Raw genomic sequence first — 144,179 nt, 5'->3', positions numbered from 1 at the left:
GGTTATTCCATTATAAAAAAGGAAGTAAAATATTAATAAGAACAGTTTATAATTGATTTTTTATGCGAAACTATGATGTGATCCACATAATTAAGTCACTCAATCCTTTTAAAATGTTCGCAATATTTTTTAACATATGTTTTTATTAAATATAAGTTCTTCGGCAGGCAATGACAAATCTCCGAGAGTATTTCTGTCATGAAAAGGCTACTCATAAAATTCATCCGCCATTCGGAGACGGCATATAACTGTCGGCCCCTCCATTTGTGGAAAAACCATCCGCAATCTGGAAGAGGAGCTCGCCGAAAAACCCAATAATGGGCGTATGCGCGGAGCACGTTTACCAATTTTGACCACAGCTTATGTGGCGGCGTTACACTCTGCATTTCCACGCCCATTTCTTTGAAATTCGATATAAACTTATTTCTATCTATTAACATTGATTTTATCACACATTTTTCTGCACTACTGAATGAAATTGCAGATTTTTTTAGTTTGAAAATTACCGTTATATACACAGTGGACGTGCCTATTGGTCGACTTCCCTCACTTAATATGTATGTATGTCAACCCACCTTATATCAAAAACTACTTTACACAAAAGTAAATTAATTTATATTCGAGTTAATTGTTGCTCGTAAAAATAAAAATCACAGCACAAAGCGGATATTCTAACACTGGACTGCTGTACTTGGCTAGAAGCATCGTGACAAACAATACGGAACGAGTCGGCCGAAAGAGCCTAAATAGAGTATATGACATGTACTTCTCTATTCGAGTTGGTTATTCCTTTTTTTAAATAGTTCATCAAGAATACGCTCAGTAGTTGCATGCATTTTTTCCATATTGTCGTTCATCTTTGACACTTTCTCGAAAATGTTTGAACCACTCAAAGGCACGAACATCAAAATATTACACTGATTGCCTGCAGAAGTAAGAAATTTTGTCTTCAACAGCAAAAGTTTTGCAATAAAAAGCTTGGCCATTTTTTCACTTAATAGCCATAACTCGTATCTTAATTTTGTAAAATTACTTATAAAGGGTGGTTAAGTTTCAAGGTATTGATTTTGAATAAAATACAATTTTTTTAGGAAATTATTGGTATGGCTCAATTACGTATGGAACAAAATATCGACCAAATGGCCGCCGCAGCCTTGGCGGCACACCTCCATCCGATGGTCCAAATTTTCGATGACGCTGAGGCATAATTGAGGTTATATGCCGTTAATGTGCCGAATTAACTCATCCTTTAACTCTTGAATTGTTGCTGGCTTATCGATGTACACCTTTTCTTTCAAATAACCCCAAAGAAAGAAGTCCAACGGTGTTAAATTACATGATTTTGGCGGCCAATTGACATTGCGGCGACGTGAGCTTATTCGACCATCAAATTTTTCGCGCAAAAGAGTCATTTTTTCATTAGCTGTGTGACAAGTGGCACCGTCCTGTTTAAACCACATATCGTCCACATCCATATTTTCCAATTCGGGCCATAAAATGTTCGTTATCATCTCACGATAGCGAACACTAATTACAGTAATGTGAAGAAATAATTTATTTTATTTTTAGCCAGTACAAGTGGCTACAAATTCCATTACGGAAATTGTGTATTATACATAAAGGGAAATTGAAATACGAGTTTATTTTCAATTATTCAATTATTACATGATTTTATTAGTTAACTAAAATATTGTAATGAAATGTAACTTAATTTATTTGGCCGCCTGTGTTGACATCGCACTAGCACATCTTGACAACACCATTTTCAAAACCTTGTAGATGATTTCTGGTTCTATTTTCTAAATGGCTTAAAACATAATCGCCTTAAAGTCCTGAATCGTTTGCACAATCTGATGAGGAGTTTGATAACTCCAAATGCACCAATTTAAGTTTACAAATTGTGGGATAATTTTTTTGTGAAATTGAAGCCACTTTAAGGCTCAAACTGATAAATTTTTTGAATAATTTCTCCCTATAGCGAATATTCGCCAATGGTTGTGTAAAATTCTCATCATTAATTTGTCGAGATCTTTGGATTGAGTTGCGCACTATTGGCCACATCGAGCATAGTTCCATCGGTAAGCACCGTACGACTACGAGTTATGTTCACTAGTGAGTCAGTTTTACGATACCTTTGAATAAAAAAAGGTAATTTCTGTTAGAAGTACCCTCTCCGATATGTAAGAGTATAATTAATATGAGGCCTCTCCGGTTCGCCAAGCGTTAAAAAGTGGTATAAATAAACATGTGTTGGTAGCACTGGAAAGGGCCACCCAAATATTACATTTTCATACAGGAAAACATTTATTGCTTCAACTCGTTACTTGTGATGCTCGTACTCTGTCAATACCGCTTGTGTTCTCGTTGTTGCTAATATTGTTGTTGATTGTAGATTAAAAACTAACAATTGCAAGGTTTCAAATACGACGGGAGCATCAAAAGAGAATTCGGAAAGTCAAACAACAAAAGTCTCCCTGTATGAACGCGGTCTAATGAAATGCTCTTGTAAGTTGTCAGCATTGAAATAGTGAGATATACCAGTTGTATGCTAGCCGCAAAACTTACTTAATAACTTTGCTGTTGCTTTCACATGCAAATTTTTCGTCAAGTGAGCAGAGCTCAGAGATAGCGAACAGAAAAATGGTGAATCGCAGGCACCTATGAGTAACTGGGTTAGGTTAGTTTACGGTAGTTTTTACTTTCCATAAGGTTGGAGAGGGGACCCATTGTAGTACCACTAGTTTAGGCTCTAGTTCCCCTTTAATTCGTAAAGTGGTGAAACCACGATGCTAACGATGTCTCGTTCAGGCAAGGGCGCGACAATAGCAGAAAAAGTGTTCAATGCTCCCCACTTCCTCTTCGTTCCTGCAACTGCCAACGGTGTGATTAGAGGGAAACCCCATCCGTTTCTCATGTATTCCCACATTAGTTCTGTGCTCACTCTTTCTAAGCCAGGGCTGTCTAGTTAGCCTAGAATCTACTCTTCTTTTGCACTTTCTAAACCGGCCTGATCCAGGGTTTGTTTTTTTACGATCAATTTCACCCTAGCTAACTCATTCGTGATGAACTCATTTTTAGGAATGTTTCTATGTCTAGGAACCCATATTATATAAATACACCACGTATATACCTATGAAATGAGACTTTCAGCTATTAGTTCATAGATGTCGCTAGGAGTATTTTTAAATCTTCCCACATGCCTGGTTTTTTTCGTCTCTCATTTGTCAACAATATTCAGTTCATTGTTTGTTACGTTTCATACAAAAATGCATTTTTGTCGTTCTTAAAAATGTCGAATTTCGTGCCTTCAAACTATGATTTGCGGACGTCGTTGATTTTCTGTTATCAATTGAAGAAAAACGCTTCTCAACCTCATCAAATGCTTATAGCAGCTTTAAGTAGAGCACAGTGCTTCAGGTGGTTTGAAAAATTCCGAAGTAGTGATTTTAGCGTGGAGAACGAGGACCGTGGCCGGCCACCGAAAAATATTGAGGACGCCGAATTGCAAGCATTGTTGGATTAAAATGGTGGTCAAACGCAAGAAATGATGGAAGAGCAGTTGGAAGTGACCCAAAAAACCATTTCCAAAAGTTTGAAAGACATGGGCATGATTTTAAAGGTCGGAAGATGGGTGTCGCATGAACTAGCAATGTGACAATGCACTGCCACATCGAACAAGAGGGACCCGGGAATTGGTGGAGACGTACAATTGGGAACCGCTGGTGCATGGGGCTTACTCACCAGACTTGGCGTCTTCCGATTATCATTTGTTTGCATCGATGGGGCACGCACTTTCCGAGCAGCGCTTCAAATCTCACGAAGAAGCCAAAAAATGGCTCGATGATTGGTTTGCGGCCAAAGACAGTCAACTTTTTTGGCGCGGCGTCCACAAATTGCCTGAGAGATGTGTCGCTAGCGATGGCTATTATTTTGAAGACTAAATTTGTAACCATTTTTTGTTAATAAACGTTTGAAATTGAAAAAAAGGTCTCATTTCATAGGTATATATAATATAATTCGCGCGTACATTCTTTTTTGTGTTTTGGGTGTTTGGCCGAGTTGCTCCTCCTATTTGTGGCGTGTGTCTTGATGTTGTTTTCCAAATGGAGGGACCTACAGTCTCAAGCCAACTCCGGAAGGCAGATATTTTTATGAGGAGCTTTTTCATGGCAGAAATACACTCGGAGGTTTGCCATCGCCTGCCGAAGGGCGACCGTTATTAGAAAAAACTTTAGTCATGCACCAACCCATTTGGTTACGGCGGCCGCCCATATTACGTACGTGGTATTACCAGGTCGATTACCAGGAAGCCGAAATTAGCTATCAAATTGCTTGCTTCATAGCTACGAATTGAAGTGATTTTTGACAAGCCGTCTCTATAAGCCAATAGAAAGACAAAACTTGAACGGATAAAAACACAATTATTCTATTCACCCACACACAAACTAAATCTATATATAAATCTACATTGTGTTTGTTCTTTTTTGTGTATTTAATTTTTAGCGCATGACAACATCCACTGCAGGTGGTTAAATTTATGTGCGTTGCAATTAAGTGCAAAACATAATCGTTAAAACAAAAAAACATTGGTGCACAAACATATATATTATTTACTTAAGTACTACTAGGGTGTTGGTATGTATATATGTACATATGCATTAGTAGTTTTCAGTGCTAAATATGATTCATTCACTAAAATTTCGTACAGTTTTCGCCTTTGACTCAACTTGGATGTTGGGATGATGCCTCGTAAATTATTTTTATCGTCATCATTTACATTAAACAACTGTTGACTAAGTAAATGGGGCGGCTATTAACCTAAAGACTAATCAAGTTCATATGCATTAATAATGTTTGTTTTTTGAACCTCTTCTGGCTGCTGAACATTCAAATACTAATTGATTATAAATTTGTATAAAAGTATAACAGGTTATAAAGCGATATTATAATAAATTTGGAATTTTAGTTTTTTCCCCCCTTTATGTGGTAAGTAGCCGAAATCACTCAATGTTCGATTTTAATATACATAATTTTTTATATGACCTTGACGTCTAACCAAGCATTAACATTTTTACTATTTCACACTTTTTCCACCAAATTACTATACTGATGACAGAGAGGCTATACTCGGTTAGGCGAATAGAGACATCACTTAATGTCATCGTCAAAGTCAAATTTTGCAATAACGGTATCTTTAAATTACAAGCTTACGAGTACGAATTGCATGAGAATTATGATGTCAGGCTGATGGAAATATACTCGTAGAATTGCAGCTTGTAACTTAACACCTTAACACTTAATTTTTGATGACTTTCAATGGTCAATTTCAATGAATGATATAGCAAATTGAATGCATTTATATTTATTAATATTATTAAATAATATTTTGCCAGCAACTGTGGCAAAGTGAAGTAGTGTTCTGTCCTTTTGCATATTTGACATCTAATTGGTACTTTTTGGTACGCTCACATTGGCAGCATCTTTAATAATTTTAGTTTTCCAGACTGTGCATTTCCTTTTTTACAAACAAGAATTCACCCATAATTGCGGCGTTTTACTTTCCTCTTCATAGTATAAATCAAACAAAGCTTTCAAAAAAGATGGTGCCATTGCATTCAATCAAATTTGACAGTTGTTATAAAATGAACAATTGAGTGTCGAAATGTTGTGTTAAATACAGAGAAATATGGGAAATACACTACGCGAATGCCGGTGGAAGCGAAAAATATACAGACTAATATAAAAAAATGGAGATATAGGATCATCAGACTGTTTAAATCGAAACGATCTCAGCTGTGGTCTTATTTCAAAAGTCATTTGATTCTTTCCATACCTGTAAGCTTCCACAATAATGAATATCACACGAAAAGTAGTTCATAAAAAAAATTATTGAAGAGAAAAATGAAACGAAATTATTTTAAAATTTTTTAATAAAACGTGCTGTCACGCAGATTTTCAATTACAACAAATTAACTTATAATTTATTTGGAATTGAAGATAATGATTGCTAGTAATCGAATAAATTTAATATCCGTTTGCGTGAGGCTTATCGAATCACCTATGCTCTGCAGCAAATAAGTTTGAATTAACATAAGTTCGGTATCATGGCAGGGAAGTTTAGAGCATACGGCCGGAAAGTTACCGATAGATGTCACTGTGCCCTTATCAGTTTTTTGTTAACGATAAAATTGACAGTTTCATTTCTAATAGTCAATGTTATTGCACTGTTTATGCGTGTGAAAATTCTTATCGGAATGGAAGTCAATTCTTTGCTCATCTAATTAGCAAACTGAAATGAATAAATTAAAAAGAAATTTAAAAAATTGTATAAGCGATAAAACGTTTTAAGTATTTCGGTAGTTGGACTATTTGTATTTTAATTTTTCAAGAATAATACGCAATTATGCTTGTTACAATTGTGGTCTTTGCGCTGGGACTCATCTTACGGTGCCCACTTTAGGTGCGTTTTTCTCAAAACTATATTTTTTGAACTGCCGTACACGATAACCCGAAAAGTTATTGACCGATCTCCCTGCAATTTTGAAAACATCTTTTTCATGATATTACTTTCTATGTAAATGTACAATTTGAAAATTTTTCTAAAAAATAATTTTTTCGAAGCAAAAATAGTAGGAAATTTCGCCCCAAAATTCCTTTTTTTAAGTATTTTATTCTGCTAATTTTTTTTTAATTCATATAGAAATTAGACATTAATAAACAAACAAAAATTTTGTATTTTTGTATTCAGGTCAATGATGCCGATGCTACAATGCCCGCCGATTCTACAATGCCCGCCACAGTGCGTCGGTATTGATGGTGTTTGACCAGCATTTTCTGCAGATGATGCGGAGACATTTGTTGATGAAGGATTTTAGCCCCTGTGTGACGGTGTAAGAGGCCAGCCATGTTTCGCCTGGATGTTTGCGAACGCCCCCATACTGTATGCATTCGCCCGAATACCGCCATTGCTTTGTTTAGGCTGCAGTTGATATCTTCATCTGCTCCACCATCTGCCGTGATGATGCAGCCGAGGCAGAAGCAGAAGCTTTCAACGAATTTCACCGGAAACCAGAACAGAAACCATGATATGTATTTGAGAGTCCATAAAATATTATTTAAAATATTGTGCTTCAGAAAGCCCAGAATGTATGTACTTGAAATTATCGTACTTCCAATCATTAATTCCTAAGGCAATGATAGGCAATGGAATATAAAAAAAAACATGTTTTACCTAATATTTATGTCAGCTATTTTATTGAAATGTATGTCACCACCAATAAATCCACAAAATGAATATACACGTTCACATATAGCAGATTACCTGCAAAATAAACAATCAGCTGCTTTGAAAGATTTTTTTTCATAGAAATTGCTTTGGTGGAATATTTTGGAGTTTTTGGTTTGTTTAATTATTATTAACGAGTTGAAGAAAAGACAAGGAGAAGGAATAGCTAATTCAATTGCGCAATTGGCTGCTAGGAATAAACAGTTGGAGGAAATCAGTAAACGACAAAGCGACATTTTTTCTGTTATATGAATGCATAATTAATAATTTTATTTAGTTTTTACTTTGACGTTTTTCTTTACATTCGTAAAAATAATTAGCTATAACACAGAAAACACAGGATGGTATATAAAGCAGTATGGTAATAATCTACTTGTGAGATCATTTTATAATCTCAGATTTCAGGAGAGATATTTTGCAGGGGAAATATCGCTTTTTAATTACGGATTGGGTGTTAAGCACGAAAAAGTAGGTAATCTACTTAAATGTGAACGTATTATTGTACTAAACAGATGTCTTCTCCTATTTATTGTATTTAAACTAGTAGATAGTGGCATTTCTGTCAAATTAAATATCCAAATGAGCGAATAACAAAAAGACGAAAAGCAAAACCGACTAACGCAAGGCGTATCTACAAGGTGGACCTATTACAATTATTACACGGTGAATTGGATTCGCCTTGCGTATCTATCGTAGGTGGTGTGATTAGAGTAGTTTATTTCCTCGTCTTCCAATCGCCTTTAATTTAGAAATGCCAGTAACAGGGAATGACGTAAAGTTGTTGTTGTGTTGTGAATGCCCGACAAACTAATTTGTATCTATTTTTCATTCATTCCATTATTCTATTCTCTTTGCCTTGACAGTTCTAATTTAAAAAGTGTTGCTGTTGCTCTAAAGTCACCACCTTGAAGAGATTCACCTTGGACTAACGTATGCATGCTAGTCCAACTGATAAGCCCATTGATTTAGGATGACATTGACAGCTCCTAAATGACACCGCGCAACAGTCGAGCAACTCAATCAAAATCTTCTTTTGCAGCCTGCTGCTCCACTTGAGTTATTGGGAACATCACTTTTGCGTATTAGCAGAGAACAGGCTCATGAATATTCCTCATTGCTCACCTACGGGTCATATAACATTCAGTTGCAAAAAAATCACAGTGCAGCTAAAAAACTTAGTAATATAAAGGCAGAATTTAGAATTGCATAACCTTTAAGATTCAAAAATGTACCTGTTTTTTAGTCCACATCAATGTTATTAATGAAACATTTGAGTGGGCTGTTAAACAAAAAATTAGATCCTTGGCCATGTCTGGAGTTAACCGGTATAGTTTTTGGAACTCCCCTCACGGAACAAACGCCAATCCGCAGTTTGAAAGCTCACCACCATCGCTCCATGCGATAAATCATAAGCCAAATACTTAAAAAGTTTTTGATAATCCTTAAAGATAACTGCAACAAAATTGTTGTTATCTAATTTGCGATAATCGCCTTATTAACCAAAACAGCTGATTTTTTTACCTTATTAACCAAAACAGCTGATTTTGTCTTACCGATTGTTATGAATTGGGTTACCGAACAGCAAAATCGTTAAGGAAATATAATAAAGCAAACATCGTTAAAATATGTTAGTGAATTCCAGTATTGAAATCATTTAAAACTATTTTAAAAATTTTTAAATCTTAGTTTGAATTGTACAATAGAAAAAATAAAACTTCAAAATCGGCTTAAGAGCTTTTGTCTCTTCGTTGCATTTTTATTTTTATTTTTTTTTTTTTTATGACGGTGTTGTGTGTTTTCTTCCATATTAAAACAATTTCGAGCATTTTTTATACGGAAAAAATAGACAAGGCCAATGCAAAAAAAAAATCAGCTTTTTGTACCAAAACTCATAGCCCGTTGAAAACTAAGTATCCAAATTAACAAATAAAATGTGATTAAGATGTGATCAAAACATGTTGATTTTTTTTTTTATTTATGTAAAGCATGAAACTTGTACTTACATATATGGTTTTTGCAGCAGAATGAACTTTATTTTCGAGAAAATTATTAAAATTAAATAAGAAACAAATAAATTGTCAAAAGTGGTAAATAAATCCTCTTGCTAAAGTTATTTACGGTAGCGTACATATGCATGTATGTATGTATGACATTCACCATTTGCTTCATATTTTAACTCATAACCTTACATACATATTGTACCTACATACATACATACATACATATGTATACATATATGTATTTCTAAAATATGTAATTTCAATGTTTCTAAATGTGTCCGACAATTTGTGTACCAAATAAACAAATTTGAATACAAGCACCCATATATAAGTATCAACATACAAATATACATATGAATTTACACGCCAAATAAATATGTTTCATAAATATCTAACAATTTGTATAGCTTTCGAAATGAAAACATATCTACTCATATTAACTCATAGTACAAACTTTTTCCTTCATAAATACATGTGAACATTTATACAGCCATAGATACTCTAGAGTTGCTATATTTATCAATGTGCCTGAATTGACAGATTTTTCTATTTTTGTATTGAAACTCACTCACCAACCTGCTAGCGTAGAAAGAATCTCATATTATTTTTATTTTTGTTTCCAAATATTTTTAGTATTCTTCATACCCAACACACGAAGTGTATTTTTCATAAATAAATCTTACCTGTGTATCAGTATATTTTCCATATCAGAGAAGTCGAAATATTTCAAATATTCGATGTATTTTGGTATTATAAATATATTAGTATAAATACGTACACAAATGCATAGACATAAGAAAATACAAGCATGCACTAGCACCTGGAATTATTAAGTCTTGACTGCCCTCACCAAAGATCTCTTAGTTCCCTCCATAAGCTCGTTTAATTGTGTAGGGTATACATATGCATGTATGTGCATTTATAGATTTATTCAATTTAAGTTTCTTCATTTAAGTACCAGTAAAAGTCTTCATTGTATATTTTTCAAATTTTTCTTTGGAAGCAATTAGCCACACATGACCTATCCAATAAATATATGTATGCATATACATTGAGACATACATACATGCATATTTTTATATAACCTATTTCTATATTTAGAAATTAGAAATTAAATATCCTTGTCCAAGTTGACGTACGAAATATACTAATCGTATTAGGATCTAAACTTTGTTACTGTTAAGTGATGCTACAGAAATCGAAATAAAAGTACTTTTTTAATTTAACGTCAATGGGAGCATACATATCGCACTTGATATCAGTTTTGCTAAGGATAGTAATAACACTGTGGAACAAATTCAGGTTAGCAAAAATTAGGTCCATTCTGAGAGTGGCGGGTGAAAATAGAGGCGAAATTAGAAGGCCCGTATCGCGCCGTTTTTTTATGTTAGTTCGAATTTTTTTTTAATCGGCCTTCGAAGTTCGAAATCGGAGCAAAATTGTTTATATGGTTTTTTGGCTATAACTCGTCGACTAATTGATATTTTTTCAATCTGTAAAAGCCAAATTATTGCTAGAGACCTGTGCAACAATTACAATTTTTGAAAAAATTGATTTCGAAAATTTTTGTGGTACTTATGATACAATATACTGAAAATCGGCATTTGACTGCAAACTTCGAAGTCCGATTAAAAAAAAATTCGAACTAACATAAAAAAACGGCGCGATACGGGTCTTCTAATTTCGCCTCTATTTTCACCCACCACTCTCAGAATGGACCTAATTTTTGCTAACCTGAATTTGTTCCACAGTGTAATAGTATAAACGTTTTAGCTTTACTCTTATTTATTAGAAGGGATAGCGTAAGATCTGTTACATGTAAACTGTTTTATGTAGCTGTGTTAAATACTGCAAGCGAAGCATTTGCGTATATACTAAAGTCGTATATTATGCCGGTCACGTAATATATGTATGTATATTACTACGTTCGTTAGTAGACAGATCTGCAGTATTTGAAACTTTCAGGGATAACTGAGCGTGGTATCAGCTATTAATAAAAATAGTAAAATTGACAAAAAAAAATTATTAATTAGACCTGTCGTATGACACTAAGTAATTCTCTCTACAGCTTGGATTTAATAACATTAATCATTATCAATATTACATTTTGGTTAAGTTTTTGTGTGAGTTTACAAGTGTATGTACATAGCTTTAAATTGTTCTAGTGTATCAGCTGAGGTCGTTTGAGCCGCCTGGAGTTTGCCCTTTCTGCTGATGGGAGTTGTTGCATGTCAGTATTCGTATGGTTCATTAAACAGACAATATGATTTGCTGCGTTTGCGGATGATTTCTGCTACTCTATGTTGAGGTCGCGATGGATATTTTCATTTGGGACGTACCAAGGTGCATTGGTTATAGTTCTAAGTATTTTCGATTGTAGTCGTTGAATAATGTTAATGTTACTTTTACTTGCAGTTCCACAAATTTCTATGCCGTATGCCCAGATTGGCACATTCACAGTTTTGTATATTATAAAAGTGTTTTATTCAGCAATAGCTGTTTCGAGCGCCTATAGAAGTAGCCAATATAGTTGTCGGAATTTGTTTTTTACCTCATTTCATTTCAACTTGATATGTTCTTTCCAGAGAAGTTTGGAGTCAATAGTCATTCCAAGGTATCTCGCTTTGGTGTCTATCACGATTTGTGAATTGTTTATTGTTAGATTCTTATGTCATCTTTCTGTTTTCTACTTTTTTTAAATAGTATATTTTATCCTAAAAAAAATTAAATGCTTAAAGGAATAGAAGATTTTTACTTGAACAAACTTTATACTAAAACTTTCAACAATGAATAAACATCAAAATGTTTAATTTTTTTTTACATTTTGTTTTTGTTTTCGAGCACTTTCTACCCTATTCATAGCCAATAACTCCCTCGGAATAGGGTATTTGAACAATTTTGTTGGAGATCTTTGAAAAAGAATGCATGTGTAAAATCACTAGAGGGTTAAGCTATTTAAAAAAAAAATATTTCTCGAAAAATTTCACTTGGGACCCTCTCAGACAAAATCTGCAAAAAAGTACTTAAAATCTATAAAATTGAATAGCAAATAGACCCCCAGCCGCCTTTTTATTAGCCCATTAGAATGATGTACGTATATGACCAAATCGAGACAGGTTAAGCTTAATATAATTAAGAAAAGGAACGAAGGCTCATTGTCAGATCTGAAATAACCACACTTTGTGGTAGATGGTAAAGAGGTGATATAATAAATAATTTGATAGTTTAGAAGGCAATATAGGGTGTTTGGTTGCGGCCGCCGTAGCCGAATGAATTGGTGCGTGACTACCATTCGGATTCATACGAAGTACCTACATTGGAATCTCCGTGAAACACCAAAATGAAGATTCTTTCTAAAAGCGGTCGCCCCTCGGCAGGCAATGGCAATCCTTGGATTGTATTTCTGCCATGAAAAATCTCCTTATAAAAAATATCTGCCGTTCGGAGTCGGCTTAAAACTGCAGGCCCGTCCATTTGTGGAACAACAACAAGACGTACGCCACAAATAGGCGGTGGACCTTGGCCAAACACCTAAAAAGGGTGTAAGCGCCAATTATACAAATATATAGGGTGCTTGGTACTCCAAACCATGAGAAAATGTATACGTAAATAAATAAAATAAAATATATGCATCACATATACCAACAAAACACATAAAGTGAATTTGTTGGCCATTGACTGCTGTGTCGAGAGCTGACCGCTGTTTTACAAATTGCTGCCATCATTTTCATGACTAATATTGCCCGCATTGGGATAGAAGCAGAAAGATGGTCGGTTCGCTACGTTCCGATTGAACTTTTTAATATTTTCTTTGGCCTAATCATCACGAGAATCTTTTTGAACTTTTATCTAATTATATTGAATCCAACGAGAACAAATAACTTTGCAGCACTAAATATGTTGTAGTATTTTTGCCGGTGGAACTAATCCCAAAAGCTTTCCAAATATCACAGTATTCCACTTGACGATATAGCTTTGCCAGAATTCATATTTTCAGGCCCAACAACTAATTTTGGTCGTACTTCATGAAATTCGTCTTTGATGTTACTATAAGAGAATAAGCCCAGAAATATTATTTCTTTTTTATTTTTAATTATATTATTTAAAAAGTCCAAGCAATTTATTACGTTGAATATACGCAAAATTTTGCATAAAGCATGACATATAAAATGATAAACTCGGATATACCATGCAACGTCAAAAATATTCAGTAAGATCTGAATTTGCAATTTTAGTTAACACTGCGTTAAATGCCTTTTAAACCGGAACTCATTGACAAGTTTTTGCAATTTAATTGTTTCTTATTTATATTTATAAAAATAAATATATATATGAAAATAAATATAAATAAATCAAACCTTCATCAATATTTCAATTTCGGTATAGTAAAGGGTAAGTTTAAATCATTACTTTTTATCACTTTTTTGGTTGTATCCTTTTTAAGAAGAAACTGCACAAGACCATATCAACTCAAAAAATGTCAACAATCAACTCTATTTTTGAGTTGTAAAACTACATACGCGAAAGTTTTCTAAAAATTCTAGTAAGTGTAAATTTTGATGAAATATGTGTGGAGTTTTTAAATTTTGTACAATTTCTACAAATTTAATGATTTTAATTATACTAACATACAAGTAATATTTATATGAAAAAAATTAGGCAAAACTTTGGAAAATGGCTATGGAAATATGGTGCTTCTATTATTGGGAACAAGTGTGCTTAGTTTATCTATCATGTTGGAAATCTTACCTTATTTGGAATTCTTCACTTGATTAAGTAAATTAATGCGTTAATAACTGTTTCTTTCTTTGGGAAGGTTCTTATGGCGTCACACAGCACAAAAAGTTATAAAAAATTCAAAAATAGACAAGTTCTTTTTATCAGAAATTATGACGAAGTGCGACCGATGACTGATAAAAGCCAAACGATTGCCGTACTTTGAGTCACATCAAAATCAGTGATAAAATATTGCGATTAATATCGGCACTTAGACCTCAATTACAAGTTCCTACTCCCATATATGGATATTTTATGAACAGCATTTACTACCTTAAATACAAGGCGGCATAAAATTAATCCACTAACGGCAGATTTATACTTTTTGCATAAATTTATAATTTTTGTATACAAACAGACAAGCAGTGGGGCGCGTAAAGGTCAGAATAAAGCTTTCCTCTACTCAAAACTTTACTTTTTTTTATTTAATAAAGAGGTTGTTCAAAAATGAAAATTGCATGATTCATTTTGCGCCCCCTTGTACATACCAGCATAGGTACCACATTTTTTTTTAATAAATGCGAATTACTATAGTCTTAACAGTACCAGAAACCAAATCTTACTTAAATATAATTTAAAAAAAAATCAAAGCTAAGTAGAAGTTTTCGAATTTGACATCAGCTAATGGGTTAAATCTCAAATATTTGCACAGCATTTGCAAAAGCCTGCACAAATTCCTATACGCAGATACAAACATGCGTGCATACATACATGCACGTGTGTGTGCTGCGCTGCCCACAATTTTCCATCCAATCCATTTATGGGATGAAGCAATTGGATGCTAACGTTGCCACTTAAATATACTCAAAAATGCCGAACGTAAACAAGCGAAGAAAATGTTTCCTGCCAACAAAAAAATTACAATTTTTTTTTTGTAGCAAAGCATTGAGTACAAAGGGAGCAACTAAGTAGAAAAAATCAAAAATTAGCCATTAGCTCTTAGGGGGCCGGGAACGAGCAGCAGCAGACATGAGTATGCGGGTGCATATAGGGCCAAAATAATAAGAGCAAATCGACAATTCAATAAAACAACAAAACAAGAGAATGAAATATTTTTATAAAAATATTTTCCACAGCAACCGTAACAACATTGTATTTGGCTTTGTGTGAGGAGCGTCCTGCACATGTATTGGTGTGTTGGTTCAGTGTTTGGAATACGTTTGGCACCTTTTCTATTTTCAAAAATTAATTGCCTATTTCAGGCGGCCTCCGCAGCGCCACCGCCACCGCCAACGGCCAACGTCTCGGCCCACTCATCACTCGTGCTGCTGTGCGGCCAGATCGTTTCGGCACGAGATCGGAGAAAAATCATTTTTGAAACACTTATGAGTGCTTGTTTGTGCGCATAGGGGGCCGGCGCGGTGGAGTGCGCGTACTTCGAATTTATACATACATACATACATTTAAGTGTGCATGTATGTGTGATTTTACTCATCAACATGCACTGGCAGTCCATTTATGTTTTGATCGACTGAAAGATGCTAAAACACGGAGGCAACCTCATGTCCATACATACACACAGATGTTTGTTTGACTGTACGTACACACATACTGTGTACTTACATTCCGAAGCCTGTAAATAATTGTGTATTTTGGTATTACCGCATTACGCGTCTACCGCTCTTCTTCCGCAAAATTATAGCAAAAATTGCTTGGCGAAAAGCGTCTCTATAACTTTGTGCTATATGCATATTTATGTAGGTATGTATGTATGTATGTAGGTGTGAGCGCGGATAGGACCCCACACCCATGGCAACACACCTACGGTATTTACGTAAAATCGTATCTGTATATATGTTAGTGATGTTAGTGTGCATTAGTGTACAAGTGGAATTTCCTTTGCATGTGTGCGATTTTGAAAAATGAAATTTCTTTTGGTTTTAATTCTTGTAGACAGTATAAATATTAGTGGTGGCATGTCCAGTAGTCACTCGCAGTTCTACGGTGAAAGTGTAGGTTTGTCTCTTCATTTCATTATTTAATTAGAAAAGGTTGGTGCAATTAAAAAAAACTTGCATATTTTATAAAAAAGAAAATATAATCCGTAAAATTTATAAGTGTGCGGTACATTTTGAAAAAAAAAACACGAAACTAGGATTTCTTTGGTGCTTGGATTGCAGGATTATTTGAAGTGATATCGCGTATTTCAACAAAAAAAATTAATTATTTACTGTTTTTGGATTCGGAACGTGAATTGGAAGTTTCACATATATACATACATACATTGAAAACGAAAAACTGAAAATAGTTTTTTTTCAATGGAGTTTAATAAAGTAAAACTGTAACTTGCTTCATTAACTTCCCTGCTGTGCAATTTGAAAACGCACAACTCGTAAAAGCGAACGTTTTTCTCAAAGACAATTTTGAACTGTTAAATTTTAAATCCTGAAATATTAATATTCGAATACTTTTTTAATGAGAATTGTCTATTTTTTTCTTTTGTGCTAAAATACTTCCTTCAAAAATTAAAAAAAATAAAATATTAATTTTCGCTCATAAATAAAGTTGCAAGCTGTGATTTTTCAAAAAGTTTTCATTAAATTTTTTTTAATATTAAATATCTTTGAATTTCGTTGATGCTTTACATAACTGTTTGAAAATAAGTGGCAAAACACAGCCCAAACGAAAATTTTACTTATTAAAAAAAAAATCTGTGAAAATTAGCAAGATTTTCAAGAATAACTTTTGTTTAGTATCTCAATGAGGGCAAAAACAAGAAAACAAAAAAAAAAAATTCTGTGATATTTTACTTTAAAACAAATTTTTCGGAAATTATTTTCGAAAATTGAAATTATTTTGCGGAAAATTGTATGCAAATAATTTGTTCTTCTTATAATTTTTTTCAAAACCTCTAATTATTCAAAATAAATAAATATTAAACAATAATTCTATTAAATAAAATTATATTTAAATTAAAAATTATTAACGAAAATCCACAGAAAAGATCAAATTCATTGATTTTGAAACAAGTAAAAATGATTTTAAAAAAATTTGGTTAACTTAAATTGAAATAAATTTTAAATTTAAATTAACTTTTATATAAATCTGTTATTTGCGCACTATTGGGACTTTCTTTTATATATTTTTTAATATATGTTTTCTTGTTATCCTTTTGAATTGTTGCAATTTTTATTATTAAATGTGGAGAAAATTAAGTTATTAAAATTTAAATTTAAAAAAATTCCGAAAAATGATATATATTATAAATGTAAATGTAAAAAAGTAAGATTTGTCGGTTCAAATTCTTTTATTTCGATTCTTTTTTTACAATATTCTAAATTTTTTTTCGTTCGTCGGTTTGAATTTTTTTATTTCTATTATTTCTTTAATAAATTTAGAATCTCTCTCCTTATAAACGGAAAATTGCGGTATATGAACGGAGAGGTACAACCAAGCATTTAATTTTTTTCGTTTTGTTACTAAAATAGGAAAGCAAATTATAAACAAAAACAAAAAATAATCCGCCGAAAATTCTTTAACAACAATTACTTACCTTCTCTGTTTCTATCTTCCTCTCTCTCTCTCTTTCACGCACACACACACAGTATTAGCATAAAAATATAATAATAAAACAAAATGTGTGACGACGAAGTTGCTGCTCTGGTTGTTGACAATGGTTCCGGTATGTGCAAGGCCGGTTTCGCCGGTGATGATGCACCCCGCGCTGTCTTCCCCTCAATTGTGGGTCGCCCACGTCATCAAGGTGTGATGGTCGGTATGGGTCAGAAGGACTCATATGTCGGTGATGAGGCCCAATCGAAGAGAGGTATCCTCACCCTGAAATATCCCATTGAGCACGGTATTATCACCAACTGGGATGATATGGAGAAAATCTGGCATCACACTTTCTACAATGAGTTGCGTGTCGCACCCGAGGAACACCCAGTGTTGCTTACCGAAGCGCCACTGAATCCAAAAGCTAATCGTGAGAAGATGACCCAAATTATGTTTGAAACTTTCAACACACCCGCCATGTATGTGGCTATTCAGGCTGTGCTCTCATTGTACGCCTCCGGTCGTACCACCGGTATTGTGTTGGACTCTGGTGATGGTGTCTCACACACTGTACCCATCTATGAAGGTTATGCCCTACCTCATGCCATCCTCCGTCTGGATTTGGCTGGTCGCGATTTGACTGATTACCTCATGAAGATTCTGACTGAACGTGGCTACTCTTTCACCACCACTGCTGAGCGTGAAATCGTGCGTGACATTAAGGAGAAATTGTGCTATGTTGCTTTGGACTTTGAACAAGAAATGGCCACCGCCGCTGCCTCGACCTCATTGGAGAAATCCTATGAATTGCCTGATGGTCAAGTGATCACCATTGGCAATGAGCGTTTCCGCTGCCCCGAATCACTCTTCCAGCCTTCATTCTTGGGTATGGAATCGAGCGGTATTCACGAAACCGTCTACAACTCCATCATGAAGTGCGATGTAGATATCCGTAAGGATTTGTATGCTAACATTGTCATGTCCGGTGGTACCACCATGTACCCAGGTATTGCTGATCGTATGCAAAAGGAAATCACTGCCTTGGCGCCATCCACCATCAAGATCAAGATCATTGCCCCACCAGAGCGTAAATACTCCGTATGGATCGGTGGCTCCATCTTGGCTTCCCTCTCCACCTTCCAACAGATGTGGATCTCGAAACAGGAATACGATGAATCCGGCCCAGGCATTGTTCACCGCAAATGCTTCTAAACGCTCAATCCAGAGAATCAGAAAACTGAGGGCTTTACTGCTCCCCCCTTTGCTATGTATTGTATTTGTTTTATTTGTAAACGTTTATTACTTTATTTTAAAATTAATTATGTATGTAAATATTTTTTATAAGAACCAAAATGTAGCAACAACAACGCCACTAGATATACCAAAGATAATAACTATTGAAAAACACGTATGTATGCGAGGACACTAAATTAAAGAGAAAAAACACTGCATTGAAAATCCCACGAAAAAAATAAACAAATTATTGAAAATATATATACACCTACAATTTTATTGAAATCTACAAAACACAAAAATCTGCGGTTTTTATTTGAAACAAAAAAGCACTAATGCGATTAGAATCATGAAAGGGGGCGGGAGGTGAACCGTCATAGAAATATGCTTGTCGGTATGTATGTGTATACAATTTTCACCCCCCACACTCGCTGTAGCCATTAGTCCATTAGTACGTTAAAAATAGACACTGCATTCAACAACGAGCGGCTAGGTAAAGTGCACTGCACATCTCCTGCTTATTTTCCATTCAACGGTAGTCAAGTTCCATTTTACTTGATCCTATAGCATAAATATAGCCACCTGCACAAACAGTCAAAACGATGCCCGCAAATGCATCGTTGAAGTGATCGCTCACCAGGCACCGAGTTTTCTCCATATAAAGCTGTTTCACTCCTTCGCAGTTTGTTAGTGATTCACCCTTCTTTGAATTTTTTGTTAATCTTCTTATTTGTGTTCTAAGTTCGCCCACGGCGCGCGCCTGATATCTTTAGTTGTCTGCCCCATACATACAAATACAAAAATACACTTGACGTTTCTAAAAATATCCTATTGGCAGGTTTGTATGCTGGCATATAGAGAAATCGTTGTGTGAGTTGTGTTGTTTGGTTTTTGAAGCATTCCCATATTTCAAAATTTATTTTCCATTTGTGGTGCTTTGCTGTTGAGCATACATACATACATACATATAGAGTATTGGCCAAAACTAAAGCAACCCCCCTTACATGATTTCTAATAATGACACTATTTTAATATAAAATACTAAAATTGAAAATAGCCCTGGTTTGTTTTTTGTTAATTGAATTCTCTTACTAACGGTACTTAAAACTGAATTTGAGAATTTCTTATTGTAGGGCAGTGCATACGGGTAACTCAATAAATATGTGGAGAAATATCATACATTATCCAAGGAATTTAAAACTTAAATAATTAATTATAAGTGATGGGAATTAGTGAGAAGTATGCGATCAACAGACTTATCAAAAAACGGGTTGTGCTTCTACAACGCATAAAGGAAAAAACTTCAGGGAAAGATGACTCCCTAATTAAAAGAAGCATTCAAAGCGATCATACAGTTTCTTCCAATGAAATAACACGTGTATTAAATTTGCCAGTTAGTGCTGGGAATATTAGATGACGAGCAATGGAGGTCTGACTATTCAGTCGACGACTTAAGATGGCCAATCCTAGCTTAAGTGGACAGTTCAGAAATGGAAATATGTGTTGCTCTCTGATGAATCCCTATATAATTTAAAAGATTCAGACGGTATAAGACGAGTCAAAAGAATAATAAGGCAGTATAAGAAGGTCAAAACAACAACAATTAAACCCTAGGCATTGTGTCGTATTTACTAACTATGGCGAAATATTTTGGTGAGGGGATTATTCTCTGAACCAGGAGTCGGTCCTATTAACCAGATAGAGGGTTGTTGTTGTAGCAGTAATACTACACTCTGTCAGTGTAGTGTAAATCACCGGTCGTCTCATCTAACGGTAGGCCCAGGAAACTAGCTGTTTCGACAGGTTGTCAGTAGTTGTCGGCTCGTTTTGTCCTGATTTTCGTCGGCGTAGTTGAAGAGGTGCCTCCCGATGTGCCTGGGAGGCGGCTCAGGCTCAAACAGGTGTCTACATGGGTCAAACCTACGGTAGTACCCTAGCAGAAACTGTTTGCTGAGCAGTTTGTTGTGCTCCTTTACAGGTAGCATCTGTGCCTAGTTGTGTAGGTGTTGTAGGGGGGACATCAGGAGACATCAGGAGACAACCCGTCGCTGGCCGAATAGCAAGTTTTGAATAGTTTTGGTAATTTTGGACTTAAGTGGTAATTGCGGTTGTATGCACAGAGAAGGAGAGCAAACTGTCGAAGGTTACTCGCAAAATTTTAGAGTTGTTAACAGTCGGAATTCGTCTATCATCGACTTTGACCTTTAGTTGCAGTTTGACCTCCATTATAGAGAGAGTTGCCGTGGTCTTTGTGGGGGAAAGTTGTAGTTTCCTAGTAGTGAAAATCGAGAAAGATTGGTGAGGTAATTGTTCACTTTGGCGCACAGGCCGTCAATGTCATTGCCCGACGCCATTATCATGCAGTCATCAGCATAGGAGACCAGGGTGAAAAGCAAGGGTGAAAGAACACGAGAGCGGAACACCTTGCTTTATTTTCCCCTGTTTCCCCACTCAGATAGTTAGCGAACCACCTCTTCAGCCCCTGGCGGGAGTGTCGACTGTATAATGTCATCTAGCAGCATCAATGGCTGGCAGTGTCGAAAGACTTCTTCAAGTCCCACGCAGGGGGACAGTCATCTCGCAGGCGCGGCTTTGGTTGAGCCCGCGGTTTACTTTGGTGGTTGTGACGGTGAGTGCTGTGCTGGTACTGTGCACTCGTCGGAAACCATGCTGATATGGGGCTACGGTCAGATGTTTCTTGTAGAGTGGGAGTATGAGGGCTTCGAGAGTCTGCACTACTCAGGAAAGGAAAGTTATTAGCCGATAAAATTCCCCTTGGTTGGCGGGCTTCCCAGGTTTCAGTAGTGGGACCACTCTCCTGATTTCAACTTGTGAGGAATAATGAGAATGGCCATAGTCAAATTGAAAATTGATCGCTTCATGTACACGAACATTTTAAAAGATGTAATGTTGCCGCATGCTGAGAAAGAAATACCATTAAAATGCAGGTTACAGCAGGATAACGATCCTAAACAATACTCTAGGCACTAAAAAACTTGGTTGCAGCAAAATGTTATAGAGTTCTTAGTTTGGCCCGCTCAATCTACCCATTTCAATCCGATTGAGAACTTATGGGAGATTGTGAATTCGAAAATTTACAGAGAAGATTGTATACCAAAGGAAGCACTGTTTGAAGCTGTTAAAGAAGCCTGGTGTTACATATCGCCGGAAGTTGTCAATAATTTAATTTCTACTAGGCCAAAGAGATGTGCTGAAGTCATCAAAAATAATGGGTTTGGTACAAAATACTAAACAATAAACGTAAATAACTTACTCTTAAGAGAGGAGATCTTTAGCTTTGACCATTTCATTTTTGAGTATCATGGACATTTTCAATTATAGTTTTTTACGTTAAGTGTTGAATAATATTATTGCTTTTATCAGAAATCCTGCAAGGGGTGCTTTAGTTTTGGTCAATACTGTACATACGTGGTTTGTTCAGAAAAAGTTGACTTCTTATTTTTTTTTTTTTGGAAAATATCTATTTATTCAACACTATACAAGTATATCAGTTCTCAGTGCCACCCAGACGAGACAGGAGTAAAAAAAAAATATTGTTTAACCCAAAGTGATTCTAAACTAGCAAATATATTGGAGAAACGCCTTCTATGTTCAATTGTGTGACACCAATTTTTTAATACAAAAATATCCATTAATCTTACCTTTGAAATTTCAATAAAAATTATCGGAAAAAGTGGTACTCGAAAATCCTTGAAAGAGTATTTCCAACGTAATTATTGAACAAAAAGTGATGAATAAGTAGTAAATCATGGTTTTTTCTTTATCTAAACAATAGGCTTTAGGTGTAAGTAAAACTTTTTCACAATAAAAGCTATTTTAAAACTAATTCTCTTTTCTCTTCTTTTCTTATTCAGTTTGAAATCTTTTTTTTATTTTAATTTCTCATTTATTTTTTACTTTCAAATCTAGGTACAAATAAAACCTGGGCTAAAAAGTCCCGGGCCTAACAATGAAAACACGTTTTTTTATGTTTAAATGTATTCATCAATGTATTTCCCATCACCGCTCTAACATTTCAATACCATTTTTTAGAACGATTTATCTTTCGCCGCAAAATAAGCCTCAGTTTCAACGATAACCTCTTCATTCGAGCGAAATTTCTTACCGACGAGCATTTTTTTAGGTCTGCGAAGAGCCAGTAGTCGCTACGAGCCAAATCTGGCGAATACGGTGGATGTTGGAGCAATTCGAAGTTCAATTCATGTAGTTTTGCTTTGTTTTGAATGACTTGTGACACGGTGCGTTGTCTTGAAACAAAACAGTGAGCAAACAAAACAGTACCCACTTTGAACAGAGCTTTCTCATAGTTAATCTCTTTACGACGCCAGCTAATTCACACAACTTCACTTTTCGACCATTTAAAACGATTTTGTGAATTTTTTTGATGTTTTATGCTGTTACCGCCTCATTTGGACGTCCACTGCGTTGTGCGTCGTCGGGGTCTCTACGCCCACGTTTGAGGTCAGCAAACCATTCTACAGTAGTATCACAAAAAACCATGAGGCGGCATTAAATAAAAGATGGGTATCCAAAAATCTTCGCGGCGGCCGCCGTAGCCGAATGGGTTGGTGCGTGATTACCATTCGGAATTCACAGAGAGGTCGTTGGTTCGAATCTCGGTGAAAGCAAAATTTATAAAAACATTTTTCTAATAGCGGTCGCCCCTCGGCAGGCAATGGCAAACCTCCGAGTGTATTCCTGCCATGAAAAAGCTCCTCATAAAAATATCTGCCGTTCGGAGTCGGCTTGAATCTGTAGGTCCCTCCATTTGTGGAACAACATCAAAACGCACACCACAAATAGGAAGAGGAGCTCGGCCAAACACCTAACAGAAGTGTACGCGCCAATTATTTATTTTTTTATTTTATCCAAAAATCTTCGCATCTACTAGAAGAAGGCTCAACTCGTGCTAATCGAAAATAAGATAAAGTGTTGTACGAGTTGCAATCACAACCGCTGTGTTGCTTCAGTTTTTTAAAGTATTTATAGTAGCACGTTCGATGTGAAATTCTGAAAACTTTGACAAAACTGTAGCGTTTTAACTGTCGAAAATTCCGCTATTGTTGCGCGCAAAATCTTTTAAATTAGTGTCATATAGTAAGTGGGCGATGAGCAGCGGGGGGTCACTAAAGTTACTTCTCGACGCCCATTTCCCGACGAGCCCAGCACCTAGCAGCACCGGCCTGGAAAGCAGTTCAACTTGCACTCGGGACCGGGGCTGGTTGCTGGATAAGCGCCGCCTGGCTTGGGCCATTGACTCCTTTAGACCCTTTAAGTCGCCTGGTCCTGACGGCATCATTCCTGCACAACTGCAAAAATTAGTGGAGGTATCATGCCGTTGGTTGAGCCCTATCTATGCGAGCTGCGTAGCCAGGGGCTATATACCGAGATCTTTGAGGGCCGTGAGGGTTGTCTTTATACCCAAGGCAGGCAAGTGCTCACATGTCTCCCCTAAGGACTTCAGGCCAATCAGTCTCTCATCTTTTTTGCTAAAAACCCTTGAGAGACTGATTGACCTGCACATAAGAAGCGAAATTCCTCGGGGTTGGTTGTCGCATACCCAACATGTTTATTGCAAGGGCAGATCGGTGGAATCTGCCCTGCACACAATTGTGAAAGAGATTGAGGAGTCTCTTTCTCAGAAGGAGCTTCCGGTGGCCGCCTTCCTCGGCATCGAGGGGGGCTTTTAACAACGTCTTCCTAGAGGCAATCACCAGGTCTCTGGGTAAACTGGGGGTCGAAACCGACCTGATCAGATTTATCTATAAAATGCTTAGCGACAGAACTGTCGCGGCAGAATGGGGAGGTATCTCCATCCACCGGCAGGTGAGTAGGGGCACTCCGCAAGGTGGTGTTCTCTCGCCTTTTCTCTGGGTTGTTGTCGTAAATGACTTGCTGGAGGAGATGGTGAAAGGGGGCTGCAGGGTGGTTGCCTCCGCGGATGACGTCGCATTAATCGTTAGAGGAAAATTTGTGGATACTCTGTACAACCTGATGCAAGGATATCTTAACGTAGTTGTTAGATGGGCAACGGATTGCGGCCTGCCGGTGAATCCTCTTAAATATATATTTACAGAAAACTGCATTATTTTTATTCACGTTCACGTATCTAAGCTGCTGCTAATAAGTGCCGAATATCGAAAAAGTATCGGTTTAGCAATTGAGACAGGGTAGCAAAAATTATCAAAGCCACACACACGTTTTAATCTCAAGGGATTAAATAAACATACGAAAAACATTTAAGGTTTATATTTTCAAATATATTTTATTTGTATATTTCATTAAAAAATATATATTTTTAATAATAAAATCTATATGTCAATATACGCTAAACTAAATATAGGTATATATAGTATTATATGTATATTTAAAAGTATATCAATATATAGTTAGATATATATTTATAGAGCATACAATAGGTGAAGTAAAAAGTTCTGAGCGTTTTTTCGCTTTAGTCCGACGATGAAATTAATAGTCAGCAAAATCCGATTTAGATACATTTTTGTACCTAATCTGTAGTTTCTATACAAAGGAATAGGTGCTCATTTGCCATTCCCAATCTGATTTTAAATGGTTTTGTTGTTGTTGCTGTAGCAGTTTACTAGGCCAGGCCAGTGCGGTGTAGTCACCGATCGTCATCGTCTAACTCATCTAAAGGTAAGCCCAGGAAACTTGCAGTTTCGACAGATTGGGTCCAGAGGGAGAGGAGTGTTGGGTAAGTGAGATGTAAGTGAGTTGGGTTTGAGAGGGCATGTGAAGAGGTGGTTAGTGTCGTGCGGGTTATCTTTACATGCCGGACATACCTACATATATTAAAAAATAGCCCTGAATGATTTTGTCCACATTTTCGACTACTGGCCTAACAGAGCGTGTCTCATCTTTGACGTTTATAATACCAGAAATAAATCATTGGGACCACCACTTTGCTGTTGCATACACTGCAGTAGTATTGGATCCATGAAGAGCAGACAATTTTTTGGCGGCTTGCTCCGGCTTTTCACTTTGGTCATGGTGACATAGAAGAAGGTATCGATCACATAACTGTTTTCGTCACAAAAAAAACTGATCAAGAACTTTGTTTGAAGCATATTTTCACGATTTTACCGGCGTATAGTATGACCCGAGGCGCTGTACGCATCGTGAGATATGGCTCACTAAAGACATTTAGCGCAAAACGCTCAGAACTTTTATTTCAACTAATGCATTGATTAAAGAATATATTATCTTTTATTCAGAGTTGATCAAAATATTTTAGCAACCATTAATATTAATTGCCACCATGGAAAAACAAATTGCCATAAAATAATACTCATATTATGTTAAAAACTTAAGCTTAACGTAATCACTTACGAGTACATACATTGCTGGTGCATGCGTATGCACATTTGTTTTGTGATAGTAAAGGAATATCGAGAAGAACCATTTGACAAGGTTTGTGGCTATGAAGGGAGGAATATGCACTTGATCCCTATTTAAATACATTCTGGATAGATTTAGGATGAGTAGACGGTGATTATGAGAATTTTTTTTGTCATGGCAAAAATGCATTCAAATGTTTGTCGTGCCGTCTCAGCTGGCGTAAGATAATATTGCAATAATAAATTTGTGTGAATTGAAAAAACAAAAAAATATATTAACTTCATCTTAATTTGATTTTACAGCAAATTAAATGTTTCGAATTAAAAAAAAAAACTTACATATGTGCTCCAAGTTCACATTAACATCTGTCTCAATTTGTCAGCTTATTTATGAGTATGTCAGACCCAATTATAAAACTACAATTTAGCTATTAAATATTTTCGCTGGTATAAGTAAGCATTATGGTACTAAAAAATATCGTTTTGCCACTTTTGGTACAAACGTCTATTCAACTTGTTTACACACAGCGACTACACAAAAACTAACAAAAACAAAAAAAAAAAGATTAATTGAGTGTAAACGGGCGCGCGTGTAATTGATTTATGTGACACATTCCGCACATTTGTCAAATTATTAAACTGCATTATAATTCAACGTTGCATAAGGAAATATGAAATTAAAAAATTGTTTCATCAATCACTTAAATTGAACTTTCAAACCACAAACCTCGTTTAAATGCCATTTGTTCCGTTTTGTTATTAAGTAGGATATGCGCATAATCACTATATTTGATATATGCATGCATGTATGTATGTATGTTAAAACTTTTAAAATGCTATAAAGGCGGGTTCTTACTCGCAACAGCTGCTTAACTCTTAATATCATTGAATTTATGAAGTACAATAAGGCACAAACTTTCGTTTCGAATTATCATTGTTCAGCGCTTGTAGGTTTCAGTATTAATATATTTGTGTGTATACCTATATGTATGTAGGCAGGTAGGTATGTTAATTTTTGACATAGGCCCGTTTTACAGTTATGTTTTAAGTAAACTTAAGTACATATGCAATAGTTGCGCATAATTTGTAAACATTTACATGAATATGTCATTTATATTAAGTAGTTGTATGTATGTATTATATATTTATATATATGTATATATGTATAATAATAAATAGTAAAAAATGGAATTTCGGATTAAGTACGAGTGAACGTTTACAATGCCGATTTTGCTATACTACTAATGGAATTCGTTTTTAAAGTAAGTAAATAATCTGTAATGTAATTAAATTAACGTCAAACAGTTATTTAAACTGTAATAAACATTATTGGCTATACTCTCGCGAGTGTTGGATTTAGTTTAATTATAGAAATTCATTATTCAAGTTATCGTTTTCGAAGTGCATATATATGTATAGTATGCATCCGCGATAAATTCGCATTTGTTGCGAAATTATCAATAAATATATTTAATTTTCTTTTGTGAGAATTCATATAAATCCAAAATTACATACATAACCTAATTTCAACGTCAGCTAAATGAGCTCTTACAATTGCGTTGTTATAACCGATTTTCGTAATATTGTTGGTTCTTTACCTTTCGGCGCTGACACCACTTCCGAGGACACTAGCCACGGCGATACCATGTCATTATGGGATGGTATATGTGTAACGGAATGATTATTCGGATGCTATAAAAAATTAACTAAGTCAATAAAAATAGTTCGAAAATATGTACAATATGCGAAAATTCCTTACTACGAATGAACTACTAAAGAAAATAAAACGAATAAACAAAACATCATAAGAAACAAAAACAAAAATGAAATGGTACTGCATGCAACAACCCGACACCTCAGCAAATGTTACAGTAAACCAGTCCAAACCTTTTTTTCGCTTTCATTTTTCGTTGGCAAATGAGCATCGGTTTCGCTCCGCTCATCATTCGCTTGATGCTGCTGTTGTTGGCGCTCTTGTTCACGCAAAGTGGAGAAGAGTGTAGTGCCGGCGGATGGCTTGGTCACCGACTTCTGGTTGTTGTCTACTTCGATATTCACCAACTCTGTTTCACTATTCTTTCCAACAGCACTGCCGGTTTTTTTATCATTTGTTGCACGTACATTATTATTTATTATATTATTGATGAATATTTCGTTAATTAACCGCTCAGCAGCTGAGGCATTGGCTGCGGATGATGTGGCGTTGAAAGTATGAGTGGGCGTAGGCGGTGGTGTGGTTATGGTCGATATATGTGTGGTAGGCAAAGTGGGTGTTAACAAGCTGTCGTTTGTTGTTGTAGTTTTGACATTACTCTTTCTGACTGTAAACGTTTCGTTGGCATTCGTTAGACTGGTAGGACTCGCTGCCGTTGTGGTAAATATTGAGCTGGTATGTGTGTTATTGTATGACGATGACACGATAGGACTCATTGAATTGAATTCGGATATGAAAGTGGCATTGGAAAAGGGTGATATTGTTGTTTTAGAAGCGGAAATTTTCTTCGCCGATGATGATGTGGGTGAAGGCAAAGCAATGGAATCTGCGCCATAATTGTTTGACACATTAGCATCTGTACTACCACTACCTACAGTGGCAACAACACCGCTTGCCATTGTGGTGCTGCCTGTTGGCTTTTGTTCGGTTATGCTCAAAGTTAGTTTATCACCGCCCTAAGCACAACACAAAAATGGCAACACAAAGATGGTAGGTAAACACAAAAACGCACACAAAAAAAGGAAGACAAATTAAACAAAAAGCGTAAGACAAAATTAAATAAATTATAAATAGGTCAATTCAACATATGATAAATAAACACTGAAATTCGTAAGTGTGAGCATTAAGTTAATTTTGGGAATAACTAGCATATAAACACTTTCTCGGACTATACAAGTTTCTAAGTTTTATTTTACTCACCACCGAAATGTAAGTGGCATTCAGTGAGTCAGGGCCATCACTGCTGTAAGTTGTGTTATTGTTGTTCGAACTAATACTGCTGAATATGCTATTGCTGTTATTATTGTTGTGTTGCACTGTGCTAGGAGCGGGCACAAACATTTGATTCGTCATTTTCGCATTCGTATTGGCATTCGAGAGCGCACTCGTGCCAAGTTCCTCCTCCACGCGCGCTGAAATAATGAAGTGCACTCAGTTAATGTCAATTACACAAAGCGGTACACTATTGCTACTTAGATGTAAAGTAAACAAAGTTAGAATGGAAAGAAACCGGCACAATATGCCAAAATTAAATAAAATTCACACAGTATATAATTTAGCATTTGCCGAAACTTTTGGTTTGGTAATTGCATAAAACCGTATCTCTGTCGCACCTTTCAAAATATTGCACTTAATGTGACCCGGTGGTAGTGCGCCTCCGCTTATATTGGCAAGCTTCACTTGATTATTCGGTTTATCCGAGTTCGAAAGTCGTTTCAAAGTCTCCGTATTGTGTTCCATATCGAATGTCTTATTGATCGTCACCCTATGGAATAATAATAAAAAACAATTTATGCCATTCTGATTCTCGCAGTGCGAAGTAGTTAAAAGAAAGCTCATTAATAATAAAATTTGCTCTACCTGATACTGTTAGCATCATTAATAGCTTCGGTTGCTAGTATAGATGGGGATGGATCTTTAACAATGGACTTAAGTAATGAATCTAGCTCTTTATCTTTATCCGATAAGGCACTTCTAATGCTGCACAACGAGACAAATGTAAAATTAGTATAAACACTTAACTACAAACATAAAACTTATTTAATAAAATAAATTATAAAAATACATGATTAAAAAATAAAAGCTTTACAAGGTGCTGCAGAATTAATCATCCAATTTTGTTTTCGAACAACTTTTTTACTAAATAAAAAAAATGATTTTGAGTGCTGAAAATCTTAATTTTGAGCTTTACGCGCTCCATTGCTTGTGTGTTTGTATACTGCGGTTGTCTAGTTCGTAAGTGTGAAATATGATTGACGTACAACTCCATTTAGAAAAATTAAAAATATTCCGATGCGGTGATTAATTCTGCGCACGTTGTACAAATGTATATGTATATAACAGCACGAAACAGCGAAACATTGATTTTGTAGCATTTTTTAGAGTTACATAAATACTTGCATAAAGTATACTAGTGTTAGTAACATAAAATTTGTTTTTAATTCATTTGCAGAGGTTAAAGATAGGATATTAGTATTGATACGTTTCGCATTAGAAATGAGTCTCATACCTGAAACCTGAACTAATTGAGGCTTTGCCGAAGGAGCCATGGTGCGAGGAGGCGTTATTCCTAAATGGATTGGTATCATCAACATTTTTCGTTGCATTTGTTGGATATCCGCTACTGGTTGCACTTATGGACTCGGTATCCATTCTAGTTATCGAAATATATATTTTTTCAATTTATTTAAATATACTAAGAATTTAAGTCAAACATACTTCACAGTCAAGCCTTCTTTATTGTAACAATCAAGCTTACTATAGCCGCCGTCTTCGCCGCTCGAGTCCGATCGCATGGAATTACAACGCAAGGCACCCGAGTTACTTCGCGCCGCAGATGTGCTGCAAGTAGCCGAATCATTTAACATCTCTGCATTGTAGATGACTGTCTGGATAGACGGTGAGGGTGTAACAGCATTTGAAGGTTGCTCCGTCGTTGATGTGTTCGTAAGCAGCGAATCGATAGTAGTGTTGGCTGGCTCATTGGCGGCCGCGGCTGCTGCTGCTGCGCGTGCATTTACTGCAGCAACAGCAGAAGCAGCAGCTTCTTGTGAAGCTTTTTGACGTTCACGTAGTAAATGTGATTGACGGCTGGCGAAGCGTTGGGATGGGCGTCGCTCGAATTGTACGGTGCGCCGGGCCCGACTTTGCTGCGTGGTTTGAAATTCTGTACGACCAGAGTAACGGAAACGTGAACCCATGCGGAAGAAATTCTGACGGGCTGAAGGGCCTTTGACCGGCGCCCGCAAACGAAAGAAAGTATGATGTTCGACAGCACATTTCCACAAATGTTTACAGGCCTTCTCGTTATATAAACGAAAAACGAATGTATGCTCTTGTTCGCGTCCTTCATCGTCATCCTCGATAACGATGAGCGTAAGCTTTTTCTTTTTAAAATCTAGCTTACTTATTTTAGGCCAGAAGAACAGACCGATTTTTTGATCACGTTCAAAAACTAAAATACCAGTTGGTGTAAGACCTAAGTGATACTCGCAACCGTCTTTACCCTGCAATATTCGACATTTTAAATTGTTTATGCGTACATGCATATAATATATACTGAAACACATAGGTGAAATGGCTTACCAAGACTGTGTGCATATCAACGCCGTACATATCCAACCACTTAGCTTTGTTTAAATAGGCAGTTTCAGCTTGAGCTGGCGTCAAGCCACGACAAGTCTTATACTCTTCCAATATGGCGATCTCCAGATCCTCTGTTTGCTCGGGAACAAAGCGAAACTCCGACACTGTGGCGGCTGTATGCACTTGCTCATCGTAATCACCAAGTTCCGCTATAAAATATGAATTCAATATTACGTGGAAATAATTTTGTTATAAATTTAGTTTATACATTGCAATGCGAGCGCACACAATTCTGCCGCTTTGTCATCGGGGCAATCTAAACGACCTTCCAGGAGATCTTGTTTCAATTGTAGGAAGAAAAGATAACGAGTCAACTCTTCACGCAACGTATTCGGCTCGGATGAGTAAAATTTGACTTTCATACGGAAAGTGTAAGGTGGACCAACTAGAAAGACTCCATTAAAACTATAATTTCAAACAATCAAACAATGTTAACTCACTTTTTACTTGTTTCTTAATAGGTTTTGTGGGATCCAGCCAGTGTTTAACATGATTAGCATCCGTAAACTGTAAACCGAAGTAGTCTTTTTCTATTACATCTAAAGCATAGAACACTTGCTCATACAGGAAACTTCCTAGGGCCTTTTTCTATAAAATATAAATTTAGTTTACAAGAGGTGTACATACATACATACATACATATATACATATACAATATCGAATCTATACATACTTATATATGCATAATGATGAATTATGAATTATGAACACTTTTGACTTAAGGCCTTAAGAGGTGTTCAGAATATTTCATATAACATATTTTGTTAGAATTAGAGAAGTGTTACTCATACAGCTTTGCTGGGTATAGGCGCCTTCATTTATTATGTAAATATAGACTCATGTAATTGTAAGGTTGACAATGACAATGTTTGCCTAGAGGTCTCAGTTTATTGAAATACCTAACTTGTCTCCATAAAACATTTGTTTTCCTCGGCCCCACTATTTACAACTTGCATGATAGAAGTGCGACCTCAACTGAACGTGTAGATCGAAAGAACCAAAATATTGGCAGTTAGCGGCCCAAGCCTCAATTCTTGGGAACACACTAACGGGATAATCAACCAACTTTGTAGAAGGAACACGACAGTCGGTTCTACGTTACCGAAACGATCCGGATTTATATCCGGCCAAGGACTGTCACTCCAGCAGCATTCACCGTATGTATGCAAGTATGGGGAATGTTTATGCTGCTACAACAACAAGGAACAAGGTTCTGTTATTGTTCTAGCAAAATATAATAGCAACATATAATATTTGGGTGAAGAACAAGGTGAGATTCTGCTCACCTATAAATCTATCCGCCCGACTTATGTAAAATAAACCAGAGGAACCCCAGGATGGGTATACCTAAATATAGCAAGAACAACAACCCAGCTTTTTCGACCAAACTATATATTGACACGCACTTTCAGGTCGGCTTACATAGGTAGAAGTTTTATGTTGAGGAAAATGAATATAAACAGCATCAAATGTAGCAAAATATTATAATTAACTGAGTAATATAATGACGTGAAATTTTTGGAAAGGTTGACTTATTTTAATTATGTTATGAGTAACCAAGTCTATTTCTATAGCTTTGTATTTGATTTTCCAAATGTGCGTTTAATAGGTATTTAATGTATTGTTGCGACTCAGGTACTACATGATAGAGCTTTACGTATTAAACTTGAAGCATAGCATTGCTTAGAACGTGTTAAACATGCTGTTAGAGCCAGAATGAGAATATGCAAAAACAAATTACAAAAGCCTAGTGCAGCCAATCGCATAATTTGATTAAAGCTAACAACGCCAACATCCATACAATGCCAAATTCGTGCACTTTCTCTTTTCTGTTCTAAGGCTACTTCGAAATCTTATGGCACATATTTATATGTACATATATAAATATATATGTATATGCTTCCACTCACCGATAGTTCAATGGAGAGATCTGTATTATCCAGCAACACTACACGACATTCAATTTTATTTTTATTTACTGGCATACGCTGCGCCTTAATTTGCGTTCCGCCACTACTACCCGCATTCGTAACACCTGCTCCTCCGCCACCTCCACCGACGCCTCCTCTGCTTTCCACATAGTTGCTACGCACCTTCCGGCGACTTAAAAAGCGCAACATTTCCCACTAGCAAATCTTACATTAACACGCGCATTCGCCAAACTACTTGAACACCTTTCTCCGTTCCACACGCTTCGCCTTCACCTCACCTACTCTGCGAATGTCCAATCAGAGCTGCAGCTGTTGCCAACTCTGTATCCTAATTCTATCTAGCTCGGGAACTAGCGTCAACCAGTAATTGTAGCAACAATCCACCGGTTGGCTGATATACAGCTAAGGTTCGCCACCACCGCCCCAATATCGTTTTTCTTGTGTTTTTGAAAAACTTGTCCGTCGTTGGTAAACTTACTGATCCTGTTCTAATTGCTTGCTGGGTATCAATTTTGTTTTAGACTTCGACTGCGATGGTCACGGAACGCAATCATAACTTTTCTAAGCTATTTTAGCCGCTAATTTGACGTTTATGCCATTTTTAGCCTTCACTACAAAAGCAGCCACTCCTCATACAAGAATATGACGGAAACTTTTCTTCTAAACTATTAAGCACAACAACAAAACAAGTTTCACAGGTTGCCCGTTTGAAGACCGTAAATAAACCACAAGGAAAATGATAAACACAAACCGAAAACTATAATGCGGTAATAGAAGTGCACTTTTATATTATATGATTTACATTTTATGTACGTAAAATGAGGCAATTAACAAAATTATTTAAACCGAAAAAGCCAACAGCACATCAAGCCAACAAGAAAAATCCAGAGTTGCAATTCTACTTTTATCAATGTTGCCAATACAGTGGAATGGCAGTGCGACCATTTTTGTTGCCGAATAACACAATTTGGAAATCTTCAAATCAAATAACCGGTTATAAAGAGATATAAAAATTCTTTTTACGTGAAACGGATATTATATTTAATATGGGATTTATTAAGCTTTTAAATTATTTTTTATTTTAAAAAGTTGTATCGGACTTGTTAACTTTATTAATATATGAGCCTTCGATAGGAAACGTGAGTTTGTCGATAAATATCTCTTGTATTTTAACTATTTGCTCAGCTGATCGATAAATGTATTGTGTTGGCAATACTGCACTTCTTCCTGTTGAAGTAAAAGAAGAAACACGAAAAACAATTTTTGCTGCGAGTTGAAAATATTTCATTATCTCTTGCAAGGTGTTTGGAGAACTATCATAGAAAATAATATAAAGGTTTAGTTAAACATAAGAAAATAGAAGTGAAGACACCACACAACAGTAGGGAAGGTGAAGTATTTTCGGTGACGACAGCACTCTTTAAGTACTGGGAAGAAGTTGAAACACCATCTACGATGAATTTGGTGGAGATAAATCCATTTGGAAATGGATTACTATATATTGGCTTCAATCAAGACCAAGGCAATTATAAATTAGTGCACAGCTGTTGTAAAGTATTTTGTGTATTAATATTAGTTTTTACAGGATGTTTTGCTTGCGCAACAGACACTGGCTTTCGTGTTTACAATTGCGATCCGTTGAAGGAAAAAGAGCGTCAATATTTTTCCGAAGGTGGCTTATGCTATGTTGAAATGCTTTTCCGTTGTAACTACTTAGCTCTTGTTGGTGGTGGCATGCGACCCTTATATCCACCAAACAAAGTGATCGTGTGGGATGATTTGAAGAAATCGCCGGCGATTTCTATAGATTTTAATCAACCTGTAAAGACTGTACGATTACGACGCGATCGCATTGTCGTAGTTCTGGAGGGTGTGATTAAGGTATTTACATTCACTCAACAACCACAGCAGTTACATGTTTTTGAGACAAGCGCGAACCCGCATGGCCTTTGTGTGCTTTGTCCACATAGCAATAAAAGTCTCCTAGCCTTTCCGGGACGACGCACCGGTCATGTCCAAATTGTCGATTTGGCAAACACAGAACGCGCTCCTTTGGAGATTGTCGCGCATGAGGCCTCAATAAGTTGCATTGCATTCAATTTGCAGGGTACCCGACTTGCCACTGCTAGCGAGAAAGGAACCTTAATACGCATTTTTGATACAGAAAACGGCAAGAAACTTTGCGAATTACGCCGTGGTAGCAATCAGGTAAGACGAAAATCATATATCTACATTAGTATTTGTGTAAGTATGCATGTACATACATATATGCTTTGTTTTCTACCTGCAGGCAAATATTTACTGTATCAACTTCAACCATCAGTCGACAATGTTGGTAGTGTCTTCGGATCATGGCACTATACATGTTTTCAATTTAGATGATACTAAGCAGAAAGAAGCACCATTTCCTATGATACCAAAATATTTTTCCAGCCAATGGAGTTTTGTTAAATTTTCCATACCACAAGGTCCGGCCTGTATTTGTGCTTTCGGCTCCGATCCCAACTCGGTTATAGGTTAGTAAATGTACATAAATAACTAGAATTGTATAAACAAATTCAGGACATTTTCTTTATTTCATAATTATAGCAATATGTGCCGACGGACTCTATTACAAATTTTTGTTCAATAACAAAGGAGAGTGCAGTCGCGATGTTTGTACACAGTTTCTGGAAGTGACAGATGATGAAGAATAAATAAAGTTGGTAGTTTAAATTAACTACCAAACATATTGTTATAGAACATTTCGAAGATAAATTTAAATTTTCTGTTCCAAAAGTGCATTAGGAGTTAAAATTTATAAAAAAGCGTATAATTTGTTGCTATTCTTTTAAATAGGACCGTTTGATTGAAATATACATTTTACTGGAGGATAGGGAAAAGCATTTGGTAGGAAGCATTTGGTAAGAATAATACATATAAAACATATATATGTATATTTATAAAAGTTTAGTTACGAAAAGTGTGTTAAGGATATAGAAGTATGGCTCGACGAAATACGTGGCTTAAATTGTGTAGTCACAATAGAAGAAATATTTATATTATATTTTGCTTTAAATAAATGTTATTATTTGTACGTATCATAATATACTTATTTAACGCCTATTCATATTACTTTTTTTACACATTATTATGTAAATAAAGTTTTACTCATCGCTAATAGAAAGAAGAGCATGTAGAGAGTGCATATTTAAAGAAAAATAAATATAAGTAAATTACATATGGTATAGCTAAAATTTTTAATGCATTTTTATTTTGTTTTGATAAATAGTTTTCTCTTATATTTTTGTATGCTGCGGTGCGGTGTTTAATGGTATTTCACTTGTCGAGCAATGTTAATTTCTGGAGGATTGTAAAATTTTATAACGTTTACCAAAGCTACATTTTTTCCTGCTGAAATTGCAATTTGAGTACAGTTGCTTTGTAAGCTAAAGCCAGTTGGGTGATATTATTATTGACACCAGTGTCTCCAAGGTAATGTATACTAAATTAGAGATGGTAAGGTAAGAAAAAATTATGGAAAATTTGTCACATGCTCCCTTTTTGCTCTTTCAGAAATTAGGGAGGACAACATTTAAAACAGGTATTTCTGTATAGCATTTAATTCCAAGTAAACTGCTCACAAAAGGATTATTGTGATAAGAAAAGTGTATGTCCTTAAGACGTACATATATACATATGTATGTGCATGTATATATGTGTATATACTAGGGTGGTCCAAAAAAAATTTGTATGCTGCCGCCCCCCAAAATAGTAAAGAATGAAAAATAAAAAGACCCGTATTTTTTTTTTTTTTAATCAGACCATATTTAATGGTGCCGCCGGGGCTTTGAAATATCCCATGTATTTTGCATGGGAAAAAAATACTTTTTCGTAGATTTCATGTAAAAACCTGGAAAATGAATATATTTTAACCGGATAACTCAGTTTCTCTTCATAATTGGTCAGGGAATATCAACCAATTATGAAATAATTAATTTTTTTTGTATTAACTATTTTTTATAGAACCCCAAAAAGCCCCCATAAAACGAAAATCTAAGAAAAAATCGAAAAACAATATTTTATATTACTTTTACGATATTTTTTTGTGAGATTGGTTGTTATTCCCTGACCAATTATGAAGAGAAACTGAGTTATCCGGTTAAAATATATTCATTTTCCAGGTTTTTACATGAAATCTACGAAAAAGTATTTTTTTCCCATGCAAAATACATGGGATATTTCAAAGCCCCGGCGGCACCATTAAATATGGTCTGATTAAAAAAAAAAATACGGGTCTTTTTATTTTTCATTCTTTACCATTATGGGGGGCGGCAGCATACAAATTTTAATATACATTTTTTCCCATGCATTTTTGGACCACCCTAGCATATACGATATGCACATTTCACGAACAGTAATTTAAGATATTGTACATATTGTGGTCGTGCCGTGAATGTTAGTTAACGTTTCACAAAGATATACTAAGAGATTGGGTTTCGAAATGATAACAGATAAGAGTATACTATAGCATACGAAATTACTACAAAGAAAAATAAAATGGTTACTCACCAAGAGTGCTTAGTTTAAGTAAATACATAAAAGGCATTTTATCATAAAAAAATGACACAAAATAGATATATGTATGTATGTGCATGTAAATGTAAGTACATACAGTTGCGGCCAAAACAATAGTAGTGCTGGTACCGCACATTTTATTATTATTCCATGCTCCTTTAGGAGCTTAAGGATTCAACAAAAGTATTCCAAACATGTCTATTTCTAGACATAAATCTCAGTTCATTAAACGATTTTCCAGTTTCATTGCGGATAGTCCTTCGCCAAGTCATCAGTAGTCTGCCTCTTTTTCTCGTTCTTTGTGGGTTCCAAGTCAAGGCAGCATGCGGTATTTCATGGTAAGGCTTCCGCAGATGCTGTACTATCCATCCATATTTTCTTTTCTTTATTTCACTGTTGATGCTATTTTGGTGCGTACTTCTCCAGAGCTCCTCGTTTGTTATAACTCTTGGCCACCATATCTTAAGTATATTACGCAGACACCTGTTTATAAACGCTTGCAGCTTTGCGTTCGTTGCCGATGTCACAAGCCAAGTTTCCGATCCGTACAACAGCACAGACTTAACGCACGCGTTAAAAATTTTAACCTTTGTGCACCATATATTTCGAAGCCTAGCGAATGCGTTACGTGCCTTATTTATTCGGCTGTAAATGTCACTTTTTGCACCATCGTCTATGGACATAGCTTAATATATCGCACCCTAAATACAAAAGGGTCACAACTCAAAATGTACCTTTTGCTCAAATATGAACGAGACGTTATCAATAAAACGGTCCGCGGATGACATATGGCAAAAATAAATTTTTTGTTTTTTGGTAGGACTGTTATAAGCTTACATGGCAAATTTCAGCGTGATATGTCACAGAGTTTGTTTTCTGTGCTACTGTAAACAAGTCAAGCTCGAGTGTGGAAAAATTTGAGTTGTGACCCTTTTGTATTTAGGGTGCGATATTTATTTGTTCTCGCTGTCTTCTTTGTGCTGTATTCTCCTTAAGATACTGTTGTATAGACATTGTTCAATAAAAAGTGCCGTTCTAACTCTATACGTTAGCCCCTGGTGTCGTAATTTCCTTTATCTTCAAGTGTATTAACTAATGAGTCAGTCAAAATAATAGTGGTGCAAGAAGTGAGCTGCCAAAAAATGTATATAAAATATTTATTTGTGTCAAAAATTTACAAAAAGTTAGGTACTGCATTTTTTGATGTATTTTTCATCATTCATTTTGTGAAAATCTGACTGTAAAATTTTCAGCTATAGGACAGCGCAACCTCATCAAAAAACTAATTTCGAGCGCGAAAACTTACAAAGAAGTTAAAGATATTGTGGGCTGTTCACCGACAATGATTTGTAACGCATTAAAATATAAATCCCAACCTAAAACGAGTGGACGGCGTCCCGCTCTGACTGTTAAATCAATTAATCGTGTGGTTACGCATTCAAAGAATAATCCTTTCACACCTGCTACGAATCGAAATAGTAATTTTTGGTACAAGAGGATCTCGCCAATATGCCAGACGGCTTACCAATTCCGAGTACAATCCAAAATACAAAACCAAAACTATTAAACGTGGAGGACCAAGTATTATGATTTGGGCATGTTTTTCATTTTATGGATAAAGAAAACCGTGGATCGTACTGGGTATGCTCGAAATATGAAGGAAATCATGCTCGCGAAGAAATGCCACGTTGCTTTAGGACTTCCAACAAGACCAGTTTCCTCTTAAGATACATATTTAACAATGACCCAAAGCATACAAGCAAGTTGGTGCAGCAGTAGTTTCAAAGAAATGGGGTTGAGGTTATGAAATGACCTGCACAGTCCCCAAACCTCAATTCAATACAGAATTTGTGATGCTATAGAGGCAGTTGCTGATGCTCATCTAACAAACAATAATTACCTTTGAGAACCAGTAGGGCGGGCATGGAAATCGAGGGATCGTGCCTTAGATGTGAAAATCTCGTTAATTTGTAGCATCAGCGATGTGTTGTTGTAATATCGAATATGCTACTAAATACTAATTATTATTATAACTATTTAAGTATTATTTCTCTTTTAAATTTGATTTAAAGAAAGATTTATTTAAAAATTTTTTTTATTGAAGAAAATCATACCACTATTTTGTTTGGCGCCTAATTGCAAAAGTTCGTATGGAATTTAATTTCGTGATTTACTTTCATGATTTTATTTTAATAGTCATAATTTCTTAAAATAAAAACAACAAAAATTTTTGACATAACAAAATCTTACTTCTTCTTCATTTCTTTTCCTCTGTGTGGGAATTACTCTTATTTTGACCGCAGCTGTGTATATACAGTGTTGGAAAAAATAATAGAAACGACAATAACTCCATATTTCATATAAAATTTTTAGTTTGTAAGTATGTACCTATTTATGCAGATACACACTGTGTAATACTGTTTGATAACGGTACTTTATTTTGTCTTGTTTTTATGTGCATACTCGCAAATATTTAGACTCAGTATTCTTTTTGGTGCAGAACCGCGTGTTTTAGTTGGAAATAGAAACGTTTCGGAAAAATTTGAATAGCTACAGTTAAAATTAATAATATACTGTTATTTTTAAACTGTTTGATATTTTGTTGGAAAAGTATGTAAAAAATTATATTTATTATTGTCTTGTTCATAAAATATTTCTTATCTTATGAATATTGCATTTAGAATGGGACGTGGTAAACACTGTAAAAAAAAAAACACTTATAAAAAAACTAAAAAGTGATGGCCTTTCTATGTCACGGATTGCCGATTTAATGAAATGCTCAAAAAGAAAAGGTGTTTTTTGTGATTAATTTTAAAATTACAGAGGAAAAACGAGGACGAAAGCGCGCAACATCAAAGAAGTTTGACCAACTGCTTATACGAGAATCGAAAAAAAAACATTTTTATCCTCAGAAGAATTGAAAAATGTTTTACAAGCGCCAGTAAGCAGTCGAACAATCCGAAATAGATTAATATCTGTGGGATTAAAGGCCTATAGTGCAAGGAAATTACCATACCTTAGCAGAAAAAACATAACCTGCAGATTATCGTTTGCAAAGAAACATCTACTGCGTGCAAATTGGAAAAACGTATTATGGTCAGATGAAACAAAGATTAATTTGTTTGGGTCTGTTGGCAAGGTACATGTAAGACGACCTAAAAACTCTGCATACGATCCAAAGCACACGTTGAAGACCGTGAAGCATGGAGGTGGTAATATACTACTTTGGGGATGTTTTTCGTCGGCAGGAGTTGGTCTTTTATTCTGGATTAAATATAAAATGAGCGCTGCGGACTACGTAAATATTTTAAATAATGTTATGCTTCCATATGCCAAAGAAGAAATGCCATTGATTTGGGAGTTTCAACAAGATAACGACCCAAAACACTCCTCTAAACTGGCGAAGAAATGTTTCCAGGATAACAATGTAAAGTTAGTAGAATGGCCTTCACAATCCCCGGACTTGCATCCAATAGAGCACCTTTGCGGCATTCTGAAGAAGAGAATTGCCGCCTATAAGGCAAAAAATAAAGCAGATTTGTGGGAAAAAGTCCAGGCAGAATGGTTTAGTATAAACCCATCAGTTTGTGCCAAGTTAGTGGACTCAATGAGCCGGCGTTGCACCGCAGTCATTAAAGCCCAGGGTGCAACAGCCAAATATTAATTTGTTTACAATTTTAAAAGTTTTGTTTAATTATCTTAAAGAAAAATACTTATGTTTATTAGCTTTAAGGACTTCGTAGTTTTTCCAAGGACAATAAAATAACTTCATGATTTCTTTTTTACAAAAATGTAGCAAGAGTTGAGTACCTGTATTTTAAATATATATAAAACTGTTTCTTTATAAAAAGATATGAACTTTAACAGGAAAAATTATTTTTTCTATTATTTTTTCCAACACTGTATGTACCAGTGTCGTTCGAGTGGATTTCAATATAAATCTCATTCTCACCTTAAAAACGATGAACAGCCATAAAATGCGGCGTTCACGCTGAGCCTTAAGTTCTCATTTAGCATTTTCGAACATTCCTTTTTCGAAATGTGGTCGTGGTGCCCATTTATTAAATATGTATGTATTGCTATACATTCAGAATCATATGTTTGTTTTTGTTGTAAAATACTAAATATATATGCACTGGTAGGTGAATTCAAAATTTTTTAATGCATACTTTTAGGCGGGAGGCTTTGAAAGCAACAAAATTGCATACGTAACACTTTGAACGATATGTGCGGAGGAGTGGGACGTTTGTGTTTTATGTGTATTAAGATGAAGTGTGTATTCGTTTTGAAGTCAGTGGGAATAGCGTCAAGAGTTTATCTTATTTATTTACAACACGAAAATTGTTTGCAAAGTTCAAAAATGGCGTTTGACGTCTCGTAGCGGAAGCCTTTCTGAATTTGATGAAAAACGTCTCAACTCAACAAACCAATCGTGAATTGGCGGAAAAAATGAACTGCGATCATTGAGCAACACGCGGTCGTAAATAGCGCTTTTTGTACCGAATCGTCACGGGAGATCAGAACTGGTTTCTATACATTAATATGAAGCAATCTTTCCATCTTTTCCACTCCCTGTCAAACCATATAAAGGGTGTTACCTTCGATAACAAAGAGATTCTCAAAAACGGGATTAACAAATTCTTTGTCACGAGACCAGACGATTTTTTGCGGAACGGCATCAGCAAATTGTCGAGAGGTGGGAAGAGATTGTAAACAGCAACGGCGAATATATAATTGATTAACTTATATAACTATTGATATAATTATTGTTTTTGTTTAAATAAAAGTCTTCCGTAAAAACGCTAAGAACTTATTCCCCAACCTTATAAATTACAAAGCGCTCTAAATAGGAAATTAAGATAGATTCACTTCAGAAGGGAGGGACAATCCTTAACACATTGAATAATATAATAAATAAAAAATTGAAAATTGAATTGAAAAATTGAATAATACAATAAAGATAAAAAACGAAATAGTTCGCTGCGTTTGCAGAGATTTCAAATTGATAAGTATACATCTAGAATAGTATGTGGTCATAATATGTATATGGATACGTTCAATTCGAGTTATGTAACAGGCATGATAAAGTCTCCAGATGAAGAATGCATATTCTATTTAGAACGGACGAATGATGTGTAGAGCAATTTCCGAGCAGTAAAGACTTGTAAACTATGTACTGTTGCGCCTTACAAACGCTATACAGCACAAGATGTTTTCTTTTGATTTGTTCCATAATTTCATTGCTCTTCAAGGCATCCCGCCTGAAAGTATACCATATGTTTTGGAGGACGCTTTTGACGTGTATAAAAATGTAATAAAGAAATGGAGGCACCGACTTAAGAACGTCGCTTGTGAGCTTAGCGACTACAACCAAAGTTGTTTAAATATCGATAAACTATTGCTGCTTTTGCTCAAAGCAAAAATATTGAAAGCATTTGCATATGTGTTAGTAAGAAACATTTTTGTGCGTATTAGTTTCCATCATTAATATTTTGTAGGGTATGCTGTTCCAGTTCGGCCATGTCTGTCTGCTTAGTTCGCATGTTGTGAGGTTTTGCCAGATTGTATTTACCTTTTTGATGGTTTCCCTGTCTATAAGTAATTTACAAGTGGCTATAGGCATGGGTATCAGCGCCTTATCCGGTTCGAGATCGAGCGTTGTACCGGCTCTTGCAAGTTCATCCGCCTTACAATTTTCTGGAATGTCCCTGTGGCCTGGTACCCAGATAAGCACTTAGATACGTCATCTAGTAGCTTAAAAAATTCTAGAACTGTTTTTGACGAGTGCGTTTTTGATTCCAGCGCTTTTATTGCTGCTTGACTGTCCGAGTAAATGAAGATTTCATTTGTGGATAATACTCTCGTTTTTATTTCTTTAAGCCCCTCTTTTATGGCAGTGACTTCCGCCTGAAATACACTGCAATGATCAGGTAAGCGAAATGATTGGCGTACTCCGAATATAGATAGTGAGGATTGAGATTACAACAACTACGACCAACGCTATGCAACTGCAGCGCTATTAAATTACGTTGGCTCCAAACTTAACAGGAGTTGCCGGTAAGTCCTTTTACCGCAGTGTAACACCATTATGCGGTAGCGTAAATTTATCAATCAATTTTATTATATAATTGAATTAGTATTTTGGCTTGATGAGTACCGACTGTAGTCTACAAATCCATACACACTAGCTTGTGTGTGCACATACCACATATACGCATACACATTTTCGTAATAACGACATGGCCCGAAATTGGGCGCTAATACAGCAGATAATGTAATTAAAATAGCGCTTATCATTATCCGAAATTAGTACACAGCCCCTTGCACATAGAGCTTTGGTGCCTCTTAAACACTATTATACATATCCGTACAAACATACATGCATACGCATACATAATTGGGCCAAATGATATGATTATTTGGTCGCTCACCGCATCTTGGGTGGATGATAATAACAGCAACATTTAGCAGCCAACTAACTTAAATGTGAAGTAAAATCCTCAGCGGTATGCGCAGCAACAACAACAAGCAATATCTGCATATCATTTTCTTAGCCTACGAATCGCGACAACTCCCACAAGGAAAATGAGGATTTAGAATATAGCCGACGTTTAGCAAATGGCTTTACTAATAAGTTTTACAACTTTGTTTGCAGTAAAAAAGCTCTCTTCAGTTAAAACTGTAATTTTTATTTTTATAGTTGATATTTTTTTTCTGACTATATCTCGAAAGTCTAACCACATCGTTTGGGGAAAAAATTGAAATTGTGCAGTGCTCACAAGTAAGTATAGAATATAAGAACCATGTAAATTTTCAACGGCGCCCACCGTAGCCGAATAAGTTGATGCGTGACAACCGTTCGGAAATCGGAGTACGTTGGTTCGAATCTCGGTGAAACACCAAAATGAAAGAACAAGTTTTTTCTAATAGCGGTCGCATCTCGGCGGGCAAGAGCTTTCAAATTCCCAAATTGCCGCAAAATTGGTCGAAGCCCAAATGGTATGGATCTTTACGTGAAACAAAGTGCCTGCTATGGTAAGAACTACAAAGACAGAACTGTGATGGTTTTAACACCGAAGGAAAATACTTAGGATTGCATTAAATTTCACTCTTTCAACAGCAAAATTTAAAGAAATGGCAAATGTTGCAGCCAGCAAATCCACTGTTCGAAGGGTATTATAAAAACGATTTTACAACGGACAACATGGCTTGGAGTTCAATTACAAATAAAGATCCCGGTGAGTGGATAAAAAGTAGTGTTTAGTGACGAAAAGAAGTTCAATCTGGATGGGCCAGATGGATACAATTACTGTTTTCATTACTTATAGAACTTAAGATGGAAAGGTACTTGAGTCGACATCACAGCCGTGAAGGAGATGTTATGATATGGGGAGCAATATTGTACTATGATGCGTCCGAAAATTATCGAAAATTCTGGACTACAAAATGAAACGAAAATCAGCTATAAAGCTCTGTTGGAATCATCTTTTCCCGAGTTTCGTGAAACATTTGGACCTATTAATTTCGCCTTTCAACAAGATAATACACATTTCAAGTGTGTTCAAAACTTGGATTGTGCCCCAAAATGTTGAAACTTTAGCATGGCCAACGTATTTCTCATATCTGAACATTATTGAAAATCTATGGGGTTAGCTTGCTCGAAAGGTTTATGAGAATGGACAACAATTTGAAGACAAAAATGCTTTAATTCGACTCATTTAAAACTAAAATTATATTATCTTAGCATATTATTAACATATTGGCCGCCGTAGTCGAATGTATGTATATGGGGGCGCCTACCATTCGATACTATCCGGGTTCGAAAATATAATATTACAGAAAAGTTTTTTTCTAATAGCGGTCACTCTTCGGCACACAATGGCTAACGTCTTAGTACATTTCTGCGATGTAAAACCTTCTTATAAAGAACCATCTACAGGTCTATCCATTTGTATAGCATCATCAAAACGCATCCCACAAATTGGAGGAAGAGTTTGGCCCAAACACCCAAGCAAGAATGTATGTATATATGCACCTGTATTAGGTATGTGTATAGTTGTATCTTTTCTACGATCTTTTATTTTTTACTACGCTTTTTCTAGGCCTTTCCGATTGGGTAGATTCCGTGAGGTCACAACCATGATCTCGCCATTCTGTTTTGTTCGAAGATATGGCTTCTGACCCATCTTCGAGGTGGTTGACCTTTCAGCAAGTCTCTGCTGGGATGGCTTGCATCGGGCTGTACCTTTTAGTTAGCCGCAATCACTATGCAAATGGTGTTTACTCATTACAGACTTAAGTGGGACTAGGTTTATCGCTTCCACTCGAACTTGGATAATTTTTAGCTTGTTCTTGATTTTTATCCCATAAGCGATTCTATGTTAAGTATTTTGAACATTGTCCTAAATTTTCCTGAAAATGGGATTATTTGTAGGCTTGAGTATAGAAAGAAGTAACTGTGTAATTTTGAAAAAAAATTAGATCTATTCAATGCTGAAAATTTAGGTATAGAGCTTCTCAAAGTTAGATATCCTTTGTTTTTTACCTTTTTTAATTTTTAAGCAAAAATATATTCTTTGAACCATTTTTTATTTAAACAATTCTTATTTTTTTGCCCTTAAATTTTGAGGAAAACATTTTCCTGTGCTAATTTTGAAAAACACCCCTCTCCCATTTTCTCTCGTTTTCTTGTCATTAATATCTGAGATTATGCTCAGTGATCTCTGAAATTGTCATAGTGAGATTCCCATAACTTTTCGACTGATATTCAAATACGTATAGCGAAGTAGTGAAAAATGGCGGATGTCTGCTTATGTAGCAACACTTCGATCGATTTGCAAGAAAATTTAAAATGTTGACAAGAACCGCAGATATTTCACTTTAAAAACTTTGTACTAAAATTTTCAATGTTGAATAAATCTCAAGTTATACATTTTTTTTAGTTTTTCAGTTTTCTTATTATTTTATTATCCACAAGCCCACAAGTAAACTAATTTTCAGAAAAATGTGCGATAAAGTCCAAAATACTTGGATAAATTTACATAAAATTCTTCTATGCTAAATTTTCTATAACACTTTATTTTTGTGAACCCTCCTTAAATGCTTGGACGATAATTCTGCGCTATATTGAAGGAGCGGCAAGAGAACATTCCACTTTGCGTCACATTATGAGTAGATTACGTAGTTAGAAATTTGATGGAAGATTATACTTGCATTACACATAAATAAATAAATACCTTATTGTAAAGGGTGGACACATTTTAAGGCCTAATAAGGTTTGGTCTGATATCTGGCCCAATAGCTTACGTACTATAAGAAGTTAACAACACTCCCTATGTATAAACTTTTGTATAATGTGATTTTAAGATATAATCCAATAACAATAAGAGGTCTTTAAGTATACACGTGTACATGCATTTTATGTAGGTATGTTGCTGTAAATGCATTTTACAGATGTTTAGTTTTATAATGAAATTTTTGCATCCGAAATTGTTGATGCTTAGGTATGCCAGAAGCCTTTTACAATAGTCATATTGTGAGCAATGTTGATAAAAATCCTCGAAATGACTAATAAAAATAACATAGAATACAGATGAATGTCACTGTAGCTTCCCTTAATTTTCGAAGTCTCACAGACTGGCCCAGCGAGAATGATAGAATATTGTTTATTTTCTCTCAACCATGCCTGCCTGTCCATTGCTTTCAGCACACTTTTGGCGCACGTGAATTAAAAAAATTAAACAAAATAAAAAACAGATACACGTTAAAACAAATAGAGAGTGATCACCGCGAGATGCGCGTCCAAAGCAATTGAGAGTCATTCGACTGTTGATTCATCACAAGTCCAAGAAAGAGAGCCGCATAATAACAAATTTATCCAAGAGAACAATCAACAATGAGTCGAAAACGCATTGTAAAGGCGCACAGATAAAACACACACACCCAACAAGTAACAACAAACAGCAAAAATAACAAGTAAAAATGAAAGCACAAAAAAAATTAGATCATAAAAACTGAACGACTGAAATGCTCTGCTCCATACGGAGGTGAATATTTGTTGGAGCTTGACGTTTTTCGACAGCTAATTGAAAACTCGATCACCGGCATTTGTGGCAGTGTACGGCGGGCTATCAAAGTGGAAAGTAAAATTTTGCAAGGTACTGAAACTCAGTACCAAATTAAATAGTGAAAAAGTATTGTGAATATCTTCAGTTACGAAGCAGTTCGTAATTGATACAATTTATTACTTATCGTGTCTTTCGGGCCACGAGAGTTGACTTGAATTTAAAGTAAAAATTCGTGCAAAAAATTTATTAATTACATTGCTTACTTTTGACACAGCCATCAACGTCGTATTGTGAAAAGGTAAATAAATGCTAAAAAAATGTAGAAAACAAAACTTCAGATAAGAAAGCCAATTTACTATGTACATAGAAATAAAAGATATTCCATAATTCTTTTTTTAAGTGCTGCTCTTTACATACGTATTTAGAATACAAAGCGACTGACAAGTTATGCTTGAATGATTTGAGTATGAAGTGGAAAAAAAATTAAATGTTTTCAACTTAAGCCGGCCTTAAAGCTGAGCGAGTAGTCGCGTACGTCATTCCATGTTTGATACTCTCTTTTCCTACATACAAATGGACTTACATATGTTAGCATACGAGTATTAGTATGCCAATCTGTATTTAGGCTTTGAAAGCCGGGCACTAATAATGAATTATCCGAACTGAGTCATACCTAATGCAATTAATTTGTAGTATCTACGCACTTACACTTGTGCTCACATAATTAAGTCACTTTATCTTTTTCGCAATATTTTTCAACCAAAATTTTTTTTCGTTAATTTTTCATAAACTAATTGTATATCAAAAACCTTATAAATTACATAAAATTTCACAAATTTGTCATAGAAATTTATATATATATATCTTATATTCCTGAATACAAAGCCTCCTGTTATAATAGACATACCAAAACGGCGCTTGTGAAAACACGGATTAGGTGGTCAGTGAGACTTTTTTACTGAACCGATACACAACTAGCTTTAACCGTCCGAGGTCCCCCCAATACTAGTTCCGTTCTGAGTTTAATCAACGAGAAATTGCACATCACATATGATATTGTCTGAACCTCACCTTACCATCTCATCGGCTACCTAATTCACTTTGATCCCTGTATTCCTTTTTTTAATTTTTGATTCCATAAACTGGACTCCTTCTATATTAGCTTTATTATTACTTTTAGGAACAAAAGGGATTTATTGTGTAAATAAGCCCACATTGTTGACATTTTTATCAATTGATGTTGGCGTAGCTCGTATTTGCTATCACCTGAAATGTAGTAGCTCATTGGCGAATTCCTTGTGCACCCACTTTTAACCCATTTGGGCAATCAAATATATGTATGCACATATCTAGGGACGAAATGTGGGAATCCGCTTATACAAATTTTTCGATCGAAAATTATGACGTGTTAATTTTTGGCAAAGCAGATTTCTCTAGTCATCAAGTTAGAAATCCTGTTCCTTTCCAACTCAGACTTCCAGCAACAGCCCTATCAAGGCTACATCATTAAGGCTGCCGCTGCTGCTATTATAATAAATGAAGACAAGCTCATCCTTTCTATTACCTTTCTCTTTGAGACTTCGCTGCCCGACTAACGATCCTTCGTTAGGCTCATATGATCCTTGCGTCTTTACTTGGAGTCTTCGGAAAGTAAAATTTTGTCATGAAATAGTATTGATGTGATAATAAAATACTTATCTCAAAAGCCTAATGAAGTACATATAGAAATTGAAGTAAATTGAAAAGGACATAGAAGTTCACCGCAACAAAGCATACGAGTATATACTTAAAAATTGGAAATTTTACTATATACATATATTGTATGATGCGTTATTTGTGCCGCAGAGGATTAGATAAACACGATTAGTCTTTTTCTATCCACAAATCAATACACTATTCCAATTTTTTGTATTTCTTCTAACAGTCTCGACAGGTGCTCAATATGTTAAATGGAAATCAATCTTCAAAAAATAGATGCTGATAAAATTTTGCTTTACCGAACTACCATTTTTCATTTTTATAGGAAACAACATTCGGAATGGCATGTTTAAGAATTCAAGGAATTAAAATTAAAATCTTGAAAATTTATATTTTTTAAGACTCCTTCTCAACATAGAATTGTTGTTGTTGTTAGCGATAGTGTGCGCCAGAAACTGAGAACACAAATTCGCTGCAAACTTCGATAATTCAGCATAAGCCACACTAGCCTTGGAATAAGTTTGCAAAAACATCTGCGACTATTCGCCTATGGAGTTCAATTAACTCAGAAATTGAAGGCAATTTACAATCCCAATCTGATACGCATCTCTTTTTAGACTTTAAAGAAGCTAGAAAATTACGTCAAGTTTTGATCGAAATTTATCTTTTTGGGAATGGCAGAAGGGAATGTCAACCTTCTTAGTTGTTTCAAACACCTTATCTACAATTGCGTAACGGCAAAGTTACCCTAATTTCTCTAATTAAATTTGTGTAATCTTTTATTTAAAAGAATCTTGCATTCTATTTTTCTTGAAACAAAGTCATACATATATGTATGTATGCAGAAGGCTTTTGAGCCCATAATTGTTACTGTGGTTTTTTTAGCGGCAGCCATTCATGAACTATTTTTCTTCGAAAACTAAGGTGGACACACGTCTGACATGGAACGAGGAAGCACAGAACTAGACCCCTCATTAATCTAAATTGGCCTTCCATTCGTACAGTGGTTGGTATCATCACTGGATGATTCCCTACTGAGAAGCATATGGGGTTTCCCTTTAGTGGCTCTTATCGCAGCTGCATATACAAGATGAAAGTGGGGAGTATTAACACTTTTCCTGTCACGGTCCCGCTGTTGCCAGAAGGCGATATAGCTTCTATACTTTTACTTCTTTGGATGTCTGACAGACTTGGAATCGGGGCCCATCTACAGTGTTTCCTCGTTTATAAGTGAGACGAAATGGTTTCAACACATTGGGAAATGGAAGGGAGACTTCTGTCCAAACAAGCCTTTGCGCCTTCAAGCCTAAGTAGGCCTCTCTACTTCTTTAATGGGAGTAGACTCACTCATACTAAACTAACTTAACCTAAACTTAGGTGGACACAACGTTAAGTGGTTAAGGGGGGCACTTCAGAAACATAACAATCACATTTTTTTTTGACAGATTTTTTTGGCCGCTTGGAATCGTTGGAAATCATGAAGTAAACATAAAAGGTTTTACAAAGTAATTGTTTTCTTAATTTCATATGCCTTGAAATGAAAATATTTACAAGCTATGGCGAAAGCTTCTAAAAATTTTCAATTAAATATCAAGTTTTAACGCTCAGGGGGGTGGTTTTCTAAGAGAATTAATTCAAAATTAATTCACTTCCGTGTGAATTTCATTGAAATTTTCCGGCAATTACATTGAAATTCACTCGGGAGCGAATTACAGAACCAGCTGATATATCTTATTTTATAAATGTATGTTATGTGTGAGAGACGCAAAATATACGAGGATGGTTCAACGAGTCCTTAAATAAATATTTTTTATTATTGTCCTTATTATTATAATATTAATATTTCAATATAATCTCCTTTTAGTTCTATACATTTTTCAAAGCGTTTCTTCAACTTTTAGGATATCTAAAAAGTAAGATTTTGGATTTTCAATGACCTCCTTAATTAACGCGAATCCATTGAGCTCTTTTTAAGCCACCAATAGGGGCCAAACTCGGTGGATGTTATAATAATTCAAATCTTAGTTCCATGATTGTCGGCACTGAAACTGCACACATAAATTTTCAAATAAGCAAAAGTTTCTTGCTTGAATGGACAACAAAACAAAATCCCTACACCGAAGGCCAATGCAGCCAGTGTGTTAAAATTGTTAGTGCAATATTTTGTATTTCTCTAATAAATAATAATAAAAATAAAATCGTAGATCGTTGTAACTGAAGCCTTGATAGTTATCTGTGAGTAATGATGCTTACTAGGAACTAATCGCTGTCGATGCAACGTACAAAAGTACGACAGACAATTCAAATCAAACAAAATTCGATAGCTCCGGTACATCTATACAAGGTGGCGCAAATGAATAACCTTTTTATTAATAACAAATCTGTATCACTTTTTTACTTCCGTACCCGGGTCGTATCGTCATCGTATCGGCAGCGGCACTAAATTATTTTTTAATGTAGCGCCGATGGCAATACGCTTGCTTGCGCGCACACAATGCAACTAGCTATCGTACAAGTACGAGTTGTCAATATGTCGAGCGAATGTGGGATTTATTCTATTGTATTATCTTCTCCATCGGAGGAGAAATAAAAGAAAAAGGAGGCTCTGAGGATGATGACAATGATTATAAACTTCAGACCTTTTACAGAATGTCTAAAAATGATTTTAAGGAGCTTGTAGAAATTTTGAAGCCGACTATTCAAAAACAAAATACGAACACTGAAAATCAAAAACAAACTGCAAGCGTACAAAATTTTGACGACTCTGCTGTACGATAAGCGTCGTGCCGCATGCTTGCTGTGAATAGTACAAATTGAGTACGAATAGCTTGCGAACTGTATGCGGCCATCTTGCATATACGTATATATAGTACGTTCTATTTTTAACTTCCTAAAAAAATTAAGTATAATTAACTTAAAATAAAATTTAAGAATTTTAAAAATTAAATTTTACAAATTATTAACCTCACAAAAAAAGTAAGTTTTATTAACTTCAAATATTGTTTACAAATTTTCTCCAAAATTTATGAACAAAACGATTTCCGTAAGCTATAAAGTACTCGTAAGTTTGTTTATTTATTTTGGATTGATTATTAGTTCTTGCGCTTTTGCAGTTTTTTTTTCGAACTAAAGCATATGGTTGTGGAAATAAGCCAATGGCTTTTCGTTGTGGTACTAGCCGTTTGATATTTTTTCTATGGCAGCGAGTATGCATACATATGAACAATACACGTACGAGGGGTGCCTTTTATAGGTCGGGATTAGAGAACAAAAACAAATTTTAATCATCGAAAATCACTTTATTGTTTTTCAAAATATTCTCCATGAAGATCTATACACTTTTGCATGCGCTTGAACCAATTGTCGAAGCACTTTTGCCACTCTGAATGAGGTATCTCCAAAACATGCATTCTGAATGCCGCAACCGCTCCTTCAGGTGTCGAAAAACGTTGACCTCTCAGTTTATTTTTTACGTACGGGAATAAAGAGAAGTCATTCGGTGCCAAGTCAGGACTATACGGCGGATGACCCATTAATTCGATGTTTTGGGTGCTCAGAAATGCAGTTGTTTGAGCCGATGTGTGAGAGCTCGCTTTGTCCTGGTGAAGAGTGATCCGTCTTTGGCCATTGGTTTTCCTAATTTCTTGGAAGACAACTGGCAAACAAATGGTTGTGTACCACTCAGAATTTACTGTTCTGCGTTGTTCTAGTGGTACGGTTGCTACATGTCCAGTTTTTCCGAAAAAACAGGCGACCATTTGCTTGGAAGTGCTTCGTGCGCGAACAACTTTTGTTGGATTTGGCTCATCTTGAAACACCCATACAGTCGACTGCTGTTTACTTTCGGGCTTATACGCGTAAATCCATGATTCATCACCTGTCACGATATCATAGACGTGTATGGAAGCCCCGCGATCGTATTTTTTGAGCATTTCCTTCGACCAATCGACACGAGCCCTTTTTTGAGCGATTGACAAATTGTGTGGGATCCAACGCGAACAAATTTTTTTGACAGTCAAATGTTTATGCAATATTGAATGTATGCTGGTCCCACCAATGCCTAAGATTGTCTCAATCTCACGATAGGTCACATGACGATCTTGCAATATCAGTTCGCGCACAGCATCAATGGTTTTCGGAACAACAACTGATTTTGGACAACCTTCACGAAACTCGTCTTGGAGTGAACTACGACCACGGTAGAATTCAACATACCATCGATAAACACTGGTCCTTGATGGAGCTTCATCGCCAAAAAATGAATTAAGTTAATCCATGCAATGTTGCTGAGTTAATCCACGTCGAAAGTTGTAAAAAATAATCGCACGAAAATGTTCACGATTTATTTCCTTTTTTGGACCGAGATGAATCTTTTAAGTTACTGTAAACAATACAAATAGCGCTGGTATTTCAAAACGTTCCTACGTAAAAGAAAAAAAATGTCAAACTTTGCGATACAGCTGTCAGTTGCCAGATTGCAACAGCAGGGTTGCCAAATCCCGACATATAAAAGGCACCCCTCGTATGAGAATGCGAAATATGTATTTATGCACATGAATCCACTGAAAGTCCATAAAAGCAATAGAAAAGTTAGATTTTTAATTGATATTAGAATTTGTTTTAAAATTGCGGAGTTTTTGCTGAGAACAATTTTTTCAGTTAAATCATATTAATTCATACACACACAAATATATTTCAATGTAATGTCTCTAATTGGTTTTTACTAAGTCGTTTCGGCAGTTTTGATGTAGAAACGAATTGGGAGTGCAATTGTTTGCTTTTGACGTTCTCTGATTATATTAACATAAGATTGAGTATATTTCAATTTGATACCAGCTCAAACATTATTTACTCTCTGAAATAGTTTTTTGGTTTAAATTTTAAGCAAGCACGTCTTCTTAGCGTCATTTAGAAAACAAATGATTTGATTTACTCACGTTTTTTTCAGAATTCTTAATTATTATTATAAGCTTATACGCAAGTGTTTTCTAAAAATTGTCACTTTCGGGGTTCAAAGCTAAAACAAATTGAAGAAGGCATACTTCTGTAAGAACACTTCCGAAGACAATATGTGGATTATTGCACGCCTAAAAAGAAAAGTTTGCGCTGCTTGGTTTTAGCAAGTGTCTGCTTTTATAAATTTATTCTTAGTTTTGGAATATGGAAAAAATTAATATCTTTCGAATGGGTTAGCCGTCTTAGTTGAAATTTTCATATTGTTTAGATATAATACGAATTTTCTTGTTGAGTGTGATTCTGCGGTAGCATAGCAAAATTTTCCTTTTATTATCGAACGGTCGAAGCTCAATTGACCGGCCAATCGGTAGTAGACCTTATGTTTGAAGTTTGTTTTATTGATATATTTTTTATATAATATTTTTAATGCCTAACAACACAGATCTTAAAAACGAAATAATTTATTTAAAAAGAGGTTGTCTGTAAAGTCGGTTTACTGACGATAGTTTAACGTGATAACGTCATAAGAAAATACTGATTGAATGGTTGCATTTTTCAAAAGAAAATTTTAATTTTATTTGTTTGATAGATATTTTGTATGGATATAGAGAATGAGTTAACATTAACATAACATAATATACTTTAACATAACATAACATAACATAACATAATATACTTTAACATAACATAACATAACATAACATAACACAACATAACACAACATAACATAACATAACATAACATAACATAACATAACATAACATAACATAACATAACATAACATAACATAACATAACATAACATAACATAACATAACATAACATAACATAACATAACATAACATAACATAACATAACATAACATAACATAACATAACATAACATAACATAACAAACATAACATAACATAACATAACATAACATAACATAACATAACATAACATAACATAACATAACATAACATAACATAACATAACATAACATAACATAACATAACATAACATAACATAACATAACATAACATAACATAACATAACATAACATAACATAACATAACACAACATAACATAACATAACATAACATAACATAACATAACATAACATAACATAACATAACATAACATAACATAACATAACATAACATAACATAACATAACATAACATAACATAACATAACATAACATAACATAACATAACATAACATAACATAACATAACATAACATAACATCACATAACATAACATCACATAACATAACATAACATAACATAACATAACATAACATAACATAACATAACATAACATAACATAACATAACATAACATAACATAACATAACATAACATAACATAACATAACATAACATAACATAACATAACATAACATAACATAACATAACATAACATAACATAACAAATTACCCCGTATTAAAGCACTTATCAACAGCTTTCATTTGATACCCATATTGTACATATACAACCAAAGGTTACCCGGGTCCACGTTTTGACCTATATCTCGAGACCCCAGTCACGGAGCGGCATGGAAAATACTCTGTACTAAAGCATTCACCAACAGCTTTCATTTGATACCCATATTGTACATACACGTCCGAAGGTTACCCGGGTCCACGTTTTGACCTATATCTTGAGACCCTATCTACCAATAGGTATTCAAACTATACGGAAATCATCTTCAATGCCTACTTAACAATGTGTGTAAGTTTGGTTTAATTCGGTTCAAAGACACGGCGGGTCCACGTTTTGGCATATATTTCGAGACCCTAGTCATCAATAGGTATGAAAACTACCCCGTATTAAAGCACTTATCAACAGCTTTCATTTGATATCCATATTGTACAAACACATTCTAGGGTCCACGTTTTGGTCTCTATCTCGAGACCCTAGTCACGGAGCGGATGGAAATACTCTGAACTAAAGCATTCACCAACAGCTTCCATTTGATACCCATATTGTACATACACATCCGAAGGTTACCCGGGTCCACGTTTTGACCTATATCTCGAGACCATATCTACCAATAGGTACCCAAACTATACGGAAACCATCTTCAATACCTCCTTAACAATGTGTGGAAGTTTGGTTTAATTCGGTGCAAAGACACGGCGGGTCCACGTTTTGGCATATATTTCCAGACCCTAGTCATCAATAGGTATGAAAATTACCCCGTATTAAAGCACTTATCAACAGCATTCATTTGATACCCATATTGTACATACACATCCGAAGGTTACCCGGGTCCACGTTTTGACCTATATCTCGAGCCCTATTTCCAAAATAAAATATAATCCATGTTACTCGTGATGTAGCTTTCGAATGGTGAAAGAATTTTTAAAATCGGTCCAGTAGTTTTTGAGCCTATTCATTACAACCAAAAAAACAAAGTTTTCCTCTTTATAATATTAGTATAGATATGGTAAATATTACCATACATTTTTTCCTTCATATATAAAAAAAAATAATAATAATAACATTAAAACAACAGGTATTATTAACAAACTTGGTTTTATTTTAAATTCTTCAAGTAAATCAAATTAATAATAATCAATAAGAAGGCATATGCCAATACAAATACGTGAATTTATATATGTACATATGCGCATATACATACATATATACGCTCACTTAAGTAGGAGAGAGCAAGATGTCGAACGTTGCCGTTCGTTTGCTTTGTTTGCTTTGTCGTTCGTTCCGCGCTTTCGCTTGCAGTTCATTCAATGCAATGAGCAAGGTAACGACAAATGAGCAAGGTAACGGCAATGAGCAAGGTAACACTAATGAGCAAGGTAACACTAAAGAGCAAGGTAACACTAATGAGCAAGGTAACACTAAAGAGCAAGGTAACACTAATGAGCAAGGTAACTACACATTTTTCGTGCGTGCAGCCTGTTAAATCGAATTATAAGACGTTATCACGTCAAAAGGCGCAATAGCAAAAATTGTTTTTTTAAGTGAATATCAGGGCCATTATATTCACAAACAGCTCGTAATAAGTGCTTTTCATACTCCGAATGATTGACATTTACTAAGAGATCTTTTCATGTAGCATTGTTCCCAGTAATTACCTTAGCTTGACTTACTGTCATCGCGAAATTCCTGAACGTGGCAAAATGCAGCATGGATTTTCGGCGTTAGTTAGCCTTAAAATTTTCAATTCATTCTTCATAGCTGAGATCCATATCCTAAATATGTATGAACAACTCCACATGTACTAAAATATGTATGCACAACTCCCCTAAAATCTCTTAAAGCTTCACAAAAATTTAAGCACCCTAAGTGGCATTTTGCTTGGAAGTAAAATGGCTCCGCCATTTGCTATGCTGCATTCCACATAACATAATTTTTCCTAGGCCCTTGATATTATTTGAAACACTTTTAAAGAAAGAGTTAACTACTTCTAACATTCAACGGAGTTCAGGAGATGGAATCTCTGATGGTGGAGCATCTCATCATCTCATCTGTTTATGAAGAACGGCGTAACTTTTACAGGAATGTTACTTACAGACGTGGCAACTTAACAAAAAAAAAAAAACAGAACTCAAATCAATTGATTTTTGATCAAGGTGGTATATTCTATACCGTATTCTTGCTGAGGTTCTACATAACGCTAATCAACATAACTAAGCTTCATATTACTGTTTGTCCCAAGGTCTTAGAGATTATATTTTGGAATGCATCACCACGTAAAAGGAAACATGCTACGAATACTGGAAGTTATGGTTCCTGTGATGTGAATGCTAGTTATTTTTTGCAAAATCACCCTCCCTCATTAACAAACTTTATTCATAGGTCGGAAACTTCACGTTTTTATTTAAAATAACCAATTAAATCTGTCAACCGATTACATTACACAAAATGTATAATTGTAAAATATACGATACCTTCTTTCTTGATGCATTGAAGCTACTTATAATTTCTTTTTTTGCACTGCTACTGTCCTTTTTCTTATAATAAATTGAACAAATTTTCCACGATATATTTAATATATAATATTTAATCTATGAAAACTGCACATTTTTTATTCTTTTTTTAAGTATGAAATAATTTTAATGTGAATTTAAAAAAAATTCCGGTATGCTATTAGTGCCTTTAAGAAAACTCCAGGGTGGCGATTGCTCAGGAAAATCTTCAAATATTAGGTGTATTATTAATTGTTTGGTCAAAAGAGTTTCAACCGTATGAAATATGTTACCAATACTTAAATTTGATTTTGATGTCAAAATGTTACTAGAATACCACCCACAGAGTAAACTTTTCAAAATAAAAGTAGTTTAAGAACACCAACCAAACACCGTGATGACTAAAACTTGGGGAAAAATTAAACAAACTTCAAAAATTAAAAAAGAAATATTTCTTTTAAAATTTTTTCATAATATTTTTTTTACTATTTCAGATTTTTGGTACAAATAAGCAACAACATTATTTGATATATTCGCCATTTTATTTTAAGTAACATATAACACGGTGGGAAACTCCAAAATATCTGGTGCCAAAAGTGGAAGTTTGAAGTGCCTCAACAATGGTGTTAATTTTTTATCATTTTTCGCTGGCAAACTTGAGATTTTTTGCCATTCGAAATTTTTTGCATATAAAAGAAAACATCCGACACCGTTATTATAGTAACAGCCTGGTGTTTAATCTAGATAACAACATCAAATATTGAACTTTGTATTCACCATTGTGCGCACTTTTCTCAAAACAAAAAAAACAACAGAATTATGTTGACTTTCGATTGTAAAAAATTTTGTGATAATTTTCTTTATTTACTGTCTGATACTTATTTTTAGATTTAGTCAATTTCCACAATTTGCGTTGTTCTAGCGGTAAAGATTCATGATGACTTGCCAAATCTTGAAGAACAGTAATGTCAGTACTGTTTGTCATTCTAAGTTGTCAAACCATAGTTATCGATATCGATATCAGCTAAAAAAACACCCGATATTATAAAAAAACAATATTTCCACGGTCAATGAATTCATGCCTTTTATGAGCTTAATTCATTCATTCACTCGACTGGTTTTATCCATATTGGTCGCTTGCATATACATATAGATATGTATATTCACTTTATATCACTTTTTCAAAGGCATTTCAGATTTTGATAGCCAATGACTGATGCATTGATATGTTTTGAAATTAATATGACACTCGTTTTAATTTCTTAAATAAACTCTCAACTTTTCTTTCGTTGTTTGCAAACTTTTCATATGGGAATATTGATCAGCTGCATTTGTATATAACGTAATATGTGTATATGTATTATATATGTATGTATATACATATGTATATATGTATTATTATATAGGTATATATATAATTAATTAAATTATTATAATTATATATGTAAATATTACATACGTATGTATGTATAAAGATTTTTTTTTTAGATGGAGACAGAATTTATTGCATTTAAGTAACATTTAAAATTTCACTCATTCGACAATATTATCAAAGCGGCAGTTTTGGTCATGAATCTGTTAAGATAATCAGAGTTGAGGATCAATTGGAATTAAGATTTTTGTTGGATGGATCGCTGATTAGATCAGATGGAATATATTTATGTATTAGATTAGATTCGAGTAGAAGATATCTAAGGGATATACTAAATACTCAGGCCTTTGGAACTCATTGTTTAGTTACCTGCAGTATTCTGTGGTCGTCAGTGAGAATTGGGCTTGCTTGAAGTAGTACATATATGTATGTATCTTCAGCTAAACATAGCTCAAATAGTGATAGAGTTTCGCAGAGTAGTGAATGCGAGCTAAGTATACAAAAAAGAAATTTTTTGCTGTTTCCTGTTCCCTACATATTTACTCCACATCTTTTCGATGAAGTTGAATATCTCGGAGTAATCTTGGATAAGAAGCTGACTTGGGAGACACATGTTTCACTGGAGGTGAATCGCGTATTAAGGATTTTTCAGCAATGCCGCAGAGCCTTTGGTAAAACCTGGAGTCTGAATCCTGCTGTGGTCCTATGGATATACACAGCACTTATCAGACCAATCATCACTTACGCCAATGTGGTCTACTGGCGACGGAGCATGGTTAAGTCCACATTCCGGGAACTATACAGGCTGCAAAGAAGTGTATGTTTATGCATTACGGGTGCCATGAGTACAACCTCCGGCGATGCTCTAAATGCTATGCTTGATTTGCTCCCCCTGGATCTTAAGATACAACAGGAAGCAATAAAAGCAATGTGTAGACTCCATAAATATGGTTTCTGGCACGAAGATGGAACTTCGGGACACAGAGAAATCTTTAACCTGCTATCTGAGCAGTATCCACTGTTTTTGGCACCTAAAGGCGTCCTGATACTCATAGTTTCATTTGGAAGGAAATTTGATGTCAGATTTGCGTGAGCAATGTAGCAATCCAGAATGCATTCAGGGAGGTTTGACGGATATTTTCTTTACTGATGGGTACAAGAATGAAATAGGGTCTGGAGCCGGATGTTACTTAAACGATAGAAAGAAGTTTCACTATGGGGGAATAGCAGCTGTTTTGAAAACGGAAATTTTTGCCATCCTGAAAGTAGCCAAATGGATAATCGAGAGAAGACGAAGCCGGAAAACAGATTGGAGGTTTCAGTGACAGTCTGGCTACACTGAAGGCCCTGGAGAACCTCAAAGATTGTTCAAAAATGTAAGAAGAAGCTTAATTCTGTCGCAAGACAGAACAGGCTTGTACTTACATATGTGAGTTCCAGGACACTCCAGTGTTCAATTGGCCAACCGTGGATCAGCGGCTCGCCCATAAGAGCCAAAGCAATAATCGGAATCAGTTCCACAGGAATCATGAATCGGATCAGCGATTATGTATGCAATTTACATAAAGAGCTATGGTCCGGTCTAGAACGCTGTTTTGTGACAAGTCCGAACAGAAAATAGTCAAACTTTCTCGGGAATTCCATTTCAATGTGAGTATTTGTCCTACCCGTTGCTAGCAAATCCTTTGATCTCTGAGTAAATTTATCTAAGACGAATATTAAAGGAAAAATAAAACTTACGCATAATGTAATGTAATATAAAATTAGCAATTTACGTCAAAATTAAGCGAAAAAAATTTTGTTGAGATTGCCTTGAAATAATGCGAGAAAGTGGTGAAGTACTGCTTATGAAATTAAAGACGAAATAAATTGTTAAATAAACTCATTAGTTTTGTGTACATGTAAATATATATATATATATTATCTTAATTCCAACTCATTCTTAACTTGCCAAATTTCTACTAAATATTTCATCCAATTAAATTTGCAAATGATGTATTTTTGCTGGATTTTATTAGTTAATGCCGTTATAAAATATTGTAAGTAGGTTCTTAATCAAGTAATTGAAATTTAATTGCATTGGTGATGACTAAATCTAATTGCCTATAATGTGCACACACATACAAGCGCACACACATTTGAACATAGAATATGTTTTTTATGTATTTATTGACGTAGTACTGATTTGAGCTGGGTAGTCCAACTTGATGGGATTAATCAAATATAAATATGTATGCACACATATGTATAAAGGATTAACCATCCGCTGTGTACTAAATCTTATTACTTAAATCACATTTCATTTTTATTTATTTATCAGTTATTTCGACCTCAAAAAAGTGCCAAAATTTCAAAATCATATCGCTGTGGTACGAAAAGGTTACGTTTAGAAATATTGAGAGCTTACTTCCAAAGGGAAATTTAGTACGAATTTCAAGAAGGAATCTCAGTCGATATAATACATACATACATATATACATATGTAGGTGCCAACAGAGACTACAGTGTTCCGACGCAAATTTGTAAAGAAAACTCGGGAAATCGGCTACACAGAAGCCCTTGAACTCGTCCGATTCACTTCACCGCTGCTATTGCCGATAATGTGCGAGCATCCAAATCTCAGAACTTCAGTATTTGTCGCACTAGCCTGTGGAGAGTTTAATATAGTGACCTCCGCTGATTTGCTTATAAAAAATTCAATTAATCTAGAAATTGAAGGCTACTATATCTGAGATCGCTAGAGCTGCTGGAAAACGTAAAACATCATAATTTCGAATGGGGCGAATATTCATCTCGTCAACAAGCGCACTTGAGACAATCCGTATTTGCTACTAGAAAAACTAACGCGTAGTCGTAGAGAACCAATGCAACCTGATACGTGACCATTGGAAAGTGTTGAAAATTTCGCTTGGCACAAATGTTTACTTTAGGGCTAGCTGAGGCAGAAATTTCAAGGAAGATGCATATATTTCCCAATATATTATTATTTATAAACCAAAAATCAACGGTCTAGGACTGTCCCTCCAGCAGCATTCCACGTATAAGTATAGGGAATGTTTATGCTACTACAAAAACAAAAACGTCAAGCCTACAGATGAATCAATACACTTGTATATACTCGTATAAGAGGTTGAGAACTTAAAATGATAATACAAAATAGAAATAGGTTAGGTTGGCATATCCAGGTTGCTTGTCTAAGACAAAACATTCGGTGGCCCCAAGGCCCAATGTAATACATGCATTGGATTTATCCCTTAACTAAGTTGCTTAAACTGTTCCAGATCTTTTTAGAAAGGTAAGATATTTGCAAGTTTCCCAATATGTTTGGCACAGCTTCTATGAAGCGCAGGACATTTAGAGAAGAGGTGTTGTACATGCTCAATTACTTCTTCATCTTCACAACTCCTGCAGAAGTCATTGTGAGGTACACCCATTCTACTGGCTAGGGTGCCATTGGTGTAGTGACTCATTATAACACCTGTTAGGATGCTGTTGAATCCAATCACACGTTTTGATCTTTTAAGATTCAGTTTTGGCCAGAGCGCTTTGGGGACTCCGTAGTCAGTAGTCAGAGACCAACATTTATTGCTTTCCCCGATTATGCTCAAGCCAATCGAAGTGTACACTTCGTTTTGGGGAATGCTTATGTCCTCTACCACTCGCTGAAGGTCAAACGTCAGAGCATTTACTTGCATATTCATCCGCTTTATCATTTCGCTAAACTCCAGAGTGGTCGGGGACCCAACAAAGTGTGGTGTTGTGTTGTTCGATAAGCAATAGCGACCTCCTGAATTCCTTAACACATCTTGAGTTTTGTAATTTTCATACAAAAGGTTTTAAAATTTTTTTTTTAAATAATTTGCATAGAGTAATTGCAAAAACTTGAAAAATATTGTGTTAGCCTATTATTTACATAAAAACTGTGAATCATTATGATAGCAACAATTCCAAAGCATTACCTCACAAACTGTTTACGTTTTGAAGGCCATTACAACCTTTTCTATAGGGCGGTAACGATCTTAATCTTGTAGCTATCAAAACAAGCCTATGAACAAAGTTTGATTCATATCTGTTAATACCAATAACACCCTTTTTCATTTGTTTATCATTTTGATAGAGAAAAGTACTACGTCAATAGTGATCCCAAAGGCAGTAACATTTCTCATTTTTATATGTACGAGGTGTGTTCAAAAAATAATGTGAATTTTCAAATTTCGCAGGTTACGCACATTCGACTCTCGATTATTATTTTTGTCTTATGTTGGTACACTCATCACGAAGATATGTTCAGGGTTTTAGCAATATAGGATGTTCAGTTTGTTTGTGAGATGCATAAATAAGACAAGTTGTTTGTGTGTTCGGCGATTTTCTGCTATCTACTATTGGCTCTCCTGGATTCTTCCATTGGGACGCTTTGGCTTTGGTTTCGATGTTATAACCATATACCCATTATTCGTCACCATTTATGTCACTTTTGAGCAAATCTGGATCATCGTTGACGTCATTCAACAATTCCTGAGAGATACGCATGCAACGTTGTTTTTGATCACAATTTTCTGCCACACGCTTCATGCCCAAAATTTCCGAAAAGATTGCATGGCAGGAGCCAACCGATATGCCGACGTCCTCAGCAACTTCTCTAATTGTGATTCGACGATTCTCAACATTTTCATCGGTTGTTGATGCATAGAGGCGGCCAAAGCTAGCGTCGTCTTTCCCATCCTCTCGACCTTCTGTGGAAAGCTTGTACCACTTGTAAACATATTTTTTGAATCAGAGTACTCCCACCGTATGCCACTGTCAGCATTTCAAGTGTTTTTGAGCACTTAATTCCATTTTTTACGCAAAATTTGAAGGTACCTCCCGCGACTCTAATCAGCTAGTCACGTACCCCTTAAACCCACCCATCTAACACCCCTACCTTTGGAGTTTCTTGCGCCTACTCTTAGATGAGATAGATGACGACGGCTGGTGATTTTACAGTGTTAAAAAGTGCTGCAGAGTATAGAGAAATTATTTGTCTATAGGAATTTCTATGCAATAAATTTATTGCTTCATTGGCTGTGGGGTATGTATGTAAATATATGTATTTCACCCTTTTATTGAAACCACATGTTATTGTCCATACTATCAAAAAAGGCCAAGAAAATGTTGGCAAAAAGCCTCGCATTGCTTGTGTGAATAAAAAATTGCTTCCCAATGACACCAGCAGACCACAGTGTAAACAAAATGTGCGTATTTGATGAGAGAAATGTAAAAGCTTCTTAATGTGTTTACGTGGCTTCCTCATGTCCAAATATAGCAAATTATAGCAGTTTGTTTACGTACTAGTGCCAATGGAAATGAGCTTCGTCTGAAAAGATGATTTTTTATTCTTCAATGCCTTTGTCTTATGCTAGCGAACGGCCTGGAGGAACGTGTAATGGGGTTTTCTTGAATTGTACAGAGTCTAGCCGACACATTTTTTGATTTTTTTTAATTCGCCTTTTTATTTTTTATATTGTATTTTACTTTTAATTTTTTCCTATTTAACAATATAAAATATCCATAACGGTGCGCAGTTTCGAATTTCGCAGATCCTCTATTTCGTAGTCTACTTTAATAATTCCTGTACGCCTCTCAAGCGAAATCAAACTCAGTTTAGTAATTTGTCGATTTTCCGCTCGAATTGTGACAGCTGACTGCAATACAAACCACTGCTAAAAAATGAACCGAACTTGAAAAATCCCGTTAATTTTTATATGTACATAATAGGTCTATTTATAAGTTCGTGCGGTTTTACAACAGATGGCGTAACTTGATTATTATTCCATCGATCCACATTTCCAAACATTCATTGGAGAGCTACTGTCGTAAGGCACAAACGTCAGTATAAGTTTTTTATTTGAAGCGTAAACAACAATATTTTTACCACACTTGAAAATGTCGAATTTCGTGCCAAATAATGTGTTTTTGCGGGGAATTCTTCTTCATTATTTTAATATGAAGAAAAAAGCAGCCGAAAGTCATCGTATCTTGGTGGAAGTTTATGGTGAGCATGCTCTATCTGAGCGAACGTGCCAGAAGTGGTTTGCACGCTTTAAAAGTGGTGATTTTGGCTTGGAAGACGAAGAACGCGAGGGTGCGCCGCCAAAGTTCATGGATACCGAATTGGAGGAATTGCTCGATCAAGATCCGGCTCAAACGCAAGAAGAGGTTGCAAAAACTTTTGGAGTTGATCAATCAACCATTTCCAAACGTTTAAAAGCCATGGGAATGATCCGAAAGGTAGGCCATTGGGTGCCGTATGAATTGAAGCCAAGAGACGTTGAACGCCGTTTTATGGCATGCGAACAACTGCTTCAACGGCACAAAAGAAAGGGTTTTTTGCATCGAATTGTGACTGGCGATGAAAAGTGGGTCCATTACGACAATCCAAAACGTCGGGCAACGTATGGATACCCTGGCCATGCTTCAACATCGACGTCGGCGCAGAATATTCATGGCCTGAAGGTTATGCTGTGTATCTGGTGGGACCAGCTGGGTGTTGTGTATTATGAGCTACTGAAACCGAATGAAACGATTACGGGGGATGTCTACCGACGACAATTGATGCGTTTGAGCCGAGCACTGCGAGAAAAACGGCCGCAATACGCCGATAGACACGACAAAGTTATTTTGCAACATGACAATGCTCGGCCACATGTTGCACAAGTGGTCAAAACATACTTAGAAACGCTCAAATGGGATGTCCTACCCCACCCGCCGTATAGTCCAGACCTTGCGCCATCCGATTACTATCTCTTCCGATCGATGCAACATGGCCTGGCTGACCAGCACTTCCGTAATTACGATGAAGTCAAAAAATGGATCGATTCGTGGATTGCGGCAAAACCGACCGAATTTTTCACAAAGGGAATCCGTGAATTGCCAGAAAGATGGGAAAAAGTAGTAGTAAGCGATGGACAATATTTTGAATATTAAATTTGTAACCATTTTACGTCAATAAAGTTTCAAATTTCGAAAAAAACCGCACGAACTTATTCATATTCCTATTAAATGTTTATTACATCACGATAGCATTGATGATCATCCAATTTTGTTTTTGTATAACTTTTTTGCTAAATACAAACAAAAAGGTCTTAAGTCATGGAAATCTTTATTTTGACCTTTACGCGTTCCATTGCTTGTCTGTTTTGTTGTAGGTATACTGCAGCTGTTCAGCTCACAAGGGACAAATATGATTGACGTGCGCCGTTTTTTGCAAAAATTATAAATCTTCCGATGGTGAGTAGTTTTGCGCCATCTGAAGAATTAGAAAAGCTGAATAATTTTCCAACATCTAAATTTCGGACTAAGTATGTAAAGAAATATCACATCTTCCGAGAATCCAAATGAAATAAGACCAAACCATGAGCTTTTTACCTGAAGATTAATGACTTTCAGGACAGCGATTTCTAAGTATTCTTAAATTTTCAATATCCATTCTTAATAATACAATATCCCACAAGATTTGTTTAATTGCTTATGGGAATAAATAAAAAGCTTAATTAGCAATGCAAGAATGTAGATATATTTATGTATACAAACATATATATGTACATACATATATGTACGTATGCACTCGGTTTGTTCTTCAACCAAATTAAAATCTCAAACAGAAAAATATTTTGCTCAAACAAATAAATGAAAGCGAAAGGTTTCAAATCTATTTCCAGTTTGTGTCTAGTGAATCAGCGAATTTGTTTATGCGGGCGGCACAAGCCACCAGCTCATTAAATTTTCAGCAGTCTACAAAAAATATACACATCCCGAACATCTGTATGTGAGCCTGTATATATAATATATACTTAAGTATGTATGCATGCGTGCAAACATCTGGATCACAGAAAATCCCCCAAATATATATTTTTAGTTCAAAAAATTTTCCGAGTATATGTTATAAACTGAAGTTAACTCAGAATACCAATGTACATACATACGTATGTACATTTGCATATATGTATTTAGAAATATGTGCATAGGTAAAACTACGAGCTAATGGGCACGTAAACAAATGCCACTGTTTTCAGATATGACTAAAAGGAAGAATGGGCAAACGTCGGATTTCTTCCATGGGAACAATAGTGTAGGCTTACGTTCAACAGCAGGTAACAATTTGCCTATGCATGCATTTGTTTATCTCATTGAAAAGCCCGCAGAGCGATAGCAGGTTTCAGAAGCAAGCGTTCCTGTGTAGATCAAATTAACAACCTACGTCTCATTGTGGAGCAAGTATGTACCTTCTGCTCAAATATGAACGAGACGGTATCAATAAAACGGTCCGCGGATGACATATGGCAAAAACAAATTTTTTTTTGTTTTTTGGTAGGACTGTTATAAGCTTACATGGCAAATTTCAGCGTGATATGTCACATAGTTTGTTTTCTGTGCTACTGTAAACAAGTCAAGCTTGAGTGTGTTCTTCGAATTCTCTTTTATGACTTCAATTGTCTCAAAATGTTTTCCACGAAGCGGCAACTTGAGCTTGGGAAACAGGAAAAAGTCACATGGAGCCATATCAGGCGAATACGGTGCTTGCGGAACGATATTAACATTATTTTTGTTCAAATAATCGCGAACAAGACGTGATGTGTGAGCTGGTGCATTATCGTGATGCAAGAACCATGACTTGTTGTCCCACAATTCCTTCTCGAAAGTTCTCGCGCAAACGCTTTAAAACGTCTAAATAATATTCAGCGTTAACCGATTTGGCGATCTGTGCGATTTCCAAGCACAATTTCCTTTACTTTTTCGATGTTTTCGTCGTTTACTGATGTTGCTGGACGACGTTCATGCGGCAAGTTTTCAACCGATGTACGGCCCTCTTTGAACGATTTGTACCACTGGAAAACACGTGCACGCGATAGAGTAGAGTCCCCATAGGTTGTCTGCAACATTTTTAAGGCATCTGAAGCCGAAATTTCGTTGGAATAACAAAATTTCAAACAAATTATTTGTTCAACTTGAATTTCCATCGTTAAATTCGAAGAACACACTCGAGCTTGACTTGTTTACAGTAGCACAGAAAACAAACTATGTGACATATCACGCTGAAATTTGCCAAGTAAGCTTATAACAGTCCTACCAAAAAACAAAAAATTTATTTTTGCCATATGTCATCTGCGGACCGTTTTATTGATACCGTCTCGTTCATATTTGAGCAGAAGGTGTGTACAAGAGTGGCAGGCAACCCTTCAACTGACTTTTGTAGGTTACAGTACAGCTTTTGATTGCATTTTTCATAACAGCATATATGTAGATCGATCCTTCGAAAGCTATCTCTCTCGTATGCGCGCACCATACAACTTTGAATGCACGATTTTGTACAATGGTAATCTGTCGGAAAGCATTTCTTCCAGTGCTGGCTTACGGCAAGGCTGCCTGTTGTCTTTTTTATTATTTTGATATATGCCTTCTCCCCATCAAACACAGCGACATGCAGAACAAAATTGACGATCTGCCCTCAATATCATTGAATGCAGGGCTAAAAATAAATCAAGAGAAAACGAAAGACATGAAAATTCGATCCACTAGCAGCACGCCCGCTCCTCTTAAATGGTGATCAAATTGAGAACGTTGACCCCTTTACCTACTTGGGTAGTATCCGCTGAAGACACTGAAGACGCAATAAGTGCACCAAGTGTGGGATAGTTTTTTTTAAATGTTATCGAGATACCCAAAAATTTACCCAAAAATGAGCGTTTCACCGTAAATTTAAGTAGTTGTGCTTCATTTATATCACATACACTATATTAAATTTTTCTTTTTTGAAATTTACCGTCATATAGAAGGTGGTCATGGTTAAAAGTAGATTTCGCTTATAGTAATATGTATACCAAGTTTCATTGAAAAATATACATTTTCGCTCGAGTTGTCTTACTCAGGGATGCTCAAGCATGGCTAAGTCAACTCCGTCTGAGCATTTTAGTATATCTTCTTGTCTACCGGTCAGTTCCAATGAATCCTAATCAGACTATATTGTATTTCCATATAAATACCTGTTACTTTTAAACTCAGCAACTCTTTCAAGTTGTTTATTTCTATGTGCTCTGTAATATTCTAATAATATATATTTTTTCTTTCAAATTCCCATATAAAAATTTTCTGGCGGAAACTACCATCCGAACTAAGTTTTTTGCGGTAGACAAAAATTCCTTTATTTTGCTTCATACAACCGTTATGTAAACAAAATTGTAATATCATTTGATACAAGTCCGCTGACATAGGATGAAATTTGTAAAAAATATTTTTTTTAGCAAAATAGCCCACATAAATAGAGTGAGAGGATTCAGAAAAATTTAGAAATTAATCTTAAGGCTACGTCGAAATGACTTGTATTCCTAAAGATGAAGGAAGAAACGAGTACTAAACCACAACTACCCTCGAGCAAACATGTTTGGATATATCAAATTTAAGGACTGAATTGAGATATGTAAATAATAAAAAGTAACAAGAAGCATCCCGTTTTAAAAATTTGGCCCAATCAGGGGTCTGGACTAGTTTGTAAGAACATCGTCGTGCTAACCTATCAAATCGAATGCAATGGTTGGTGGCTATCATCCGGTAGTGCCCGAGTTCGAAACCCGCTGTGGGCATGAAGTACCAAAATAATAGAACACGTTTTTTTCTAATAACGGTTGCCCTTCGGCAGGCAATATCAAATCTCCCAGTATACTTGAATTCTACTGCAATATATACATATACATTATTTGGAAATCGAATATACATACATACTTATATATATTACAATACAATATTTACCAAAGGGTTTTCCATTAGACATAAGACAATTGGAGCTAAAAAAGTGTTTGTCCACCAGACTTTCCATACATCATTATTCAACATCCATCCTTATTTATTTTTCTATGATTTATGTAAATCTACTTTCTAAGCCTAATAGGTATAACCTTTTAATTTTTATTTTTACTGACCTCGTATGTTCGCTCCAATAACGGCAATTTCGCTTCGACAGTGCGAAGAATTGCTTGCTAATGTCACAACGAACCTTTCGTTGTGTACATATTTACAAATGAACAGGAATTTCAAGAAAATTTTGAAATAGTTTGCCATCTGCTGAAACATATGTAACAATTGGGAAAACTGATATTGCTGCCTAGTCACCCTACACACATTTTTTTTTTCAAATTTGACCATAGCTCCAGTTAACTGATCCACTTTCTTCAAAAGCAATTTTTATGTAGTTAATACTTGTATACAAATATTTTAAGTATTTAGCCAAATCGACTACTTATGCTACAAACATGGAAATCTGGAAATCCTGGCATGTTCGCAGCAAATCATTGAAATTTCATGCAAATTGGATGAATGGTTTTGGACGTTTAAACTACAAGCAAATAAACAGACTTTTACTTACACAATGCATATATGTATCTTTATACGACCCGCAACAAAAAGAACCGAAAAAAATAAAACACCTCATCATTTTTACCAGTTTTGACAATTTTTCTTTGTCTTAATGTCATTATTTTTTTTATTAGAATTTGTTTAAAATATCATATATAGTAAAACCATAGTTTAAAAAGCATACACATACATCCAAATTTCACACTTTATACTCAAATTTGAAAAATTGGACAAATTTTTTCCAAATTTCTAAATTTTTTAATCAGATTTAAAAAGAAATTGGACACGCAATTTTATAGCCAATTGAATTTTGATATAATAAAGTGCAAATTAGGGGATTCTTTTCCTTCCCTTGCGCATTTTATCCACATACCAAATCGAGGCATTTTTCTAAGCGGACAAAATACGCAATATTGTAAGGGGAAAAAATTATCAAAAAATGAAAGAGAATTCTGAGACATTTCAAACTTGCAAAAATTAATGAGCTATAAAACTGCGTTCATACATTTCTGATAATAAATAGAAAAATTTTGATGAAAATTTGCCGAAGTTTTATAAAAACTTTACAAAGTTTGTAACTAGGATAAATAAGGTCTTTATTATAAAATAAACTATATTTTTATAAAGGAAATAATTTAAATAAATAAATGAACAGTCAAAACATTTAAAAATGTTGAGGAGCAAAATCTTTTTCGCGGGCTGCATTTAAGATGCATTTTCGAACTGGCACAATTTTATTACATACTAGCAAACCCGGCCCCCTTCGCTGGGCACACTAAAATAGAATAGATATGGTTTAGAACAGAAAATATATGGTTTTCATATTATTTATTTCTTTATTCTTTATTCAAAAGCTTTGGCATAAATAATATTTTTTGTTTTTCTATTTGTTTTTGAGTAAATATAAAATATAAATTGAAAATCAGGAAAAAAGAAGATTGTTTTTAAATTTCAAATCAACGCATATGAATAAACAATCGTCTTTTTTCCTGATCATCCATGAATTTTTCGTTTCAATTTATATGTTTTATTAAGCATTGGAGCTTTTTTAACCATTAACAACGAAAAAAATTGTTAATTTCATTCGGATTTCACATTAAATTCTCAAATTTCGTAAGAAATTATTCACTGTTCCAAAATCCACTCCAAAAAAATTCACAAACAATTTTTACATGTTGCACTTACTTCAGAAAGAAATATTGACACATTGTAACTCACACTGTCAATTTGACAGTTCAGTTCCGCCCCAAGCGTTAAAAAAGTAAGCGACATTATGGCTGGCTCAAAAGAACGCTGTACCCGTTGCCAGTGCTCCGAATTACAACCAAACTTTACGAAACCCATTTTCAATACTTACTTAACAATGTGCGTAAGTTTGGTTTAATTCGGTGCAAAGACACGGCGGGTCCACGTTTTGGCATATATTTCGAGACCCTAGTCATCAATAGGTATGAAAATTACCCCGTATTAAAGCACTTATCAGCAGCTTTCATTTGATACCCATATTGTACATACACAACCAAAGGTTACCCGGGTCCACGTTTTGACTTATATCTCAAGACCCCAGTCACGTAGCGGCATGAAAAATGCTCTGTACTAAGGCATTTACCAACAGCTTCAATTTGATACCCATATTGTACATACACCTCCGAAGGTTACCCGGGTCCACGTTTTGACCTATATCTCGAGACCCTATCTGCCAATTCAAACTATACGGAAACCATCTTCAATACCTTCTTAACATTGTGTGAAAGTTTGGTTTAATTCGGTGCAGACACGGCCGGTTAGCGAACACACACAAAAAGTTGACTTTATTTTATATATAAGATTTTTTTCAGTTTGTGTCCGAAAAATCCAAATATCTTACGGAACCCTATTTTTTTCCAAAATAAAATGTAATCCATGTTACTCTTGGATAATGTAGTTTTGGAATGGTGAAAGAATTTTTAAAATCGGTCCAGTAGTTCTTGAGCCTATTCGTTACAAACAAACAAACAAACAAACAAACAAAGTTTTCCTCTTTATAATATTAGTATAGACATATGTACATATACATACATATAAACTATCTTCACATGTTCACTGAAACATGTACGAGCCATATAAAGTGCTTATAAATAAAACTACTGAACAAAAGCTGAGTTATAGACATACATATGTATGTGTGCCTGTAAGTAATGTAAGCACACACAAACATACTTACATATACATATGCATTTCATGTCCATGTTCGCTTCGCATTAAGTAGATAGAGCTCGATTCACCTAAAAGCATAAAATATTTTTCTATGTACGTACATATGTATGTAATTACATATGCGGTTGCTCTTATCTCCGTCCATCCCTTTGGCGACCGCGGATGATTTCATCGAGGCGTGTGTGCGGGCTCCCATATATGTACATATGTATGCATGCAAGTACTTGTATGAGTAATGAGGAAAATCGATAAATGTCAAAATTTCACTTTCATGAAAATTCATAGATTCCAGTTGGCAAATACATAGTGGCAGCTGCCATTCATAGTTGACGGCGCGTTCGTTGAAAGAGCTGATGAAAAAGGAACCAGCCAGACATTGAACCATTTATTTATTTAAAGCCAATTAAATTAAAACTTTAATGAGTAAATTATTTACGTGTGTATGAATGTATGTACGTACGTTTGTAGTTCATAGTAAATAAATTGCCGCATTTTTCCACTAATTAAGTTTAATATTTTAAGCGTAAATTTGCTCTCTTTGATTTTAAGCAATTTAAAACATTTTTTTTCAGTTGTTTACCGCTTCAACCTTGACTACTGCCAGCTGAGCCGCTAAACAGCAAAGGAAAAATCAAATACAAAGATCAGTCAGCTGTTAAGTTGCTTATAAATTCTGAAATAATATTTGTAGTAGTGAAAACTAAAAGCAATGGAGCCAGTCATAAATAAAGCTTTTGTAGATGCTGGACAGAAACCTGGTGTGGAGATTTGGAGAATTGAGGTGAGTTTTTTAGCAACTATTTAGCATTAAAAAACTTGACAGATATTAAATTTCTTAATGATTTTCAAAGAATTTAAAGGATTTGTTCGTCGACTCTAGCTAAAAAATGTCTCGAAAAATATCAAAGTTTATGTGAGATAGTGAGATTTTTTGAAATCATATCTATGTTTGTATGTCACAATGTTCCAAGGTAAGGCTCTTGGTCTTATCTTGGAGGTTATTTAGAACGACTGTTTATACAAGGTGGGGCAAAATTTGCAAAAATTATAAATCTTCCGATAGGGTGATTCATTTTATAGAATTTGTTGTTGTTGTTGTAGAAGTTCTCTAAGCGCTGCCAGTGTGGTGTAGTCACCGATTGCCATCGTCTAACTCTTCTAACGGTAGACCCAGGAAGGTGTTGATTCGCCAGGTCGGGTCCAGAGGGTTGGTACACTCGTCTCGACGACATGTTCACGGTTTTAGCAATATAGCATGTTTAGTTTATTTGTGAGAAGTGTAAATAAGACAAGTGTTTTGCGTGTTCGGTGATTTTCTGCTATCGAAAAAATGGATCAAAGAAGTTGCATCAAATTTTGTGTAAAAAATGGAATTAAGTGCTTAAAATACTTGCAATGCTGACAGTGGCATACGGTGAAAGTACTCTGAGTCAAAAAAAATGTTTACAAGTGGTAGAAGCATTTCACAGAAGGTCGAGAAGATGTGAATGATGACGCTCGCACTTCAACAACCGATAAAAATATTGAGAAAGTGAAGAAAATGTTTATGGAGAATCGTCGAATGACAATTAGAGAAGTTGCTGAGGATGTCGTCATACCGGTTGGCTCATGCTATGCAATATTTTCGGAAATTTTGGCCACGAATCATGAATTTTCACCAAAACCTACGTGGCATGAGCACCGCTCATGAATTGTTGGATGATGTCAACGGTAATCCAGATTTGCTTAAAAATGTCATAACTGGTGACGAATCATGGGTATATGGTTATGGCATCAAAACCGCAGCTCAATCGTCCCAATGGAAGAATCCAGGAGAGGCTAGAGTCGATAGTAGAAAATCGCCGAACACGCCTTATTTATGCCTCTCACAAACTACCTAAACATCCTATACTGCTAAACCCGTTAACATGTCTTCGAGATGAGTGTACCAACATAAAAAAATAATAATCGAAAATCGAATGTACGTAACCCACGAAATTTGAAAATTCAACTTAATTTTGAACAAACCTTGAATATTGAGTTTCCATGGTTGATTCTGGATAAGGAGAAGTTGTTACAATATACTGTAACTAAGATACATTTATGCGAGTCTCATGAGGCAGCTGAAGCTCTTCGTTTGTGATGGGTGATGCTTGCGAGTTTCGGAAGGTGGTACGAGGATCCCGATTGGTATATATACTGTCCGGTTCAATAGTTGCAGTTGGTCCTGGATTTCGTTGGTGTCATCGAATGTATGCCTCCTCGCTTTCCTGAGCGGTGCTTCAGGCTATAGAAAATGTTTGCAGGGGTGATTCCTATGGTACATGCAAGCAGAAATTGTTTGTTCAGTCATCTCAGGAAAAGAGCTTTATCTGCCTTTTAAGTCCCGTGTTATTTTGCGTTGAGGATATTTAAGCAGGTTAAGCTCGAAGTTATCCGGAACCAACCCCCACATATTCAACATATGTTCGCCATGTGAAGGTACCTCGCACGATACTAACCACCTATTCACATCCTGCATTAAGCCCTTTCCCCTAGCACCCTTCTCCCTCGAGCCCAAGAAGTCGAAAAATAATGTTTCCCGGACCTAGCTTTAGATGAAAAAGACGATGACGAACAGTGACTACACCGTAATTTCAAGGCGTGATGAACAACAAGAACACTCATATGCACTACTTCGTTAGAAATTTCTTTAGTCCTTTCCTTATTCCTTCTCTGAGTTCATTAAGTACTTGAACGTCTTAATATTTACTAACAGTTTGACATTCAGGAACTCTCTAAAGCGAAATAGTGCTGTGGCTAAACCAATTAGTTCAGAGTCGGCTTAAAACAGTGTTCCTCCATTTGTGGAACAGCATCAAGACGCATGCTATGAATAGGATTAAGAGCTCAGCCAAACACCCGAAAAGAGTGTAAACGCCAATTATGTTGTATGTAATAATGATCATCTGTCGACAGGTTATGACAAAACCGCCAAGTGCATTTCTGCAATGAAAAGGTTTTCCATAAATTCAGTTCATCATTTGAATGCCGCATAAATCTATAGGACCCCCCATTTACACTCGACAAAATCAAATAAATGTACGTAGCAGCAAAAATACTCAACACCTCTATGGTATCCAACGATACAAACACCAATTTATTTTATTTGTAAACGCTCTATTTTCGCTAAGACTAACTGAATTGTAAGGCAAAAATCCTTTATCACAAGAGGAGCGTTGGCTGTTGAGTGTCGCGTTGAAGCGCACTTAAGCCGTAACTAATTTCAATTCTACTACGTATTCGTATGTCTGCATGTGTGTACGTATGTATTTGTAGTACTTCAAAATATCGCTACTGATTTAAAATTGTCTACTGCTCCTGTTGCTGAAATGCCATGTGTAGGCACTTGTGTGGCTAAATGCAGCTCATGGCGAGGCTGAATAGGCGGGCATGAAACAAACAGAAATTCACAGCCGCATTCGGTTGCATTTAGCTGTGGTCATCAACGTCATGTCGTAACACCCAAACAGCCGTTGCGACCATTTAAATGGTTGAATAAGTGCTTACGAGTCTGTTTGTTTGAGTGAGTGTGCATTTGGTGAAGGAGGAGGAACACATGTATGCGTATGTAAGTATAGTTATTAACACTTAAGTGTGTGTAGGAACAAAAACACCAACGGACAACTGCACGACAGCTTTTGACATTCATATACTACAAGCGTTCATTTGTATGTGTGCTTGCGTGCGCATGTGTGGATGCATGGATGTTCAAGCCGTAAACAAGCAGTCGAACAAACAAAGAAATGCTTTTACTAGTAAATACATATATGAATACGCGTTACATTACACAAATGGAATTTAAAAATATAAATATATATATATATATGTACATACATATATACATATCAAAAAATATACAAAGAGCTGATGGTTGAGGAGCAGGGACTTGGTTCTGTTGCCGGAGTAAAGCTACCCAACGAGAAGTGCGTTGTTGATCCAGCTTTATTTTTCATCCGCATCCACATCAATTTTGCAAAGACATTGAAAACTGCATTCGAATGTGAAAGAAGACTATTTATATAAACAGCGACAGCCATGAGCTCTTGCTCAGCGGCAACAAATAGTAGCAACGAGGCAGTAACATCAGTTAATTGCGGAGCTTGCATCGACCACATGGCAGCTATGGTCAGGAGCAGCCGTGGCCGGTAGCCGCAATGGCTGATTCAACAAATCCGCTGCAACGCATGTGCTTGCATGAATGAGGGTGATTGCGTCCACACGCACGTGCGCACAAACACACACAAACGCCTCGAAGGGCAGGACATGCAGAAATACTGGCCAAAATGCATCCGTCTAAATACATATGTATGTATATAGGTACATACATAAATACATGCAAACGTCATTTTAGTGCATGTTTGTAATTTTCGTTTTAGTATCAATTTTCCAAAATTTTGCACACCTATTAGTAATTAAAAAGCTAACAAGAAATATAACTGCAATATTTCCTGAAATTATATTAAACTCAAATGTACTCTGCTTTTTTGTTTTTGGAATATGTAAACACGATTGTGTTGCTTATCCTTTTGCCGAGTTTTTGGACAATTTTCATCATCTTGACCTCACTTTGGTTGGGTCCTTCTCTAAACCATTTCGTTACTTCACCTGCTTTTGGGTCGCTGATTTCTTGGATAATGGAACAAATATTTCACATTAATTTTATAAGCCTGTTCTCGAAATACTATAATTTGTTTCACCGGAGTAGATAGACCTCGTCTCGAATGAATTTTAATTGCGCTAAAAATAAGAGACACAAAAATACCTTGAAATAATTTTTGTTTTAGTTGAAAGGGTAAACCTTGCGCTTAAACATCGAACACAATTTCACTCAAAGGATTTCTACTGCTGATTTTACAGTACCGCATTCTCCGCGCTAATCTCATCAGTAGCAACTTCCAACTACATACATAGTTATTAATTTTTAATTTTTTGAGGATTTTTGTTAATTGCACAGTTTTTGAAGACAAGAAAGAAGACAAATAAAGAAGTTTTCCAGAGAATATATAGGTACATCTTTTATCGCTCTAACTCCTTTTTAACAGGACATTTTAGGCAGTTGTTCAAGAAACGATGGAAGAACTGATGGCCTAAAAAGTTTTACGAAAAAATTGCTTGGGAAACATGATTTCATATGTCTGATTAATTACTTCTGTGTGCAAAATAATATGAGCACTACAAATTACGATGTTTTATTTATATTTTCTCGTAATTTAAACGTTTTTCTTTATGTTTTCAAAAAACTATAGTGCAAACCCAGCGCATGACCCGATATCCTGGACCGTTTCGCCTTCTCACATTAACTTCGATGTTATGAGTAGATTGAACCGTGCGTGTCGTTCGAATGTATACAAACGGTCCGACTCTGAAAGCATTCGATCCGATACCAGCTGGTGGTAGCAGAGGAGAAGGTTTCCTCGCATTCAACAAAGCATGCGCGAATCTTTTTTAGGGACAGTCCAAAGGCGCAGGTGTTGTTTTTATAACAGCATGAATATTTTCCATAAACATTTAGGGATGCAACTGAAGATCTTTGAGCAGACATAAATGCGGGTCGTTTTGGTAACGTAAAACCGAAAACTCGGGGGAACGAGATTGCAATCAATCATAAATGTTTCTAAACCGTAGGATAGGACAACCATAATGAGAAACTCAGAAGCGTGGTTTTTGTTCGTTCGGTGTTAATTTTACTTTCTAAGGACTACAATACTTAATTTAAATTGAAGCTTAGGAGGGTGAACGAAAGTTAGATATGTAGCCCTTGAGGAATTACTCTTTAATGTTTCATGCGAGACGTTCAGCTACCAGAATGAGCGAAAGGCTACGAGCTTTTTCTCTCACTATGAATCCGATTTTCAATTAGCACTTCCTTGCCCGGCAGATATGTACAAGTCGTTGGACCTCACAGCGCATACCAATATGGTGCGGCTAACTAACCTGTATTCAATTTATATAGCTTCGGGGCTCGAGAAATTCTTGTAAGAGTCTTGCTTGTATAAGTAGAGCTTTGCCCAAAGTAAAGCTGTAGCGAATTGCTGAGCAAAGAAAAAACTATATGATAAACAAAAACACAGCATGCTGCATTCTTGCAGTCGAGAAGAAATTTTAACTCAAATAATATTGTATATTACCTACTTTTGAGATAAAATAATGTGTCCTTTTAAGTAGACAAAGTCGGCGAAGAACCACGCCCACCACATAGATAATGTGGATTTTCTAAGTGAGCCAAATGAGCGTGTAACGTCTTACCTTCAAGTATACTTAGTCTTGCCCTAAATTCTGTGACAGATTTTACAATGCATATGGCGAGAACTAATTCCCAGAATAAGGTTCCGTTATTTTTGCTTTTGTTCGTATGCATTGTCTACTCATAAATTATACTCAGTTTTGTGGCGAATTTCGCTTGCTAATAATGGAGTGGGAGCTAGGAGGAAAATTGCATTGCAGTGATTGCATTACATAAGTGAGGTAAAAGTGGAAGTGAGATTTACGAACTGCTGGAAAAACTTAATATTTCGAGAATGTTTGTTTACCGCACGATCAATCGTTTTTCCCAAACATCTGAAGTGGCACACAGAAAAAGAAGTGGTCGTTCTAGCGTGATTCGAATCAGTGCAGCTATAAATGCCGTTCGAGAAAGAATTCGCAGAAACCCCCTTAGGAAGCCAAAAATCATGTCCAGGGAAATGAATGTATCGATCAGATCCATGTCAAGAATAATTCGAGATGATCTCTACATGAAAGCCTTCTGTCGCTCGAAGGGTCATCTTTAGACTACCGCGTTTGAAAAAAATTAGATTCGATGCAAACAGTATCTTCGGTGGTGCGCGGTCAACGGCCTTGAAAAAATTCTTTTTACAGATGAAAAAAAAAGAAGTTTATAACAAGCAAAACGACAAAATCTATGCTAAAACTGCTAAAGATGTAAATAATGTAGTTCCAAGGGTCCAGCGTGGCCACCCTTATCTTGTAAAGTGTCTTGGAAAGGCGTTACATCCCTTAATTTCTGCAAAAAAGAGGTTAAGACCTAGGCGAAAGGGCACCAGGAGGATGTATTAGAAGACGTGGTGAAGCAGTTGATCAGTATTCTTTTGAATAGAGAGCGTTGGGTCTTTCAGCAAGATTGCGCTCCAGCCCAAAAGACAAAAACTACTCAGCTGGAGATAAAAAACAATATTTCTGGGTTTATGGAATATTGGCAGTCTGGAAGTCCAGATCTGAATGCATTGGAGAGTCTCAAGATAACTTTGGTTCGAGCAGCGACGTCAATATCCATGGAAACCGTGCGTGCTGCAATAGCTGAATAGCCTAACCATGTGAAGGTTTGTGTAAAAGCAAATGATAACCATTTTGAATGAAAATTAAATTTTTTTCTTTTTAATATTTACATGATTAAATAAAACTAACTTCGTTAGAGAAAATAATTATAATTTCATATCTATAATGCACTTGACTTGTAACAGAACTTATTGCAGCTCTAAGTATAACAACAAATCAATACGTTTTATTTGAAGGTGAAAAATGCGGCGGGTGTAAAAAGGATTATATCGCTTGAATTTAGCTTATTCCATACTTGCTTAGATTCGATTATTTTTATTTAAATAAATTATAATCAGATACCGTCGCGATTTGCTAATTTTATTCGCATAGCTCCTAAGTGGAACATAGGGCAACAATTTTTTAGCACGAATTGACAGTTTCCCCTCAAAACCAATCATATCTCTGCTTCCTCGATTTGCATGTCTTAGCTACTTGTACAGGTTGAAGAATACTTCCCCTGGTAAAAACACACCCAGTAGCATTTCAAAAACAGTATACTCAGAGGGCCCATGATACAAGAGGGCAACACATTTAAAGGCAGGAAAGACAATGAAACAGTCACTTTTCAGTCAGCACATAAACTACATATCATACCCAATCCTTTAAGAAGGTGTTTTGTGATTTTTTTTTAACAAAAAAAGAAAATTAAAAATACATTTTCCTCTCAATGTGAACAAGGTGGCGCAAAATTAATCACTCTATCGGAAGATTCATAACTTTTTAAATGGTGTCATACGTCAATCGTATTTCACACTTGAGAACTAGAGAACTCTAGTATACAAACAGACAAACTATGAAACGCGTAAAAGTGAAAACAAAGACTTCCACCATTCGACAATTTTTTTTATCTAGTAAGTAGTAAAAAGATCAAACGTATATTCTTAGAGGAAACTAATTTAATATTTATCAATATGGATGACCCTTTAGTTAATACTACTAGAAATAATTCTCAAAATTTTCCAGAGTAAATTTGGATATAAACATTCTAAAATGGTTTTGTGGGTGGATTCTTTTTTAGATTAAGGTGCCTTAACCGAAAAATAAAGGAATCTAAAAACTTATATGTCAGTAAAAAACTATGAAAATCACAACTTAGATTAATATTTTTTTATTTGCTGTGTAAATTTGTTTATTTTGTTTGAAATAAATTGCTTTGTAAAATAAATCATTATCTATTAAGATCTAACACTTTTTAATAAATAAAAGTATTCAAAAATTTTGGAAAAATTTTTCAATTTGTATATTAATCATATCAACTTCCATTTTGGTGTGGAAACTTTTTTCTGGTATTAAATCCCCCCATCCGGCGAAAAAACCAAAACGCACACTACAAGTGGGAGGAAGAGCTCGGGCAAACACCTAAAAAGAGAGGAAGACCAATAATTCCTAAATATTTCATAAAAAATCTCCCTTCTTGAAAAAGTGCAATAAGGCAAAGCTTAAGCTTAATAAGGTATATCAGTAGTGTGACCAATGGCCTACACTAAAGTTTAGCTGGAGTAATGTCAAAAATTTATTTTACAATCAAAAAATAGTAGTAATGAAACTAGCATCTTTGTGTATAATGGGACAAGCTTTATAGGAGTTTTTGTTAGAAATTTTAATCTTACGAAAGCTGGAAAACACTTTTTTCATATTTAATTTCTCCCACCGTGGTCGATTACGAATATCTTTTCAGTTGGCAAACTGAACATACATTCAGCGCCGAAGCCTCGCAACAACAGGTTTGTTTACTCCTATATGCCTGTATTCACTTGTGGATTCTGTAAGTATATATGTATGTACATATATATGTATGTCACATGCATGAGTCATAGTAGGGATATCCACATTGTTCCAGCCATTCTGTTGCGATTCATGCCACCATTACTGTACGAATGTGATTTATGCTTCGCCGCATCTCATTGACTCGTGCGAGTTGGTGACGAATGTTGTATGTACTCGTATCGCACCCTCAATGCCCTTTCATACAGCTATTATTTTTATGTCCATAGTTCTCGTTACGTTTTTTTTTCACTCTTATTTTCATTCTGAAGTATAAATCATGTTTTTCTTAATTCAACTTAAAACTTAATTATACTCCTGCGGCCGTGATTACCCATGTTCAACAATAACCACATGTTTGTATTTACATATATATATGTATATGCATATGTATGTGTATGAGTATAAATATGTACAAGTACATCCGAGTAATATCAGCTGCCCAACAGATACTACTTGCGCAGGATGGATGCTTGCACTTGACTCGAACTCGCTCATCTGGTTTGGTTTAATATTTGCATTTTAAATCCAGCTTCCGCGCAAATACGCGCAGGGGAGATCGTAAATTCGCTTGAACGCGTATGTGCTCAACGCCAACGCCAATGCCAACGTCAATGCAGATTCGTAAATGCGGTAATAAAATTATCTGTTAATAACTGCCGTTGGCCTTTGGTCATTCAGTGGGGCGACGGACGGCCTGTTGAACGGACGGCCATCCCAGCACGTTTTTAATTTGGCCGCTTTTTCTTCAGTTACTCATTTGTTCTTATTTGCATATTGCAGGACATGCGATAATTGCAAAAGACGTGATTTTCGATTAATGATCTTAAGATTTAACACTTTAATTGAGTACTCTTCGCTTCTTGTTAACTTAGGATAGATGACAAGGAGATATTAAAGCCTTGAGATTTAATTTTTTAATGTAGTTTACTTTTAGTACGATACATTTTTTCCAATGTTTTCTCACTTCAAGCCCCAGAAAAAACTAATAGTTGAACTCTTAAAAATACTATTCTCTCTCGACGACATCATACCCAAGAGGAGGATCTTAAATTCATGCTTCTACTTTTTGGGCGGTCAGGACGGACATCTATGGTGTGTCGCATTGAATATTCGTAGGAAAATTTCGTATGAAGTGCTGGTTTACTTGCGTTGCGTTGATCTGGTCTCATTTATTTTACAAACCTTATGAATATTTCAAATTACCCTTGGATATATAATATCAGTTAGATGATCGGCAAGAATCATGTAGTGGACCTCTTACTTTAGCTCCTGACTTAAGAACTGCAGTGTGTTGTACATGCGCGTACATGCCCAAATGCAATAATTTAGCGTCTAAATCATGCCACCCGAATGGATACAAACGCACGAGCTTTGAAAGTATTCGATGTGGTACCTGCTAGCGATAGCAGATAGAGAGAAGACCTGCCTTGTGCTGAAAAGAAGGAAGTGTGTCCAAATAACGCCGGTGCGCAAGAAAGAAACGACTGGCGTGCTTTGTTAAATTTGGCCACAACCCCTTAAGCGATTATCGCACCAATCGAGAGAATAAGAAATTTATAAATTTTTGTTCGCTTATACGGCTTACATATGTAGATAAAATAGATAGATAGTAGACTTTACGACAGATAAGCACTTCAGCCTGAATATCTTAGATGAAGTATACTTCTCTTAGATTCCACTCTTACGATATCTATGAGTACATTAATTAGGTTGGGGCTCCTTCTCTTGCTATGGTAAGGTGGTTTCTTCATCTTCCTGAGATGAAATCGCGTACGAGGAGAATATCGCTATTTACTCTTTTAGAGGGTACACCCGGTCGGTAAAGATCTTGTTTACCCCATTATGTCTTGTCTGAAAAGTTCTTTATTTTTTTGTATCCTCCTTCTTAAGCTCTTCTTTAATGCCGAGCTGTCTTACCGCCAAGATGGCTCGTGTGAATGCGCTGCTTAAACTATGAAACCCGGAACAAATGATGATCTTACCTGAAGTGATGGCAGATATGTTCATAATAACACAGGCCGACAGCATCTCAGACCCAGAAACCGGACTATATATTTTCGAAGGATTTCGAAGGAAGGATGCGATGAATCGAAATCTGGCCTCAAAATTGCTCTATCAGCTCTGGTTTTCGATATATCATAACTTAAAAGTGCAAAAAACACCGTTTTTGCCCATATTTGAGGTTTTATAGCCTTGCAGATGTTTTCTTTCACCAAAAAAATAGGCTGGCATCTTTAAGTACAAGTCTTCTTCTTTCAAATGGCGTTTTGTTTGCTCAAACATAATTTTTTTCACAGAGATATCTCATTTTGAAATTTTCATGTTTCTAAATTTTCCTACACCTGAAAAATCGATTAAGATAACATGGACATGATATAGTCGATTACTAATTTTCTTGAATTGAGTCTTATTTTTCTTAAAATGTTATCTCACACCATAAGTGTGCTAACTCACCAAACCCCTACACTATCTAACCCACGGGTACCGAGTCACACACAGCCCTCACCCCTAGAAACCACCCCTACCATACCGCAAGCAGACTAACCCACTTAACCCTGGATACAGTGAGCTTAGTCACATATCTTTCTTGAAAAAAATCTTATTTTTCTTGATGTCTCATAACACAAGTAATCCACCAACCCCCACGTATCTCCTAATCCCTAGAAACCATCCCTACCAAACCACAAACAATTTAAGCTACCTGACCCTAGCGAGTTAAGCCGTATATTATTCTTGGAATGAGTGTTATTTTACCTGTAATCTCACACCAGAAGCGGTCGAACTTATTAAACTTCTAACTCACCGATCCCCACCTACCCTCTAAACTCCAAATACCACATCTACCAAACCACAAGCAGGCTATATAACCCATCTGACTCTGGAGGAAGCGAGTTTACTCATATATTTTTCTTGGAATGAGTCTTTATTGAAATTATGTCTCACACTTTATATGGGATAACTTACCAATCCCCTATACCACCTGACCCCGACCTACCTACCATCGAACCTTTAGAAGCCATCATGAAAATTTCAAAATGCTACATCTCAGCGAAAAAAATTATATTTGAGCAAACTCAACGCCATTTGAAAAAAGAAGGCTTGTATTTAAAGATGCCATCCTTTAATTGGCAAGGCTACATAACCTCAAATATGGGCAAAAACGGTGTTTTTTGCACTTTAAGGTTAGGATATCTCGAAAACCAGAGCTGAAAGAGCAATTCTGAGGCCAGATTTGGATTCAGCGCATCATAAACCTTCGGAAATATATAGTCTGGTTTTTGGGTCTGAATGTTGGTTAAATTTTGTCGGCCTGTGTAATTGTTTTGGCGAAAGCTGAGATATACTGATCTCTTTGTATTAAAATGACTGTAACAGAGTGTGGTGGAATGTTTTATATTTCGAATATTAATAATGGTCCCGCAGACACAGACGGCACTTGCGAACAAAGATCTCAGCACCAATGCTTTCCGGTGCCTTCGAGCCATCTGGATATATTCGAAAAATAACAACAAAAATTTTTCGCAAAAATGTTTAACAAAATAATAAATAAAATTATGCAGAAAAAAAAAATGTTTAATGTGAATAAGAACAGAATACATTTTACTTTAAAAAACTCTATATACAAATTTTCAACATTAAATAAATCTGAGAATTATAATTTTTTTTTTCAAAGTTTTGCAATTTGTTTCTTATTATACTAAAGTCTACAAATAATTTAATTTTTAGAAAAACTTACGACAATGCCATTTCCATTTTACATGGAATCGCTCTATTGGTATAACTTTCATGGCTTATATCTTCGCATTCTCGGAAGGCAGTCTCAGAATTTAACGTTTTCACACCTTTCATTGATAGTTTCAAAGGATTTGTATCGAAAAGTATTTTCCTCACTTTACCAATTACGCCGACTTCAATGCCATCCAAAGTTATTGGTCTCTTTTTTGGTAAAGCTCTCTTCCCATTGTAAAGAATGATGACTGTCTTAGAAGGGTTAATGTTGAGAGACGTACTAATGCACTTCCTTGTCGTTAGGCTTAAGACTCTTTGTACGTATCACAAAAGGTATTATCTAATTCAAACCTTGCTTTAATGACTAAGTCGTCCATAACACATATTCTAGAAACTGATTTACAATTAGGCTTCATAATGGGAATAATAAAACTCCATGCGCTTCTAGTAGGGGTTCTAATTTGGCTCCTCTTTGTAAGACACTGTGCGCCATAGTGCTTGCAGTTATTCTGGTTCGAGCAAACATTTTATCCATCTTCAGATGGTTTTCTTTAGTCAGATGATTCAAAGACTGGAATGAAGCGGTTCGCTGAACAATAAATTTTTTGGTTGAGTACAAAGAAGGTAAACTGATTCGTCTAAAGACTTTAATTTAATTCAATAAGTTAAATACAGTGGTCTGAGAATTGAGCCTCAAGATACACCTGAGAGAAGTGACTTTCGCTGAGAGAGCCCGTAACCAATTTTTACACGTTGAGTTCTGCTTGCTAAATAACTTTTCATTAGCTTTACTGCGGATTCATCAAACCGAAATTAGTTCGCTATACGAGTATAGAACAAAGTAGTTCGCGGTTAACTGAGTGAAATGCTTTTGAAAAATTAAGTAAACATAGCAATTTTAGATGATTTTTGAGAAAATGTCTTCAATGTAAGGTAAAAAAATCAAATGATCTCGTTAAACATAAAATTAAATCGAATTCGATATTTGACAAAGAGGTCTGCAGAAAAATTCCAATAAAAATAGTTTACATGTATATATGCATGTAAAATATGATTTTCCGTAATACTCTAAACTTACCTTAATCTTGGGACGTACCATTTATTTTATTTAATATGCATACGCGCTTATTTACTTATTTTATTTATAAATACCCAAGAAGGTGCAAATTTTATTGTATTTTTTATTTGAGCTTTGTGGACCAATTTATGGCACAAACGAGTAAGCAATAAAAGATAAAAGATTCAGAATTTTAATTAATTTGAAGAATTGAACGCTTTATTTTCTTTTGACAAAATATACGAACATATTTTCTAAAGGAATTTGACATTCTTCAAAAACGATAATAAATCAGAGTTCACTTTGTGTGTGGGTTTCTTTTTTATAAATACAAGCACGAAATAACGAAATACAAAGGGTGATTTTTTAAAAGCTATAGGAAAGTCTTGCAAAAAAACACACGTAAAATTCAGAAAAATGCATCAAATTTTTATTTAAATCGATAGTACAGTCCATATAATTTAATTTTTGAAGATTATTACATGCAAATTACATTGCATATCATATATCATCAGTGTACACAATAATAGCAACGCGACATATGTAACGTTTTGATTAGTTATTTCTTTCATATTTAATTTAAAAAATTTCTGTATAAAAATGTAGCATATTCTCACACAAAAACTATATACTATAAATTCAAGTTTCAAAGTGCAAATTAGAAAAAAAATATCAAGAAATTTCGATCAAACATTTTAAGCATTTTAATCGAATGTCTCGGGAGTATTCAGTTTTTGTCAAAATATTTCACAATTTTAGAGTAATTCACCTTCCCAACATGCATACAGCAAAGGCAAATCAGTGGAAACAGCGCTCCATGAGAAAGTTCACAAAGTCGAGAAATCACTTCACTAGAAAGAACTTAACCTCGCTGCCTATCCAGACATCGAGGGTGCCTTCAATAATATAATATATATCCGGAGGCAATTACCACTTCGCTAACTGAAATGGTAGTAAGCAATGCAATAGTCTCGCTTATAGAACGAATGCTAATTGGGCGAACGATAAGCGCAAATTTGGGTGACATATTTGTTAAATAATCTCCGGTCAGGGGTACACCCCAAAGTGGGGTAATATCTCCACTTCTGTGGAACCTAACTGTCAATAATCTTCTACAAGAACTTGAAAAAATTGGAGGTAAAATAATATCATATGCCGATGATAGCAATCTCGGGGAAACACCTTCCAACATTATGTGACCTCCAACAAAGATCTCTCAACAGATTATCACTTTGGTGTAAAACTCGAGGACTGGAAGTAAATCCAGAAAAAACGGATCTGATACTTTTTAGTAGGAAACACAAAACACTTGCTCTTCAACAAATATTTCTAGGAGGGAAACCCCTTAGAGTAATAGAAAGGGCAAAATATCTAGGACTTGTACTAGATAGGAAGCTAAATTGGGGGCTCACAGTCGCAGGCAGAGCACGTAAAGCTATGACCGCCATGTACTCCTGCGGAAGGCTTATTGGGAAGAAATGGGGATTGGAACCCAGAATGATACATTGGCTCTACACAGCAGTGGTTAGGCCGATCCTCTACTATGGTATTGCAATATGGGGGGGATGTCCGTCAGAAGGGTGTGAACATTCAATCAATTTTTAGAATTACCTTTAAATTTTATAAAAAGTGTTTGAGTTATAATGCTTTTTGTTCTAGTATGAATTATGTGTATTTTTATAAAAAAATATACATATAAAATATAATATATACAAAAACACAAATAAGTAGTCAAAACATTGCAATCTGTCGCGCTGCTATGATTGTGAGCAGAGGTGTACATACATAGTATGTAGATACATATCTATGTATCCTCAAGCCTTTAGCATCAAGATAACACTTAATTAGTGACAGAGAGTTGCGAAAAATTCGAGCGTTTCTAAGTAGAGTACAAAAATTTAAATGTTTGCCAATAAAAGCTAGAAATCATTTACAGGTATTCCACCCGGCTTTTGAAATTTAATTAAGTAATATAGGATGGAATATTTTTCACTGAATTCTTCATTAGCTATAAAATTTAGATGCAAAATAGTAATCCTTGCTATTTTCAACCGACTTCCATGGCTGGCTTTACAGTAGCCCATCTTTCGAGCATACAAATATACTCGATATATTTTCGTAAGTTCCGTAACTTTGATTTCATATTTCAACTCATGAATCGTCCCTTAATAGCTGGCGTAATATTTATGAAGGTGGCGCAAAACAAATCGTGCTATCCCTAAAAAATATGTTTTTTCTTTAGTAAAAAAGTTTCAAATGTATAATAACATATGCAGGGTTTTTATATCAAATAGTATATTATTACATTCTGTGGTGAATTTCATGACGAAAGAGACCAAAAAGTTGTGGTGCAACTTTAATGCTCTAGGAAAGGCGCCAATTTTTATTTTTACAGTCTGTGTGAGAAGAAAAGAACCGATTTTTCCTTGTGACTTGAAGATATAATATATTTCGTTCTGCTTTTTGCTGCGTAATAATCCCACTCAAGGGCTACGATGCCAGTTCTAACTCAAGTTAGTGTCGTTCGAAACTTTCCCGTAAACGCAACAAAACAAAAATGAGTGAGAAGTACGCGAAGTGTTTCTAGGCGGTATTTTTATGCACGCTTTCGAAAGGGCCGAAAGAATCTTACGACTGACTGCAAAAGTGATTAAAAAATCAAAAAAGTTTGTTGTGATGTGGAATCAGCGGTAATAAAGTGGACAAAAATGTTGATGACTTTTGCTCTCAGAAAAACACATTGAGAAACAACAAAACAAGAAGATGGCGTCATAGTAATGGACTGACCTTCCCAGTCCGCAGACGCCAACCCTATTGAAAATGTGTGGGGAATTATAAATGCGCATCATGCCGAAAAGCCAGTCCATGATTTAAAGCAACTCGTGCGTCAAGTTCGCAGAAAAGCTGGTTCAAAGCATGCCGAGAAGATGCCAGGCTATACTTGACAACGATGGAGACTACATGGCTTATTGAGTAATTGCGATTCGAAGTTTTGTACATACTTTCATGCAAAAAAATTTTAAATACAGGGTAGCTGATGAAAGCCGCTACCAAAAAAAAATTTAATAACTTTTTTCTTTTTAAGTTATCTGTTCCATTTTTGTTTTAATTTGCAGATTGATCTTTAAAATTTATCAAAATGGATAACTGGGACACGCAAACAAGAATTTTAATAGTCCGCCGCTATCACGCACTGGAGTCCGTAGTTTTGGTACAGAGAGAGTACAGGCGGATGTTTGGCGGCGATCCCCCGAGCAGATGGACCATAATGAGACTGGTGAATAATTTTGCTGAGCAAGGAACAGTCGCAAGAATTCCTTATCATCGAAACCCACCAGTTCGGACGGAGGAAACGATCGCTGCTGTAGCTGCAGCTATACAAAGCAATCCAAGGGTTTCTACAAGAAGCTTATCTGCTCAATTTGGTGTCAGCCGACAGTCTTTGCAAACAATAATGCACAAAGATTTAGACTTATTTCCCTACAAAATTCAAATGGTTAACAAACTGAATGCAGCAGACTTGCCGATTCGCTTGGAATTTTGCCAGAAGATCCTGCAAATGGTGGAAGAAGACCAAAACATGTTAAACTGCCTTTTCATGTCTGATGAGGCCCATTTCGATTTAAACGGCAATGTGAACAAACAAAATTGTCGAATATGGAGTACTTCTAACCCACAGATACTCCACGAGACGGAATTGCATCCTCTTCGCGTGACAGTGTGGTGTGCGGTTTCTTCACGCTGTATTGTCGGGCCTTATTTTTTTGAAGAAAATGGTCACACCGTTACGGTTATTGGAGACCGTTATTTGAAAATGCTGGAAGAATTTTTCTATCCAGAACTACGCCGAAAGAGAATTCCTTTCAACTCTGTGTGGTTTCAACAAGATGGGGCAACGTCTCACATAGCCCAGACTGTTATGACAGAGTTGCGACGAAAATTTCCCATTAAACTGATTTCAAGAAACTCTGAATTTCGTTGGCCCCCCAGGTCGCCTGACCTTACTGCACCTGACTTTTTCTTGTGGGGTTTATGTAAACAAGAAGTTTATAAAACAAAGCCAACAAATTTGGATGAACTAAAACAATCCATTCGGGCAACAATTGCGGCTATTCCTGTCGCAACTCTCAAAGCAGCAATGAACAACTTTTTACTAAGATGCCGCACTTGTGTCAACGAGCATGGGGGCATTTAAATTCATATATTTTTAAAACTAGTTAAGCTACATTTAATAAAATTTAGTGACCTTCAACTTGAAAAAAAAAAAAAATGAATTCCATACACTAAAAAAAAAGTTATTTGAGTTTCTTAATGTAGCAAAATTCATCAGCCACCCTGTATATATGTTTTATAATTCATGCATAATCACGGCTCTTTTTTTCAGACACCGACAGTATTTTGTTTCATTACGAAGGTGTATCTGAAAGAGACTATGTTTCCTGATGTAGGAGTCTTATGCTTACGAAAATAGGTTCATTCGAAAGACAATAAAATTATGTAGGTAGTATATAAAGTTCAAATAAAAAAAATGTTTCTATTAACGAACCACCCTGTAGGTGTGTATAAATGCAAGCGAAGAAATATATTCATACAAATCTGTGTATATATACATACATATTTGTGCATATACATATGTATGTGCTTCAAGTGTGCGTGTGAAAAATGGAGAATGCAGCAATATCACTTGGACATACTTAAGAACACAAAAGCAGAACTTAATGCCACTCATGAATTTGAACATTCTTCGATGGCTTTAATTTATTTATTTTCTTTAACGAGATAAATGCATTTTTGAATTTTATTTGTTTTCTTTGATGCCTTGCGTTTATTCAAAAAAACACAGTTTGCTGACGTCTATGTTTTTAATTACACTGATTCAATTATATCAGATACATTTGATTTGTGCATATGTATTGGGTTGCCAACTAAGGATCATAAGTGCGGATTTTTTTTTTAAATCAAAGACAATTTTTCAAGGAACTAAATAACTTTATTTTGTAATGTATTGCCTATTTTGATCAAAGACCTTTTGCCATCTTTCAAGCAGCATCAGAATCCCACGTTCATACAACTTCTGGTTTTTATTAGCAAAAAACTGGATCAGGTACATTTTGACATCATCATCATTATTAAAATTTTTACCATTCAAGAAGTTTTGTAAAGATCGAAACAAAAAATAATCAGATGGTGGAAGGTTAGGACTATATGGTGGATGTGGCAAAACATCACAACCAAGCTCCAATAATTTTTGCCGATCGGCCAAAGATGTGTGTGGCCTTGCATTGTCATGATGGAATACAACCCCTTTTCGATTTGACAATTCGGGCCGCTTTTCTTCCACTGCATTGTTTAATTTCGTTAGTTGTTCAATGTAGACATTAAAATTGATTGTTCGGTAGGGTGGTAAGAGTTCAAAGTAGACAATTCCTTTATAATCCTACCAATCTGATAAAAAACCTTCTTTTGATGAATATTAACTTTTGCAGTTGTTGGAGTTGGTTCACGATCTTTTCCGCTTGATATTGTTGTAAACAACCCATTTTTCATCGCCACTTATCAGTAGTTTTAAAAACGGAACATTTCCATTACGTTTCTTTAGCAACTCGCGGCTGTTAATGCTTTGCGTTAAATGCATTTCTTTCAGTTTGTGAGGAACATAGCCACGTTGTTTTAAGTGATTTTCAATGCATGTATGTGATACATGAAGCTGCTCTGCAAACTCGCGTGTTGTACTGTGACAATCCGAACCGATTATTGCTTTGATTAGGGCCAACTGGACGGCCAGAGCGTTTTTCATATTTGAATGAAAAATCACCAGAACGAAATTTGGCAAACCAATTTTGACTCTGACGTTGTTTTAAAGCTTCGTCACCATAAACAGCACATAATTTTTTATGAGCTTGCGATGCGGTTTTCAATTTGCAGGAATAAACAAGTAAAATATGGCGAAAATGATCCTTTAATTTTTTATTTTCCAACGGACGCCAAACGAAAACTACGCAACCGATCAAAAAACTTTTTTTACTGATTGACAGCTGAATTGCCAACTATCAAATAACAAAATGTGTTTTACATTTGTACTACGTCTGCAAAACTAAAATTCAACTGAAGCCATCTATGAATAAAATCCGCAATTACTTAGTTGCCAACCCAATATATGTAAAATGCAAGTCTTACTTAACCCATTAACGATTTTTATTAGGTGAGCACTCCCGCGTTTAACCGACAACCCAATGTAGACATTAACATTTTGACTGTCACTGGATTTGCATTTTGACATTTACGATGTCTCAAAGCAAAGTACAAACACAAAAAGTGTAACGTCTTGATTTGCATATCACTTTATATTAAAAAAGAGTCTTGGAAGGTAATCGTAAATATACATTATCTCAGATTTTTCAGTAAATTGGTTTATATTTTATTTATTACGCGCGAAAATTTGGTGTATTTTATAAACTAAAGCTGGCGTCTATAGTATGAAGATTTGGGTTTTCATCCCCAAATTTAGAAATGTCTGCAATAAAAAGAAAAGGTGTTTTTCGTAGTATAGAAATGACTTTAGAGGTCTTGAAGAACCAGTGGAACCAAAAAAGTGGAGATCCTGACTTGATTATCAAACCCTTAATTGGCTCAGAAGAGTTTGATGAGTATAATTTAGAGTATAATATACTCGTATACTTCCAACAGTTTGAAAGTATTTGGCCTGATGATGATTAAGTGCGAGTGGAACATTCTTCACTCTCATTTTTTCACCTCGCCCACTCTGGTGCAGTATTTGGAGACAGGGCCTGGTGAACCTGTTCACGGATGGCTCGAAATTGGATGGAAGGATTGGTGGAGGAGTATTCTGCAAAGAGCTCCCCATCAGACTTAAGTTCAGGTTACCGCAGGTGGCCCGCAGTGTATTCCAAGTAGAGGTATCAGCAAATGAAGAAGTAGCTGATTGGCTGCTCACTTGTGTAAAAACTGTCACGGAGATTAATATCTACTCTGACAGCCAAGCGGCCTGACTTTCGTTTGCATGATCATAACGACATTGCAGAAAACTGTTAGGCAGATGAGCTGGCTAAACCGGAGACCTGTGAGGTAGTTACCCCGTGAAACGAGAGAATTGGGATCCCGTTAACTATTTGTGGTCTGCTCCTGGCGGGGTGGGTTACGCGTAAACTCAGCGAACGGTGCGAAAGTAACTTGTAAGGTCGCGAAATCAGCACAAGTGGTTCGGAGGCTCTCGAGGAATCTCCTGAGGTTAACAAAATCTCAGCTATCGAATTTCGTGGGTGCCCTTACAGGACATTGGCCGCGAGGTATATATGCAGTGAGACTCGGCATTATTTCGAGATTTGAGTATACTGGCTCTCATCTCTTTGCTACGCCTGCTGCGCAAGTTGTGGCGATGATGGGCTACAAATCAAACGAATTTGCTTATGTAACTTTTCGATTGTCTATATTTGTTTTGCTTTGAGTTTTTGCCTAACTATTGCCCAAACATGTTCAATAGGATTGTCTTCAGGCGCCTGTGAAGGCCAATCCAACATTTCAATCTCATTTTGCTGTTGTTTTGCGCTACACACCGTAAGGTTTCGATGCTTGGGATCGTAGTATTCTTGTAAAATCCAAAATTGGCTAGCTCTTCCAACCATCTTCGTAGCTAACGGTAATAATATTTTTTTGGTAAATTTTATTCATTAATATTGGTGGTAAATAAAAATAAACGGCCAAATAATTTTTCCAAGTAGTAGCCCCAAACATAAACCTTAACTGGACGCTTAACAGTTCGTTGAAAGACGGACGCTTGCAACTATTCGCCTAAAAGAAAGATTTATTAGGCAGTCAGGAAATGCCTCGGCAGCCAATGGCAAGCCGCCGAGTGTATTTCTGCCATGAAAAAACTCCTCATAAAAAATATCTGCTCTTCGGAGACGTCTTAAAGCCCACGCAAATCTTTTTTAATGAGTGATAATGAGAGCAGCGGTTTTTTCAATGTGCTCCGGGATTTGCACGTAGGCGTCCTCGAATCGTGTTTTTGGATATATAAGCACCACTTTTTCTTAAAACTCCTTCAGCTGCACACAATGATAAGTGCGGTTTTGTCACAAGCAAATCAATGATTTTCTGATCTTGCTTTGGAGGGATTTGTTCTTTTTTATGGGTTTCGCTCGGGGAAGACGTCAACATTGCACCTATTTTTTTACGAACGTATTCGACTTCTTCAAATCTTTTGGTGCAAAAGCACGTCACATTTTTTGACCTTGCAATTTGTTTTTCATACGCAGAGCTCATTTTGTAAGACAACGTACGCTTTCTAAATTTCTCTCAAAACTAACAACGATACATTTTGCGAAAAGATACCTTTAAAACAGCAAAATCAGTCTCTCCATCAGATCAAATAATCAAGAAGTATTTATCATCAAAATCAAGGCGGTTGATTTGACGGTGTTCGACCTCTTGAAGGTTAAAATGTGGCCTAAACGAATATCTAGACATTCGAATGTCGAGTTTAAATCGAACGTTTAACGTTGGAAGCCTAGAGTAAAATAAATAAAACAAATTCTACGCTATCCGATACACTGTTTCAAGATACACAAATTTTTTAACTTTCCAATAACTTTATATCCTGAAAATGCATCTAAATTCGCCACACTCGAAAATTACTTCACATAAAGGCCCATGTATATATGAAATTTATTTACATTATAATGATGCGAACTTATCATATGCGAAATTAATAAGTGACAACCAATAATTAACCAAACACTTTATAACTCCATTGCGCAAAGATGGAAGAAAAAAATCAATACCATCGTCAGTGAAAGGAGATGTAAAAACACGACCTTCGACCTGCAACATGCAACAGCTCAAGCTCCTTCATATTGTTATTGATTATGACGCCATATGATAACTCAGTGGTCCACAAGTAGTTTGCAAGGACAACAACCGCGCGAAACATAAGAAAACAAAGAGGATCCTTAATTAAAAACGAGAATATTAACTCAATGAGCAGTGCAGCAGCTACAAGGTAGGCAAGCAAGTGCAGCTGTATGCGTAAATGATTAAATGTATGTAAATAACATCGCTTTGCAGCCACACGATAGCAGTGCTTTTTCAACTGGATGTCGAAAAAATAAAATAAAATATTAATACAAAATGAAATAAAAAAATGAAATTGTTACAAGTGTTACGACCTTCGCGTAAGAACGGATTTAATTTTATTTGGTGAATATGCGTATGAAAGGGCTGGTTCATAGGAAGGAAATCCGATGTAGTTTAAAGTACAGTATTCCCCATTTATTATTATGGTGGCCGCCGTAGCCGAATGGGTTCACAGAGAGAACGTTGGTTCGAATCACGGTGAAACACCAAAATTAAGAAAAACATTTTTCTAATAGCGGTCGCCCCTCGGCACGCAATGGCAAACCTCCGAGTGTATTTCTGCCATGAAAAAGCTCCTCATAAAAATATCTGCCGTTCGGAGTCGGCTTGAAACTGTAGGTTCCTCCGTTTGTGGAACAACATCAAGAGGTATACCCAAAAAGGGTGTACGCGCCAATTTAAATGGCTTCTAACCTTACATTAATCAGCAACGCGGTACAGAAATAAATTTACCACATAATCCGACTAGGTTAATTGGTTTCCCTGTATAAATGGCTAAAATCACGTTTTATGGAAAATACACATTTCAGTTTTTAATCGATCATGAAAATTACCGATGACATATTTATGTATGTACATATTTCGCAGCAATCGATGTTGTTATTGTTGTTGTAGTATCATAAAACATGCCTCATGTATTTTTGGGGAATGCTGTTGCATGTAAGAACGTCGAATACGGGTCGCTTCAGTAGCGCAGAATCGACTGTCGGAGGAACGCAGAATTCGCGCTAAGGATTGGTTGCCAACATTGACAAACGCACGATTAGATATTCCAAATGGCGAGACTCTGGAAGACAATGTATACGTGTTGTATATACATACAAGGTAGCACAATTTTGGTTATGAATAATTTATTTAATTTAATTTATTAATTTACTAAGTAAAAAAAGATTTTGAGTAATGGAAATCAGCTTTCTAATTAACAAGTGTCAAATATGATTGACGTACAACATCATTTGCAAAAATTATAATTCTTCCGATAGGGTGATTTATTTTGCGCCACCTTACATGTATAGTGAAATTGTCCTTAATTGAAATTATGAAATTTAACCAAGCCAGTATCGGTTTATTGGTTAGTTCATGCTTATTAAACCGAAAATTCGGCAAATTTCCAGGTTTAATTAACTGGCGTATACTGTACTGAAAAACTTGAACTTTTAAGCTTTCAAATGTTTGTCGATAAATAAAATTGATCATTGATTCTTAACTCGTAAATGATTCATAAAAGTAGTTAGCTATGCATATACAGGGCTGTTCATTCTTAACGAAAAATACATAAATTAAATTTTCAAAATTTATACAAAAATTAAGAAAATTCAACAAATTTTCATCTAAATTTGGAATTTTCAATGTGAAGCTTTTGAAAATTTTCGGGTACGCAGTCACAGGTCATGTATTTTTAGTGAAAGAAATATATGCAAAAATGCATTTATTGTGGGAGAAAACGCGACAGACCTGTGCAAAAAAAATTAAAATAATCAACTAAAGTTGTTTTAGTAAAAGCCATTTTCTTGAAATTAATGCAACTTAAAACTTGCACTTTATTGTATTAAAATGCAATGGGCTTTAAAACTGCATATTCGTCATTTTTTCTAAAACTTCGGATTAAAAGGTTTAAAATTTGTAGAATTTCTGTAAAGTTTATATATGTATGTAAATAAATATTAAAAAAAAAATTACACCAAAATTTTGACCCGTAAAACATTGTAAATATGAAACGAAATCATCATCCATTTCAATTGCTTGAATTTGCATTTGATTTATATAAGTCAGAAAAATTGTATGTGGAAAAAGCTTCCTGTACTTGAAAAACGATTGTGAATTATTTCACACCTAACCGTTTTCTGCACTTGGAGCTGTTGTAGCTGTTGATCAACTATTGTTGTAGATTAACTATCTATCTAAAATAGATTTAAAATAGCTACACTACAACTTGTTAATTCAATTGTACGCTTTAATGCAGTCTCACAACGTATAAGAAATGAACAATTAAGTCTTACGCAGCGACTGACTTGTGTCCACTAGCCCTCCTACGACGGTAGAATCAAATTTTATTCATATGTTTGCTTTTCGGTACCGTAATTAAAGACTAAAAGTCAGAGCTCTATTATTATTATTATTTATTGTTAGTACAATATAAAAAATTACAACTATCAAAGCATGATACCTACATTAGCTCTCAACACCTTCGGTGTATGCTACATTTGCTAATGCGAATTCGAGGGAGAACTTGAGCCCAAACTAATGGCAACACAATGAGCCTCCACACCTTAATATATTCTCATGGAGAGTGGCTAGCTAACCTAATCTAACGCACTAACTATGGTAATCCGAATAACCTATTAAGGAAGCGATTTGTGGCGTTTAGGATACTCTACCTGAATCTGATAGGCTTAATAGCAAAATTTTTAATGGTTGATACTAAGAATTGAGGTAATTCATCAGTTAACTCACAGCCGTTGTAGCAAAGCACTTATAATATAAAAGCATTGGATGCCACCGTACTGAGGCATTCTTCATTCAGTCATTAAATGAAGTCACAACTTATAATAGAGCCATTCAGGATGAGGGTCGTCAATTAAATGTGCACACCTTAAATAAATCCACAGATGTAATCCACACAGACGTGGCGGCTACCGTAGCCGAATGAGTTGGTGCGTGACTACCATTCGGAATTCACAGAGAGAACTTCGGTGCGAATCTCGGTGAAACACCAAAATTAAGAAAAACATTTTTCTAATTGCGGTCACCCTTCGACAGGCAATGGCAAACCTCCGAGTGTATTTCTGCCATGAAAAAAGCTCCTCATAAGAATATCTGCCGTTCGGAGTCGGCCTGAAACTGTAGGTCCCTCCTCCACAAATAGGAGGAGGAGCTCGGCCAAACACCCAAAAGGTGTACGCTCCAATTATATATATATATATATAATCCACAGACTAACTAAAAACTTTGGCTTTGCTGGCGTACTCTCTTAGGAGCATGCATTTCAAAATCGATTGGTACTTTAATAAATACATACATAGTTATATACTCGCATGCTACAGATCCAACCACTAATTGAATTGGTAGCTGATCTTCATTGCTAGTCAGTCAGCCGTTGACAGTAAAAGCTGTGATAATAAGTTTACTTTGTGCACAGGAAAAGAGAGTTAGGATACATGAGCTTTAAAAGGCAGTCAGCTAGGGTTTGTCTGCGGGCAAGCAATTCTAGTTAAGTTTAGTTGGTCATCAAGGATGATAGATTACCAGGTACATATGTCCTATAGATATGATGAGAAACGAATTTGAGCGAATAACTTCGGCTGCTTCGTCACTGAATACTCGGCAACAGAATTCTTCACGCCCATTCAACACATATTTACACACTCGTTCAATTAGTCGTTGTTCAGATGACAACGAAGCAACAAAGATGAACACTATGTTATTTTTTTCGTATATCACCAACACAATCTCAGTTTTTTCGTAAGCAAACCGCTGTCATGACCCCAGTTATGTTACGTCAGCCAATCATCAGATTCCTTCAAAATCGCTGAGAGTTTGTTAATGATCTGATATTGGCCACACCTTTTAAAATTTGTTCACCATGGCTGATCATAGCTGTAATATTGAAGGTGAATTTCTTTTATCTTGTAGAACATGTGAAAACATTTTAAAGAGGCATAATAAATATTAAAATAAAAGTGCACACCATAAAGAAAATCATTGAGAATGAAGTTATGGAAATCTTATTGTATAAGGTCCTAAAATTTGTTTGTACGGTAATAATAATGCACAAAATGCTCCGATTAGCGCAGGATTTTTTGAATTGTGCAGCTAATCGCACTTGAAATGTTTCTTTTTTGAACTTCCAAAGAGGCGAGCCTCTAAATTAGGTTGTGTGAAAAATCATAAAACAAATTTTAACTTACAATATATCAAAAATTACTCCACTACTTCTAGTACTGCTTTTTTTCTGTAAAACTTTGAAACACTTTTGATATTTGTCAGGTCGATAGATGTGCAATTTTTTAATCTTTTTTTTGTAGAAATAATCGCCCGAATGAGCCAACAACTCAATGGTTAGTGAAACAGTTATAGAAAACTGGTTCTGTCGAGGTTAGAAAAAGGACTGTCAGATCAGGCTGCGATTTTTTGAAAATTAAAATCTACTTGTATGGAGATAAGCCAACAACGATTTTAGGGCTTAAATACAACATTCGGGTAGAGATTGCTGATTTCAATGCAATAACATGGGAGCGAGTCTTTGAAAATTGTCGGCGGTCGATTTCTATGTCTGCTTATTTGCTATTGCGATTCTTACTACTCTTTCGTATATAAAGCATAATACTCTAAGTTCGTGTTTCAAGTGAAATGGCTGCTATACAAAAAATCAAAATTGCATCGACCTGAAATATACCCGAAGTTTCGTATGTATCTCAGGACAAAGTAGTACTCAGTTCACTCCGTGAAAACACCGCGTAACATTTTTTCACACTTATGTACATTTAAAACTGAATGAAAACTGACAGTTCGTTTGCGAGTGAAGTGCATGAGTTCGAATAGTCCGATGATACGACAGTTTTAAGCGAAACGTCATTGGAAAGAGTGTAAGTTAATCTTCTTTATATTTCTTCGTGTCTAAATAAATGTGAATTAATTTTTTTAAAAACACTTTTCTTACCAAAATTTGCCAATCGCTTCTGGGACGATGCTCACAAATCTGACGTTTCTTCTTCTTTGACAACCAATGTTGCTAGCAACATTTCACGGCTTTAAAGTTAGTGCCTTAAGTGCTTCACGTTAACGACAGAGCAGCACATGCCGTGTATTTGCTAGTTAACTTATAATTTCAACATCTCTAAATTTTCTTTTCTTGTGCTTAAAAACTATATTAAAAGTCTATTTTTTGAACAAATATAATTAAAGTTAAAGCTATAAATACGATCTAGTCAGCATATCAAATTCCTTTATGACTATTGAGATTCACACTTGACAAATTCTTAGCTATCCTACAAGAAAAGAGCTTTTTCCTTCCAACCGATTCTTCAATTCATTCAAATGCAACATCAGATGATGAGTTAGTTGGTAGTCAGATTTCTAATAGGCTTTCCAATAGCTTCTTGCTAAAGTCACGTCGTTGTGCCGTACGCGAAAACCCCTGCTCATTTTAATGTTTTGGAGAATATACTCTGTGTCGCATAGACTCGAGGTACACCACCAAGAGTTAAGTGCATACGTATGTATAAAATAAAATAAATAAATAATTGGCGCGTACACTTCTGTTAGGTGTTTGGCCGAGCTCCTCCTCCTATTTGTGGTGTGCGTCTTGATGTTGTTCCACAAATGGAGGGACCTACAGTTTCAAGCCGACTCCGAACGGCAGATATTTTTATGAGGAGCTTTTTCATGGCAGAAATACACTCGGAGGTTTGCCATTGCCTGCCGAGGGGCGACCGCTATTAGAAAAATGTTTTTATTAATTTTGCCTTCACCGAGATTCGAACTAACGACCTCTCGGTGAATTCCGAATGGTAATCACGCACCAACCCATTCGGCTACGGCGGTATGTATGCAATACGCCATATATTCGAGTTCAAACGAAATGACAGACGGCGTCAAAAGTAAACTCGCTTCAATACGCTCAGAATGTGGATGCAAATAAAACCAAAAAATATACACACATACAAATTAGGGTGTCCCTTATATGACAAAAGAAGATTCCAATTTCGAAATGCATACACTCTAAATTTTTTAGTAATGCTATAAGATGCTCAAATATATAATTTCATCTTTCAAGAATAATTGGAACTAGTGCCGACCGAGCTTCAAAGTTTAGTGATAATCGTGTTTTGTCTTGAAAAGACAAATCTGCTATAAAATCACTAGTCCGGATACAATTTTCTATGCTCTTAGACACAGCGCAGCAAGAACTGTGTTTGTTCTCCTTCAGCCGTGATAAGTCCGTTAAAACAGCCCTTTCAGCAGTATCATTTACAATTTTAGCTTTCCGAAAAACAGGATTAATATCCCAAGAAGATACATCTTCTTTTAGAAAATTGTCGTCGATCTGAAGTCGGGATAGAAATTGCTTGCTCGCAAGTTTATAAATCGAGCTAATATGTTTTTCAAGGCAATAAAGGGTTATTACGAAAGGAAGGTATGCATAAAATATATTCAGCTTGAAATTTAAGGGACACCACCCTAATATATACATATGTATATACACATTCAAAAATACCTATACTACTGCAGTATATTTTAAACTTTTAATTTTTATTGAATGAGGAAATACAGAGAAATGCGAAAAGTAAACAAAATTAAAATGCAGAAAAAAAAACGAATTATATGCTCGGGTAACGGAAGTGGTGAAAAAGAAGTAGCTGGCCGGCTTCCTTCCTTCCTTCATCACAACGTCATGATGCCGATAATGGCCAGTTCATGCCTCAGCACAAACAAACGTTGGCGTGCGATTCTGACAATTGGTCAGCCATTTGGTCAAAGTGTTGCTTTTAATTAAAACAAGCAGCATAAAACTCACATTTCGTTTATTTTTTCACAGAGAATTTAATGTAACTGCTGGGCGAAAGCAACAGCACGAATTGCAGTAGTCGATTGCATGTTACAAAAACAACAACACATACATGTATTGCAAATACCAGCCACTGCCTTTTTGCTGTTTATATGTAATAATAAGCGTTGAGCAAGTGTGTGTGTGCGTTTGTCGTCTCTGGGTGTACTCATATATCAACTGATGTTAATAGTTTTTGGTAGTGAAATGGCCTCTTCGCTCATTGTAGTTATTGAATTTCAAATTAAATGTCCTTAATTGGTGGCATACACACATACATAATTACATGATATTTTGTGTTGAAGGTGTAGTCAAGGTCATTTTAAATATTGTTACAATATATATTTTGGCATACAATCACTCACATGCTTGCATATACATGTATACTCACGCGTAGCACGAATGCTACAAAAATGTGCATTGCATAAAACTTTATACTTATACATTTTGCGTTAATTTAAACATCTAATTTAATCTGTTCTGTAATGGTCGCCAAATAGTTGCTTTTCGTATTTTTATTTTGAGAGCGCTAGGCCGATGTATCGTAATAGTAAACCAACAACAATATGTTCAATACAAAAAAAAAAAAAAATAATAGTAATACTTTCGTAATTTGATTGCGTTCCAGCAAAATTAAATTTATATGCATTTATAAAATTTTAAAATAAATATTTAAAAATAAGCGAAGCAATTAATTCCACTTCATATATTTTTAAGTTATTAAGGCTATTTTCTACATTAAAGTATGCGAAAAAACTGAAAAACAAAATGCACTCTTGAACAGTGAGTCAATTTTTCTATTGTATTAGAAGCATCTAATCAAAATTTTTACGTTTTTTACAATATATGTTTTTAAATTTGTGGAAATTGAGCCTATTTAATTCTAGTCTTATACAGATGGGTTGAGGAATCAAAATGTATATCTCCACATTAGTGTTTCATCTACGATTTGAACAAGAAAAATATATTATTTCGATCCTTCAATTCCTTCTTTCTTTGCCAGCCATTTACAATAGAAAAAAGCGCGTATCGTGCCATGATAAAGTTCTTTGTAAGGCCGATAGCTTCTGTTGCTAGTTGCCTTGATTTTGTGATATGATTATTTATAATTCTATTTCAAGTAAATAAATAAATAGATAAATAAATAAAATGCTTTATTTTGTAAGGTTTTCAGCAACCAAAATTCCAAAAAAATGCTGAAAGTCTTAAAAGGGTCTGCTCTTTCATTTTCAAATGGACATTAATTAGGTTAAAGGAGTTAAAAAGTTGGCATTAAAAATGAAGCAAGTATATTAGTAAACGTCAAAAAATGCAAAAATCATTGGAAATCAATACGCAAATCATGAAATTATTTGAGAATATCTAATTTTGGTGTTCAGTAATATTACCAGCCTCAAGACACTAAATTTTCGGTTTCATGTTAGAGACTATTTTTGTGAATTGAGACGATTCGGGCATTCAGCAATTGCAGTCACAAAAATTCACCAAATTTTGCAGCGAAAGGCAATAGAGACAGTCAGCTGATAATGTGATCCAGTTAGAGAGGATAACGCTGTTAAGTACGGTTAATAAAATCATAGGCTATAATTTACAAAAGGCTTTTCAACGAATAAGCAGGCTCTCATTCACGCCGCTCATATGTCGCGCACATTAACACCTTACGAGTGATTGTGGAGCAATCGGTTGAGTGGTGCATTCTTCTCCATTTCTGGTTCTTTGATTTTGATATGGCGTTCGACACTCTTAGACATGACGTAATTTGGAGAGCCCTTGTTATCGTCTGGTTTGGTTCCGAAGTTTATAATAAACAATACCGGCCATATCCCACCAGATAGACAGGAGAATCTTCTTAGAGTTAAAGCCATCTCTAGGGGTCGGCTCTGGTGTTTCATCTTTATCCAACCATTGCCGTTTGCAAACAGGATTATTGTAATTTTTCATCACCAGTAACGATACGGATCAAAAAACTTTCATTTTCAAGCCGTTGCAGTCAGCTTCCACGAGTTCGAACAAGGCGTTGGAGTTAAAGACTTCAGGACGACCAGCGCGCGGGGCATCCTCCACGTCACAGTTACCACTTTTGAAAACCACTTTTGCGCACTCCTTACACTCACGGTATCCTCTCCGTGAGCAGTGTTTATTTCTGCAGCAGCAGTTGTTGCATGTTTACCACTACAAAATATGTCTCTTATACGCGTTCGAAGATTCCATTTTAGTTTTTAACAACGCGTGTTTCTATCCGCTATTAAAATCACTTGTAGAATGTACAATATATCAAGGGAAATATAAATAGTTCCGTTATATTCCGCGAATAATTTTTTGTATGCAAAAATCGTACAAAAGTGAAATTATGGGTAAAATACACACGAACTTATGGACTGGCCTGATAGTTGTGGGCGATTATGTTATGTTATTCCAAAATTCTTATTTTTTAATTTTTGTTTTAAATACCTTTCATGCACCCTACATTACTTTTAACATTGTCTTTTTTTTACCATCAAACATGTGCGAATTGAAAGGATTTCAACTACTGAAATCTGCCAATATCACTCAATTTCTCACTTGTTTTTTTTTGTATTAATAATAAGCTTGTAAGTATTATAAACAAAATTCGAAAGAAAAACAAATAGCTATTCATCCACGTATGTAAATGAAATTCCTGTATGATTTATAATACATTTATGTACATATTTTGCTTTCCTTTACAATTGTAGTAAATATATCATTTTCAATTTTAGTTGTGTTTTTTAATACCCATTAACTTGCTTTAAATCACATGAAAACATATTTAATATTAAATTCAATTTAATTAAATTTTTATTTTTCTTTATTGCGTTTAAAAGCTGTTTATGCAAAATAAATTTTGCGCTCAGCAATTTTATGTCTTTAATGCTGTGATTTTGTGTTTAATATGTATGCATGTGAGTAAGTACATGCATGGCCCGCTGGTTCACATTTTACGCCTGTAGCGGCGCCAGAATGGACATATGCTTTTAAATTGCTTTAATAAGCCGTCAGCCATTCACAATTTATGTGAAATACCTGCACTTTGTGTTTTTGTTTTGTAGATATTTATGTAAAATACAACTTAAATGCATAGTAGAGTACACGCACATATACATATACATATTATATTTTTTATAACAAAAAAAATAACAAAAAAAAAAACTAAATGAGCAGGAAATAAAAACTTTAAAACGATGAATGCAATGGGCATCCCTCAAAGTGAAACGAGTCGGTGATGGGGCTGCACCAATTTGTTCTTTTTTTCGGGGAGTATGGTATTTTCTCTTTGAAATCAAAATTTTCATGAGTGGTATCATTGCGTTGCCTTGTCATGTGTAAAAATTTAAAATTGAAGTGAATATGAATGGCGATGAGAAAAAAAATTGTATTTACATACACATAAGTTATGTTAGGTGATTTAGTTTCTGGTTTCCATTTACATTTTTATTTTTATTTTTATTTTTATTTTGTCTGTTTTAATTGACGAGTTCGTTGACTTGTTTATGTGATAATCCACGTGAATATTCCACTTAAGTGTTTAATAGCAACATACACATATGGCCATAGAAATAGCGCACTTATAGTGCCCTCTATAAAAATTTTAATTTTTTAGAAGATTATCCGATATTCGTACATATTTTTATGCCAATGTTATGCTGTGAATTACTTCTATCTAATATCGGAAAATAAGTCCCGTTAACTTTTCTAATATTTCTTTTCGCCATGTTTCACTCGAAATGCACAGTATTGCGTTGGACAACGAAGTAGCGCAGTTCTGGTTCAAACATTAAAGCAAAGTTTTTTGGGGAATTCTTGTTTGTTATAATTAAAAATCGTTATTTGGAAGAGGATCTCACTGCTCACTTGAAAGGATGAGCATTATTTGGGGCTTTTACGTAAACAGTACAAAATAAGCAAAACTTGTAGAAATAATGGGTTGTTCACGTAAAATGATTTTTAATTTCGTCAAATGTATTAGGACAGCCTAAAACAAAGATAGGTCGTAAGATGCCTTTGTAGTCGTTCAGCTACAATTCAACAGTACAAGGCCACCGTTAAGGAAACTAAATGTGACCCTTTAAAGTATTATCGAACGATAACGCTGGAAATAAATTGGGAATATAACCTGAATATATCAAGTAGACTTAAGGAAGTGTTAAACAGTAATGTTCACATACCATTCAACCATGTGTATCAAGTGTATAAGGCTGGAAATAGAATAGAACCACTTATCAAGACACCGTAGACGCAATTAGTAAGCTTCGAAACTAAAGAGTTTTCCAATAAGAGGTGTTATTTTGATATTCAAAGAATAATGCTATTTTTTAATATAACTGATCGGATGTTTATTTCATTATAAAGAGGAAGGTATGCCGCTAATAGTGGAAAATAACATCAGGCAAATGACCACGCGACCACGCTTACAAGACAATATCCATTTCATGAAATTTTCCTTAACCGAATTGCAAAGTGGGCAGCCACGATAGCCTAACGAATTCCATCTTTGTGGTTTTGAATCGACCCTGGGCTGTTGGCGTAAACCTTCTCTTTCACGTGGCCCTGTTTAACATCTAACACTTATTATTGGAAAACCCTTTATTAGAGCTGTGTCAGCGAAGCAGTCTATGCGGAATTACTAAAATACGATATTGCAAATATGGTTACAAGAAGAACTTCCTGCGGAGTGGGACGAAAGTATAATTGTACTAATACATTAAAAAGGTGATAAAGCCAAATGTGAAAACTACAGAGAGACCGGAGAGACGCCTCTGCTGAATACATGTTACAAAATATTTTAAAATTTTCTACACAATAAACTAAATTAATAAGCTGAATAAATGTCACTGCGCGACAGTGATATTATACTTTTATGGAGACCTAGCACAACTTGTAGTTATGAAAAACTAAGAAAAATGGCCAAAAAACCGTTTTTCAGTAGGTTGATGAGAACAATCACTCCTAACTACACCAATTTCCATCCGATTGCTAATTTTGTTTTTTTAGTTCGAAAGAATAAAAACAAGCCTTTTTGACTGTGCATTCATAATTTTTTTAAATTGAAAACTGACGACACTGTAGTTTTAAGTTTTTGAAATTTTTTGTTTTTTTCTCCATTGTTTTCAACTTTGACATCATTTTTACGATATTATCTGATATTGAGGATTTTTTTAGTACACTATTATTATAGTAAATTTAATTTTGCGTCGAACGAGCTATATTTGACTGTAATTGAATTAAAATTCATAGAGTTGTGTGAGTTTTAAGAGTATATATTTTTTTTTACTAATTTAGTATGTAGGTATAACTGACGCTGAATAGGAATTAGGGCGTGTTTAGAGGCGTTATTATAGATTCATAATATTTATTGGGGTGTATATGTATACATAAGAGTACGGTGTGGTACGGTACTGTACTGCATACAACTTTAGCAAATAGCTAAAGTTTTGAAAAAGCCTGAAAACCTGAAGCTTCGAATACATAAAAACCGTGATAAGACCTACATTCACATACGGTTGCGAAGTCCAGATGCTGAAATCAAAAGAAGTCGATCAATTAATTTGTTTCGAATGAAATATTCTCAGAAAGATGTATGGCCCGGCTTGAAGATGATACTTAACGCATTAACGCATCGGTACAATGACGAGTTAGACACATTTTTCAAAGGTGCAAATGTTATCAGATACGTTAAAGCGCAAAGAATTCGATGGTACGGTCACATTCTGCGAATGAGTAATGATAGAACTGCAAAAAAGAGTTTCGAAACGAGTCCACAAGGCGATAGATGAAGACTCCGGTCGAGAGATTGAGAGATGACAAAAAGAAGACATACGAACTATGGGAATATCTGATGTCAAAAGAAAAGCTGAAGATTCAGTGACGTGGAGATGAATTGGAATGGAAGCAATGGTTCACAACGAACTGTGATGCTATGGTGATGATGATATCAAGGATACTTGTGCGAATACGCTTTAATAAAAAAAAGAATTGTACGGGCGTGTCGGCAGAAAAAAAACCACTACTGCCTTTCGCAAATGCTGATAAAAAACCAAGGAACGAAAAACCAAGAGTTCAGTACTCGGTACACTACAAAGGCATTAAAGCTCTGTGGGGGTAACTTAAAAGTTTGGAGATCATTTACTTGGAATGGAGATGGAGCAATAGTGAGTATGAATGGCACCATATATAGTTTGCTGATCTTGAGATTCTCAAAAATACGATGGAGCCATATTCTTTCGAGTACATGCTACTAAACCGCATACAGCAAAAGTGACGAAACATTGGCTTTCCAAAGAAAAATTGCAGTTATGGATTTGCCAGCACAAAGCCCCGATCTTAAATCCCTAAACCTATGGAACGATATATGGATTAAGGTAGGGCACAAAAATTAAAAAATTACAGTAAAGCAGTGAACTCTATTCCTTTGGAGAGATGCCAAAAGTTAATAGAATAATTCCCTCGTAGGTGTTTTAAAGTTTTAAAAAATAATGGATACTCAACAAAATAATAATCAGTTAAGAAATAAATAAACAAATTTCACCAACTTGAAATAACTAAGTTCTGTTTTTCTTGCAGGTTGATAAAAGTGCGAAATTTCAGTGCCCACTACAAAACGTGATATATACCGATTTTTCAACCTCGATAAATTGTAGATACTGAATTGTTTTTTATTTAGTGTTTCTTTGATAATACTGAAATAAGAGAATAGATTTGTACAAAAAAAAAACTTTTTTACTAGGCCATCCAGTAAAAATAATCATCACTATATATGTATATATATTTTTTTCGCTTTTATAACGTAGTTGAAAGGAATTTTTTATTCTATATGTTATTGCGGGAAAGTGCGCTATTTCTCTGCCCATAGCTGTATCCATATATATGTACGTACATATGTATAACTGCTTAAAATATTTGCGTTTATAAAAATAAACGCACGTGTTTTCCGAAAGATTTTTCATGCAAATTTTGCTATTTAGTAATAGCCACTAATTTTTATTAGCCAATTCTACACCCAATTAGTTCAAATTGACCGCAAAATAGCTATTTGCACATGGGGAAGTATATTTTAGTAAGCAGCTGGTAGCGAAATATTTTCACATATCGAATTATTTAAATAGTATATCACCCCAGTAAAACTAAGGATTTTTGAGTAATTCGCGAAAATTATTTTGCGAGCACGCCACTACTCTCGTTTACTCCTTACACTTCTGTGTATTAGCATGTTATTTTGTATACATTGCCTCGTTTTCACCTCCAAAACAAACAATGAGAGGAGAGTATTAACAATCTCACCTCTTTCCCATTCGGGCAATGAAAAAGTTTTGGAGAATATTCACACAAGTCTCCTATAAAAACAATTGAAGAGTAATTATTGAAACCTCCTAAACAAGCAATTAAGAAGTACTCATAAAAACCTTATAAACGAGTAAAACTTCATTACTTAAGCAAAACAAAAAATTTATCTATTTGGAAGAGATAAGACTAGAACGCTCATTTGGTTTAACAACTACAGCCAACGCTCGATAACGTGAACGAGTTCAAACCAAAGCAGTTCACGTTGACAAAAGTGTTCACGTTTTGGAATGCCCAAAAGTCGTCGTCTGCATTGCCCTCCTCGATATCTTCGTTCCATTCATGAATGGCTGGTAACGTGAATTCAATCTGAAATTTTTAATAAAAAAAAGTTTTTGAATAACCCACATACATATCTTTGAGCATATCTGCGAACACGAACGTACCCCAGGATTTAAACTACTAAGGAGATCGTCGGTGTTGCTCATCAAGGAGCGAACTTCAGCTTCCCAACGGAAGAGTATCTTCGGGATCATCATTGTTTACCGCAAAATTTAAAATACTGTTCCAGCATTTAGTTAATGTTGCTTCACCAACACGAAACCAATCCGCATCCAAAAGTTTTAAAGCTGTTAAGTTAATTTTGTTTGTTAAGTTAATTTTTTTTTCGACTCGAGCAAATCAGACTTTGTCGCTGCTATTGAAGCTAGAAGGCTGTTTCTGTAATGCAACTTAGTGATTTGTATTGCATTCTGAACGGTTTCAAGGCCATAGTCAAGGAAAAGGGTGTCATATCGAGCAAAAGTAAATTGATTTTTTATTTTGTATTATTTTCACACATTTTTTACTTTGAATTGAATAAATTTAATTAGTTACACTTCAAGTGCCGGACCCTATAACAATAAGCATTTAACCACTTTTTTTTTACAAAAATGTAACCAAAAATATCAGACTTTTTTATTTTATCTTTAAAAATTTTATGTTGTTTAAAAATGAAATGAAGTGTGGCCACTGTATAGGTAAACATATGTTGCCTGGAATAGAGCTGCCTTAAATGTCCTGTGTTTGTAAGATAGTGAGTTATACTAGCTTAATGAGGTATAACCATACTCGCTAGAGATAAATCTTGCTCGGTAACTTTGTTGTTGCTTTCACATGCAAATTTCTTCAAGTTAGCCGAGCAGAGAAGTGGCGAATAAAAGAGGACTTATGTCCAACGCACGCGAGCGGTGTTCGTTCAAAATCATTAAGTAGTTAAGTAAACATTTTAATACTCGTATTACTGCAGCCACAAACTTTTTAAATGCTTGAAATGTTGATGCTTTTAGCTGGATAATCATTTTATGCTTTCAATATTTTCGCCGGAAACTGAAAAAACTACAATAAAGAACTTCCAGTATTCTACTACCCAGCTAACAAAGACCAAATCTATAGAAATAAAAACATTAAAGGAAACCTAAGCAGAGTAGGTTTGTTTGGTTTGCTAACTAATAGCAATCTTCAGCGGTAAATCTCAAACACTCTGAGTTGGGTCGGACTAATCGCTGATCTTGCTTTCATCAATACTGACTGGGCACATTTGAGAGGTATAATCTATATATATAGTTGGCGCGTACACCCTTTTTGGGTGTTTGGCGAACTCCTCCTCCTATTTGTGGTGTGCGTCTTGATGTTGTTCCACAAATGGAGGGTCCTACAGTTTCAAGCCGACTCCGAACGGCAGATATTTTTATGAGGAGCTTTTTCATGGCAGAAAATACATTCGGAGGTTTGCCATTGCCTGCCGAGGGGCGACCGCTATTAGAAAAACGTTTTTATTCGAGATTCGAACCGACGTTCTTTCTGTGAATTCGGAAAGGTAATCACGCACCAACCCATTCGGCTACGGCGGCCGCCATTTCAATTGCAATATTTTCACCAATTTGATTGAAAAGTATGTTATTATACAATATGATTATTCAATGTGGCACAAAATTAATCGCCCCATTAGAAGATTTATAATTTCTGCAAGAGGCTCCATACGTTAATCATATTTGACACCGCTGCAGAATACAAACAAGCAAGCAATGGAGCTCGTAAAAGTAAAAATAGAGATTATCCTCAGTCAAAATAATTTTTTTATTAAGCATGAAAGTTATTGAAAAACTTCGATGAAAAACAGAAACAGTCGATGCTGTGCATCAATAGATAACGCAAGATCGTCATGTGACACACGAGTATCGCGAGTTAGAGGTATCCTTGGCCATTAGTGGGACCAACATACATTCAATATTACATGAACATTTGATCATCAAGAAGATTTGTTTACGTTGGATACCATATAATTTGACAATTGCCCAAAAAAGGACTCGTTTTGATTGGTGTAAAGAAATTTTGAAGAAATTCAGTCGCGCTGATTCAAAGCACATCTTGATCTATGCATATGAGCTGAAAAAAACAGCAATTCAATAAAAGTTGTTTGCGGAAGAAGCTCTTCAAAGCAAATGCCGTGTTTTTTTTTTCAGAAAATCTGCTGATGTCACTACTGTACCATTAAAGAAACTTTTGTTCAATTCTGAGTGTATTGGATTTTGAAGGATTGAGGAAAACCAACCGCCGCAGACGAATCATCCTTCACCAAGAAAATGCGACCTGTCACGTATGGACACACACAAAAAAGTTTTTGAGCCCTCTAAAGGTCGAACTAATGGGACATCCGCCTTACAGCTTTAGGTTCACATTTAATGATTTGTTTTTGTTCCCGACAACCAAAAATAAGATGAGAAGTCAACGTTTTTCAACGTCTTGAAAACCTGTTGAAGCCTTGAAATAGTACGTTTTGGGGATATCCACTTTTGTCTAGCAAACGTGCTTTGAGAGTTGATTAAAGTGCATGCAGATGTGTATTGATTTCCAAAGAGATAGGGATTTGCATTATTATTTTATTGTGTTTTCATTATTGGGCGCAAAGTAAAGAAAGGAAAACATCGTATGTAGTTATCATCCAGCGAAAGTTCAATTCCGATACTCATATATGTATGCAACCACAATAATTAGTCTTCAAGAGAGTACTGCCATTTCGTCTTCTTAGTTGGCGCATAACCTCTTAAGCGATTTTGGCCACGTTTAACAAAGTGCACCAGTCATTGCTTTCTCGTACTAATCAGCGCCAGTTGGACACACCAAGTGACGCCAAGCACTTCTCCGCCTGATATTTCCAACGCAAAGGAGACCTTCCTGTGTTACCACCAGCTAGTACCGCCTCCAATATTTTCAAAGCCGGAGCGTTTGTATCCATTCAAACTGCCATTTACATGGCCCTAGAGGATAAGTTCCTAAGGGTACTACTTGTTTAAAACTACTAAATAACTTTTTTTTATTTTTATTGAATGTATAAAAAAAATAGAATTAAAAAAATAATTGCTAGTTCTGCTTTTAAGATTGCGCTCAGACTCTTTAGTTTCAGTTTCCCCCATTTTTTAATTTAAAAAAATGTATCGCTCTACTTGTAGGACCTATGTTCAAAACCTATTGAGCACATATAGCATTTTAAAATAATAGAAAATGTGTTTTTTCAACGGCGGCCGTACCTCGGCTGGACCTCACAGTTTAGCTTCTGCCATGAAAATATCTTCTCTTGGAAATTCGGTCCTTCCGACGTGGCTTAAAAGTTCAGCGTCGCTCTATTTGCTTACTCTTCCGCCCTCTTAAACTGCTTGAAATATTTTAATAAGTATTAAAAATATATATATTTTATTACTTTGTACTGTTTACGCCACTAAATCTTTTCCATATTTTCTTTTTAATTACAGAATTTTGAACCTGTCGCTTATCCCAACGTTTACTATGGAAAATTTTACGAAGGAGATTCGTATATTATTTTAAAGGTAAGTTCATATGCATTAAAACAAACAAGAAAGTTACAAATAAATAGAAATTGTAAAAATAACTAAACTTAATACAGTAACAAAAATACTGAAATAACAAAAATAAAAAATAAAAATAAAACCTTTTTATCCCGCGAACCTTTCATGCAGATGCGTTAAGGCAATGAAAGGCATTTGAATATACTTTGATCGGGCAGTAAAATTGTGAAGAGGGTTACCACCTACCTAAAAATATTAATTAAATATATATGTAATTTCAGTAAATGTTTCCTTCACGATTTTGGTGTAAGCTTTATTCCAGTTAAATTTTCAGAACTGCTTGCTATCCAAGTAAAAAATTTAACCGAATTAAATATGTAACTTACGATAGTCAAGGCATTTGCTTGTGTGATATGTTATATTAGGTCAGGTTTAGTGATTAAATTCCGAGTAAATTTTGCCATGCCAAATGCAATTGCCTGAAATTTTTATTGAAATTAACTCGTAAGTGAATTACGCAATCTGCACGCTTAGTAAATTTACACAAAAAGATTCGCCTGATTCAATTCTAAAATATAACATTTTTCTAATTAGTGGAAATTTACTGAAATTGTCTAAAACAAGCCACTCGGTGGCCGGAAGGCCCTTCGTAATACATAAATTCGGTTTACATCCCCTAACTAAGTTGCTTAAACCATTTAGATCTTTTTGCAGATTTCATAAGTCTACAAAAAATGATCGCCAAGATATTTGGCACGGCTTCTTTGAAGTGCAGGGCATTCACAGAAGAGGTGTTGTACCGACTCAATTTCTTCTTCATTTCCACAACTCCTGTAGAAGTCATTGTGAGGTACACCCATTTTACTGGCTAGGGTGCCAATGGTGAAGTGACCCATTGTAATACCTGTTAGGACGCTGTTGAATCCAAGCACACGTTTTGCTCTTTTAGGCTCTTTGGAGACTCTGCAGTTAGTAGTCAGAAACCACCTTCTATTGGTTTCCGCGATTACGTTTTAGTCGATCGCAGTGTACTGTTCGTTTTGAGAAATGCTTATACAGGGTGGCTGATGAAAGCCGCTACCAAAAAAAAATTAAATAACTTTTTTTCTTTTTAAGTTATCTGTTCCATTTTTGTTTTAATTTGCAGATTGATCTTTAAAATTTATTAAAATGGATAACTGGGACACGCAAACAAGAATTTGGATAGTCCGCCGCTATCACGCACTGGAGTCCGTAGTTTTGGTACAGAGAGAGTACAGGCGGATGTTTGGCGGCGATCCCCCGAGCAGATGGACCATAATGAGACTGGTGAATAATTTTGCTGAGTAAGGAACAGTCGCAAGAAGGCCTTATCAACGAAACCCACCAGTTCGGACGGAGGAAACGATCGCTGCTGTAGCTGCAGCTATACAATGCAATCCAAGGGTTTCAACAAGAAGCTTATCTGCTCAACTTGGTGTCAGCCGACAGTCTTTGCAAACAATAATGCACAAAGATTTAGACTTATTTCCCTACAAAATTCAAATGGTTAACAAACTGAATGCAGCAGACTTGCCGATTCGCTTGGAATTTTGCCAGAAGATCCTGCAAATGGTGGAAGAAGACCAAAACATGTTAAACTGCCTTTTCATGTCTGATGAGGCCCATTTCGATTTAAACGGCAATGTGAACAAACAAAATTGTCGAATATGGAGTACTTCTAACCCACAGATACTCCACGAGACGGAATTGCATCCTCTTCGCGTGACAGTGTGGTGTGCGGTTTCTTCACGCTGTATTTTCGGGCCTTATTTTTTTGAAGAAAATGGTCACACCGTTACGGTTACAGGAGACCGTTATTTGAAAATGCTGAAAGAATTTTTCTATCCAGAACTACGCCGAAGGAGAATTCCTTTCAACTCTGTGTGGTTTCAACAAGATGGGGCAACGTCTCACATAGCCCAGACTGTTATGACAGAGTTGCGACGAAAATTTCCCAATAAACTGATTTCAAGAAACTCCGAATTTCGTTGGCCCCCCAAGTCGCCTGACCTTACTGCACCTGACTTTTTCTTGTGGGGTTTATGTAAACAAGAAGTTTATAAAACAAAGCCAACAAATTTGGATGAACTAAAACAATCCATTCGGGCAACAATTGCGGCTATTCCTGTCGCAACTCTCAAAGCAGCAATGAACAACTTTTTACTAAGATGCCGCACTTGTGTCAACGAGCATGGGGGCATTTAAATTCATATATTTTTAAAACTAGTTAAGCTACATTTAATAAAATTTAATGACCTTCAACTTGAAAAAAAATAAATGAATTCCATACACTAAAAAAAAAGTTATTTGAGTTTCTTAATGTAGCAAAATTCATCAGCCACCCTGTACACTTTACCACTCACTGAAGGTCAAGCTCATAGTATTTCCTTGCACACTCATCCGTTTTTTATTTCCCTCCACTCCAGAGTGTTCGGGAACCCAACAAACTGTGGATAAGAGAGCGCGACCTCCTGCATTCATTTACCCACCTTGAATTGATGCGCACTGATTTCTAACTTTATTCAAATTAATTTGTTGTAAATTGAATAATTACACTCGTCAGTTGGTGTTCCTTATTAGAATAAAAACCATCAGAGTATCTGAAATAAATTTCGCATTATTTTTCTTAAACTTCAAAATAAACGGATTTAATGGGTAAAATGATATAATAGGTATATCTGCATTAAATCTTTTTACCAAACTAAACTAGAATCTTCCACTAGCATTAGTTTATTTCCAAATATGCTCCTAAATATTACGTGCGTATTTGTACCTGCACTTGTATATGTACGAGTATAATCATAAAATATCTATTTAGGTACATATATTCCCGCATTTGCAACTTTTTCGCAATTGCCAGTATTTCTTTGCTCATTAGCAGTAATGCCAAAAGTGTTGCTCCTAACTTGAGTTTTCCAATTGGAAACTCATTCTATACATTCTCACTACGACTTGGTATACCTGAGCGACCGAAAGCATTGGCCACCAAGTAGAAAATCCGTGAAATATTATAAAAGTATTTGAAGTTTCCCCTGCATCCTTTACTGCATAAAAACATACTTTTTCACTTAAACATTGCGAAACTTTGCATTTGTTCAGCGTAAATTTGTCTTAGAGCCACCCACAAACTGCACTGACTACTCAAGCAATTCATTGCTTGTGCCATTTTTCTTGCATTCGTTTCTAACCACACACACACATATATAGGTATATACATATATATATAGCAACATACGCACTTAGGTATTTTCTTTCTACAACTCATTTGTGAATTTTTCTTACACCTGCCACACTTTAGACTACCGAAGATCCAAAGAGCCAAAAACTTTCGTGGGACATTCACTTTTGGTTAGGTGCTGAAACAACCACTGACGAAGCTGGTGCTGCGGCCATTTACACCGTTCAACTGGACGACCAATTGGAAGGTGTACCAGTGCAACATCGCGAAGTTCAAGATCATGAATCACAATTGTTTCTTAGCTACTTTAAAAATGGTAAGTTTCTTTGAACGCACTAAAAAGTTTCACTCGACCAAATGAGGCGCAATGCACTTCCGCAATGTTTGTTTGGGCAGCTAGCTGCTATGCATTGGTGAACGCGAAGTAGTGTGCTGTGTACTTTGAGCAGGTGACCGGCAACTTTGGGTGTTAATGGTGGATCTGGCCATCGACGCAATGCAAATATAAATTGCATTGCATTAAGAATTCCATGAAATTACACTTTTCACCATTCATCTGAGTTGCCATGCAACGGCAGCATATTGCTAATATACCTACATGCATACATAATATGTATGTATATGTACATACATCTCGCTCCTTCAGCTCCTTTGGTCGAGTCTTTGTCTGTGATGGTATGAGTGAGGCAACAAACTGGTTGGGTAATTAATTTGCTTCCATGCAGGTGTACGTTACGAGAAGGGTGGTGTGGCTACTGGTTTCGAGCATGTTGATGTGAATGCTGCTGGCGAAAAGCGTCTGTTCCAGGTGAAGGGCAAACGCAATGTGCGGGTGCGACAAGTGGTTTTGTCTATAACGTCGATGAATCGTGGCGATTGTTTCATTTTGGATGCGGGCGAAGAGATACTCGTATATGTGGGTGAGAATGCAAAACGTTTGGAGCGACTAAAGGCTATTTACGCTGCAAATGAAATACGTGATCAGGACCATCATGGACGTGCGAAAGTGAACATTATTGGTGAGTAATGAAAAACAAAAAGAGTGATTGCTAAAGAAAGGATAAGGATCATAAGTGAGCAAATAATGCTTTGTTAAGAAGCAGCAACTAAGAACTGTGAAGGCTAAGTAGGAGAGCGATGCTATGACAAGCGATCTAGGTTATTTTGATATGATCTTAAATTTTTTTGAAAGTTGCTTTAACTGTAACTACTTATTAGTGTATGGACCGACGTCTCGCTCGATTTGCAAATGTCCCTAATATGAGAGAACATATGCAAGCGCTCCGTTAGCTCAGTACTTTGCACTGATTTTTCACTGGTTCGCCGTAAGCGTTTAAATATGACTCGAAAAGTTAAAGAAATCCCACTATGAAACCTTCAGCGATTATTGAGCATAAGTCTCAGCTATTAATAAAAAAATTAGCAAAAATCCAGGAAATATTACAAACATAATATTAATCCAAGTTTCAAACTTTATACAACAATTATAAAAAATTGCAAATTTTCATCAAAATTTCAAACTGCTTATCAGAACTTAAAAAAAATAATAATCGCCTCACAGTTTTATGGCCCATTGAATTTTGGTATAAAAAAATGTAAGCTTGAAGTGGCTTAAGGGGGTAGTATGGTATTTTTTTTTTTTTAATTTTTTTTTTTTTTTTTTTTTTAATTATTCTATAACATCTTAAGATTATTGTGTGAAAGTTTGAAGCGCATTAGAGTAAAATTGACAAAGACACAAAGGATTAAGTATCTACCTCTCCAACCGGATTTCACGCTGCCGAAAATAGCTACCTAATCTTTAAACGCGTTTTTCTCACACTTGCCTTTTTTACGGTCGGTGTCCACTGTAGATTCATATCTACTGCACCGATTCTTTTCAAATTTGGTTTTTTTGTTTCTTTACTTTATTCACGAGGTAATGACGTCGAGTTTTTTTTTTTTTTTAATTTTGTCATATTTTAAAACAACAAAGTTTTCAAGTTTTTTTTATGAAAAATCGGTGTTTTCACTTCAAAGCGCTTTAAAAAATTAAAAAAAAAAAAAAAAAAAATTCGACGTTGTTACCTGCGAAACTTTATTAGCTGATGAAATCAATTTGGTTTTTTGATTTTAGTTGATCCAGTAATGAGTTCTGAGGGACACCGCAATAAAACTTTTTTATGAGACGTCCGCGAAGATTCGCTGCCACCAACTCATTTCTTCATAAAAATCAATGAAAATTTCACACAATATTCTTTAAATATGACTTTATAATGAAGTAATTTTAAAATTTTGAATAAATCAACTGTGTCGACAAAAAAAATTCGAAAAATATGCTTGTTTTACACCGAATTAGCCATACTACCCCCTTAAAAATCACGTTTATTTTGGGCATTTTTTTTTGCTAACGGTGTTAGGTGTTTACATTCATATAAAAAAATATCGAGTATTCGTTGTATAGAGAAAATGCACTAGTCCTACCTCCTTTGGTGAAAATGATTGAATTTTTTTTTTTAATTTGCATGAAGACTGAAAATTGGATTTATGTGCTTTTTGATAAAGAATGAAACATAAGTTTATAAACAGATAAATAAAATTAATTTAACAAAAAAAATAAGCCATAATTTTTCAACCTCATAATAATGTCATTTACTTTGGGTCTTTCAAAAGTGACGCCGAGATGTCAGTAGTGAATAATATCTAAACCGTACCTTTCTTTGTCATCTTTGAGTAATTCCTAAACAGTACTTTGTTTTGTCATCTTTGACCTTTGTCAATTATACAGAACACCACGTTTAAATTATTCAAACTTCTTTTGAAAATAGTCGAGTTTTTGTGTTTGGTGGAATAATCATCCGAATGAGTCGACAATTTAAAGTTTGGGGAAAAAATTTCGAGAAACTGGTTCGGCTGAGGATATAAAAAGCACTGGGTAATCAAAAACAGCACGTTCCTTTGTGAATATTTCTGATGTATTGCAAAGTTATGCTGAACAGCCACAAAAGTTGCTACCTCGACGTTCTCAACAACCAGGCATTCATGAATCGACCGTTCGGGAGATTTTATTGGGTATGGGAATAAGTTTCCATCCATTCTTTGCCAAAGTAACGAATTATTTAAACAAATAAATAATACACGATATTATGTGAAGTTTGTGCCATTGGAAGCTACAACTTTACTTCATCTTTCAGGCAACATACGGATTCCTCTGACGAAAAATTCGAGTTCTTGTGATTTGATCCATTCATTGAGCCAGTTTTCGATGCATTGATCGGAAGAGATGGTAATCCGAAGGTGTAATGTCTGGCGAATACGGCGGGTGGGGCAAAATTTTCCAATTCAGTCCCTCTAAATATTTCTGGACCGATTTAGCAACGTGTGGCTTGGCGTTGTCATGCAGCAAAATCAATATGTCATGTCCAACGTCCTATTCTGGCCGCTTTTCTTTGAGAGCTCGATTCAAGTGTATTAGCTGCAGTCGGTAACGATCGCCAATGATAGTTTCAGATGGTTTAAGGAGTTCATAATAGATGACTCCCTTCTGATTCCAACAGATGCACAACATAACCTCTGAAGCATTAATATTTTCGCTATCGATGGACCTGGTTTACCTAGCAGGCTGCAACATTTTCGACGCTTAGGATTATCATAATAATTCCACTTTTCATCGCCAGTGACGATGCAATGCAGAAAACCTCTTCTTTTCTGCCGTTCAAGAAACATCTCACACGTCACCAAAGGTCTCTCGATATCTCTCTCCTTCAATTGATATGGCACCCAGTTACTTGCTTTCTGAACCATTCCCATCGGGCGCAAACTTTTACCGGCGATTGATCTGACAACAACCAACTCTTTAGACATATCATGCGTTTTCATCCAATAATTGTTGTAGTTGAGTATCATCGAATTTTGTCGGGGTCCCTTCGCGATCTTTATCACACTAATAATGAAGCCTCACTTCTCGCAAATGCTTTTTTTCGAGACGAACCTTGACATTTTTAGAGTCAGATAAAAAAGGATCTTTATGCTTCACACCTCAAATTACCAATCAATAAATCTTTTCTATAGTTTTTATTACTTTAAGCACTTTGCTCTAATATCACTCTACTAATGGTAAAATCAAATACTAATTCAATGCAAAATGAACTCAATGATTTTTTATAGATACCTTCTCATCGGATGTGGCAAAAGAGCACTTTTTCTCTACGCTCGGCTCAGGTTCAGCTGATGAAGTGCCAGATGAAACCGCTGACGAGGAGGATGGAGCTTTCGAGGCGGCCGATATCCAAGCAGTTACACTTTATAAAGTGTCTGACGCTAGTGGTTCTTTGGAAATTGACAAGATATCTGAAAAGCCTCTTCGCCAGGAGATGCTCAATACAGATGATAGCTTCATTCTCGACACTGGTTCGGGTATTTATGTTTGGGTTGGACGCGGTTCCACACAAAGAGAAAGGACCAGCGCTATGGTATTTGCTGATAATTTTTTAGACACCAAATCGTATCCGAAATGGACACAAGTGCATCGAGTTGTTGAAGATGGCGAACCAACGCCCTTTAAACAATACTTCACCACCTGGCATGATCAGGGTATATATCATAAGCATTTGGTGCGCACTGCTTTGGGTTACAGCACCGATGACTCTGATTACGAAGAACCTGATGATATCGATTCGGTTATGCAGAATCTGAAGAAGAGCGGTGGACGCGCCATTGCTTTCATGCCTGACAATGGCGAATATGATATCGAGCATATTATTAAATTTAGCTCGGAATCCGATGATGATGTGGTGCGCACTATTGTAGAGTTCGAAGGTACCACACCTTTAATCGGGCAGTATGCCTACATCATCACATACAGGTACAGTGCTAAGAGTGGCGAGTCTGGCAAACTCATCTACGTTTGGGAGGGCGCAAAGGCTACTGAGGCGGTGAAGGAGCGTTCCTTCAATGATGGTTTGGCTATGGCTCAGGAGGAGAATGCCATATTGGTGCGTACAGGACAAAGCCATGAACCACGTCATTTCTTAAAGATTTTCAAGGGTAAACTGATTACACCATTTACCGAAGAACCAAAAAGTGCACAACTCTTTCGCGTACGTGGCACCGATGCTAGCGATGTGCATGCAAGTGAGGTCGAATGTGGTGCTTCGTCTTTGAATTCAGGTGATGTATTTGCATTGGTCACGCTCGACCACAAGGTATACATTTGGATTGGAAAGGTGAGTTTGTGCGCTTTGAGAGTATGTTGAAAAAACGGTACTGATGCTGTTCATATGACTTATGTAGGGTGCCTCTGATTTTGAAAAAACATCTGCCAATGAACGTTTTACACACTACTGGCCTCATGGGAAGGTGGTGATTATAGAGGAAGGCTCCGAACCGTCTGAATTCTGGGAAGAGTTGCATGGCTATGATCGCGATGCGAGCAATTTGGGAGCGCCATTGCTTGAGCCACGTCTTTTCCATTGCCAATTGGTTGCCTGGCGCACCAAGGTGGAAGAGGTCCGTGATTTTCAGCAGTCGGTAAGTTATCGGATAAGATTTAGTTAGCACAAATAATACTTCATTTTTAATTTGCTTTATTAAGGATCTCGATGTGGATGATGTAATGCTGCTGGATGCCGGAGATGAAATTTACTTATGGGTAGGATCAGGAGCCTCTGTGGAAGAAAATGCTAAAATCTTGCAAATGACTAAGGTAAATACTTTTTTTCATTTTCTGCTATAGGAGAAACACTTATGCGTCAAATGCAGCAGCTTTCGCATACTGTACCCTTCGCTTCTGTGACTGAATTGGCGTAGCTTTCAATAGCATTAGAGTAGTTTTAATGAGAGATAAATAACGAAGTGGAAGGTAATAATGTTTTTGAGTGGTTAAAGCATTTTCGAGGTGATCCATTTGTGACAATATCCAGAAGTGTGTAATTTGGCTCACGCGATTAATCTTGAAATGAATCTATCATCAAGCACTGTGTTCATGTTCTTGCATAACTTCATGAAAAAATAACCGAAAACCGATCTGAAATTTGAAGTGACAAATCTTTGTTGACTGCCAAGAGATTTCTAGCGAAGCACATATCCTGGTCTTGACTATTCACCTTATTCGCAGGATTTTGCACCATGGGAGCTTATAGGTTCTATTAAAAGGAACAAGATTTGAGTTCGTTAATGCTTCAAAATATCTGGTAAAGAGGTTTGTTTTCTGAAGGTAGTAACTGCGAATTGTAGGCATAGAGAAAGGGACACCCCAAGTACCATTTTTGCTGACGTCAGTCTCGTTACCTACCAATCTACCAACTACCTTCACCTCGTATACTGTAAGGAAAGGTATGAGCTCGAAGTAAGAATGTCGAATGAACTAAAAATGACCGCTGTATGAATTAAAGCTTAAAGAATGAACATTGCAAAGGTAATATTCTTCTGAAACGGAATAAATAATATCCGTTTTGAATCAAAGGACTAGGACCAGTGGGCTTGGTGAGCTGAATCATCTGAAATAGTAGCAAGACCACGATTGACACCAGGAAGAGGCGGGTAGTGTGTTGGGAGCAGTTGAGAGAGAATGATATAATAGGAGTTGGTAGTGTCTGGCAAAATAAGTGCTTCCAAGTTTTGATCCATTTACCAAATAGTCTTGAGCTTTAACTTTCAGCCTACCAAATGTTAAATGTTTCATGGAGCTGCTTTAATCTCCTTTTGCTTGCCTCTATTAGACTCTCCTTTCTTTCCTGCTGAGATCTATTATTATTAAAATTAGTGTGGCTTACTTTTATGGTACATTTTTCGCACACAAACTCGAAAATAAAAGAGACTGTGTTGATCCTACGAAGATTACTTTTGAAATATGTAAAATAATATTACCCTTTAATGGTTAAGGGGGTAATTTTGGATTCAATAGAAGCCTGCGAAATGTATTGGAACTATGGTTTCACTCAAAAGGGCAAAAGCTAATTCGTTAAAGGCGAATTCAATTTATTTCATCAAATTTGTTACCCACCTCTTTAGCCGACAAAATTTACTAATACCATATGTGGTTTTCATTTCTTTTTCAGAAATATATCAAACAAGAACCTACCGATCGTACAGTTGATACTGTGAGCGTAATTCGGATCACCCAAGGCAACGAGCCGCGTGTCTTTACTCGCATGTTCCCCACATGGGACAAAGATTACTGGAAGGTCAGTGGACTTGAATGATTAGCTTGCTTTTTATTGGCTGCTTTTGTTAATACTCGTATGCTTTGTTGTTATTGTTTTTCTAAGTTAAATTTTGTCGGCTTTGTATTTATTGGAAAAATTGAATAATTAAGAAAAATAAAATGTTGGAATAAGAAATTGTAAGTATACATAAAAATTTATTTATTTATAAACTCCGAGATTTCCATGCAACCGTTTGATATACTTGTTGGCTTTTTATTAATCAGCGGTCAATATTAATAATAAAAAATATCTGAGTTTTAGTGCGTGTTTAGAAAATATAATCAATCAATTTATACTTTTTTGATCAGAAATAAAACTCATTTTCGAGAGTTATTTTTGTGCTCTGAAATAATAATTAATTTGTTAGTAGTTATATTTCCGATCGGAAATTATCATTTTTTTGTTTTTAAATGTTTGATCGATAACACCGTGCAGCTATTTGAGGGCCATTGTCTGGGGGCAAAATGATTCCAACTCTGGATGAAAGACTTAGACCCATATAGTAAAACTTCAAAATCGTTTTGCATTCTTGGGTCAAATTTCTTTGCTAAGGCCTCTTTAAATTTGCAATATTTTAGTGTTTATAGAATACATGAAAAACAGAGTTAAAATACATATCGGATAGAAATATGTTGGTCAGGTTCATATAACAAAATTTTACGAGGAATATTTTGTGGAACATTTTAATCCATTGGCTCTCTCAATAAAGGGTCGTTTTAGCCACTTTTTTATAAAGTCTGAATAAAATGGCGTTCTTAAGGGCGCTAGAGGCTTAAATTATTGTAGAAAATTACTCTCGCACGAAATCTTTTTACAAAGATAATACTAAGAATAAAAATGTTATTATAATATGTGGAATGCTTAGCTGGCTTTTTTTGTTTGGCTGTTATCTCAAGACCGCTGGCTGACTCGCCGCTTAGACACATCAAAAATTAAAATTTAATGGACGTGAATGGGTTCATTTTTAAAGAAATGGAAAGAGTGAGATGATACCTATCTGATGATGGCTTTGAGGCCTCAGTCGGCCAAGATTTGACTGATTTATTTAAGCTTTTCTTAATCCTATCTTCCAAAAAAGTTAAAACCAGCATAAAAAATCTGATAATTCCATTGATAAAATTTTGAAAGTTTTTTATGCAGAACTTTTAAGCTTAAACTCTTCGACCAGCTGCGGAGATTTTGTACTCAAAATATTTTTAAAATATAGTTTTATTTATAAAAACTCGATTTTTGGAGGTACCTTCAAATTTGTCCAGCTCTCGCATTCTTCATAATTTTCTGAAATATTTTTGGGGAGTAAAATATTTATTTTATTTATTTTATTTTTAAACATTTGTATAATAATAAATTATTTAACAAATAACTGCTTAGCAGCGCTAGCAACAAATGTTTTCGGCTGTTAAAGTAAAATAACTTTTATATAATTCCAATGGGAAAACAGTATAAATTGGGTTTTGTATAAAGAGTGATGTACATACCTCATATATAGGCATACTGATTTTTCCACTGATAAAAATGTATATAAAAACTAACTGTATTCACACATATAGTAGGTACATTAAATAACTATTGCACAGAGACTTATTGAGAAATTTTGACAACTTATTTGTTTCTTATTTAATCACATAATTTTTTTGTATGAAATGACGTTATACCCAACGTATACGTAACTGAAACTGTTAATTTCAAAATGTCATAACTTTTTTTTAAAAATCGTACAATAATTTTAAAAAATGGGTTTTAAAGCTAAAGAGTTGTACTATGCAACCTTTTCGTCGAAAATTGAAAAAAAAAATTTTCTATCCCAAAAAAAATGATCAAAAATGGCTAAAATGGCCATTTTTTGACCTTTTAGGCTTCATTTACCAAAAATCCTGACGTGATGGAGCATTTTGAAGGTCAGATTCGTTTTCAGCGCATAAAAAACTACAAGAAACAAGTACAGCCATTCTAGAAACTCACCCTCGCAGGACTGTGTTATTCACATTCATTCGATGAAGTAGTTTTAATTTTACTGATCGCACGGACGATGTAACTCGTAACCGCTGTCTACGTATGCCACGTATCATATTCAAAAAATAAATGCCATGAAATTATCTACCAGATTATAATAAAAATAAGTTTTTCCAACAAAATTTCCTTTCCCTTTTGTATTATAATTTCAAATTCTCAAACTCTTAAAAACACTCTTTAAAAGAAAGCATCCAACATCGTCGGCAAGAAAAAATTATTAAAAACTTTGAGCCATTCATACTTTGTGTTTATCAAAATTCAATAAGCTATAAAACTGCGTACTCGAAATTCTTCTAAAAATTATGATAAAAAGAAATTTAAATTTTGATAAAAATTTGTAGCATTTTTGTTCAGATTTGCACACAGTTTGAATTTTCGACTTATATGGTATAGTTTTTGAGAGAGAATGAACTATATTTTCATAAAAAAAGATAAAATAAGAAGCAATAAATTGTCGAAACTTCTCAATTTTCATCAAAATTTGGTGAGTTCTTTTTCATATTAAAATTAAATGAGAAACAACTTAATTGTCAATTAGTCCTTGTGCTGTAATTATTTAATGGGGGTATATGTAACGGAGTGTGTACAGGTGTATATGTATGTGTGTATATAAAATTAGTTTTGTACAAACCAAAAGCCTTATATTCGCTCATAGTTGATATTTATATGCAATGCCCATTTTACCCTACCCCGCTACCGAAATATTTTCCCCGTATGTATGTATTTAAATGTTTGCTTACCCACCTTTAAACTTAACATTTTCATGTTGAATACTAACTCCTACTAACAAATGCATATTGAGTAGGAGGAAGGAGTGGGAGAAGAAGAGGAAGAAGAAAATAATAAGGAGGAGACAGAGGGAATAAAAAGTAGGAAGATGACCGAAGGTAAATATGCGCGTAAGCAAGAGGGCGAAGACACAGAGGGAGAAGATGAGGAAGATGAAGAGGATGATGAGGATGATGAGGAGGAAGATAAAGAGGACACGAGAAGTATTGGTAGTCAAAATTCCAATACCTCGAGAAGAGTTTTTCTTGGCCCCGGCCCTACTGATATGGTCGAGAGTGTTTCGGAGAAAGCCATTGCAGGCAAACGCGTAAGAGATGGGGTTGAAGAGTACTATCGCGTGCTTACGTTGGATGTGAAAAATACTTTCAATAAAGCAGACTGGGAGCAAATAATGTACGCCCTTCAGCAAAATCCCGAACGAAAAACAAGGTACATATTTAGCTTGGGTTTTGAATTCAAAAACAAATAGATATATTCGACGACCCCAACTTCGGTTCTTTACAGCATCTCTGAATTCGAAGACGTTGTAGAAGCCATAGAAATTCCTACATTCAATCAAACGCACTGGAATTCTATAAGTGAAGCAATCGCACGTCAGCAAAATCCGAAGGTTGCAAAATTAGGGGGTGCTGCCGATGACATTGCATTAGAAGTGATCAAAAGGCATTTGACTGACGTCGAGACAGCCAGCAATGCTGAGGTGGTATTGGTGCAAGATTGGCTAAACTCAATCGGCCTAGAATTGGCGCAAAAGAAAACTGATGTAGTGCTAAAGTCGCGCATAAAGAAAATAGAACAAGAGCGTGTGAAAGAGGGAAATTTGTTGGTGAAAGTTAAGCCAGAGATCGGCTATCTAGGCATGCTGCTGAATACAAAGTTAAAATTTAAGCATCGCTTGCAGTATGCCGATAAGCATGTGCCTAAGAAGAAAGCAGCGCTTTTGAGAGCAAAAACTGTATCCAATGTTAAAGGCCTGAAGAAGATGATGTTGGTGATGAATGTGTCGACAGCAGCACTACTTTATCCCTCGTCTTCCAAGCGTGATTCATCATTCGATGATAAGCGACTGAAATTAATCGTTGAGACGAAGTACAATGTAGAAAGACAATTGGTTTCTGGCAAGGACGAGAGTAAGGTGGACAAGCCAGAGCTAGACGAAGATGAAGATGGCAATGATTATGTTAATCTTGTGTTGTTGGATGAGAAGAAACGTTGGAAGATGCGACGCACCGAAAGTCTACCAGATGTCAGTCAGCTAGAATGAGTCATAAGGGTTTGAAGGAGAGTTGTAAGAGTAAAGTATAATGTGAGAAAAACTGCTGGTATCTTAAATAAATTTGGATATTATATATAATAAATAACTCTATATACTCGATTACATACAATACGAGTCATGCACCATATTAATAAACTCTCGATGAACATTTTTTGTGAATTACTTCTTTTTAATCATCTTTAACATTTTTAGTGTTGTATGCACAAATTTTGTTGTTGACGGTGCTAGGCATGTACTTTGTATGGCAGAAAAGCGAAAAAATGACAAAAATCAATGGTATTTTAAGAAGCTTTGTTATTATTATTATTAGAAGGCCATTACGCACTGCGACCAAAGCTGATCTATTGTGAAAGGCCTATTTTTGTAACCCTAGAGTTTTAGGCTTTTTAAAACTTTTAGCACAATTTTGGGTTTGTTGTTCCAAAGATTGCATGGATATACTACGAGACCATCAAGGTGATGAAGTCTCTGTCTGCCCACCGCAGGACATTCACAAAGTACATGTTCTGAGCTTTCTATGTCCATTTCGCAAAAGCGGCAGACATTGGTCTCAGATAGACCAATATTATTTAGATGATACCTCGGCTGCAGTGACCTGTAAGATATCCTGTTAAAAGACGCAGATCTACTCTGTTTAGTGAGAGAAGTTTGTCAGATATTCCTTTGTTGGGACTTAGGAATAGTTTCGCTTGACGTTGACCGGCACAGTTTAGCCAGTGTGCGGCAAGTTTTCTTTCTTCCCATTTCCTAATTCATTAATGTGGCCTTTTGTGAGTCCACAAAAAGGCTCAGGACCAGTAAGTTGCATATTTGTCCTTGTTTTGCAAGGTCATCAGCCATTTCATTTCCCTCATGTCCTTCATGTCCCGGAATCCAGCCTAGTGTTACTATGTTGAGGTTCCCTAACGTGTTGAGAAAGTTTAGGCAATAATTTACCGATTTGGAGGTGATAGTTGTTGATAGAAGGGCTTTTAGAGCCGCTTGACTATCTGAAGGTATTTAGATGTGAGTACCTCTCATTTTCCTGCTAAGGCATTCTCTTACACATATTTCAATGGCATGTATTTCTGCCTGGAATATTGTTGGGTAGAATCCCATCGGAATAGATTTTTTGAATTTAGGCCCATTGATTCCTGCCCCTGTTCTATCATTTTCCAATTTTGACCCATCAGTAAACCATAACTGGGAGCCAGGTTTGAAAGTGATAGAGTTAGTACTCCAGTCTGTTCGTTCATTAATTATAACTTGGAAGTTCCTGAAGAGTATTGGTTTGGGTGATAGTATATCATCCCTATGATGAATGGGACTATGTAGGAAGACTTCTAAGATCTTTAAGTGTCCTTTCATATCCCCACTTTTAAGTTCAGATATACCTTTTAATCTTAAGGCACTCGAGCGAGCTTCCCTTTCAATTAAGATTGGAAGCGGTGGTATGTTCAGGAGCACACCCAACGCATCCATGGGGCATGTTTTCATAGCCCCTGTAATACCAACACATATCAGGCGATGCAGTTTGTTTAATTCGTTTACTGCCTGGATTTCACAACTGTGGTGAATGTCCAGAAGGTCATTCTAGGGTTTAGTCCCCATGTCTTACCAAAAAGCCTTGTGCAGGCAAAGAATGCCCTTGTGGCGTATGAAGTAACTCTCTCAATATGGGAATTCCACGTAAGCGTTTTGTCAAGACTGACTCCAAGATAGTTCGCTTCTGTCGAGAGTTGAAGTGTTCTTCCATTAAGGGTCGGCCATTTGAGATTTATGCTCCTTCTCCTATTGGTACTCACAATTATATTATATATGGATATAAAGATAGATTTTTTCGAAATATTAAAAGTTGCTTTATAAAAATTTTTTATAAAACTCTTTTTTATTCGAAAATTTTGAAAATGGATATATCCATACCTATCCACATTCTTAATATAATTTTTTTTTGTTACCCGTAAGTCAAAAATTCGATGATCAGTAGGTCTGGTCGCCCGCTTTCCAAGAAAAAAAAGTAAGTAACTTTTCAGAATTCATTCATTGCTTCATTGCCCCGCTGAAGAAAGTTCCCAAAATGTGGTGAGGCTATTCGCTGTAACAGTGGCCTAGTACCTTAAACGAATCTCCGTGGCTTGCTCAAAAATTAAAATGTTTTATCTGCAATATTTAATAAATTTGGTTTCTAAAGTGAAATTCTTTGGTGTTTTTGCAGTTTGGTTTGGCTTGTAAAAGAAAAATCGCTCTTTTTATATAATATTGTATTTAATTTGTGTTTTGTTTTTTTTTGCTTAGCTTTACTACTAAATTTTATTGCAAAATTTTAACACAAAAAAGTGTGCATTTTTCCTTTTTTTGCTAATTTCAAGGAAGACACATCGCTTATTTTTATTATTGCTAACATATTACACCTGAACTTGTAATATTCCTATTTTTCCAAGGTAAGTGACAAAAGTTAAATTCGGATATAAGCAATTTAGAGCAAACTTAAATTAAAAGTGCGCTTTATCGTAGTTCTAGTCGTGTTAGAGTCAGCTCTCTAACATATAGCCAACTCTACATATGGAGTGCTAAAAATCTGTCACAATTTCTGTGTGAGCATTTAGGTTGTAATTTCTTAAAAAAAAAAGAGTGAGTATCGTTCGCAATTATTAAGAAAGCCAATGACATACATTCTTATGAATCTTTTCTGGGGATCGGAAAAACACGTATATGATCGTCGAGAAGGCAGTGTATCCCCAGTGTGGTGCGGACTTGGAGCGGTGGCATCACTCGCCAATTTTTCTTTGAAAATGCTGCTGGAAATGCCATCTCGTTTAACTGTGAGCGAGTCATTATAAGCTGCGATTTGATGCTGTTATACTTTTATTGTGCGGTGCCGTGAAATAGCGATGCTAGGCGATTAATTCTTAAGCCCTTAAGCGGTCCCAGTGGTATAGAGCTCGAGAATTTAGGGTATTTTCAGGAACTTTTTTACAATAAAAAAATTAAAAACGATATTTAAATTTGTTAGGCTTTTTATTTAATTTCTTCTACATAAAAAAATAAAAAAAAAAAATTTATTTTAATAATTTTAAAAATGGCGCTGAAGTTGACCCTCCCGAAAAATTGGACCTGGACGGTGTTGTCCATTTTGGCTCTCCTATTTATCTGAAACATAAAAACCAAAAAGTTATTAATCAGTATGACTGTAGCTGTGACCGTACTAGAATAAAAAAAAAAATTAACAAAATGGCGCGATTTGGAATTTGATACTCTACAACATTTTTTTTCAGTTTTTTTCATTCAAAAAAACGAAATAATTGAAATAATAATATGATTCAAGTAAGGGCGATAGCCATTGATGTGGTGTACAACATATTAAAATTTCAGACGATTCGGTTGAATAGTTTTGTTTTTCTTTGACAACCCCAGTTTTGAGATAATTGAGTTTAAAGTTTTGCGAGTGGCCGCGTGAAGAATCTGACTCTATCAGCTAAAACGGCTGTAGAATCGAAAATACCGGGAATATCCGACCAAAAATTTAACAGTATATTCTTAAAAGCTTGTACTTTCGAAATATCAAAAACATCGATATTTTTTTAATTCTAGACCACCGGAACCCCTTAAGGTGAATATCGAGCGAGCCATTCGTGAGATAGGGCTAGAAGCCATCAATCAGATCTTAGAAAACGAGGCTAACAGTACGCGCTGCTGTGAATCCAGTAGAGTTATCCAAATGAATGAAATAGTGTTTCCTAAACAAAGGGAATATTTGCGCTTTCAAATAAACCATTCAAATATTGACAAATATTTATTTTTATAATTTTTTTTTAGTTTTTAAAACGAACCCTGTACAGAGAAAACTTGTTTTTATTGGAAACTTTTTAATATTTTTAAACAAGCCGAATTATCCAGTACAAGTATATAAATTTCAAGTATTAAAACAAAAGTATAATTAGACGAACAAAATATTTCGGTTTGATGTATCATAATATACGCTCATACCTGAGCACATTGCACTGGTAGTAGCAGCAGTGCAGGAATAAATTTCTCTTTTTATATTTTGCTTTTGCTTTTTCTCCCTAGATTTAAGTATCTACAAATAAGGATTGAGAGTTTAGAATAATTTTGAGAAAAATATTTTTCCAATTTTCCCGTTTTCATATTCTTAGTGAGCATAAGTATTTAAAAATATTTATTGAAAATTTAGTCCCTTGAAAATTTAATGGTCTTTAAAAAATTGAATTTATGAGTAAATGCAAAATTGAGTATGCAGCATTACTACATATGTGAAACCTATTGTTTCACGTTTGTCTGACATTTTTTTTGGACAACAAAAAATGTTGAGTTTTGTTTCGCAGTGAAATCACCTCGAATGAGTTCACCTTGGTAATTATTATATATACAAACCATCTTTTGGCAAAAAAGCGTAGTGCACAATACCGTTGTTATCAATAAAAATCGTGAGCATCGCTTTCTTTTTTCACTCAGTTTACTTGTCTCGGTTCATTCGGAGCTCTCCACTCTCTCGCCTGATCTCTGGATTGCGTGTCGTACTTATAAATCCATTTCTTGTCTTCAATAATGATGCCTTTGATGAATGTTGGGTCGAATTCAGTCTTGGAAATCAGGTCTTTGGCTATATGAGATATCAACGGGGCCCTTCTTTACATGAAGTTCAGGTCCTTCAGGGACTTTAAAGTGTATGGATCCGTAAAACCAGAAGTAAAGAAGTGAATGAACACGAGTGTAGAATACGATTTGGCGTTAAAAAAATTTAAATGATTAAGAAAAGAAAAGTGAAATTAAAGATCACTCCCAAATCAGAAATTTCATTAAGTATGAAAATGCATGAGATACAGATTAAATGCTTCTTCTTCTTCTTAATACCGCTTACGCGTTTTTGGTCGCGCGCCAGTCGGGTCTTTCTGCGCTATGTCGATGTCATCGTAAAGCTCCTACAGCTTATCGTTCCATCTGCAGCGATATTCGCAAAGGTCCAAAAATCTTGCCTAGAATCTTTCTCTCAAATACTCCAAGCGTCGCTTCATCGGATGTTGCCATTGTCCACGCTTTTGCGTTAGGACGAGCATGATGAGAGCCTTGAAGAGTGTTACTTTTGTTCAGACATCGCGTACTGTCGAATGCAGCTGTGAAGTCGACGAAAAGATGATATGTGTCGATTCTCGTTTCATGGGTTTTTTCCAAGATTTAGCGTATTGTGAGTTTCTAGTCGATTATGGACTTTCCAGGTCTAAAGCCACACTGATAAGGTCCAATCAGTTGGTTGATGGTGGGTTTCATCCTTTCACACAATACGCTCCCTAGTACCTTATAGGCGATATTTAGAAGACTAATTGCGCGATAATTGGCACAGATTGCGGTATCACCCTTTTATGGATTGGGCAGAGCATGTTTTTATCTGACGATATTTTGCATAAAAGTTGATTCATGCACCTTACCAGCTTCTCGCCGCCATGTTTGAATAGCTCAGCTGGCAACCCGTCGGCGGTCGCAGCTTTGTTGTTCTTTAGCCGCGCTATTGTTATTCTCACCTCTTCATGGTCGGGTAGCGGAACAACAGTTCCGTCGACAGCGATTGGGGTATCGGGATCTTCACATTCTCTGTGATATGTGCAGATGTTACTCTTTAATAAGTTCGAGAATTGTTCTCCCCATAATTTAAGAATGCCCTGGATATCAGTCACCAGATCGTCGTCTTTGTTCTTACAGGAAAACGCCCCGGTCTGAAAACATTCTGTAAGCCGCCGAACTTTCTGGTAGAATTTTCGGTCGTTGTTCTTATTGGCCAGCATCTCAAGCTCCTCACTCACGTATATCGGCTTCTCGTTTTTTCTGTCGGATAATACGTCTCTCTTCCTTTTTTAGCTCCCGGTAGTGATCCCACTTGGCTCGCGTTGCGCCCGAACGCAGACTTAGAAAATGACGCATGGGAACATTCCTTAATATAATATTTAGTTAGAATACTATAGATTCTTATCAAAGCATGGCATACCACGACATTATTGAGGTCTGATTGTCGATTGAATGAATCAGAGATGCTTATTACCGTTTTATAAATTTTTAAGTCGTCTGCATATAAAAGAAACTCAAAGAAATGGAAACATTCAGATATGTCATTAATAAAACTACAAAGAACCAAAGGCCCAGAATACAACGGAAGAGGCAATAAAAGAATAAGATAATTAGCCGTATATCTTTGATGACTTTTTGGATGATTTTCAGGGCAGTCCACTATGGAATGCTGTTTGATGGCGGGCGAATAACGTGGTGAGTTTGCTTCCAATAGAAAAAATGTCTAAATATTTTTGTTTTATATCTCTTATTTTTTGTTATGCTTCATTTTTAAAAACTTAACAAATCCACTAATTGTTTACTAATTGTTCCATTAACAGAAGATTACAAATTGCTTGTAGATTATACAAATTTAATTGAGCGGTCCAAAGACATACATATATGAAGTTTGCTAAGCATTAAATTGTTACACGTACTTACATATGTATGCCCATACAAACACGTGTGCTTAAGTAAATAATATAATTTAATTTGCGATTGAGTGCAATTTGCGTAGAGCTTATGAAATCGGCTGCTTTTCAAAGATAAACAAAGCGATTCTGCATGGTAATCACTACATATAAATGGATATTTCTGGTATAATAAAGTTCGCAAATTTCTAGTTAAAAAAATATTATCATCTTTATTGAATAACAAATATCTATTTTCATTTGTAATAAATACGTTTTTTTTTGGTTCACCGTTATTGAAATTGTGAAACACTGTTTATTTTATTTATTTATTTTTTATTTTTATTTATTCGTTGGGAAAATATGTTCACAAATATTACTGAAGCATTGCTAAATTATTGGTGTATGAACAATTTCGGCGTGAATATTTATATATATGCATGTATGTATGTATGTATGAAAAGAACAATGCCAATAAGTAAACAAAACAAACAACCAAACGAAAAAAAGAAAAAATATATAAATAACCAAAAAAAAAAAAAGCTCAACACCGCGCGCACAAAAGCATACAATTGCTTAAATAGCTAAAATGCAAACTTTTTACTTTCAAATGAATTTTGTACTTTCACATGGTCAACTTTTTTAAAAATTTGCATAGTTTCAATTTGAATTTCATATTCAGCATTTGCTCTTTATAAATATGTTTTATAAATTTAGTTGTGAGCCTCATTTGTAGAATTTTGCGATATTCTTTTATTTTACAATATTTTGCGTATCCATAATTAATTATGATTCTTTTTTTAATACAATCATGTATTTCATAGTTATGCAGTTTGTAAATGTTATTTAAATTAATTGCCCAATGCTATATGCAAAATAGAATTTATTTACAAAGTCTGCTCGCTTTTACGAATATATTTCATTAATTATTTTTTATCCATACAGACAGTAGTTTCATATGATGAAGTCAAGGAGCAGGTGAAAAAGAACAACGCCAGACTTTAAGCGGCCAATTCGGCATCCAACGGAAGCCTCTATGGAGTGAATTTGCGCAAAACGGAAACGATAAGCGTCACAAGCTGGAAACGTTTGCTTTACTTTGTATGGAAAGAAATAAAAAATGTGTTTATTTTGAAAAAAAAGTAATTTTAAAATTAAGGAAACATGTATCTTCTGTTTGCATTTCTATTCTACTATGTAATTATGTGATTAGTGTGTTTTGAATAAATATTTTTCATATGCGAGTGATTCTTTTTTTCTCAACAAATTGTTTTTCTAGAATCATATCGGGCTGTTTTTTGTTTGTTTAGAATTTTTTTTTTTTAACATAAATCCACATATCTTACAAGGTGGCATAAATTTAATCACCCTTTTTGAAGAAGATATAATTTTTGCAAATGGCGTCATGCGTCAATCATATTTAACATTTCTGAACTTGACAGCTGCATTATAACTACAAACAGATAAGCAAAGGAGCGTGAAATAATTATGCATATTTAATCTGGCGTTTCGGCGATTTGGCATGGCCAGAAATTTCGCCCGATTTAACCATGCCGGACTTCTCTCTTTAGCTTTCTCATACTTGCAGTCCCGGACTTACGAGTATAGCAACCAGCATCAGCATCAGAATATTTGACAGTAATGTGAGCAGTGAGCACCGGAAATCTGGCGGAAAGTCATACAAAATGCTAACCACACTGGCGGCTGCCACTGGACAGATATCATCTTTTTGTAATCTCGAAATAAATACATTTATCACTTACAAAAATTTTTTTATTTAGTAAAAAAGTTATTCGAAAATGGATGATTATTGTTGTACCAACTTGAATTTGCTAATAAAAACCCTTATAAATATTTGCAAATATTAGTATTTGTGTAAGCTGTCAATGATGATAGGATACAAGGAAGTTTGAGGTGAAATATGAGTGTGACTTTGTCGCGACTTACATTGGCCGAAAATGGATTCTTGGCCTTTGTCCGCTTTCCATCGTTCATATCCCCACGAACAATGCAGTGATGATGAACTGTTGTATACACGTGCTTTTGCTCTCATCTCTCGTGCTCTGAGCAACAACACAATCATTTAGCTTTCCAATGAAAGATAAGAGAAAACACGGCGATACACGCATTAAGCATCAATAGCACAGCAATCATTAAACTTGATTTTGAATAAAAAGTTTATAAAATGAGACGCCGCAACCATTTTACCGAAACTGAAAAAATAATTATTGAAAACCTTCAAACAAAAGACTGTACAATAAAAATTATTTCCGAGATAATCAAACGTTTCTATCGTTTAGTGAGAAACGCACTTAAAAGCAAAAGTAACTCCGAAGAAAAATGGGGAAGACCCAGAAAATTGGCCATTCAAGAATACCGCACTCTCGTCCGTATGTCGAAATCGCAGCCATTTGCCACATCCAAAGAAATTAAAAACGCTTTGGACTTTCCTTTCAGTTCTCGAACAGTTGTAGTTTGGCTGACGTAAATTTACCGGGGCGCATCCTACAACACGTTCCGCTATTAAGTAAAATCAATATTCAAAAAATAATGTGTTTTGCCACAGAACACATAAGTGAGCCTCACAACAAATGACAAAATATTTTGTGGTCTGATGAGTGCAAAATAAACCTTTTTAGTAGCGATGGCTTCCACGGAAAGAACTGACAGCGCGGTTTACGACATAGGCGGTGAAACACGGCGGCGGAAATATTATGGTGTGAAGCTCTTTTCTATACTATGGTGTTGTGCCTTTGTATCGTTGGCATAATGAATGAATACTTTATCTTATGTTACAGAGGAGATGCCGATAATTTGGTGCTTTTAACAGGGTAACGATCCGAAGCACTCGGCTCGTGCGACAAAAAAATGGCTGTGTAATGATGGTATTCGCGTGCTGAAATTCTCCTTTTAAAGTCCAGATCTCAATCCTACTTAGAATTTATGGGAAATTGTGAAGCGAAAGCTGTCTAAACTGCCATGGGCATCTAATAAAATGGATTAATGGCGGAAAGTCCAGTCGTTTTGAATTCGATGCCCCGAAGTTGCGCCTCTTGCGCCACCGAGCCAAAGGATCAATAATTAACTATTAAGGCGCAAATGTAATTTCCGAACCTTTTTTGAGTTAGCTAATCGGAGTAATCAAGTTAGTACATAAAGGGTGTTTTTTTTAGAGGTTAGGTTTTCAAGATGAAGTAAAACGTATATAATTTAATGTTATGGCCAAGAATTTAGCTTTATTATAAAGATAAGGGTTTGCCTTTATGTTTTAAAAATGATTTCGGGCAAGTGGCCGCCGCGGCTGGCTCGAATAATTTCCAGCCGAGAGGACCAATTTTCGACCACTTTTTGCAGCAATTGGGGCCGTATGTCAGCAATAACGCGCCGAATATTCTCTTCCAAGACGTCAATCGTCTCGGGCTTATCTGCATAGACAAGCGACTTCACATAGCCCCACAAGAAATAGTCCAGCGATGTTATATCGCACGATCTTGGAGCCCACGCCACAGGTCCATGGCGCGAGATAATGCGCTCACCAAAAGTTTCCTTCAATAAATCGATTGTTGCGTTGGCTGTATGGCATGTAGCGCTGTCTTGTTGGAACCAAAGGTCGTCCACATCAACATCGTCCGATTCAGGCACGAAAAAGTCATTAATCATGGCTCTATAGCGCTCTCCATTGACTGTAACATTATGGCCGGCTTCATTTTTAAAGAAATATGGACCAATGATTCCCTCTGCCCATAGAGTACACCAAACAGTGACTTTTTGAGGATGTAACGGCGTCTCAGCAATGGCTTGTGGATTATGTTCACTCCAAATACGACAATTTTGCTTATTGACATACCCATTCAACCAAAAGTGAGCTTCATCGCTGAACAAAATTTTCTTGTGAAAATCGGGATCGGTGGCCATCTCGTTTTGGGCCCATTCACCGAACGTGCGACGCGCTTGATGGTCGTTCGGCTTCAATTCTTGCACGAGTTGGATTTTGTAAGCCCGCAAACCAAGATCCTTCCGCAAAATCTTCCATAAAGTGGATGGGCACATCTCCAATTGCTGCGCGCGATGGCGGATGGACTCATTCGGGTCTTCTTCGATACTCTGCTCCACAGCAGCAATAGCGTCTTCGGTGCGCACTGTACGACGTCTCTGAGGATGCGTATTATCCACTAGAGCAAACGTGGTGCGAAACCGATCCATGGTTAATCGAATTAGTGACTCTGATGGACGATTATGTCGACCGAATATTGGACGCAGCGCGCGATGCGTCGCGCGAACCGAACCATTATTTTCGTAATATTTTGCACGATTTGCAAACGTTGTTCAGGTGTACGTCTATTCATTATGAAATGGCAAACCAAACTCAGCATAAATCAAGTGACAGCTGTCAAAAAGACCATCTACGAAAAAAGTAGTGCCAACTTGAAAACCTAACCTCTAAAAAAACACCCTTTACATAGGAAAGAGAATGGAAAGAAAAAAATTGTTTGAAAACGCAAAAATGTATAAGTATACAAAACTCTTCAATTACGTCAGCTCAGTTGACCAAGAACCGAGCAGTTTAAAAACAATCGTGATTTGCAATGATTTTTATTCGGTTGGAAGTTAATAATAATAATCATTTTTCTTATATTGTAGTTTTTGCTGAAAAGTAAAAAAAAAGAATGTTTTACTGTTTGCGTTTTTCGCGCACGAATAATTGTTAAGTTTATTAGTTAACTTGTTTAGGATATTTTTTGAAAAGCCTGCTTTATTTTCTAATTGAAGCATAATAATAATTTTATTTATTGCCCTTTATTCGGGCAGGCTTAAGGTCTGATTATGCATACTTCTCTCAACTTCAGAATGCTTCGGCTGATTTGCTTCGCATTCAATCGTATATAAAAAGTATACTTGTTTTAGTATACTGTATAGTTACTGTATACTGTTTAGTTCAAAAATGTGAAATATGATGTACAACGCCAAGCCTTGCCGAGCATGGCAATCTTAATCTCACTTGGCACTAGGAGCAAGAAGCATGCTACTTCGATGGCGTGGGTTCAAAGGAAGGGGGTTCTAGATGAGTGGGTTTAAGGAGGCCACGAGTAGGTGGTTAGTGTCGGGCGGGTGGCGAACTTATGTTAAGTATGTCAAGGCTAATTCTGGATAGGTTGGTGGTTAACCTGCTATAATGTCCTGAATGTAATCGAGCCAAGGTATGGCTAGTCATTTCAATATATGCAAATACTTCAAAAATAGATAGTGAAACAGGAATTGTTAGGTGTTTCAGCATCGCTAATTGATGGGCCCTTACAAACCTCAAGATTACTATGGTATCTTTCAAAACAAGATCCATGCAATTGTTTCGACCATGACGCTGGTAAGTACGATAAATCTCATGTCATACAAACTCACCTACTTTGCAGATAGCCAACCTGCCGTTTGGTGAGTAATAACTAATTCGAGATGCGTTGAAAAATATCGAAAATCCTTCAAACTCTTCGACATTACTGTCCATGGCTCTGTAAGGCAGAATTGGAATCATGAATGTTAAAAGAATTTTGCAAATATTGGTCTACTCTAAAAACATAAAAAATTTTAAGCAGTGTCCAATTAGAGTGCATGATAAGGTCTAATGTGAAAAAAACTTCCTGTAAACTCCATTGCATTTCCTGTTATTGCCAATTGATGAGCAGGCTTGTGAAGCTACTAACAGGAGTTGGATTAATCTGGACGATTGCAGAGCTTCGCACTCGTCTTGACCCATACCCAATGAACGAAGAACACGGAACTTACTCAGACTTTCAAAAATAGGAATGCAATCGGGGCGCGAGATGATTTTCCACATGGGCGCCACAGAGCCTTACGTAACTATTTCTTCATTCCAGTGGAAATACCTTCAGATTTATTTGATAGCATTTCTTTAGATCATTGATTAAGAGCCAACTAGATGACCTTCTTGAATTTACCAAAAGGGCGAGACGGTTTAAGGACATCTACCGATAGGATGTGAAGGGAGAATTCAGCCCTGGACTTCGCAGTTGGCTCCTGTGTTAAGCGCATGAACGCATTTTAAGAGCGGACCGTCTAACTTAACTTAATTAAACTAAATGCACAAAAAAGAAATTAAGTAATAATTATTAATTTTGAGCAACAAACAAGTTTCATGAGTTATTAATTTAATTGTGATTTATATTTTTGAGCTTATAATTATTAACATCCCTTGTATTATTATTATCATTAGGCCACATTGCAACGCGATCTCTAATGAGCTCTAATTCGCGTGGCCATTCACCCAACTCATGTAAATGTGCCCTGCAGAGAAGTCAACCGGTTACAGTAGCCACTATTAGTTAACGAGGAAGCTAGGCGGGTATCTGTAGTCTTACTTGCACCTTACGTGCACTACCCGCGGCTCAAATAGGGAAGCGGTTTGCAAACGGCTTAAATGGAAATTTATTTGTTAAGGTTTCCCTGCAGGGCAGTCATACGTTAGCAAGAATTTACATTTACGTTTGTGTATATGCTCATGTGGATACATACGTACGCATCCACCACCAACACTTGTTTTCTGTGCATACTCCATGTGCGCTGCAACAACGTGCTGTTTGTGGCATGCAACAGTTTGAAAAATGCCATTAAATGCGGTCGTTAGCTTTCACTTCCGTTAGCCGATTGACGCTTCTTCCGCCAACAGCGTAAAACCATTCGCCGCTATTTTATGTACGAAGTAAAGCTTGCTATGGTAGTTGTTGTTAGTGCAGTGTATTGTTCCTATTATTGCTAGTATTATCAGTGTATTTGTGGCATTGTTCTCGGACATACACGCCTATGCCACTGTGGTTGTTGTACGGTAAGCTGCAATTTAGTGACACATTTTTTACGCCACCAGTGACAGTTTTACCACTTGTACGAGTATCATAAAATTAAAAAAAAAAAAAAAAATAAGTCTCTTCGTTCCTTTTATTGCTGCATTCGTATATAATGTTATTACCGATAACGTGACATAAATATCTGTATAGCAGTTGGCACCTTTGATTTGCCATGGATTGTGGTTGATGTGAGGAAAAAAATATATAAAATAGTACAAATAATTTTGAAGATCACGGCTGAATTTTTTTCCTTATTCACTCCCTCTCGGGAGCATAGAGCCTCGAAAACATTCTTCCATCGTACACGGTTATGTGCTGTTGTTTTTGCACCGTCCAATGAGATGTCGGCATCTGCTAGTTCGCGCAGCTGCGACCTTCTTCAAATGTTTTTTGGTCGACCGCGACCTCTGCCCCTTGCGGGTTCCAGTCCAGTGATCCACAAAAAATGTTTAAGATTTTTAAATTTCCGTTGATTAATTTATTTTGTAACTGTATGTTATTTTATACTCTAGTATAAACAGTTACGGAGTAAAGCGAATCGAAAATTTAAGTTTAAATGGGAGGTGCCACGACTCCTTTTCCAATGCATACTCCCTTTCAGTATGCACAGTATATATCGGGTGTTGTTTTAAGAGTTTGAGTACTTTAAATGATAATTGAAAAGAGATATATTATTGGAATGATTTCATTCCGAATGAAATAGGGACCCATGATGCGCCCAGTATTCTATGAACTTCTCGAACCGATTTATTTTCTTTAAATTGGAGGAGCTCGGCAAAACATCAAATACCAATTATTTATATACAAGTACATATATGGTCCCTTGCGTTTCGGAAAAGATGTCGGAGTAATTATGGCGACATGGATGCGGTCAATACCGAATTTGTTATAGAAACTGAAAATGTTTTGTTCTGATATATAAATGTACACTTTGTAATGCATATAAACCCTACCCATTCTTAAACATTAGTAGTACAGCAGATTCTGGTTTTATGCGGTTTTGAAATAGTGCGGTTTTTAAAAAAATTAAAAAATGCATGTCGACCTATCGGGAATTGTATAAACAAGATTCTAAACCAGCTAATCAAAAACTCATCACAGATTACATCAGAAATGATAACCCTACAAGTATGGAGCCGCCTGCATAGATGGTGATCAGATGTGTACATTTCCTCAAGTGACGAAAGGGATTTTACGCCAAATCCTAAAGGAATGCGCAATATGCTGGTATTGTCTGATTCTATTTCTGACGATGTAAATTTATTTTTCGATTCTGACGTTTCTTAAATAAAGATATAATTTTCAAAAATACAATATTTTGTTTATGCGATTTTATTTAATTATTTCAGATTCATGCGGTCTATGGAATGTATCTATAGTTATAATATGGGACTAGTACCCTTTTTTATGCGATTTTATTACAATACATTATTTCAGATTTATGCGGTTCTTAACACTTTTGAAACGTATCTATAGTTTTACTATAGAACTGGTATCTTTTTTTATGCTTCTTTTTTTATGCTGTTTCTTGCGGAACGTATATACCGCATAAAAACAGAATCCACTGTACTCGGAAAGCTAATATTGCCATGCTTAATACGTTTGACTGACTGATAACAGAGACATAAGAATTTCCAATGCCGCATTGGCACTAGTCATTTGAGAAGAAGTATAGTTCTGAAATAAACTAAAATTGTAGAAATATTTAAATAAAATCCATATTTCCGAGTGTAACTCTTTATTCTTGAAAAAAGTGTCAGCGAAATGATTGCGGAAATCTAGAAAAAAACTCCTCAAAATATTTTCTTCTAGCAAAAATCGGTCTTACGTACTTCGTCAATTGACCATACCTTTTTTTGCTTCTGTGCAGTAAATATTGCATTTTAGAAAACATTACCTCTCTTCGTTTGCACTTTTTTTAATTAAATAAAATATTTTCCTCCATATTTTGACTTTTGTGACCTGCGAAAAGTTAGCTGACAAAATAGAGAATGCTTTTGAGACTAGAGACACCAGGAGTGACAAGATGACGAAAGCATTGAGAAATTTAATGATCACAATGCAAATCTTGTACAAATCTTGTG

The 144,179-nt window shown here is 35.7% G+C and overlaps 5 protein-coding genes across 7 annotated transcripts; 4 read left to right on the top strand and 1 right to left on the bottom strand.

The window, feature by feature from the left end:
* Positions 1-15,942: 15,942 nt before the first annotated feature.
* On the top strand, positions 15,943-18,857 carry LOC128854910 (actin-3, muscle-specific). The gene is made up of 2 exons (XM_054089368.1): positions 15,943-16,052; positions 17,607-18,857. Exon 2 carries the CDS (start codon positions 17,638-17,640, stop codon positions 18,766-18,768), a length of 1,131 nt encoding a protein of 376 aa, XP_053945343.1. The 5' UTR covers positions 15,943-16,052; positions 17,607-17,637; the 3' UTR covers positions 18,769-18,857.
* A 6,616-nt stretch (positions 18,858-25,473) lies between these two features.
* On the bottom strand, positions 25,474-34,361 carry LOC128854909 (band 4.1-like protein 5). 3 transcript variants are annotated; one of them, XM_054089365.1, is made up of 11 exons: positions 33,438-34,361; positions 31,968-32,115; positions 31,736-31,912; positions 31,468-31,676; positions 30,601-31,388; positions 30,392-30,535; positions 29,743-29,862; positions 29,496-29,647; positions 29,083-29,294; positions 28,056-28,838; positions 25,474-27,860 (listed from the first exon to the last, which is right to left on the bottom strand). In XM_054089365.1, the coding sequence occupies exons 1-11, from the start codon at positions 33,645-33,647 to the stop codon at positions 27,717-27,719; spliced, it is 3,087 nt and encodes a 1,028-aa protein (XP_053945340.1). In that variant the 5' UTR covers positions 33,648-34,361; the 3' UTR covers positions 25,474-27,716. The 3 variants fall into 3 exon arrangements, with proteins under 3 accessions (XP_053945340.1, XP_053945342.1, XP_053945341.1); XM_054089367.1 differs by lacking the exon at positions 28,056-28,838; XM_054089366.1 differs by lacking the exon at positions 29,743-29,862.
* A 318-nt stretch (positions 34,362-34,679) lies between these two features.
* On the top strand, positions 34,680-36,696 carry LOC128858749 (WD repeat domain phosphoinositide-interacting protein 3). The gene is made up of 4 exons (XM_054095243.1): positions 34,680-34,980; positions 35,044-35,666; positions 35,749-35,974; positions 36,048-36,696. Exons 1-4 carry the CDS (start codon positions 34,914-34,916, stop codon positions 36,152-36,154), a joined length of 1,023 nt encoding a protein of 340 aa, XP_053951218.1. The 5' UTR covers positions 34,680-34,913; the 3' UTR covers positions 36,155-36,696.
* A 2,349-nt stretch (positions 36,697-39,045) lies between these two features.
* LOC128858740 (uncharacterized) lies at positions 39,046-40,014 on the top strand. Its single transcript, XM_054095232.1, has 2 exons — positions 39,046-39,203; positions 39,269-40,014. The coding sequence occupies exons 1-2, from the start codon at positions 39,158-39,160 to the stop codon at positions 39,580-39,582; spliced, it is 360 nt and encodes a 119-aa protein (XP_053951207.1). The 5' UTR covers positions 39,046-39,157; the 3' UTR covers positions 39,583-40,014.
* Positions 40,015-48,044: 8,030 nt separating this feature from the next.
* Positions 48,045-136,462, top strand: LOC128854908 (gelsolin-like). Its single transcript, XM_054089364.1, has 10 exons — positions 48,045-48,380; positions 74,175-74,383; positions 114,281-114,355; positions 117,654-117,849; positions 118,259-118,552; positions 121,680-122,737; positions 122,805-123,041; positions 123,106-123,216; positions 124,571-124,696; positions 136,187-136,462. The coding sequence occupies exons 2-10, from the start codon at positions 74,312-74,314 to the stop codon at positions 136,244-136,246; spliced, it is 2,229 nt and encodes a 742-aa protein (XP_053945339.1). The 5' UTR covers positions 48,045-48,380; positions 74,175-74,311; the 3' UTR covers positions 136,247-136,462.
* The last annotated feature ends 7,717 nt before the right edge of the window (positions 136,463-144,179 follow it).

This window comes from Anastrepha ludens, chromosome 2 (assembly GCF_028408465.1).
Source record: "Anastrepha ludens isolate Willacy chromosome 2, idAnaLude1.1, whole genome shotgun sequence".
Classification (NCBI taxonomy): Eukaryota; Metazoa; Arthropoda; class Insecta; order Diptera; family Tephritidae; genus Anastrepha; species Anastrepha ludens.
This window is presented reverse-complemented; position numbering and strand designations above follow the sequence as displayed.

Bases quoted from the DNA above. Each gene is read 5' to 3' on its own strand.
- LOC128858749 (XM_054095243.1), top strand. From the start codon at position 34,914: ATGAATTTGGTGGAGATAAATCCATTTGGAAATGGATTACTATATATT. The intron at 34,981-35,043 runs GCAATTATAAAT...TAGTTTTTACAG, and splicing joins TGGCTTCAATCAAGACCAAG to GATGTTTTGCTTGCGCAACA. The intron at 35,667-35,748 runs GTAAGACGAAAA...TTCTACCTGCAG, and splicing joins TACGCCGTGGTAGCAATCAG to GCAAATATTTACTGTATCAA.
- LOC128854908 (XM_054089364.1), top strand. From the start codon at position 74,312: ATGGAGCCAGTCATAAATAAAGCTTTTGTAGATGCTGGACAGAAACCT. The intron at 117,850-118,258 runs GTAAGTTTCTTT...GCTTCCATGCAG, and splicing joins TCTTAGCTACTTTAAAAATG to GTGTACGTTACGAGAAGGGT. The intron at 118,553-121,679 runs GTGAGTAATGAA...GATTTTTTATAG, and splicing joins TGCGAAAGTGAACATTATTG to ATACCTTCTCATCGGATGTG.
- LOC128858740 (XM_054095232.1), top strand. From the start codon at position 39,158: ATGTATATAAAATATTTATTTGTGTCAAAAATTTACAAAAAGTTAG. The intron at 39,204-39,268 runs GTACTGCATTTT...TAAAATTTTCAG, and splicing joins AAAAATTTACAAAAAGTTAG to CTATAGGACAGCGCAACCTC.
- LOC128854909 (XM_054089365.1), bottom strand. From the start codon at position 33,647: ATGTTGCGCTTTTTAAGTCGCCGGAAGGTGCGTAGCAACTATGTGGAA. The intron at 30,536-30,600 runs GTATGTTTGACT...TTCGATAACTAG, and splicing joins AAAGAAGGCTTGACTGTGAA to AATGGATACCGAGTCCATAA. The intron at 29,295-29,495 runs GTGCGACAGAGA...TCATTATTTCAG, and splicing joins TAAGTGCAATATTTTGAAAG to CGCGCGTGGAGGAGGAACTT.
- LOC128854910 (XM_054089368.1), top strand. From the start codon at position 17,638: ATGTGTGACGACGAAGTTGCTGCTCTGGTTGTTGACAATGGTTCCGGT.